We start from the raw sequence: 144,179 nt of genomic DNA on the forward strand, positions 1-144,179 counted from the left end.
CTCATGCCCCAATTTGAGATTTAAAAATATACTTTAGGCATTCCTGCCTTTGATAGATGTACTACATTACAGTCACTTGTTCAGAAAATATAACAAAATTAAATATACCACTCAAAATACAGTCTACTCTGTATTCCACTTATAAAAATAATTATAAGTTTCTGCCTTGGGACGTATTTTAGGGCACACTATTGTACTTGTGTGTGTATGCTTGTTTGAGCTTTTTGTTTTAGTCAAATTACAGTTATTTAAATAGGTTTTTTCTTTTAGTTTTAAACTTGCATTTGTAAAAAGTTAATAAGTACTGCTTCTTCGCTGCTGTTTCATACAAATAGGTTGCTGACTATCATCTTATTGTCTTGTTGTAGGATGGACTAATGAATGGAAAGAGGGTTAAAAAAAAAACTGATTTTTTCTCTTTATGGTCTAAGTAGAATTCCCCAATCTGCAGTGCTTTCTATCAAATAATTACTTGAACAGGCATTTCCTGGGTAAATGGAAAGTCAAAGTCTTGGGCATAGCATATCTAATAAGCAAACCCTAATGATCTGCTGTACAACATTTCTTCCCAGCCACATATTCTGTGTGTTGTAATGGAAACATTAAGTCTTAGAAAAAGGAATGAGCACTTGGTTTATATTACATAAAACTGGGAAACACAGGTTAGGTAAAATTTTTAAAGCACCATTATTTATTTATTTTTTAGCCTCAATGAAAGCTACTACAATTGCCCTTTTGGGGTAGGCTGTGTGCCCAAGAATATGCTATATGCTTAAACAAATGGGAGAGGCTTCCACACCATTTGTCTCATCCCAGCCTAGGTGTGGGTTTAGTTCTGTAACAGATACATGATAAGTGTTTAGAGAATACTTGTAGCATAATTGATGTCACTGTAGGAGGGGATAAAGGCCCTACACAGTGGATCTGTGACTCAGACATATCTGTAAGGGAGGAAAAATGAAGTGCCCAGTCTGCCAAAAACCAAGCTTGCTAGAATAGAAGTAAATGAGTATCTGGCAACTCCTAGTCAAAAAGCTCACATCTACTGCTCCCTCTCAAACTGTGAATAATTTAGTGCTGGGCTAGAAGGTATGTTCATTGATCTATTCAGCATCTACCAGAAGTGTCAGATCTACACTAGCTCTTAAAGCAGGCGAAGAAAATGTGCGCATCACTTCCTTTACAAGTCTGGGGTGAATTGCTGCTGTAAAGACTTCACTCAATACACAAAGAGCAAAGTGTATGACACTCTTTTTTAAGGGCTGTTAACATAGACTGAAGAACAAACTCTCCAAGTAGTCAGCAAGTAGGCTGGTAAAAATAAAACGAAGACACTTGAGATTGAAAAGTCTGGTAGGCTTGAGAGTGAACATTTGAAGAAATACCTACTAGGAACTATATTCCACCTCTGGAGAAACTCAGTGTTATTGTAAAAAATACTCTCTAAACTAAAATAAGGATAGAAATACGCATCCAGAGATGTGAAACCAGCTTGAAGAACGTAGAGCAATGCTTCTAGGTTCTTCTACTAGATCCCTTTTAGGATGTTTGGTATTAATCTCTTTGATAAATTTGTTCAAGTCTCTACATTACTACTTTATCTGTCAGGATTTGACCCAAGAAGTAGAATCACAATGAGTGATGTAGAATAAAAAATGTATTATAGAGACTTTCACCTCACACAATTGGTGTGGAAGTCTATGCAAGGCTATTGCATGTGCATCTTGCTCTGGCCTCGAGTCTCAAAAAGTCAGCTAGGCAAGTGCAGAGAAAAATTGGAACCCATGAGGCCAGGTGGGAACTCACATCTGTCTTATACTGCAAAAAACACATGATGCACATAACTTGTAAGAGAAACTTAAATATAAATTCCATGGATAGCCTAATGTTCTTTAATAACAGCATTTTATCAGCTTACTACTACCATCCCTACACACTCAACTCTTTACAGAACATTAAAAAAATTATCTGAAAGATTAAAAAAATGTAACAAGTCATCATCTAAAATTAAACTACAGTTATCTTCAGGAAGCAGGAGACTTTCTGAGGGGACTTTTAGACTAGAAGGCGTTTTCTTAAAGAATCATTCTCAATATAAGAAAATGGAATCTTTCTATTTTTAGAATCTGTGCACAACAGTGGTAACGATAAAGAAGAGTCATTGGTCACTGTACTAGTCAGGGTTCCCTAGAGAAAGAGAATTAAATATATATATTATAATTAATAATATATATAATATAATATATTATATATTACATATATTATATTATAATATAAATATATTATAATATATATATAATATTGGAAAGTATTAGATATATATATATAATATAGAATATATTAATTGGAAAGTATTTCCTGAAAATTAAGTAGTCTGTTCATTTTTATTAATGAAGTTCCTTAAACTTTGAGTAAGGGAAGGCATAGGAGCATCTTCAAATTGCACATATATTTTATACACATGAATCTTAATGGGCAGTCCATTATTTTCATCAGGTATTCAAAATGGCCTTTAACTGTATATAATATTATATATATGTATAAAATGGGGAGTTTATTAAGTATTAACTTACAAGATCACAAGGTCCCACAATAGGCTGTCTGCTGTCTACAAGCTTGAGGAGCATGGAGAGCTAGTCCAATCTCAAGACTAAAGAACATGGAGTCGGATGTTTGAGGGTAGGAAGCATCCAGCACAGGAGAAAGTTGTAGGCTGGGATGCTAGCCCAGTCTCATCTATTCACATTTTTCTGCCTGCTTTATATCTGCTATCAGCTGATTGGATTGTGCCCACCAGATTAAGGGTGGGTCTGCCTTTCCCAGCCTACTGACTCAAATGTTAATCTCCTTTGGCAATACCCTCACAGAAACACCCAGGCACAATACTTTGCATCCTTCAATCCTATCAAGTTGACACTCAGTATTAACCATCACAGTCACATAAAAAAGGTGAGTCTTTTTGTCCCTGTTCTTCTAAAATTAATGTTGTATTTTGTAACTATATCTACGAATACCATATCTACCAGATTAATCCCAGGTCACATGAAGACTTTCCATTCATAGCCATTCAATTGATTGGTATTACAGTAATATGCTGTTCAGGAATTTGGTACAGCTAACACAACAACTGGCTAAGCAATGTAGTTTTGATGTGTAGTAAAACTATTTTTATTCTTCCTCTAGGGAGGAATATTGAAGCCTGGCTCTTTAAAAATAATCAGTTTAGAATAAAGCAGCCATATGGCTAACTGCAATAATAATTTCTATTTTAGTTTCGTTTTAGGTAACTTAGAACCTGATACTGTAAGTACTCTTTCGTATAACAACAGAACAAAGCCTATGCACTTCAGCCTTAGTATTCATGTTTGTGTACAAATCTTGAAATTTTGAAGATAATTTGAAGGACCAAGCACCATATAACTTGTTTCTAAATATTTCATATTTACACAATGCCTTACAGTAATATTTACTCTAAAATGTCTAGAAGTTTAGAGGGAAATCAAGGAAAATAAAGTAATATACACAAATTATTCCTTAAGAAAGGAATTTATATAACACATTTTACCTAATGCAAAATAAACTAGAAGAAAGAAATCAATGAACACACATGCTCACACTTTTAGGTTCAGTTCACATTGATAAAAACATTAAAAGAAGAGATCGGTTGATCAATATATATATGCCGGGTGTAGTGGCTCACGCCTGTAATTCCAGCACTTTAGGAGGCTGAGGCAAGTGGATCACCTGAGGTCAGGAGTTTGAGACCACCCTGGTCAATATGGTGAAACCCTGTCTCCACTAAAAGTACAAAAATTAGCCAGGTGTGGTTGTGCATGCCTGTAATCCCAGCTACTGGGGAGGCTGAGGCATGAGAATCGCTTGAACCTGGGAGGCGGAGGTTGCAGTGAGCCGAGATCGTGCCACTGCACACCAGCCTGGGTGACAGACCGAGACTCCATAACCAAAAATTTAAAAATAAAAATATAGAGATGAAGCTCCAAGCTAAAGATTTAATTTGGGAATATACAAATACTAGAATTGTATTTCAGTGCATACACATCAACTGAGTTGGCTTCTTCTATGTCCAAAAAAACAAAGAAGAAGATTGAGATTTTATTGGGAAAGAGAAAAGTTACCTAAGTTGTTTTGAAAGGATGTTCTTTGGCACTTACGGAGCTACGCAGGAGCTGATGAGGAGCTTTGATTGGTGAACAGTGGCAATTACTAGATAAACCTAGTCTTGAACTTAGAGCGCACGCCTATAATCCCAGCACCTTGGGAGGCCGAGGAGGGTGGATCACAAGGTCAGGAGATCGATACCATCCTGGCTAACACGGTGAAACCCCGTCTCTACTAAAAATACCAAAAATTGGCTGGGCGTGGTGGCGGGTGCCTGTAGTCCCAGCTACTCGGGAGGCTGAGGCAGGAGAATGGCCTGAACCCAGGAGGCGGAGCTTGTGGTGAGCAGAGATCAAGCCACTGCACTCCAGCCTGGGCGACAGAGCAACACTCTGTCTCAAAAAAAAGAAAAAAAAGAACAAAAAATCAAAACAAAACAACAACAACAACAACAACAAAAAACTTACAGAGGGCCATTTTGCTCTGCAGACAGTTTTTGGAGCAGGCCTTTGTGACCTGAGTGTTTTTCTAACTGCCTCTCATTTCTAATTTCACTGGGTGTGACAGAAATGATTCCAAATTGTATAATCAATTCCCACATTTTGTTCAAGATCCTTTTATAAAAATATTGCTGATCAATCATCTCTGAAGTTAGGTTAAATTGTTGCTTCATGCTTAAATGGGTCTGTCCTGGTTGTCTCGGGTCTCATGTAAGAGAGAAAACATGAAAGTGAATGTCAAGGACCCAGACCACATTTGAGCAACAAAGAAGACAGAAAGTAAAGCCCTCTCAGGGAAGCTTCTCTTGGAGTTCAGCAGCAATTTCCATCTTATTAGTACCACAGGCATTAACAATCGTCTAGAAGAATTGAGTTAACATTTCCTGTTGGGATGCTAGCTTTACAAATAAGACAGGCAACAAGAAACAAACTTACATATCGCAATGTAAAGAATAACCAGCAAAAATATAACAAACCTAGTCTGAATAATAGTTCTAAACCATGAACAAATTAAAAACTTCAGATTTTCAGAAACCAGCTAAACAAATAGAGAATTTCAATTATATTACATGAAATTTGTTGAAGCCAAGTGGCTTGTTCTCTTAACTTATAAAACTGTGATTCTACTTCCCCAGAAGAATTTATCTATATGTAGTGTTAGCAATTGCACAAATATAACCTTGTTTACCTTATATGCAATCTACAGTAATTGTTATTTAGCTTATATGCAATTTACAGTAATTGTGTTATTTAATATTACTTTAGTAAGAGAATCTAGAGATGTTTGTTGAGTAGCAATGTCTTTAGCTATGGAGTCAACTATGGCTCTGATTTTTAATGATAAATTTTTGATTGTTGTTTACAGGTGACTATTCCCAATCTAAGGAAAATGGAATTTAATGAATGAGGCTCATTCTGTTGGATTTATGGTAAAGTATAAATTGGATACTTGGTAGAGTATAGTATCTCTCTACTATATATCTCTCAATAGTACCATATCAATGCTAAGAGATATCATCCAATGTTTAGATTTCATTAATTAAATTGAATCTAGAAATATACTAAACCTCATTTGCCTTTTATTTTTTATTTGTTGAGAGATGATATTGTCCATGCATATTGTTGACTGTTGAATACTCGACAGATGAAAATTTATCCAAATGGAGCACGAAGAATAATTAATTCCATATAAAGTAATTTGTCCATTAAGTTACTCATAGCAAGGTTTAGGTAGTATTTATCTAAGGTTCTATTATTGAACTATTATGTGATTGAAGGCCATCAATTATTAGACTAAAGTCTAAATGTTTTTGTAACCTGCCAAGTTTTTTTAAATTCTTTTACCATTATAAAAAACATAATCTTAATCTAACTTTAAAATATTTTTGCTAACCTAACTTTAAAATAAATTTGTATTGTTGGAGTAAAACAAGAAACCCGAATACGGGACATGACCTACTGAAACTGACTGGATGTACCATTTGAACAGTTACATGGGGAATATTAGTGAAATCTGTTACGGAGTAGACTAAGGGTTCACTTGTATCATGGACAGATCAGGGGTTTGCTGACAAATCCAAGGCCAGTTAAGTTTCCCCCCTTCGGCAGCAGATTGAGAAACATGAAGTAAAGCATTGTTTTTGTAGGAAAACAAAGGCACATAAGAAGAGACCAATGATAAAAGGAAAAGGGCATACTGGCCTGATCTGGACATCTTGGAATAGTAGTCTAGGTATTATATGCTTTAATTTTGGGTGAACTTTAGCTTTAAGTTGCCTGTCAGGGTGTTGGTCCAAACAGGAATAAGAGTTTTTTTTTTAATGAGAAATGTGGATCCAAGAGTCAATACTTTTGAATTTGGCAACACAGAGACTGGTGAGAAGGACTTGATATGGATACTTAAAATGATGCTTCAGAGAGTCCTTATATAGGTATCTTTTCCAGTAGACAAACATCACCAGTTTGTAGATTATGGTATCTTACATATTCATCTCACAGAAGCACACTGTGGAAAGACTGTTTTACTAAAGTATAATCTTTATCCATTTGTTTAATAATGCCCTTAGAATATTAGGGTACATCTCCATTTATTAACTGAGGGTCAGTAGCAGAGAAAGCTAAGGACATAGAATGGCCTGTGGTTATTTTAAAAGGTGAAAGTTTATGAAGCCTAAAGCAGGTGGCTTTCAAATTTAATAAGACCAAGGGAAAAATCTTAGGCCAGGGAGGTGTGAAGTTTTCATAAATTTTGTCAACTGGGTTTTTATATATGCTAATAAAATAAAATAAAGATTCCACATCAACATCATCAAAAACAGGGTTTATCAGTCACCCGTAGCATTATTCCCCAGATACTGTTGCAATCAAGGCATCTTCCATTTGGATGGATGTTGTTGGAATGGGTGTGATGGTTATCAACCTTTAACCATTTATTAACTGTATTTGGGTCTGCTGATATAGGTGAAGAGAGAAATCAAAAGATTGTTGGCTTTCATCAAGTCATCCAACCAGAGTGTTTACTGAAGAAGATGCAGGATGTGACCAGGGCTTAATCTTTTCCTTGTGATATAACTTTCTTTTCTGTCTAATGATGTGCTGACACTTAGGTATAAAGCTTCACGTACATGACCGCAATTCTCACAGCTATATGACCCTGAAACTGAAACAGACAATGGCATATTGAGAATGACTGATTGGACAGACTATGAGAATATCAGATAATACTACAAGAAATACTCCAGGAAATTATCCCACAGGACATTATATCCTCCTGGTTATCAGTCACATAATGACTTTCATGTGAGAGTTAGCAGAGAACACTAACACACTTAGACAGTTGGTTGTAAATAATGTATGCTGAAGACTACTGCAAAGAACACCTGCCTAATACTTTTAGGAATTTCACATTTCTTTAAAGATTATATGTCTGCTTATAGGATTCGCAGGTTTACTAGACATCTTTAAGTGTAAGTCTGAGTAAATTTTAATATTTTTTGAATATTTATCTCAAAAAATATACATCAGTTTCAGCAAACCTACAGCCAATATCATACTGAATTGGCAAAAACTGGAAGCATTCCCTTGGAAAACCGGCACAAGACCAGGATGCCCTCTCTCACTACTCCTGTTCAACATAGTATTGGAAGTTCTGGTCAGGGCAATCAGGCAAGAGAAAGAAATAAAGGGTATTCAAATAGGAAGACAGGAAGTCAAATTGTCTCTGTTTGCAGATGACATGACGGTATATTTAGAAAACCCCATCGTCTCAGCCCAAAATCTCCTTAAGCTGATAAGCAACTTCAGCAAAGTCTCAGGATACAAAATCAATGTGCAGAAATCACAAGCATTTCTATACACCAATAATGGACAGAGAGCCAAATCATGAGTGAACTCCCATTCACAATTGCTATGAAGAGAATAAAATACCTAAGAATGCAACTTACAAGAGATGTGAAGAACCTCTTCAAGAACTACAAACCACTTCTCAAGGAAATAAGAGAGGACACAAACAAATGGAAAAACATTCCATGCTCATGGACAGGAAGAATCAATATTGTGAAAATGGCCATACTGCCCAAAGTAATTTATGGATTCAATGTTATTGCCATCAAGATACCATTAACTTTCTTCACATAATTAGGAAAAAAAAAAAACTACTTTAAATTTGATACGGAACCAAAAAAGAGCCAGTATAGTCAAAACAATCCTAAGCAAAAAGAACAAATCTGGGGGCATCACGCTACCTGAATTCAAACTATACTACAAGGATACATTAACCAAAACAGCTTGGTACTGGTACCAAAACATATATATAGACCAATGAAACAGAACAGAGGCCTCAGAAATAATACCACACATCTACAACCATCTGATCTTTGATAAACCTGACAAAAACGAGCAATGGGGAAAGGATTCCCTATTTAATAAATGGTGTTGGGAAAACTGGTTAGCCATATGCAGAAAACTGAAACTGGACCCCTTCCTTAAACCTTATACAAAAATTAACTCAAGACGGATTGAAGACTTAAATGTAAAAACTAAAACCATAAAACCCCTAGAAGAAAACCTAGGCAATACCATTCAGGACATACCAGTTGTTTGTTCCTTTTGGTTTCTGAATAGCTTTCCATTATATAGATATACTACATTTTGTTTAGACATTCACCAGTTGATGAACATTTAATTTCTTTTCCATTTTTTTTCCATTATAAATAACGCTGTATGAACATTCACATGCAAGTCCTTTTATGGACATATATTTTTATTTTGGGTAGATATCTAGGGATGGAGTCACTGGATTGTATGATTAATATACATTTCACTTTTTAAGATGCTGCTAAAGTTTTCCAAAGTAGCTGCACCATTTTACATTACTTTCAGCATGGTATAAAGGTTCCGGTTTTCTACATTTTCACCACTTGTTATTGTATGGTTTTTGTTTTGTTTTGTTTTTTGTTTTTTTGGACAGAGTTTCGCTCTTGTTGCCCAGGCTGGAGTGCAATGGCACGATCTCCACTCACTGCAACCTCTGCCTCCCGGGTTCAAGCTATTCTCCTGCCTCAGCCTCCTGAGTACCTGGGATTATAGACATGTGCCACCATGCCGGCTAATTTTGTATTTTTAGTAGAGACAGGGTTTCTCCATATTGGTCAGGCTGGTCTCGAACTCCTGACCTCAGGTGATCCACCCACCTCAGCCTCCCAAAGTGCTCGGATTACAGGCGTGAGCCACCGCACCCAAACTTGTATGTCTTTTTATTACAGCAATTCTAGTGGGTGTAAAATGACATCTCACTGTGGTTTAACTTTGCATTTCTCATATGATTAATTTATCTTTTTGTGTGTTTATTAGACATCTGTATCTTTTGTTTAAATGTCAGTTCAAATCTTGTTAGTGACTGCAAGTTGGCAATAAGGCACAAGACCTTATTAAATTCAACTTGTAAAACCTCTTGATGGTCAGCTTTTCAGGATTTTCCTGAGAAAAAAATGCTACTTTGCTCTTCAGTGAGATAAGTGAAACTTTCTGATATTATGATAATGTACACTCTCCTCTGACTACAATAATTAGGGAGAGAAACTGCTTCCCAATTGCCATAATCCTCCACAGGATTCAGACTTTCTTCTGGGCTTGATTACAATTTCTAGACAAAAAGTTATGTATCTACTGCCATAAGTGAAATAGAATAGCACACAGAGTTCAAGAGTATATGAAGTGTCTTATATTGATCATTCATTGGCCCTGTAAAATTTGCACTGAGATTGTTTATGCATAATCTCTCTCTCTGCTAAACTTCTTAATGTGCTTCTCTGCCTGACTAAGTCTGTGGTATCTATAAGGCTTGCACACACAAACTTTAGAACCTGAACCTGTATACTCCTGACTCTTTGCTGTCTAAATTTCTTAAATGCTTTTATTCTGATTATGCCTTAAATGACACATTAATATGCAACTTCATTTTTTACATATTCATGATGCCTATAACTACACATTTCTTAGAAACATTAACTTGTTTGCAAAAGGAATTTGCATAATTTGGGGAATACTTTTAGATAATAGTTCCAATTTTATCCTCCTTTTGTGGATACTATGATATATGCATATTATATGTTGGGGCTTTTGCCCTGCTCTGTTACCAATATCTATGTAGAGTACAGTTTTATGACTCACTTTCTACCATCACAAAGTAACTGCCACTGGACCTGGTCTGCCACTACAAATACCTGCAAAACTGGAAAATATAGAAACTGTTTCCAGACATTGTATAATAGGTGTCATAGGACTACAGTCACTGAGAGAAAGGAAACAAAATAGGTTAGCCACAGAGTTAGACTGGTTTTCTGTGTGAATGCATGCTCCTGACTAGCCAAAGAAAGCCCAAGAGTGGTGTCACTAGCTGAGAAGAAAAAGACAGGAATTTGAGGCTACTGAGATGGCTGAAATTTTCAAAGCAGTGTACAGGAGAGAACATGTGTGTGTAAAGAAGGAGTTTAAGAAATCTGCATGAATCATCTTCAGTCTTTGGCTGAATATCAAGTGGAACACGTGTAAGCTGGCACTCCCAAAGGCTAGATGGAGAATTACTGCCAGAGGAAGTACAACTACTAGGAATCCATGAGCTGAAAAACTGTTTCAAATTGCACAGAACAGATATTCTAATTCTAATTAGCCAGCTATTATTTAGGACAATAGGTAGCAGAGAGGCTACATTTTAGTGTTAGGTCTAATGGAGCCCTCAAGTAAAGGCCTTTCTTTACTAAGGAAAACAACAAAATTCAAATAACCAAGATAATATTTGTAATGCCCAATATAAAGTGAAAAATAAATAGACATGCAAAATGAAGTTAATGAGATCCATAACCAGGAAAACCATCAGTCATTACTGAAAATGACAGAGTTGTCAGAATTAGCAGATGACCTTATAACAGCCATTACACCTTATACAAAAAATAACTCAAGATGGATTAAAGACTTAATTATAACACCTAAAACCATAAAAACCCTAGAAGAAAACCTAGGCAATACCATTCAGGACATAGGCATGGCCAAAGACTTCATGAGTAAAACACCAAAAGCAATTGCAACTAAAGCCAAAATTGACAATGGGATCTAATTAAACTAAAGAGCTTCTGCACAGCAAAAGAAACTATCATCAGAGTGAACAGGCAACCTGCAGAATGGGAGAAAATTTTTGCAATCTATCCATCTGAAAAAGGGCTAGAATCCAGAATCTACAAAGAACTTAAACAACTTTACAAGAAAAAAACAAACACCACCATAAAAAATGGGCAAAGGATATGAACAAACACTTCTCAAAAGAAGACATTTATGCGGCCAACAAACATGAAAAAAAGCTCATCATCACTGGTCATTAGAGAAATGCAAATTAAAACCACAATGAGATACCATCTCACACCAGTTAGAATGGCGATCATTAAAAAGTCAGGAAACAACAGATGCTGGAGTGGATGTGGAGAAATAGAAACACTTTTACACTGTTGGTGGGAGTGTAAATTAGTTCAACATTGTGGAAGACAGTGTGGTGATTCCTCAAGGATTACACCTAGAAATACCATTTGACCCATCAATCCCATTACTGGGTATATTCCCAAAGGATTATAAATCATGCTGCTATAAAGACACATGCACACGTATGTTTATTGTGGCACTGTTCACAATAGCAAAGACTTGGAAGCAACCCAAATGCCCATCAATGATAGACTGGATAAAGAAAACATGGCACATATACCATGGAATACTATGCAGCCACAAAAAGGATAAGCTCATGTCCTTTGCAGGGACATGGATAAAGCTGGAAACCATCTCAGCAAACTAACACAGAACAGAAAACCAAACACTGCATGTTCTCACTCCTAAGTGGGAGTTGAACAATGAGAACACATGGACACAGGGAGCGGAACATCATACACCAGAGCCTGTTGGGGATTGAGGGTCTAGGGGAGGGATACCACTAGTAGAAACACCTAATGTAGATGACAGGTTGATGGGTGCAGCAAACCACCATGGTACGTGTATACCTATGTAACAAACCTGCACAATCTGCACATGTACCCCAGAACTTAAAGTATAATTTTAAAAAAAGAGAGAAAAAAATTAGTTCAAGATTTTTAGGCAAATCCTGATCATAAGGCAAAAAAATTATGGACTCTCAATAGAGAAATGGAGATTATAACAAAAAACTGGAAAAATCTGAAACTGAAAAACCATAATATCTGAAACAAATACTGAAGAATCTTTACAGTAAATCAGAAACTCCAGAGGAAAAGAACAGTGAACCAGAAGTAAACAAGTTGAGACTATACAAACTGAAGCAAGGAAGACAAAATAATGCTGAAAAATATTAGAACCAGACTTATTGACCTACAGGATAATATTAAAAGCTCAATTATATGTGTAATTGGGGTACCTGAAGAAAATAAAGTTGTGTTAGAAAAAAAATTTGAAGAGACATTAAAATATTGGCTGAATATATTCTTAGGTTCATAACATATATAAAGGTACAGATCTGAGCAACTCAATCAACTCCAAAGACAAACACCAAGAAAAAACATACCAAGGAGTGTCATAAATTATAACATTAATAATAATTATAATGAAATTATAACATTAACAATAATTATATTGATACTTACAGGAGTAATACTAGCAGCAAGTTTTCATCATTTCTCAGGGTTCTACTACGGTATTTAGATCTTGCTTATCTTAGCAATGCTCTCATCTCAATTTTACTTTTCTTTTATGTAAATTTACATTAAATTTATACTGTCACCTTTTTCAGTATTCCACAGAGTCAAGCCTTAATGTCTCTTCCTGGTTTCTTTTAGTATGTGTTGAAAAGGTCCTGTAGTTCCTTTGGGATATAACTACATTTTTGTAGGTCAACTTAACGCCAGTGGGGTTGATTATGACCTTTTAATTTTTGTTTATTAAGGTGTAATGCAAATGAAATCATTCTAACGTTCTTGGTCTACAAAATTCTGCGACTTTTGGCAAACACACAATTACGGGCTGAATTGTGTTTCTCCCAAATTCATATGATTAAGCCTTTACTCCCAGTACCTCAGAATGAAACTATACTTGGAGACAAGTCCTTCATAAATGTGATTAAATTAAACTGATGGAGTTAGGGTGTGCCCCAATCCAATCTGATTTGTGTGCTTATAAGAAGAGAAAATTTGAGCACAAAGAGAGACACCCAGGAAGTGGGGCACAGAGGAAAGGCCAAGAGAGGACACAGGGAGAAGGTGGTCCAGAACATGCCGAGGCGAGAGGACTCAGAAAAAAAACACATCTGTAAGCATTTAGTTTTTTGCTCCTATAGTTTTGCCTTTCTCAAACATTCTTTTGAGTGAAATAATACAGTATGTGGCCTTTTGAGTCTGGCTTCTTTCATTTAGCATAATACAGGTAAGATTCATCTAAATTACTTCACATATCAACAGTTTGTTTCTTTTAATTGCTGTAATTATTTCATTATATACAAGTGGGTTGTTTACAGTTTTGTGGTTATGAAAAAAAGCCACTTAAAACCTTTATGGTTAAACCTTTAGATTTCTGTGTAAACTTACTTCATTTACCTGGGTAAATATCTAGGAGTGGGGTATCTGGTCATGTGGTAACTATATATTGAACTTTATAAGACAGTGAAAATCTGACTTCCAAATAGGCTGTACCAATATGTATTCTCACCTGCAAAATATATCCTTTTCAGCTTTTATAAATATTTATTTGTGTATTTATTTATTTTATTGTAGCACTCTTAATAAATGTGTAGTAATATGCCATTGCAATATTAATTTTCACTTTAATAAGTAGTGCTTTTACTGTGGTTTCTAAGACGTATTTGACTAATCCAAAGTCACAAAGATAGTCTTTGATGTTTTCTGTAAGACTCAAAGGAGTTTTACTTCTATAATTCATGCTGAGGTAATTTTTGTGTAAATTATAAAATATGGATTGAGATTATTTATTTTTCATATGGATGTACAATTGTTCCAGCACTATTTATTGAAGATTCTCCTTTCTCCAAAAAGTTGCCTTTGCATCTGTGTTGCAAATCAATTGATCACAAATATATAGCAAATATATACGTATTTTTTAATATGTGGTGTTTATTAGTTTTCTTCCCAAACTTCTTAATAAAAAGAGCATTCGTAATTCATTCATTGTCAACTCTGAGATTTGGTTTACACATTTAACCAATATTTATGTTTATAGGTAATATTTTATGACCTTGAGTTTATTTCAAAAGGTCAACTTGTCTTATTAAAATTAAAGATACAAGATTCTTAATTTGATTGTTGATGTGTTAGATTAATTCATGCTTTAACAGTCCTTCAATTATTGCTGAGAACTTTGTGTTTCGTATTGCACTTGATGTTCTATAGAAACTGGATACAGAGCATGCTATAGCCCTATGATCATTTTGCTATTTAGGATACATGACATATAGAGAAAGGAGATTACAGTGACATCAAATTGTACATTTATTAAATTACTGAATTAATCTATATGCATATGTGAGGATAGAGAAATAACCTTAGTGATGTCGTTGATTCACTTAGTCATCTCCTTAATGAGCATGAATTCTAGGTGTGTACAATGTGAGGAGTAGAAAATTGCTGTTCTCTTACTTGTTCTGTTTGCATCATGTCTCATTCAACATTGATACATTATTGGAATGAAAATTATTCTACATTTATAGCTTGGCATTTTTCAAAAACCATGACTTCACAATATGCGCAAATAAAATAAAATGTGATCAGAAGCAATGATGGGCAATGTGGGAATTTTCAAGGGCAATTTTGACCTTAAAATGTAACCTCCCATATAAGGTGAAACTTTTCTGAACTTCACAGTAAATAATTACGCAGTAAATACAAACAAACAAACAACACATACATATACATATGCAAAAATATTTACTTTTTGTTGAGAGGGGAATACGAGAACATTACAAGTAAGAGAAACATCAGAATAGGGGATAGAATGAAACCTAACATGCTCTATAAGACAGATTGTAAAAGAAGTGTAGTGAATTTGAAATGGTAAAAAATGAGGTGAGACAATTATTAAGGAGCCAGGTAGGCGGATTTTTAAACCAAACCTATTAGTTTGATTAGGTTCCAACTGGTAGTAGGGATTAACCAAAGTCTTGACTTACCCAATTTTTATATGTGGTATGTCTGGAAGATTTTATCCTGGGTTGGTAAGAATCTGCTGCCACTGCTACAGGCTAAGAAAGGGTATTTCCTGTGTGTACATATAGACTTGTGTGTGCCTACATTGTTAAAATTGAAATAGCTGTACAATTAAAGAAATCTGTCATAGCATACCCTTTGCCTGAGTACAAAACAGATAAGAAAATATTTTCTTGGTTACTTCTTACGATTAATGTATCCAGGCAAATTAGTGAATGACTTCCAGCCAAGACTCAGGATCATCTACATCTAGGTCAGTAAGAATTATCAACAAGCCCTGTCATGAAAACAGTGTCCTATTTTTTTTTATTATTCAGACTGAGGTACTGCTTATATTTCAGAATAATTATGAAGAGTGCCAGCAGTTTTATTCTTGATAGGAATTCTACTTTGAAGCATATACTTTCCTTATTAGTATGTCATAAGCATAAGTAAATGCTTATTACATTTGTTATAAGCATTTATTTCAGGTTAAAGAATATCATGATATTTCAAGTTAGCATTTGTAGCTGTTTCCCCATTTGAATCAGGATTTTACCTTTCCTATGAAACCAAAACAAACCAAAAGGACATTACATAGCAACTGTAATTTGTTCGCAAGTATTTTTATCTAAACTGTTTCAATTTCTTGTTGTCTGAAATATAATAAATAAATGTTATCTTACAAATAAGTTTACACTCACTAATCACCATGTTTACAATTTTATTTACTGAGATTTCATGTAAGATTTCTTTTGGGGAAAAAAAGTGTTCATTTCTTAACACTTAAACACACCATTCTGAATTATTGATTGAGGGGGAACCTGAAAAGGAGTTGTAGCATTGATAGAGAATTAGGAATTCTGTAAAATCAAGTCTAGTTTTAGACATTTAAAGTTTGATTCAGCGGCATTAACTGACACTGTAAAATAGACTTATAAATTCCCAAGCAAGTAATATATACTTGAAAGGTGTCCCAAAGAAATAAGAAAGAAAGAGAGTAACAAAGAACCCAACATAAAAAGGCATCTCACAATGAGAGATATAATATATATTAAAAATTTTATTTCATAAAACCCAGTTTGAAATACACAGTTTTATTACTATATTTTCACTCATGCTTTAAAGTGAATATGATTATTACAATTATGGCCTGGTTTGAAAGCCCTAGTACCATGTGCCATTTCTGCTCTTCCCATTGAGAGGTGAATTGTATTTGTCTACCCCTTTGAGTCTGGCCTTGGGTCCTGCTTTCACTAATGGAACGTGGCAGAAATGACAATGGGAAACTTCTGAGCTATAGTCAAGAAACCATGCACTTTATTAGAAATGTAGACATCACATATGAGGAAGGCCAGACTGATCTAGTCTCCTTGAGAATAAAAAAACACATGGAGAGAGGCCCAGACATCTAGGTGTTACAGCTGAACCTCCATCCAACCCCTTAGCTGGACTTAGCAGCATGAGGGAGCACAGGTAAAAACAGAAGAGGAAACACTCAATTAAACTGAAGATTTGTGAGGCTTAATACATTGTAAATTGTTGTTTTAAGCTACTATGATTTGGAGTACTGTAGCTGTTTTGGAACAATGCATAAGTGACACACACACACACACACACACAGACACACACACAGGCTCCTTTCCTTGTTCATTTCAACTATTTTCAATTCATAAGTGTCATATTTACACCCATGTGGTTTGATAAATAAGGTGATATTGTATACGGTTTCCTAGGGTAGTTAAAACTAGCAGAATGATTAATACTTATTTAGTCTTTTGTGTATAAAAGCACATTATGACATTAATCAGTTTAGGGATCAACTCAGTTTTCTAGTAGAAAGAACACAGGATTTGGAGATTTAAAAAAAAAAATTAAAGCAACAATCTGAGAAAAATTTATTAACTAGGTGACTGAGTGATTTTGGTCAAATTATTTTCTCTCTCTAGATCTCTATTTTCTCATTTAGTCAAAAAGAATTTTAAGAGGGATAATTCTCAAGGTTGTAAATGCATATACATATATAGTATGCATATATGTGTATGTATATGCATATTTTAACTAAAATTCTTTTCAACTAAATGAGAAAATAGAGATCTAGGAGAGACAAAATAACTTGACCAAAATCACTCAATGCATATACATATATAATAGGCATTTATTTGTATATACATTTAAAACCTAGAGAACTATCTATCTTATATATAATATATATCGATCTTTTTAAAAATATATTTAAAAAGTTTGTGTTGTTGTTTTGTCTAAGTTATAGTTCAGGAAGTTCTTTAGAATTTGCTGCCAGTATTTTACTACCTTTACTTAACATAATGTATAGCATTATTCTAAAGTATGAATATATCACTGAAAATATTGCCCCAAACGTTTTACTGAACAATATTTTAAGATGAAACAATTTTATAATGTTACTAATTTCAATACTATTTTATAACATCATTCCATTTATATTAATATAAGAATATAATTTCAAAATTAAATAAGTGAAACTAATGTATCTCTGTGACTCTGAAATCCACAAAATAAAGTATGAATACCAAGTGAACAGATGAAGGCAAACAAAAAAATTAAAAATATAATATACATCTCCGTTTGTCAAACAATATATTCATTGTAGTAAGAAGACTCTGCCACAGACTTCTAGGTGTGGCATCTTATCCATTCACTGCTGGCATGCTAGTCAATCATATTTTGACGTATTTGACAAGTCAAATAAGGTAGAAAAAACTACTTGTAAACATACTTAAATTATTCAAATCTAAGAAGATCTGCTCATGAAATGACATCAGAAACTCTTCATGTTAACAATTTGAAGACTTACTATGTCAATCATAAACTTCAAATTTTCTCCTTGCAGTTATTATGTTTAATGTGTAATTCCATTTTTATGGCAAAGGTAACTCTGGCATTTACAGATATTTGAAAAGTATATGTAGGATATTTTAAGTTTTCATGATAATTTTGAATTTTCACTGAAAAATTAGGGAATAAAGGAATTTATAACAGCGACTTGTAGAATTTGTGGACTTGATACACAGTTATGATGATCTCACCAAACTACTTTTTTATTTTATTATTATTATACTTTAAGTTTTAGGGTACATGTGCACAATGTGCAGGTTAGTTACATATGTATACATGTGCCATGCTGGTGTGCTGCACCCATTAACTCATCATTTAGCATTAGGTATATCTCCTAAAGCTATACCTCCCCACTCCCCCCACCCCACAACAGTCCCCAGAGTGTGATGTTCCCCTTCCTGTGTTCATGTGTTCTCATTGTTCAGTTCCCACCTATGAGTGAGAACATGCGGTGTTTGGGTTTTTGTTCTTGCGACAGTTTACTGAGAATGATGATTTCCAATTTCATCCATGTCCCTACAAAGGACATGAACTCATCATTTTTTATGGCTGCATAGTATTCCATGGTGTATATGTGCCACATTTTCTTAATCCAGTCTATCATTGCTGGACATTTGGCTTGGTTCCAAGTCTTTGCTATTGTAAATAGTGCCACAATAAACGTACGTGTGCATGTGTCTTTATAGCAGCATGATTTATAGTCCTTTGGGTATATACCCAGTAATGGGATGGCTGGGTCAAATGGTATTTCCAGTTCTAGATCCCTGAGGAATCGCCACAATGACTTCCACAATGGTTGAACTGGTTTACAGTCCCATCAATGGTGTAAAAGTGTTCCTATTTCTTTCTTTTTTTTTTTTTTTTTTTTTTTTTTGAGACGGAGTCTCGCTCGTCTCCCAGGCTGGAGTGCAGTGGCGGGATCTCGGCTCACTGCAAGCTCCGCCTCCCGGGTTGACGCCATTCTCCTGCCTCAGCCTCCCAAGTAGCTGGGACTACAGGCACCCGCCACTACACCCGGCTAATTTTTTGTATTTTTAGTAGAGACGGGGTTTCACCGTTTTAGCCGGAATGGTCTCGATCTCCTGACCTCGTGATCTGCCCGCCTCGGCCTCCCAAAGTGCTGGGATTACAGGCGTGAGCCAAAGCGTTCCTATTTCTCCACATCCTCTCCAGCACCTGTTGTTTCCTGACTTTTGAAATGATTGCCATTCTAACTGGTGTGAGATGCTATCTCATTGTGGTTTTCATTTGCATTTCTCTGATAGCCAGTGATGGTGAGCATTTTTTCATGTTTTTTTTGGCTGCATAAATGTCTTCTTTTGAGAAGTGTCTGTTCATGTCCTTCACCCACTTTTTGATGGGGTTGTTTGTTTCTTTCTTGTAAATTTATTTGAGTTCATTGTAGATTCTGGATATTAGCCCTTTGTCAGATGAGTAGGTTGCAAAAATTTTCTCCCATTTTGTAGGTTGCCTGTTCACTCTGATGGTAGTTTCTTTTGCTGTGCAGAAGCTCTTGAGTTTAATTAGATCCCATTTGTCAATTTTGGCTTTTGTTGCCATTGTTTTTGGTGTTTTAGACATGAAGTCCTTGCCCATGCCTATGTCCTGAATGGTAATGCCTAGGTGTTCTTCTAGGGTTTTTATGGTTTTAGGTCTAACATTTAAGTCTTTAATCCATCTTGAATTAATTTTTGTATAAGGTGTAAGGAAGGGATCCAGTTTCAGCTTTCTACATATGGCTAGCCAGTTTTCCCAGCACCATTTATTAAATAGGGAATCCTTTCCCCATTGCTTGTTTTTCTCAGGTGTGTCAAAGATCAGATAGTTGTAGATATGCAGCGTTATTTCTGAGGGCTCTGTTCTGTTCCATTGATCTATATATCTCTGTTTTGGTACCAGTACCATGCTGTTTTGGTTACTGTAGCCTTGTAGTATAGTTTGAAGTCAGGTAGCGTGATGCCTCCAGCTTTGTTCTTTTGGTTTAGGATTGACTTGGCGATGCGGGCTCTTTTTTGGTTCCATACGAACTTTAAAGTAGTTTTTTCCAATTCTGTGAAGAAAGTCATTGGTAGCTTGATGGGGATGGCATTGAATCTATAAATTACCTTGGGCAGTATGGCCATTTCCATGATATTGATTCTTCCTACCCATGAGCATGGAATGTTCTTCCATTTGTTTGTATCCTCTTTTATTTCATTGAGCAGTGGTTTGTAGTACTCCTCGAAGAGGTCCTTCACATCCCTTGTAAGTTGGATTCCTAGGTATTTTATTCTCTTTGAAGCAATTGTGAATGGGAGTTGACTCATGATTTGGCTGTCTGTTTGTCTGTTATTGGTGTATAAGAATGCTTGTGATTTTTGTACATTGATTTTGTATCCTGAGACTTTGCTGAAGTTGCTTATCAGCTTAAGGAGATTTTGGGCTGAGACAATGGGGTTTTCTAGATATATAATCATGTCATCTGCAAACAGGGACAATTTGAAACTACTTCTGAATGTCTTATAAATGATTTAAAAATTAATTAAATTAGGATCATTTTTGGTTTGTTTTACTACTTGAGATATTTGAAGACATTTAAAAATACTCCAAAATTGTAGTTGTCACCTAAGAGCAATGAATGAAAAATGAAAGTAACTTTTTGAAACTCTCTGTAGAAGATGGCAGATTGTAGGCATAGTTAGCATGCATCGCTCACTTGGAAAGACAAAAAAGCATGTAGAGATTCACACGGAAAACTTTTTCCCATGAAGCAACACAAGAACTTAACAGAAAAGTTTCATTTAAAACCACAGACCCTTTGAAAGCAGTGGCAGGCAGCAGCCTACACCACTAACTAAGATGGCAAACTGAGTCTCCAGAGCATAATATTAGGGAGAGACTGCCACTGTGACATATGCTCCAACAGGCGGGACAGGAAATCCAGGTTACGGGGCAAGGTCTTAACCCTATCCACTGCTGGAGCTGATTTCATGAACAGTCTGGACTACATGAGAAGGATGCTTTGTGTGCACCCCGAGACTCCAGTGGCCATGGAGGGAAGCCATTCCTGATCCTACTGCACAGGGGAAGTTGTGAAAGTCTGCCAGCTAACTCAGGTGGTGGTCATAGGTTCAGAGAAGCTCCCAACTTAGATTTGTGATATAATCTGGATTGGGGATGAACCCCATTGGCCAGAATTGTGAGGTCAGCAGGAAATGTGCTATTCCCATGGGTGCAGGAGCTGAAAAACCCTGCTTCATGGGTGGACTGGGAGAAACATTGCCTGAAAGCCACAGTTTCTGTCTCCAGCAAAAAGGTTTGTGTCCTGGGGGCAGTTTTGTGTTGAGTGCAGAATGCCTGGGACCCAGCTAGCTGCTCCTAGCAGAACACCATGGACCTTCCTTGCCAAGTATGTGGGGGCTCAGTGGGGCTTATTGGCACCTGCTAACCCCCCAAACCCCATGTAAATTCTTTTGTGTAGCAGAGGCAGCTGTGCTCTTCCCTGGAACATTACTCCAGCAGCCAGGGAACTTCCCTCTCTTCCTCACCGGGATACTGCTTGCACCTGCACGTAGGGAGCGAAAGGATGGAATTGCCTGACCCAGCCCCCACCTGGCTTTGCCCTACCACCTGTCCTGGTACTGCAACACAAGAGGCCCTTGTAGTACAACAAGGAGTAGGGACCTATGAGAGCTCCATGGCCCCTCCCAGTGCCTGAGGCACTAGAGTGCCTCTCCTGAGTAACAAAAGGCAAGCACAGATTCAACCACTACCACTGCACCTGGCATTCTTTTGTAAGTGCCACCTTCTGGCTGGAGGCCAGCTGGCACAGCCCATTACAACATCTGCAGGCACAATAACACAACACTTAGGAAGGAGAAAATTTTTGCTCAACCTCAGCCATCGACATTGGTTGCATCAGCTTGGGTAACCAGGAGCTCTTGAGCCAGTCCATGTGCCCAGTACAATACTACTGCAGCTGACATTTCAAAAAGCCAACACATGAAAGCTATTTATAACCATAGAAATCTAAGAGTCTATGTCACTCCCCTCCCACTCCCATCAGAGCTGATGTTGGTACCAACTGCTGGAAGACTTGAGAATAGGTCACATCACTGGATTCCCTGAACCAGCCTGGAGTGTGGCAGCCCCACTGGGCAACTAGACCCAGGGCAGCAGCAGGACTCACAGCAGTCTGCTCAGGGACTTCTACTCACAGGGGAAGAGGGAGTGTACCACATTAAGGGAGCACCCAATGTAACCTCAAGTCCCTGAACTTTCCACTTGTGAGAAGTTTCTTTCAGCAGAGGCACAAGTGCAATGCTGGGCTCAGTGGGGAAGTCTGCAGCTCTATCCCAACAGTCAGACAGCCCTGAGGCTCATGAGGAGAATTGGAGAAGGAGACTTCTTCCCCTCACTCACCACTGCAGACACAGCTGGGGGTTCTCCCAAGGTAACCTATCACGGGTGCATCTGTAGACAGCCTTTCAGACTGCATTCTCACAGAAGGAGTGCCCCCAGGTTTATGCTTGGACAAGAGGTAGAGTGACAATCCCCGTCTCCACGAAACATCAGCATTCCTGCAGATGAAAAGAGGTGCCTGTCTGATCTGAATAGCTGGAACACTGCAACAGGAGTGTGTCTTGGAGGTGAAACACTTGGCTGCTGGCCTAGAAGGAGAGCTATGGTGACTCCCTCCCTTTCCCCTGAAAATATCTCAGAGTATTTCACTGAGAACTTCCCCAGCCACCTCTTTTAAGGATGGGACCTCTGCCCATCATTGGAGTATTGCATTTACCTACCTGTTTAGCCGCAGCCAGTTTTTACCCATGTGTACCGCCTACTGGCTCGATGCATGAACTCTTCAAATCAGTGAATAAGATCCTAGGGGAAAGAAATTATTTTTAGGTGTACACCACTAGGGAATGAGTTAAGCTTCATAAAATCGCTGCTATTCCAGCCTCACAGGAGACAGTGAACCTACTCCAACACCTAGTACATCATTATTAAAACTAGCATCTGAGAAAGTCATTGCACATTGTTTCTCTACAACCAAGAAATTCATACAGAGTCTTTGCCACTGAAGGCACTCAGAGCCAAAGGTAGGTGAAAATAAACAATAAAGTCTCATCCTCAAGGGGAAAAAAAATAAGGATCAAAAAAAGCAGTCAAAAATAAATTCAAAAATAATTACACTAGTCTACACAAATGAAACAGAACCAGAAAAATAATTAAAATAATTCTGGAAATATGAAAAAAACAGTTATGTAACACTCCCCAAAGATCACACTAATTCTCCAGCAGTGGATTCAACCCAAGATGAAATCATTGAAATACCAGATAAAGAATTCAAAGGGTTGATTACTAATTTACTTAAGGAGATACAAGAGAAAGGTGAAAACCAACATAAAGAATCATTTTTTAAAAAACTAAGAATATAAATGAAAAAATTTTAAAGAGGTAGATATTTTAAAGAAAAATGTTTCATAACTTCTGAAAATGAAAGAAACATTTAGGAACTAGAAAATGCAACTGAAAATTTTAACATAGATAGACCAAGTATTGAATTTCACAGGTCAAAGAGAAGGCTCTTGAATTAACCTAATAAGAACAAAAAAAAAAAGAATAAAAAAGAATTAGAATAAATGAACAAAGTCTCTGAGAAATATGGATTTTTGTAAAATGGCCAAACTTAATCATTATAGGTGTTTCTGAGGGAGAAAATAAAAGCAAAATGTTTGGAGAACTTCTAGAGGGAATAACTTAGGAAAATTTCTCTGGCGTTGCTATAGCTTTTGACTTCCAAATATAAAAAATTTAACTCCTGGGAGACTCATTGCAAAAAGACAACACCAAGGCATATAGTCACCAGGCTATCTAAAGTCAATGTGAAGGAAAGAATTCTAAGAGTAGTGAGACAAAAGCATCAGGTAACCTATAAAGGAAAAGCTCTCAGACTAATAGCAGAGTTCTTAGTAGAAACCGTACAAGTTAGAAGAGATTGGGGTACTACCTTTAGTCTTCTTAAACAGAGTAACTGTCAGCCAATAATTTTATATCCAGCAAAACTAAATTCCATAAATGAAGAAGACATAAAGTCTTTCTTTGACAAGCAAATGCTAAGGGAATGTGTCACTCAAGGATAGCCCTACAAAAAAATGCTAAAAGGAGTTCTAATTGTTGAAACAAAAGATTGATACCCACCAGAATAGAAACTCCTGAAAGCATAAAATTCACAGGACTTATAAAACAATAACACAATGCAAAAAACAAAGTCACTAGGTAACCATCAATATGATGACTGAAACAGTATCTCACATCTCAACATTAATGTTGAATATAAATGGTCTCTATAATCTACTTAAAAGATACATTGTCAGAATGAATTTTTTTAAAAAATCACAAACCAAATATCTGCAGTCTTCAGGAGACCCACCTCACATGTAAGGATCCTTATAGAGTCAAAGTAAATGGAGGGGGGAAAGATATTTCATGCAGATAGAAACCAAAACTGAGCAGGAGTAGCTATTCTTAGATAAAATTGATTTTAAAGCAATAGCAAAAAGAGACAACAAAGGGTAGAAGGCAGGACTAGCTTGCACCTCCCACTTGGACAAACAGAGCAGCATATCAGAGCCTCTGAGCTCAGACATGCTTATCCCTACCCCCACCTGGTGGTCTTTCTGTACTAGCCCTGGTAGCCAAAGACAATGGTCATAACCTCTTGGGAGCTCTACTGCACTGCCACCACCTGGCAAACCTGAATACTTAACCAAGTGTACCTAGGGCAAGTTTGCATCCTCCCTATAGGACTGCAGCTGATACACTCCTGAAAGCACCACCTCCTGGCAGGAGCCCAATCAACACCAAACCAGCGCACCAAACAAAAATACAACCAAGGACCCTCACAGAGTCCACTTCATTCCCCTGCTACGTCCACTGGGGCATGTGCTGGTATTCATGGCTGCAAGACCTGAAGATGGATCACATCACAGGACTCTGCAGACACTCCCCAGTACCAGCTTGGAGCCCAGTAGCTCCATTGGGTGACTAGGCCCAGAAGAGCAAAAATAATTATGACAGTTCAGCTCTCAGGAAGCCCCATTCCTAGGAGAGGGGAGAGAACACTACATAAAGGGTGCAGCCAATGGGGCAAAATAATCTAAACAGCAGCCCTTGAATCCCAGATCTTCCCTCTGACACAGTCTACCCAAATGAGAAGGAACCAGAGAAGCAATTCTGGTAGTATGACAAAACAAGGTTCTTTAACACCCTCAAAAGATCATACCAGCTAACCGGCAATAGATCCAAACCAAGGAAAAAATCTCTGAATTGTCAGAAATAGAATTCAAAAGGTTGATTATTAAGCTAATCAAGGAGGCATCAGGGAAAAGTGAAGTCCAACTTAAATAAATCAAATACATGATATGAAAGGAAAGTTCTTCAGTGAGATTGATAGCATTAATAAAAAACAACCACAACTTCTGGAAATTAAGGACACAGAGAATTGGAAAATACACTGGAAAGTCTCAGTAATAGAATCAAACAAGTGGAAAGAAGAACTTCAGAGCTCAAAGACAAAGCTTTTGAATTAACCCAATCCATCAAAGACAAAGAAAAAAGAATAAAAAATGAACAAAGCCTCCAAGAAGTCTGGAACTATGTTAAAAGTCCAAACCCAAGAATAACTAGTGTTCCTGAGGAAGAAGAGAAACCTGAAAGTTTGGAAAACATATTTGAGGGAATTATCAAGGACAACTTCCCCAGCCTTGCTAGAGATCTAGACATCCAAATACAAGAAGCTCAAAGAACACCTGGTAAATTCATTGCAAAGAGATCATTGCCTAGGCACATAGTCATAAGGTTATCTAAAGTCAAGACAAAGGAAACAATATTAAGAGCTGTGAGGCAATAGCATCAGGTAACCTATAAAGGAATACCTATCAGATTAACAGCAGATTTCTTAGGAGAAATCCAACAAGCTAGAAGAGATTGGGGTACTATTTTTAGCTTCCTTATACAAAATAACTATCAGGCAAGAATTACATATCCAGAGAAACTAACCTTGATTAAATGAAGGAAAGATACAGTCTTTTCCAGACAAACAAATGCTAAGAGAATTTGACACTACCAAGCCAGCACTACAAGAACTGCTAAAAGGAGCTCTAAATCTTTAAACAAATATCTGAAATACACCAAAATAGAACGTCCTTAAAGCATAAATCTCACAGGACCTGCTAACAATAACACAATGAAAAAAATGTATTTGGGCAAAAAATAGCATGATGAATAGATAGTACCTCATATCTCAAAACTAACATTGATTATAAATGGCCTAAATGCTCCACTTAATAGATACAGAATGGGAGAATGGATAAGAATTCCCCAAGCAAGTTTCTGCTGTCTTCAGGAGACTCACCTAACACACAAGGACTAACATCAACTGAAGGTAAAGGGGTGAAAAACGATATTGCATGCAAATGGACACCAAAAGTGGGCAAGAGTAGCTATTCTTACATCAGACAAAACCAACTTTAAAGCAACAGCAGTTAAAAAAGACAACAATAAACATTGTCTAATGATAAAAGGACTAGTCCAACAGGAAAATATCAAAATTACAAATATATATGCACCTAACACTGGAGTTCCCAAATTTACAAAACAATTACTACTAGACCTAAGTAATGAGACAGAATGCAATACAAAAATAATGTGGGACTTTAATACTCCACTGACAGCACTAGACAGGTCATCAAGACAGAAAGTCAATGAAGAAACAGTGGACCTAAACTATAACCTACAACAAATGGACTTAACAGATATTTACAGAATATTCTACCCAACAACTGTAGAACATACATTCTATTCATCACCACATGAAACATTCTCCAAGACAGACCATATGGAAGGCCACAAGTCTCAGTAAATTTTTTTAAAAATCGAAATTGTATCAAGTACTCTCCCAGACCACAGTGGAATAAAATTAGAAATCAACTCCAAAAGGAACCCTCAAAACCATGCAAATACATGAAAATTAAATAACCTGCCTCTGAATGATCATTGGGTAAATAATAAAATCAAGATGGAAATCTAAAAATTCTTTGAACTGAACGATAATAGTGACACAAACTACTAAAACCTCTGGGATACAGCAAAAGCAGTGCTAAAAGGAAAGTTCACAGCATTAAATGCCTACATCGGAAAGTCTGAAAAAGCAATAGACAATCTAAGGTCACCGTCACAGAACTGGAGAAACAAGAACAATCCAAACCCAATACCAGCAGAATAAAAGAAGTAATAAAGATCAGAGCAGAACTAAATGAAATTGGAACAAACACACAAGCAAAAACAATAAAAAAGATAAATGAAACAAAAAGCTGGTTCTTTGAAAAGATAAATAAAATTGACAAACAATTAGCGAAATTAACCAAGAAAAGAAGAGAGAAGATCCAAATAAGCTCAGTTGGAAATGAAATGGGGCTGGGTGCAGTGGTTCATGCCTGTAATCCCAGCACTTTGGGAGGCTGAGGTGGGTGGATCACTTGAGGTCAGGAGTTTAAGATCAGCCTGGCCAACATGGTGAAAGCCTGTCTCTACCAAAAATGCAAAAATTAGCTGGGCATACTGTTGCATGCCTGTAATCCCAGTTACTCAGTAGGCTGAGGCAGGAAAATTGCTTGAAGCCTGGAGGCAGAGGTTGCAGTGAGCCGGGATCACACCAGTGCACTCCAGCCTGGGTGACAGAGCGAGACTCTTTCTCAAAATATAAATAAATAAATAAATAAATAAAATAAGAAATGGAATGGAAGATATTACAATTGACACCACGGAAATACAAAAGATTATTCAAGGCTACTATGAACACCTTTATGCGCATAAACTAGAAAACCCAGAGGAGATAGATAAGTTCCTGGAAATATACAACCTTCCCAGATTAAACCAGGAAGACATAGAATCTCTGAACAGACCTATAACAAGAAGTGGCGAGACTGAAATGGTAATTTAAAAACTGCCAACCCAAAAAACAGCCCAGGACCAGATGGATTCACAGCTGCATTCTATCAGGCATTCAAAGAAGAATTGGTACCAATCCTATTCACACTATTCCAAAAAATACAGAAAGATGGACTCCTCCCTAAATCATTCTATGAAGCCAGTATTACCCGAATACTAAAACCAGGGAAGAACGTAACAAAAAAAGGAAACTACAGACTAATATCCTTGATGAGCGTAGATGCAAAAATCCTTAACAAAATACTACAGAACTGAATCCAACAGCATATCAAAAAGATAATCTACCAAGATGAAGTGGGTTTCATACCAGGGATACAGGGATGGTTTAACATATGGAAGTCAATAAATGTGATACATCACATAAACAAAATTAGAAACAAAAATCACATGATAATCTCAATAGATGTGGAAAAACCATTTGACCAAATCCAGCATCCATTTATGATTAAAACCCTCAGCAAAATTGACATAGAAGGGACAAACCTTAAGGTAATAAAAGCCATCTATGACAAACCCACAGCCAACATTATACTGAATGGCAAAAAGTTGAAAGCATTCCCCCAAAAACTGGAACAAGACAAGGATGCCCACTTTCACCATTCCTATTCAACACATTATTGGAAGTCCTAGCCAGAGCATTCAAACAAGGTAAAGAAATAAAGGGCATCTAAATCGATAAACAGAAAGTCAAACTGTTGCTGTTGCTTGATGTTATGATTGTAACCTAGAAAACCCTAAAGACTCATCCAAAAAGCTCCTAGAATTGGTAAATGAATTCAGCAAAGTTGCAGGTACAAAATTAATGAACTACAAATCAGCATCTCTGCTACACACCAACAGTGACCAAGCTGAGAATACAATCAACAACTCATCCACTTTCACAATACTTGCAAAAAAAAAAAAAAAAAAACCTTAGGAATATACCTAACCAAGTGCAGGGAAGACATCTACAAGGAAAACTACAAAACACTGCTGAAAAAAATCATAGATGACACAAACAAATGGTAATACATCCCATGCTCATGGATGGGTAGAATCAATATTGTAAAAATGATCATACTGCCAAAAGCAATCTACAAATTCAATGCAATTCTCATCAAAATACCACCATCATTCTTCACAGAACTACAAAGAAAATATCCTTAAATTCATACAGCACCAAAAAAGAGCCCACATAGCCAAAGAAATACTAAGCAAAAAGAATGAAGACTTCATGACCAAGAAACCAAAGGCAAATGCAACAAAAAGTAAGATAAATAGATGAGACTTAATTAAACTAAAAAGCTTCTGCACAGCAAAAGAAATAATCAGCAGAATTAGTAGGCAACTCACACAGTGGGAGAAAATCTTCACAATCCGTACATCTGACAAAGGACTAATATCCAGAAACTACAAAGAACTCAAACAAATCAGCAAAAAAGAAAAAAAAAATCCCATCAAAAAAGTGGGCTAAGGACATAGACAATTCTCAAAAGAAGATATACAAATGACCCACAAGAATATGGAAAAATGCTTAACCTCATTAATTATCAGAGAAATGCAAATCAAATCCACAATGTGATACCACCTCACTCCTGTAAGAATGGTCATCATTCAAAAAATCAAAAAATAAGAGGTGTTAGCGTGGATTCAGTGAAAAGAAAACACTTTTACGCTGTAAACTAGTAAAACCAATATGGAAAACTGTGCAGATTCCTTAAAGAACTAAAAGTAGATCTACCGTTTGATCCAGTAATCTCGCTATTAGGTATCTACCCAGAGGAAAAGAAATCATTATACGAAAAAAAAAAAAAAACTTGCACATGCATTTATATAGCAGCACAATTTGCAACTGCAAAAATATGGAAGCAGTCCAAATGCCCATCAATCAATGAGTGGATAAAGAAAATGTGAGATATATATATATGTATATATATGTATATATATATGTGTATATATGTGTATATATATGTGTATATATGTATATATGTGTATATATGTATATATGTGTATATATGTATATGTGTATATATGTATATATGTGTATATGTGTGTATATGTGTATATATGTGTATATATGTATATATGTGTATATATGTGTATATATGTATATATATGTGTATATATGTATATATGTATATGTGTATATATGTATATATATGTGTATATATGTATATATGTGTATATATGTATATATGTGTGTATATATGTATATATGTGTATATATGTATATATATGTGTATATATATGTATATATATACACACACACACACAAACACACACACACACACACCCCATGGAATACTACTCAGCCATAAAGAGGAATGAAATAATGGCATCTGCAGCAACCTGGATGGAATTGGAGACTATTCTTTTAAGTGAAGTAACTCAGGAATGGAAAACCAAACATCATATGTTCCCACTCATATGTGGGAGCTAAGCTATGAGGATGCAAAGACATAAAAAGGATACATTGGACTTACTTTGGAGATGTAGGGGAAAGGGTGGGGTGGGCGGGGATAAAAGACTACAAATTGTGTACAGTGTACACTGCTTGGTTGATGGGTGTACCAAAATCTCAGAAATCACCACTAAATAACTTATTCATGTAATCAAACACCACCTGTTCCCCAAAAACCTATTGAAATAAAAAAAATTAAATATTTACTTTAAAAAAAAACATCATTATATAATGATGAAAGGATGAATTCAACAAGAAGAAATAACAATTCTAAATATATATGCACCTAGGTCTGGAGCTCCCAGATTCATAAAGCAATTACCAGTAGATCTAAAAAAAGAGATAGATAGAAACACAGTATTAGTGGAATACTTCAGCACTCCACTGAAAGCACTAAACAAATCATCAAGGCAGAAAGTCAACAAAGAAATAATGAACTTAAATTGCACTCTAGAACAAATGGATCTAACAGATATTTAGAGAACACTCCATCCAAGAATTGCAGAATATGCATTCTTCTCATCAGCACACAAAACATTCCCCAAGCTCATAGTGTAGTTTAGATATTTACCCAGCATCACTGACCTGCTTATTCAATTTGCCATTGCCTCTTGGGGATGCTTCTTCTTATTTATTTTTATTTTTTGGCTTAGGTTGAAATTGAAGATACATATGCTACTCTTCGCCAACATCCTAGCCTAGTGCACTGCAACCTCAAGAAAGAGATTTGATTTACAATACCATATTATTAACTATAGTCACCCCACTGTGCAACAGAACACCAGAACTTATTCTAATTGTAATTTTGAATATCTCTGCATAGCTAGAAGAGAGAAATTTGAATGTTCCCACCACACACACAAAAATAAATGTTTGAGGTGATTAATATGCTAATTACCTTGATTTGATCATTACACAATGTATACATGTATCAACACATCACACTGTACCCTATAAATATGTATAATTTTCAATTAAAATTTTTTAAAAAGAGCTTTGAAAAATTTACAGAATATGTAAATAACTGTGAATACAATTTTTTATTATGTCTTATTAGATATATGTAAGAAAATATCACTCAATTACAGAAAATATGTTAAGGGAAGTAGAAACTGGGAATTCCAGTGTTAATATCCACATTGCTCCTATGTTTTGTTTAAAAACATCTCTGTTAAACATGAATCACTACAGGATACAAATAAATACACCAATCCTAGAAACATACACTAAATATCCTGTTACGTGAAAACTACTTATTCTCTCACAGAAGAAGAAAGATGAAAAGAAACTCTGTAATTTAAAGCCTTCCTGATTAATCTGAAGCCAAGACAAACATATGGGATGGGAGAAAAAAAAAAGGCAAGTATTCAAGAATGATGTTGATCACAGGACACTATGTTAAAAATTATTTTACTTGTCACTAGGGAAAAAGTAATCTCCATTCTAAGAATGTATTATTCTAAGCTTTTTGATAAACATTTTTAAAATATGTTGTGTGTTTGATGTGATTCATTCATTCATTCATTTATTCATACTTTCAATTGATCAAATCTGTGTTGAGCACTACATGAATATCCCAGTAACCTCTAAGAGTATGGTAGCTGCTTCACACCTATACTCTCATAGTCATAAGGCAGTCTGCCCCACTTTCTGGCCATATCAGGAAAGCTCTAACTTGACACCTGAAAATGTGATATGTGTGGTGTGTGTGTGTCTGCATGCCATAGAATACCACTCAGTCATTAAAAAAAGAACAAAATAATGTATTTTGCATCAAAGATGGTACTAGAGGTCATTATCCTTAGGGCAATCACTCAGATACAGAAAGGGAATAATTGCACGTTCTCACTTACAAGTGGAAGCTAAACAATGGGTATACACAGACATACAGTGTGGAATAATAGACATTGAAGACAACAAAAGGTGTAAGAGGAAGGGTGGTGATGATTGAAATACTACCTATTGGGTATAATGTACACTAGTACACTACTCGGGTGATGGGTAAACTAAAAGCCCAAACTTCATCTCTACACAATACATCTATAGAACACAACTGTACTTGTACCCCTTAATCTATGAAAATTAAAAATTAAAAAATATTTTTAAAAAGATCAAAAATGTGAAATTCACAGTTTATAATAGTGGGATTTCTGAAGGAAATATATTTGAATATCTAGGGTCACAGAATAAAAGTAATTCAATATAAAATACTATTCAGAAAATGATTTAAATGTGCTTATACATTCATTGGGAATATCAAATATATGATTGTATTATTATTTCATTAGCAGAATACAAGAAATATGAATTTATGATCATCAAAAGGTAAGTTTATTTTGGTCAATTTCTAAAAATCTCCTGAGGTCTGGGCTTAACTGTGTCTTTGGAAAGATTTCTGTCTTGATAAAACAGAAGGAATCATTCACTACTACTCTTTTTGCTGTTGTTTTTGTTGTTTGAATGTTCCTTTAATTTCTTTATCTTTTTTTTCTTCAACTTTTAAGTTCAGGGGTACATGTGCAGGAGTGCAGATTTGTTAGAGGTAAACGTATGCCATGGGGGTTTGCTACACAAATCATCCCATCACCTAGATATTAAGCCTAGCATCCATTAGCTATTCTTCCTGATGCTCTTCCTCCCCACAACACCGCCCTTCCCACAGGCCCCAGTGTGTGTTATTCCCCCCATGTGTCCATGTGTTCTCATCATTCAGCTCCCACTTATAAGTGAGAACATGTGGTGTTTCCTTTTCTGTTCCTGCATTAGTTTGCTAAGGATGATGTCGTCCAGCTCCATCCGTGTCCCTGCAAAGGACATGGTATGTTTTCTTGTTATGGCTGCATACTATTCCATGGTATATATGTACCATATTTTCTTTATCCAGTCTATCATTGGTGGGCATTTAGGATGATTCCATTTCTTTGCTATTGTGAACAGTCCTGCAACGAACACACACATGCATGTATCCTTACAGTAAGAATGATTTATATTCTTTTGAGTATACACCCAGTAATGGGAATGCTGAGTCAAATGATATTTCTGCCTGTAGGTCTCTGAGGAATCATAATACTGTCTTCTACAATGGTTGAACTAATTTACACTCCCACAAACAGTGTAAAAGTATTGCTTTTACACTGTTCCTTTTACACAGAAATAAAAGAATACCCTTTCTTTCTCTTGCCTGATTGCCCTGTCCAGAACTTCCAATACTCTGCAACCTCATCAGCATCTGTTTTTTTGACTTTTTAGTAACAGCCATTTTTACTGGCATGAGTTGGTATCTCATTGTGGTTTTGATTTGCATTTATCTGATGATCAGTGATGTTGAGCTTTTTTTATATGACTGTTGGCCACAGGTATGTCTTATGAGAGTCTGTTTATGTCCTTTGTCCACTTTTTAATGGGGTTATTTTTTCTTGTAAACTTAAGTTCCTTGCAGACTCTGTGTATTAGACCTTTGTCAGATGGACAGATTGCAAAAATTTTCTCCCATTCTATAGGTTGTCTGTTCACTCTGATAGTTTCTTTTGCTGTGCAGAAACTCTTTAGCTTAATTAGATCTCATTTCTCAATTTTTGCTTTGGTTGCAATTGCTTTTGGCATTTTCATCATGAAATGTTTGCCCGTGCCTTTGTCCTTACTGGTACTGCCTAGATTTTCTTCTCAGGTTTGCATAGTATTGTTTTACATTTAAGTCTTTAATCAATCTTGAGTTAATTTTTGTACATGGTGTAAGGAAGGGGTCCAGTTTCAATTGTCTGCATATGGCTAGCCACTTCTCCCAGCACCATTTATTAAATAGGACATTTTTTCCCCATTGCTTGTTTTTGTCAGGTTTGCCAAAGATCAAATGGTTATAGGTGTGTGACCTTATTTCTGAGTTCTCTATTCTGTTCCATTGCTCTATGCATCTGTTTTTATACCAGTACTACTCTGATTTGGTTACTGTAGCCTTGTAGTATAGTTTGAAGTTGGGCAGTGTGATGCATCCAGCTTTGTTCTTTTTGCTTAGGATTGTTTTGGCTATTCAGGTTCCTTTTCATTCCATATGAATTTTAAAAGTTTTTTTTTTTTTTTTTTTTTTACATTCTGTGAAGAATGTCAGTGGTAGTTTAATAGAATTAGCATTGAATCTATACATTACTTTCAGCAGTATGGCCATTTTTGCAATATTCATTCTTCTTATCCATAAGCATGGAATATTTTTCAATTTGTTTGTGTCCTCCCTGATTTGAGCAGTGGTTTTGTTTCTCCTTGAAGAAGTCCTTCCCTTCCCTTGTTAGCTGTATTCTTAGGTATTTTATTCTTTTTGTGGCAATTGTGAATGGAGTTCATTCCTGATTTGGCTGTTAGTGTATAGAAATGCTAACAATTTTTGCATTGATTTTGTATCCTGAGACTTTTCTGAAGTTGCTTATCAGTGTAAGAAGCTTTGGCGCTGAGACTATAGAGCTTTCTAGATACAGAATCATGTGATCTTCAAACAAAAGTAATTTGACTTCCTCTCTTCCTATTTGAATACCCTTTATTTCTTTCTCCTGCCTAATTGCCCTGGCCAGAACTTCCAATACTCTGTTAAATAGGAGTGGTGACAGAAGGCATCCTTGTCTTGTGCTGGCTTTCAAGGGGAATGCTTCCAGCTTTTATCCATTCGGTATGATATTGGCTGTGGGTTTGTTATAAATGGCTATTATTATTTCAGGGCATCTTCCTTCAATATCTAGTTTATTGAGCATTTTTAACATAATGGGATGTTGAATTTTATTAAAGGCCTTTCTGCATCTATTGAGATAATCATGTGGTTTTTGCTTTTAGTTCTATTTATGTGATTAATTACATTTATTGATTTGCATATGTTGAACCAACCTTGCATTCCAGAGGTGAAGCCAACTGGATCGTGGTGGATAAGCTTTTTTTTTTTTTTTTTTTTTTTTGAGACGGAGTCTCGCTCTGTCGCCCAGGCTGGAGTGCAGTGGCGCGATCTCGGCTCACTGCAAGCTCCACCTCCCAGGTTCATGCCATTCTCCTGCCTCAGCCTCCCGAGTAGCTGGGACTACAGGCGCCCGCTACCACGCCCGGCTAATTTTTTGTATTTTTAGTAGAGACGGGGTTTCACCGTGTTAGCCAGGATGGTCTCGATCTCCTGACCTCGTGATCCACCCGCCTCGGCCTCCCAAAGTGCTGGGATTACAGGCGTGAGCCACCGCGCCCGGCCTGGATAAGCTTTTTGCTGTGCAGTATTGGTTTATTCTGAGATTCAAGTTCTTCCTGGTTCAGTCTTGGGAGGGTGTATGTGTCTAGAAATTTGTCCATTTCTATGAGATTTTCTAGTTTATGTGCATAGACATGTTTATAGTATTCTCTGATGGTTGTATTTCTGTGGGGTCAGTAGTAATACCCCCTTATCATTTCTGGTTGTGTTTTTTTGATACTTCTCTCTTTTCTTCTTTATTAGTCTAGCTAGCAGTCTATTTTATTACTTTCTTCAAAAAACTAGTTCCTGGATTCATTGATTTGTTTAAGAGCATTTTGTGTCTCTCTCTCCTTCAGTTCAGCTCTAATCTTGGTCATTTCTTGTCTTCTGCTAGCTTTAGGATTTGTTTGCTCCTGGCTCTCTAGTGCTTTTAGTTGAGATGTTAGGTTGTTAACTTGAGATCTTTCTAGCTTTCTGATGTGTTCATTTAGTGCTATGAAGTTCCCTCTTAACACTGCTTTAGCTGAGTCCCAGAGATTCTGGTATGTTGTCTCTTTGTTCTCTTTAGTTTCAAATAACTTCTTGATTGTAGCTTTAATTTCACTATTTCCCCAAGAGTCATTCAGGAGCAGTTTGTTTAATTTCCATGTAGTTGTGTGGTTTTGAGCGAATTTCTTAATCTTGAGTTCTAACTTGAATGCACTGTGGTCTCATAGACTGTTATGATTTAAGTTCCTTTGCATTTGCTGAGGAGTGTTTTACTTCTGATTATTTGATCAATTTTAGAGTAAGTGTCATGTGGCAATGAGAAGAATGTTATGCTCTGTTGTTTTGGGATGGAGAACTCTGTGGATATCTATTAGGTCCACTTGATTCAGAGCTGAGTTCAGGTCCTTAATATCTTTGTTAATTTTACATCTTGATGATCTGTCTAATATTGTCAATGGGGTGTTAAATTCCCCCCCTACTATTGTGTGGGATTCTAAGTCACTACGTAGGTCTCTAAGAACTTGCTTTGTGAATCTAGGTCCTCCTGTATTGGGTGCTTATATATTTAGCAAGTTAGCTCTTCCTGTTAAACTCTTTACCATCATGTAATGCCCTCCTTTGTCTTTTTTGATATACTCTTTTTTAGCACTGTGCTAAATTCTGAGTATTGAGTAGTGAATAAATGAGACTGACCCTTGCTTCATAGAACTTAGGTTCAAGTGGTAAAAATAATCACACTAATTTTGGAATCTTAAGTGTGTGTTATAAATGAAACATACAAGATCTATACTACAAATTTTGTAAACTGCTGTTTTAGGTAGAGTGGACAGGATAGTCTGTCTCTTAGCTGCTTTCAGGGAGCAGGGTAAGGCAGTTGCTTCTGGCTGGCAGAACTGCAAGGATTAGGCATCTTAATGTTGAGTTTCAGTGTAAAGAAGCCCATTTGTGGTACACCCTAGTGTCAGCTTCCAAATGGCATTTATCAGTAATAAAATGCCCTTTTGATTTCCCATCTTCCTTACTCAGAACTTCATTCCACATTATAAATGGAATAGAGTTAGTATTTAATGCCCCTCCCAAAAAATAGAATAGAGTTAGTATTTAATGCCACCTCCCAAAAAAGTCCAACATTCAACTTGTCAAAAAAAAAAAAAAGGAAAGACAAAAAAGAAAATGTGCATTATCTTTCCTTCCTTCCAAAATCTGATTTTGTCATGTTCTTCATCTTGATTAATGGCATTATCATTCTCCCAGATGTGCAGGCATAAAACCTTGGTATCATTCGTTACCCCAAATTCCCATCTGCAGCAGTCCTTGGCAATAACTGGGACATGCAAAGAGCTAAATGATTCTGAAATCTTAGAATCAAACTATTGTTTCCAAATGATTAGGGAAAGCTATGTTCTAATGTTTCTCAAAATGCAGCTCTCAATCACCCAAAACAGAATAAGAAAGGGAATTTGTTAAAATTGGAGATTCTAGATCACTATTTTAGAAATTCTGGACAGAATTTTTGGAAGTGGAGACATGGACTATATATGCATTTTTAACAAGCTCTCAGAGTGATTTTCATGTACACTGAAATTTAAGAATCTCTTTCCTTTCCCTTACTACCTGCATCCAGATATTGTCATATCCTGTCCATTTCCCTAACTTTTTTCCCATTAATCCAATCCTATAGGCCTCTATAGCCCTAGGACTATATACTAACCTGCTTGGTGCTCAGCGCTTTCTACCTTCACTTAAACTGGCTATATTACTGCCAGGATAAACTTTTTAAGTACAGATCTCTCCTGATATAGCAATCAACCAACTAAACAACAACAACAAAAACTAAATCAGATTTTTCAGAGATACTCAATTCTCAACAAAAGTGATCTTAAGCAGGCAACATACCTGGAAGTTACTGTGCTCTTTTTAGAATATCATATTGTTTGTAAAACATCATTATATAATGACATCTTGAAATCTGTCATGGGAATGAACAAAAATTTTCCTAGGAGAAGATACTGTGCTTTGTTTGTGCAATAGAAAGTTACAATTTTGAGCACAAATATCTATGTAAAATACAATCTTTCAAACTAAGTAAAATTAGTTGTTTATGAATTTTTCTCTTATTTTTAATATACTTGTTCATTTACTTGTTATCAATTGGCTTGCAAACAAGTTGTACCAAGCACAGGATATTAAAAAAAAATACATAAATAAGGGAAAAAAATCTCAGAATGAGAAATTTGTATCAGGTTACTTAAATTCATCTGCATACTGGGAAAAGACCAACATAATTCTAGTTTATTAAGGAATGCAGTAACACAGCTGACAGAACAACTATGTTTCATGGAAATATACTTAAATACTATTGGGCTGCTGAATAAAATCTGAACTCTTCATCCTGGTATTGAATAATGATTGTGAATACTAGTTGAGTACCTAGTATGTACCAGATATTATGCTATCAAACATTAAGTGAAAAATACCCCATAATTTTTCTTATTTTACAATGGGAGAAACTGAGACACAGAGTAATTGATTTGACCAAAATTCACGATTATAAACAACAGAGCTGGATATTGAACTCTGGCAGTCTAGTAGCAGAGATAGATTATTAACTGCCACATTATTATATTCTCCTAATTAATACCATGATTTGATTCTAGCTTCTTAATCAACTATTGCTAGAATAATGTGGCATAACCAATAACCACAGAAATATCAGTGGCATACAGCAAATAAGCATTTATTTTTCCCGTCTTTGGTAAAGCTGGGGTTGACTAACTTAAGCTAACCTTGGCTGCATTTGGTGCCAGGCTATAGGTTTAGTTATAGTTTACGCCAGATATCCCACAGTCTACTAGGATCAGAGGACTATCTGGGTCATATTCTTTTCAAGGTTAGGGCCAGAACTTTCTGTGCAGAGAGGGCAGGCAAGTGAAATGGGGAAAGGAATAATGAGAGATGTAGGTGTGTGTATGCATGTGTGTGTGTTTCTGGCTCTCTCTCTGTATATATCTATCTGTATCTGTCTCTCTTTTAGCAATGAAAACAATAACTTACTCAAAAGACCCACGTATACCCTTGACAGGCATCTCATTGGTGAGAGGTACATCATGCGGCCACTTCTAGTTATCTGCACAAATTGAAGTTCCATATTACTGAAGTCAAACAGGCAAGGAAGACATTATTGAAGACTACTGCTGTTGGGAAAGGAGATAAAACTCTTCTAATCTCAACTCCTCTAAAAGAAAAAAAAGGAGTGGAGAGTTATTAAGAGCTATTTTGGGAAGATCACCGGCCACCTGAGTTTGCTGATTGACTTTACCCAAAGGAAAAGTAAATTTTCTCCTCCATGACAGGAGGTGGTTTTACAACTTGAAGCGAGAAGCCTACAACAGTTAGGCTCCTATCCTCTCACACAAAATAAGAGATGGCCCACTACCTTCCTTGCTGATTACATTTCAAAGGCATGATGGCTTTCCATACCCTTGAGATAGTTTTCAATTATAAAACTGGCCAGAAGCTTTAAAAAATATTTACATCTGAAAAGGGAAGAGAAATAACTTACAATGGTAAAGTTTTCTAAAGTAATTTTTTTTAATATACTTTAAGTTCTAGGGTGTATGTGCACAACGTGCAGGTTTGTTACATATGTATACATGTGCCATGTTGCTGTGCTGCACCCATTAACTCGTCATTTACATTAGGTATATCCCCTAATGCTATCCCTCCCCGCTTCCCCCCACTCCAGGACAGGCCCCGGTGTGTGGTGTTCCCCATCCTGTGTCCAAGTGTTCTCATTGTTCAATTCCCACCTATGAGTGAGAACAAGCGGTGTTTGGTTTTCTGTCCTTCTAATAGTTTGCTCAGAATGATGGTTTCCAGCTTCATCCATGTACCTACAAAGGACATGAACTCATTACAAGCAAATGCTCTTTAGAAAGGGAGGTCAGGGACCCATAGGCAGGAAAAAAAGCCTGCTTAAAGCTTGTAATGAAGCTAAGGAAAACTAAGCCCTTCTGGCTTACAGATTAAATGTGTTATTGCAGTTTGACACCAATGAATTCAGATTATGAGTTTCCAATCTCTCAGGGTTCCTGCATGAGAGAGTTGCTGTACATTTTACACAATCTCTTTTTGTCTACTTACTTTCTTAATACGCATCCTTGACCGCTCCTCACTAACGGTGAAAACAGCAAAGTTTCCAGAACGCTCACGTCCTCGCTTTTTACACAAGTGCGCGTGCGCACTGGGCGCTAGGCCTCTGACGTCACCAAGTGTATCCCGCCCCTACAAGTTAGCAACCGAAGGAGTCCTTAGCAGCAGTGGCCGCTGAGATGTACGAACTTCCGGTTCTCCAGGCAGCTGCCACTGCTGTAGCCTCTGCCACCTGCCACGACCGGGCCTCTCCCTGGCGTTTGGTCACCTCTGCTTCATTCTCCACCGCGCCTATGGTCCCTCTTGGGGCCAGCGTGGCGGGCCTGGCGGCTCCCGGGTGGTGAGAGCGGTCCGGGAACGATGAAGGCCTCGCAGTGCTGCTGCTGTCTCAGCCACCTCTTGGCTTCCGTCCTCCTCCTGCTGTTGCTGCCTGAACTAAGCGGGCCCCTGGCAGTCCTGCTGCAGGCAGCCGAGGCCGCGCCAGGTCTTGGGCCTCCTGACCCTAGACCACGGACATTACCGCCGCTGCCACCGGGCCCTACCCCTGCCCAGCAGCCGGGCCGTGGTCTGGCTGAAGCTGCGGGGCCGCGGGGCTCCGAGGGAGGCAATGGCAGCAACCCTGTGGCCGGGCTTGAGGCGGACGATCACGGAGGGAAGGCCGGGGAAGGCTCGGTGGGTGGCGGCCTTGCTGTGAGCCCCAACCCTGGCGACAAGCCCATGACCCAGCGGGCCCTGACCGTGTTGATGGTGGTGAGCGGCGCGGTGCTGGTGTACTTCGTGGTCAGGACGGTCAGGTGAGGCAAAGCCTCGGTGGGGCACCCCCGTGGGCCTGAGATACGCAGGCCGGTGATCTCCAGCAAGGCTGACTTCTGTGACCCTTTCCCTCTTCCCCAGCATCAGGGACTCCTGCTTAAGAATATGATATTGACTTTCTTAAAGGCCTGTTACCTTTGGAGCAATTTAAACCTATAACTAATTGCTGCCTTTTGTTTATAAATGAGTGCCCTACCTCCAAATCTCTTCATCTGACCTACAACCCACGTCAGCCTCAAAGGGCACCCTTTCTCTGAAGTGAGGATAATCTTTATTCCCTAGAATTTTGACTACTCTGTCTTGTAATACTTCTACCTTTCTGGTCTAAATTTTTGTATACCTAACTGGTCAAAATTTTGCCAATCAGAATGCAAACTCTTTAAAGACAGGATATCTATTTAGTAGGTTTGTGAGTCTTACAAATTATTTGTACAATGCTGCCACTTAATAGGAAATCAGTATATATTTGAGTGGATTCATAGTAATATAGAGGTGCCTTATAGATATTTTATTTTTATAAAATTCAGGAGAAGAAAAGTTCTTCCCTACTATCAGTGTTTCCTAGTATTGCCCTTTAATCTGCCACCTAAGTGGCAGAGAATCACCTTCCTGAAGAGTTGACATACAGAGCCAAGACCTCACCATTAGGAGAAGCCAGCAAAGAGATAAGGTGAGGGAAAGCTGTCTAGCAGTTTATTTCATTTTAAAATAAGTGTAGAGGGTAGGTTTGCAGCTTATGTTTGTTTATTGTTTTCAAAATTCACGTTTTTCCCATAAATACCCTCTGTATTGTAATTTAACATATTTCTTTAAACTGATTATTTGAAGCAAAAGTTTCCTTTTAAACAAGTCGTTATTATCATGAATGGAAAACCAACATCACTTGGCTAGTTAAAAAATAGTGTAAGCCAGTGGTTCTTGACATGTGGGCCAGGGAACCACACAGGTGGGAGTTTCACTTAGACCTCTTCAGGGCATCTACAGTATTAAAACTATTTTCAAAATAATACATTCTGTTACAGGCTTATAGGGTACAAGTAGTTCATTGATATTGTTTCAGATTCCACATTGCAACTAGTCTTTAAGAAACTGCTTGTCAAGTTTTGGTGTAGTAGTATCATAAAGGAATAACCACTCATATATAAAAAGGCTATTAAAATATTTCTTTCCATTCCAAGTTTATATCTGTGTGAAGATGGAATTACTTTGTATGCTTCAACCAAACAACACATTGCAAAGGATTTAATGCAGAAGTAAATATAAAAATCTATCCATTTCCTATTTTTTGTTTCTATTTTTTATCTACTCCTATCACCTTAAGCCAGATATTAAAGGGAATTGGAAATAAGAATCTAAATGTCATTCTTTTTACGTTTTTTTTCTTTTTTGAAAATATAGTTGTTTTTCATAAAAGTTATGTTAACTTGTAATGTGTTTACTATTAGTTTAAATCAGTTGATAAGTATAGGTTTTCTCAAGTTTAATTAATATGGTAAAGTTGATATGTGTAATTCACATAAATATAAGTTATTTTGGGTTCCTGAACAATTTTAAGAATGTAAAGAAATCCAAAACAACGGGCATAAGCAGTATTTGAGAACCACAGCTGTAAGAAATATTATTTGAGCTAGATATTGTTGGTTCACAAAGGCTAGCAAATCTGCACTCACACTCTAAATGTTAAAAGCATATTACCACCAAACTGAGACTTTCTTCTTAATATAAAAAAAGATTAAAAGAATATTGAAACAAATTATTTTCCTCACTATATAACTGTTATTTACTGCTGTCTGTATATAGTTCCTATAAAAATGCATGGCCCCTTGAATGTTGTATCTCTTACACATAAAAATGATAAGTATAATGATAATTTGGGGGGAATATTCCTTTCTTGTTTTTCCTCTTGCTTCCACCTTTTTAATTATTTTAAATACACATATTTATTACCATTGATTTTCTGTCATTAATGTTGTAAAACTTGGACAGATACAGTCCTTCCAACATGATCCTATTGGATGACTTGGTAACATGATGTGTGTTAACAGCCAAATTCTGAACTATGGCTAATAAAAAGTGCATTCTTTAACCAGCATCTAACATATTCATGCAGTCCAAGTCCTACATTTAGTTGGCTGCCTGGCATCCAAAGCTTGAATGAGGCTAACAATGTCTGGGCAGTGTTCCGAACTCATACTTTTTGCTTCCAGATTATGGTTTTCTTCATTATCTTGGTGAATGCTCATTTTGGCTCCCATTTTCAAACTACTTGTGACAGTGCACTGAAATTAGTTATTTGTGCCAAGGGAGAAGAATGGGCCAAAATCATTATTTTCTTAACTGATTTGAGGTGATGCAGAAAATATTTTACTTGTAAAATTTTATTACATTGAACTACATGAGACTTTCAGATAGTTTTGTTTTTATCTAATTCATTTATAATGAATATGTAGGTAATAATAACTTCCTTTTTGAGTCTGGAAACATTCCAAAGAACAGTCAGATTCTCACTGTAGAAATACAAAACATATATATATGTAAGTTTATATATATATATATGTGTGTGTGTGCAAGGAACACAGTAGGGACAAAGTAGATTGCCTAAAATGAACACTTAATCTCTATGAAAAGAGACTTTTCTGTCTTATTCTCCCGTATATCCTCAGTGCTAAACATCATGTGCAATATATGATGGGCACTGAATAAGCAGTTGCCTAATGGATGAGCACTCTTCATGTATTATATTGCTGAACAGGTAGGTGGTAAGGATTTGGAAATTTAAGGATAATTGCTGTTTACTGACAGAACAAAGAACTGCGAAGATCTCAATTAATACTTTTATTTCCTTTCTCTCAGTAGGACATTCTCTCCACAGTAAAATGTATAAGGCCAGGGAGCAGGGGTGGGGGGAAATCACTCTAGATGGTTGTTAGTTTTAGCACGTATGGTAATTATATAAAGCAATTTTTGTCATAGCTGAATAATGATTCTTGCCTTAAAAGCAGAGAATTATTTCCTTTTTCATGCCATGTCATTGTTGGTTTTTCGTTTTTTATTCAATTTGGTATATTGGAAGGAAATCAATGCTTAAAAGTTTAACCCTCTACTTTTTAAAAAAAAAATCTCTATGCTCTTTAGCAAGTCTCTTCCAATTTCAAGAAAATATGGTGCTCATGCTCATATAGTGGAGATGAGCATGAAATTCATTATGATAGCCTTTATTTAAGCAGTCAATATTTATTCAACTGACCAGTACTGGGCACTGGGGATACAGTTTTGAGCAAAACAAACATTTCTGCTTCTATAACACTTATATACTAGAGGAGCAGAGGGGCATTAACCAAATAATCACATAGATAAGTACATAAAGGATGCTATGAAAAGGCATTAAAATGCAGATCCTATTAATACATAGTATACAGGAAATAAAGAATATCAATTTAATTTGAATGCTTACCTAACCCTATACGCTAAGACACAACGTTAGGTTTTTTCAAAGAACCATACTTTGTAACTGAAAGATTATTTTTGAGCTTTTACTTATCATCCTAATAGCTGATAGTTAATTGATAATTTATGTGTCAGATATAATGCCACATACTTTATGTGCATTTTGAAATTCTTGAAAAAACCTTCAAAGTAGGTAATATCATTCTTACTGAGGAAATTTAGGCTGAGCAAGTTTAAATAACTTGCCCAAGTGTGCACATACAGGACCTGCCCAAAGCCAGCTCTGCTGGAACTTACCTAACATGTTCAACCATCATGCTGCTTCCTGTGATCATTTAAAGTAACCAATTTAAAGCGATATTGCACATAAAGATGGCTAGCTTATTTATGGAGAAAAATAAAGTGGATAGTATATGCCCAGTGCCTTTCTGTTTAAAACACATGATTTTGTTGGAAGTTAAACCTCCAAATTTTACCTTTTTGAAAAGTGAGTTAACATTTATTGATCATCATATTTGTGCCAAGGTGAAATAATTTTGTTTCCTACCTCAACTCCCTGCATTCCTTCCCTCATCCAAAGATTTTCCTGATTTACTACACATAGTCAGGGAATGGTAATATTTTAAAGAAACGTCTGTTAATATGGTCACACATATTTCCACCTTAGTGGAGCAAGTCACTAATGATTTATGCATGTGAGTTTAATCACCATTTCTCTTTTGTCTGGTTACTTAAGAATATGAGTTGTTTTCTTTTTCTCCTAGAAGTCTTGTGGTTCCAGCCCTATTTACAAAATTATAAAACATCCATAGAAATCACTTAATTTAAGCAAAACCAGGAGTACTTTTGACTATTTAACCATTTATGTATTTAGTGACTGTCACTAATTCAGTAAATATTATTTACCACCTATTCCGTACCATTACTAAGCTCTGTGATGAGGGTTAGTAGTGCACAAGGAAAGTCCCTGCATTCATGGAACTTCCATTATAATTGTTCATATCTCCTTGGAAAGTGGAGTTTTCCTAACACGTGTGAATTGTCCTGGTTTGCCATTATTTATTTAGCTAGTCAGTGTATATCAAATGTTTTCTATATAAAGAGACCCAGAAACTTGGAAATGTATTTAACAAGTACGAGTTCGCAAGTAATGAATATTTTTTTGCAAAGGTGAAACTTCCCTTCACAAAATGTCTACTCATACACCTAAAATATTTTAAAGTGTCAAGTTAGTTTGCTATGTGGTCAAGTGCCAAAATACCAAGATGATGACATAACTGATATGTCAGGGATCATAATCCCTGATATGATTATCATATCATAAGTGAAGTGATAATAGAATGCTCTGTTTTTAAGTGATATTTGTTATGTGTGCAGTTCTGGGAGGTAAAAGTGGAGATGTACTAGTTTGTTGGGGGCGTTGAGGCCAGAGCAATGCTTGCTCATGTAATGCCACATATAGACATTGATATCTGTACGGGGTAAATGTATGAGACTACCTGCCCTGATACTATCCACCTTAGACACTGCCTAGTGATCTCAAGAGCTGAGGAGATCTTTGCTTCACCACATCACTAGCCATTTGCTTGTATGACACCCTGGCTCAGGAGATTTGTAGGACAATGCTGAATGTGGACTATGTAAAGAAGTAGTTTGACAAGTTATCATATGGGCCACCTTTAAGCCCACACAAATCTGTTTCTGATAAATTCGAATGACTGTTATATCTCTCCAACTTCTGAATATTAGGGCTTCAAAGAGAATAAAGGCATCATATTTGTGTTCAAGGAGCTTATCTAGTGAAGGAGTACCACTGCTTTTTGTGGTAATAAACTAAACTTTTGGGAATGTGGCAGCAAGAGATGAAGCTATTTGGAAAAGGCTGGTCTTAAATATCATTCCTATTAGACAAAGCCATCTGAAAAGCCACTTAATAGCATAACAAAAACTATTATATTTTTGTAGAAGACTATATATTTATCTCTAATCAGCATAAATCTTTTACAAACTTGCCCTGTAACTGAATCTATTTTCAGTTGACCTTTTCTGCTTGGATAGATTTCATTTCACTCTTAACTGTGCAGGCAGGGAGAAGTATTGGATGAGAGCTGTAGAAAGGGGTCCATTTAAGAATGAACTATCCAGTCTTGTTTAAATGCCATTAGTGGGGAAAGAGCAAGTACAGAAGGAAATACTGAAGATATGGGAAAGGAAGATACCTAAGAAGACATTAAGGAGGGAATCTAAATAAAGCTCTTGTTATAGGACAGGAGAGAGATTTTCCATTGAAACGTTCCCATTTCCATGCCTTTCATTCTCTCTTATGCTTTTTGTAGTCTGGCTTCTAATTCTACCACTCTAGAATTACTCATGCAGAAGATGATTAATAAGCACATTGTCTCAGTTTCATGGATATTTTCTCCTTTTCTGTAGCACTCAGTGCACTGGTTCTTACTTTGACTTCTGAGACATCTCTTCTGATTTTCTTCTTACCTCCTTGAGTATTTCATGTCCAGCTTCTTCATGAATTTCTTATTCCATGAACTCTTCTTCCTAATTAGGACTCTTCTACAAGCTAATGTCTGGAGAGCAGGGCCTCTATCTTACTCATCTTTGGTCCCTAAAAGCCCAATCTGATTCCTAGAATACAACGAGATGGATTGAATTTTTGTGGAAGAGAATGACTCTCACCTCCCAACTGACAGTGTTTTCTGGGCCCTGCTTTCACTGTCCATGTTCCCTGGGTGATCCATCCAAAATTCATTTCCTTAATGGCCACCTCTAAGCTGTTAATTACTTTCTGAGTTACAGACATGTATAGCCAGCCAACTTCTTACGGGATAGATGATTCAGACTTGTTTTCAAGTTTAAGCTTGAAACAATATTTTTATCCCTGGACAAATCTTGCTGCACTCTCTTTACAAGGTGAATAACACCATCATCTACACAGTTTCTCAAACTAGAAACCTAAGTCATCCCATGTCTCTCTTTTGCTTACCATTCACATACAGTCATCCAATTTCAATTGCTAAATATTTCTTGACTATATTACTGCTTTGTGAGCTCAATTGACCTTACATTAGTTTAGGTTCACATCACTAGATTATTGTGCTATTGTTTCTAACTTTTCTCCACTTCACCTGTCTCTCTTTCAATTTACCTTCAACACTGAACAGATGGTGTTCCCTCTGAGCTGTAAATCTATCATACTATGTGTGTGCTTATAATCCTTTATTGCTACACTGTCCAATATGGTAGCCAGTAGGTACAGGTGGCTATTTAAAAACTTATGTTACCTGGGCACAGTAGCTTACGTTTGTAATCCCAGCACTTTGGGAGGCCAAGGTGGGAGGATCTCTTGAGTCCAGGAGTTTGAGACCAGCTTGGGCAATATAGTGAGATCCTGCTTATTATATTTATATATATGTGTGTGTGTGTGTGTGTGTGTGTGTGTGTATGTGTGTGTGTATGTGTGTGTGTGTGTGTATATATATAATATTCACACACATATGTGTAGGGGGTATATGTGTGTGTGTATATATATGTGTGTGTGTAATATATATGTATATACACATACTGGGTATAGCAGTGCAGGCCTGTAAGTTCCAGCTGTTTGGGAGGCTGAAGTGGGAGGATCACTCAAACCTAGGACATCAAGACTGTAGTGTGTGATGATCACACTACTGCACTCCACCTTTCATGACAGAGCAAGACCTTGTCTCAAACAAAGTTAATGAAAAATAAAATGTAAAATTCCAGTCCATTAGATACACTAGCTGCATTTCTTTTATTTATTTAGAGACAAGGTCTGGCTCAGCTCACTGCAACCTCTGCCTCCCGGGCTCAAGCCATCCTCCCACCTCAGCCTCCCAAGTAGGTGGGACTACAGGGGCACGCCACCACACCCAGCTATTTATTGTATTTTTTATAGAAATTTGGTTTTGCCATGTTGCCCAAGCTGGTCTCGAACTCTTGAGCTCAAGTGATCTGCCTGCCTTGGCCTCCTAAAGTGCTGGGATTACAGGTGTGAGCCACTTCACCCGCCAACTAGCCACATTTTAAGGGCTAAATAATCACATGTTGTTAGTGGCAACTGTATTGGACAGAACAATGCAGAATATGTCCATCACTGCAGAAAGTTCTATTGGGCAGCACAATTCTATGGCATTTCATGGGATAAATGTTCATACTCTTTAGTATTTAATTAGCTCCTTAATCAGATTTTTTTGTTTTTTTGACATGGAGTCTCCCTCTGTCACCCAGACTGGAGGGGAGTGGCACAGTCTTAGCTCACTGCAACCTCCACCTCATGGATTCAGACGATTCTCCTGCCTCAGCCTCCCCGAGTAGCTGGGACTACCGGCCACCATTTTTTATTTTATCTTGTCTTCCAGTCTCTAGTGAACTATATTTTTATGGAAGTACATTTTTCAAGGATGGAATTCTTTGCATGCTTTCTTTATTCTCTTGTTTAACTCCTGGTTGTCTTTGAAGATGAAATGGAACATGTACTCTACTGGGAAGTCTCTGTGATTCCAGACCATTTTGAGAATACCTGTGTTATGACATTATTTCCAGGGGACTATAATAGGTGGTTCTGTTTCTGTCTTCTTTTCTACACTGTTTGCTTTTTATGCCTTATTTAGAAAATAGTAGATTTTCACATTTTCTGAATTAATATCAAAAGGAAATAAGAAATAATGTATCAGGCTGGGCATGGTGGCTTATGCCTGTAATCCCAGCATTTTGGGATGCTGAGGCAGGCAAACTGCTCTAATCCAGGGGTTGAGACCAGCCTGGGCAATATAGTGAGACTTCATCCCTACTAAAAAGAAAAAAAGAAAAAATTAGCTAGTTGTGGTGACCTGTGGCCCCAGCTACTCAAGAAACTGAAGTGAATCACTGGAGTCCAGGAAGTCAAGGTCGTACCCCTGCATTCGTACCCCTGCATCCTGGAAACAGATGAAGCCAAGGTCATACCCCTGCATTTGTACCCCTACATTTGTACTCCTGCATCCTGGAAACAGATGAGATCCTGGAGAGAGAGAGAGAGAGAGAGAGAGAGAGAGAGAGGGGAAAAAGAGGAGAAAGATAAAGGAAAAGAATAAAAAAGAAATAATGTATGTGAAATCAAAACATGTAAATGAAGATTAAAAATGTGAGGTAGCTGTGTGAGAGAGGTGTTAACATCAATCCTGCAATAATGTAGTCATTTTAACTCATTTCAATTCCATACTGGAGCCTCATGATATATGCTTGTGCAGAGAAGTCAATTTTTTAACAGGTGTATATTTGCATGTATTTACCCAAGATAATGTGCAGATTATTCACCAGTGTATATCTAACATGACTGCAGTCCTCAGGGTATTAGAGTACAACCAGAAAATGCATTCCTCTGTAATTGATAGAGGTTGAATATGGGACAAAATGGAGAAACTAGATTGAGATGCTTCTGGTTAGTTATTGCAAAGTTTTTCTGAAAACAAAATCAATAGCATTTGAACATTACTATCAACTGGTAGCAATGCTCAGGTGGTATCTACCAATACACTCTACCGGTGTTTCTGGACCCATTGCTACAGCAAGCGTCTATTCTGACTAGATGGTCCTTATGCCCTGCCAGTTGTTAAATAGCTAAATATCTTGAGTATCACCTCTACTCCTACTCTTCAAAGTTCTTGAGTTCTTTTGTCATGATCTCCAGTGCCCATTGTAGTATTTCTCTTCTATATTATTGCATTTGATTCTAATTTTATCTTTGGTGAAGACTACACTTAAAAAATTACTTAGGTTTGATCTTTTCTAAAATATGAGAAATATGGTAAAATGTTGAAATTGGGTTGAAAGATATGTTGGTAATTTGCATTGTTCAGTATGATATAAAACATATCTAGAGAAATACTTAAATCATAAATTGAGAATCTTATAGTAATTGAAGTTACTTTCTTAAGAAATCAGGTTTTCCTTGGCGTTTTTGAAGAGATTTTTATTGCTATATTCTTTAATAATCCTTTTTTTTTCTGGAAGAAGAAAGTGGTATAGAGTTGAAAATTCATAGAAGAACATGAAGATATTGACTGTTGTGAGATTTTGGTTGGCATGTAATGTCAATTCTTTCTGTATAGCCAAACTGTATTATGTTTTTGTAATGTAAAAGGGGTAATATATACTATGGTTTGACTTTAGTTATACTGTAATTTTATGTATTCACCAGTTATCTCAATAGTAAAGCAAAACATCCAAAAGATAAAACTGTCTCTATGTTTCTGTGCTAATTAATTTACATACATATGAGTATATGTGTAATTTTCCATGCATGCCTTTATTCCTCTAGTTAATATGATAGTTTTAGTTTTAACTTTCTTTTATTACTGAAATCTATAGAAGATAAATTCACATTATTAATATATGTTACATGTTAATAAAACATATGACATAATTATAACCTTGTGTTATCACTTATAATTGTTTAAAGGAACTATTATTTTTCCTGTCATTATGTATACTATAGACACCCTAAATTTATATAGATGTATACAAAAAACCTTATAAAACTATTTGATAAGTGTTATTTCAGCCTCAACTCTGAGGTGAGTAGATAATTTTTCAAATTAGGAAACTGATATGAGAAGCTACGTATTTTAATCAGTATAGTACAAGCTACAGTTGAACAAACAACTTCAATCTAAATGACTTAATACAATAAAATTCTATTTTTCCTTTAAGAAAATTCAGCTGCAGATTTGGGCTATCCTCCAACACAGTTGTCCTCCATGTGGTAACAGCAATTTAGCTGGCTTTAATGTTTGGTCTTCCCATGCCAACATATGTCCTTCACAGTTGTCAGAGCTTGGTGAGAGACACCAGAGAATGCACAGGAGCTTTCAAATGCCTTAACCTAGAAAAGGCACAGTTACATCTGTTCATGTTTTATTGACCAGTCCTAGTCATGAACCTACTATGGGAAGTGAGTAGGTACTATGTGTGGGGAGGCAGGGGGAGGGAGGTCAAGATTTGCTGAACACTAATAATATCTACCATATGAAGTGATAGACCAAAGCTCATATTGCTGCTGGAAGAGTGCCCAAGCTCCTGAAGAACTCAGATTTGGAACTCTACTTTTGCCATCTCTTCTACATTATTCAGTGAGTTCTTGAAGTAATTGATCGATTATATTTTTACTCTTTCATTGGTATGAATTTGCATCTTACAAAATAGTAAAACAAATTTCTATTGAGCCTGGAAATAATACACAGTAAATACTTTTGCCATTAGCTTGAGCTGCACTATCTCCCTGTGCTATCTTATAAGTTATATGCACTATACCAGATACACATTGATACCCATTGCAAAACTATCCCAATTCTTCAAAAAGTGATGCTGCCATAAACAGTCAACGAAATGCATCTACTCTTTAATTACCTGTTCTTATTTTCTTCTCACTGTCCACTGCGTACTGTGTATATTTTTTTCTATCCTATAGCTTCTGGCTTCTCTGAGTTTTTGCTTTCTTGTGATCTACTATGACTTGTCATTCTCTTTATTCTATATAATGTTATTTTGACTCTTTTAGTCTTTATCACCCATTAAAACTGCCTCATGTTCCTGTGTGCATATATATGTGCATATTTTCTTCCATATTGACTTCCCAAAGTTGATATTCTGATTGGTTTATCTTATCTTTGTAGGCTAGGCCACATCATCCATCACAATCTAGCCTAGGGATTGACAGTCCTAGTTTAGAAAGGTGCTCATCCCAGGCTTGTATTAGTTTTCAGTGGGAATAAGTGATTTTTCATGGTAGAAAACATGATTAACCATTTCTGTCCATTCATAAAAAAAAGTATGAGTGGAGTAGTTTTTCTGAGGACTAGGGACAGTGGACATGACAGATTGCATGATATGTCTTGTACATTGTTTTAACAATGTAGATTTCCATATTTTTAATGGTGGGATCCTAATATATAAACTAACTAAAAGCAACAATGCACTGATTGGCCACACCTCCACAGAAACCTAGGACACTGAAGAGCCCAGTTTGAAAACAGTCATGTTTTTCAATTTGGGCTACCAAATCTCTGAGAGAATGTGATGGAAATTATATGATGATCTACAAGGAGATGGGAAAACTGTGCTAAGCTGAGAAAACAAGTATAAAATGAAGCTATGAAAAGTTAGTGAGCTTTTTGGTGGCAATGTTATTTTAGATTGAAAATTGCTGATAAAACGTTTGATTGGTTTATTCAAAGTGGACGGATTGCTGATAGAACCCGCCTGAAAGATTCTTAAAGGGTATCACTATGAGTATATACATCCAGATGATATACAGTAGCAGTGTGGCTCAGAGAAACTAATATGTTAAGTGTCCTTATCATTTAGGAGGTTTTTAGCTATAAATAATAAAATATCCAATTAAAAGTGAGTTAAACACAAGGAAATATTTTTTTGTTGTCCTTTACTTATCATGTATATGAATAGGCCTAGGTTTGGTTCACTGGCTTTGGGAGATTATTAAGAATTCCATATTTTTCCACCCTTGCCTTTCTATAGGATGGCTACCTCTGCTCTAAATATTCTGCTCTCACTCAATAGTATCTTAAGCAGGAAGGAGGGAAGGGACTATGAACGGAGGACTTCTGTATGCTTTTGTTTTGTTTTTTAATCAGGGAGAAAAATCTTTCCTGGAAACCCCACTAACAGAGACATCCCCTTCTATCTCATTTGTCCGAACTGCTTCATCTGCTTACTCCTAGACAATGGCTGGCAAAAGGAAAACTATATTTTCATGATTGTTTTGAATCAATTATTATGGCCATTATGTACTCCTTAGGGCTGGGCTCAATTGCTCTCTAAACAAAATCATGGTTCTGTTAAGCCAGAAGAAGAAAGTTGCCTCTAAACAAAGCAGATTCTATTACAGTGATCAAAATTAAGAGAGAGATTCATCAGAACAACTAATCAAAACAACATAATTGTACTTGTTAATGCAAGTAGCTGCCAAGTTATTATTATTATTATTACTACATAAGGATGAACTAGAAAATATGGCTCAACTAAAACAATTATCTAGTTTGGTATAATGTGAGATAGTTGTTTTGAAGATTAGCAGGCTGTTTTCACCTAATTTTTTGACCTTCATTAAAATTACTTAGATTCATTAGGAATACATTTTGTCTCAATATTTTAAAACTCAGACTCAGTAGTCAACTTACTCGTGTATGAATCTTAGCTCTACCATTCACTGTCCCACATTTAATTTTCTCTACTTTGTGCCTTTCTGTGGATGAAATGAAGGTACTTAAGCTATAGGATTGTTATGAGAATCAGATAATATTTATGAGTTGTTTAGCTTAATGCCTGGCATATGTGCATGCACAGAACATCAGCTCTTCATAATCGCATGCTTTTACATCTAGAATTCAAATTACAATTTATCTGAGGAGTTTTACTATAATGTTTTTAATACCTCTGTCTCATAAACTATTAATACTATCACTATTTTCATTTTTATACTTTAATTTTCTCACTTATGAAATAGCTTTAAATATGTATACAAATATTGTTATGTATTATAAATATATGTATATTTGTATTATGTATAACTTAAATCTCTCTCTGTATTTATATATACGTATATATATCTATGTATATACCTCTGTGGTACCTAACTGCTAAAGCTATAATCAGCAAGATGGTAGAACTGACAGGGCTGTAGATAGAGTCAGTGTAAGGGGAATAAAAGGAGATTATAGGATAATTCTGAAAGGGTTGGTCATAGAACCAGTGAGAGGCTACAAAGGATGAATCTTGGGGGTACGGAACTGTAGATAGAACTTTAAGGTTGATTGGGAAATAAATCCATGCTGAACTTTTAGAAATGGAGGTCAGAAGAATTACCACGTCTCACATCCTGAGCCTTAGGTCCTAAAAGGAAAGACAAAGAAATCCATGTCAAGACAAAGAGGAGATATGACAAGGAAACTATGTGTTACATACTTTCATATGGAATACTTCAAAGCCAAACTATATAACGTTGATTTAGGATTTACTTTACCTGGGGGTGTCTGCCAACATGCCCTCAACAGGAGACAAACATAATCACAGGAAGTGATAGTATGTACTGAATTACAAGGAGTTGGGAGAGAAAAGGTATCTATCAAGGAAAACAAGGTTGCAGTGTCCTGAATATACATGAACACGCTTTTGATTTTTTTTTTTTTTTTGACCTTTGGGTGTTAGCAGTAAACACTTCATTAGAATTCAGCAGTAGCAGTATACCTCGTTGAAGGAACTTTCTAGTTAAGGATGCACGTGGTCGAGATTGTGGTAGGGACAGAGCTGGATAACTGTCAAGCTAATAGGGCTTTTTTAAAAATATGAAAAAATGCTAAAGGAATTCAAAACTACAATAATCTGCAAACTTCAACATGGAGTCATATACATTTTAATAGCTCCTGAGAGTTTATATCAAGGTCACTAATTATAATGATCCTGAGAGGTTAAAAAGAGACTTTTAAAATATCTCATTTTCTTCTGTATAGGATGGCAGGAATATCTTTAGCATTGAATACGGTTCCATATAGAATGCTGAGAAGTTAAAAGTAGTACAAAAAGCCAGTTTGGCTTTTGAAAGGATAAACTTCAATTATTCATAGTGTATATGAGGAAAACTGTGTTTTTAGAATATGGTAAATTTGCATACCAAAAGGACAAAATTAAAACTCAGCATAGGATACAAGCTAAATATTAGGGATTCTAGTTGGGTTAGAGTATGACAGTTGCCTGGATCATGCCTAAAACATCCTAAATGAAATCTTAGAGCTCCTGATGTGAGTACATGTTTAATATATTTAAATATTCCAATGCTTTATTTTTTTGTCCTGAGTCAGAAAGCTGTTACCTCCAGAGGTCCATATTACGATTTTAAATTTGGCTAGCTCCCTTAGATTTTGTTGTGGTATGTGTCTGGAAATGATGTTCTTTCAGGCTTGTTTTATTCCAAGGGTGATAATTTATATATAAAAATTTAGATATCTTTCTTATACAGAGAAAATGGAAGATATATTGCCAATCTATATATTTTACTCAATTAATTTGTTTAGCAATATTTATCAGGCATCAACTTTATGACAGAAGTTGTGTGCTGTGGCTACTGTGGTGAGTAAGAACAGATACAGCTCCTGCTCTCATGGAATCAAATGTCTGGTAGGGATGACAAATAGTTACTTAAATAAGTATACAAGTGAACTTTTCATAAGCACTTTAAAGGACATGTATATAGTTTCAGTGGAAGCCAGTAGTAGAGGTTTGTGACCTAGTTAGGTAGAACAGAAAAGGGTTTCCTGAGGAAGTTATATTTAAGCTGACAGCTGAAAGATGAGCAGGCCTTCACACAGCAGTATTGTGGTAGGTGAGAGAAGACTGTGAGGCCAATGGCAGAGAAAGCATGGCCATCATGAGGAACTGAGAGAAGGCTGTGCGGCTGGAGTTCAGAACCTGGAGTGGAATGTGGAGCAAAGAACAAGATGAGGCTAAAAATGAAAATATGAGCCATTCTGTGCTCATCTTTGTAGGCCATATATTATAGACTGATTACTTAATGTTGAGTAATAGGAAACCATTGAAGGTTTTAGAGAATGAAGGGAAGGTTAATGGATAGCCGGAGTAGGCAGAGATAGTGAATTAGGAAGCTATTTTAGTCAGCAGAGGAAGAGATGATAGGATAGCAGTGGTATGGTAAGCAATATAAATGAATTTAAATTATTTTTAGGAAGTACAATCAATAATACCTTGTGATTGTGGCAGCCATGGAGACCTCCATTCAAGAGAACCTGCTACAGGAAGCAAAGTGGCTTGACATCTTCCTGCTGTCACAGATTTGGGTCCATCACAGCATTCATGCCAGGACAATAACCCCTAAACTTGTCCCTAGCCGATGACTGAGTGGAGCAGAGCCTGGCCATCCTGACTAACAGGGAACTCTGCTAATGGGCAACCTTTGCTTACAGGCATGCCACTGGCCTGGTGAAGACTCTTCCAGAACTGCACTGCAAGCTACAGCTCTTTCTAGCTGGTCATCCTTCCTTTCCACTCTTTCACAGGTGTCAGATCTCTATTACCCTTTGTAAGATCTCCTTATTTTCCCTTTCCTCTCTCTCTTTATCCTTCACAGGCCCTTCCCTAACAATTCTCTTGTATTCTATATTAATTTGTTAGAGCTGTTGCAAAAAAGTACAAGTGGGCTGGCTTAAACAACAGAAATTTATTGTCTCACAGTTCTGGAGGCTAGAAATCCAAAATCAAGATACTGGCAGGGCTGGTTCCTTCTAAGGTCTGTGAGGGAAGGATCTGTTCTGGGCCTCTCTTGATCTTTTTGATGATGTTTTCATGTTCACATGGCGTTCTGCCTGTGTACGTGTCTGTCTCCAAAATTTCCCTGTTTATAAGGACATCAGTCACATTGGATGAGGGCCTACGTTAATGATCTCATTTTAACTTGATTACCTCTATAAAGACCTTATTTCTAAATAAGGCCACATTTTGCAGTACCGGGGATTAGGACTTCAACATATGAATTTTTGGAAGACGCAGTTCAACCTGTAACATGCAGACACATCCCTTATTAGTATCTGATTCTTGAAGAAGTGGAAGTGACAACTGATGGATTGGGTTGTGGAAATGGGGAATAAAGATGAGAATGATGTCAGACTGGTCAAAAGAATTTTTACTATGTGTCATATATTCAATTGGGTTGGACTTCCTGATGAAAAGTATAGACAACTACAATTGTGGTTCACTAATTTTTATTCATTTATGTTTCAGCAGTAAAGAAATTTTCACATTTATTCTTGGTCACTGGTTTACTTTTTTCTAAGAATAGTCAAGAAAAAATTTTATTTTAGTTATAGATTATTATTCACTGTTTCATTGTTATGTCTAACCACATGGGGGAGTGTGTATATGTGTGTGTATAGTAAATAATATATTCCTCAGTCTAGCTTTGAATGTGCTATAAAAGAAATTAAGGAATAATATTACCCTACAGATGCTTAGTTAAAAAAAAAAAAAGAAGAGCAAAAATCAAATCAGGTAGATACAGCAAATTACAGCAAACTTAAATCAGGTGCATATATCAAGCTACAGCAAGTTACATTGATTGGTGTTCTCCCTTTCATAGAGCAGTGAAATGAAATGGAATTTTATTCTGTTGCATTTATTTTATGTGGCATCATATATTTCTACATAAAATTTTATCAAGCTTACTTTAGTGGTTTAGTTTTATTTTGATACTCTAACTTATATACATGTTATTGGAAGAGAAATAGTTCTTACCAACCTGAGTGTATTGGAACATTAAGGAATCTGCATCTATACTAAGGCAGCTATTTGAATATTAACTTGAATACCTAGAAAGCATCTGACCAGGATCATTTATCTGTGCATACCAGGTGATGAGTGAATATAATTCTATATGAATAACCATATAGCTTTTTTTCTTTTGCCTGCTTAGGCTTCCATACTTTCCTCTGTACAAATTTGTAGATAAGGTCTCTATTTTTATTTTCATTAGAAGCTGGCAAAATTTGTTTCTATATTTCCAAATGCATTTACTATGTCTAGTAGAAAAGTGCATAACTTTGTCTATATCTACATGTGTGTGTATAATATATATGTAATTGTCAACACACATATAGATGAGTTTGGGTGTCATGAGCCTAATGATATTCATTTGTAAGAAAAGAACTGTGGCTATTAAAATTGCACAGATATTAAAGCTCTGCTTTTTCTTTTGTTTAAAAATAATACACAATGCATATTAAAAGACAAAGTAGCCTTTTTACTTAAAATTTTGGTGTGTTTTAATGTGTATTTTATTTTATGCTTAATGTTTGTTAGTATTTTCAGTAGTGTTTGTTGAATCACCCAAGTTATTTGAAAGCTTTGAAATTGCTTTTTTTCTTCCTTGAGATGAATCACCCCATATAGTAATACAGCGTGTGTGTTTTATTATAGTTGATGTTTTTATGTGGACATGTAGCTGTATGACCACATAATTATCACTGCCTGTAACTTTGGACTGAGCAAAGACATTTTTAGAGAAATTACACTTCTAGTTTAAATTTTATTTAATAATATATAGTATTTTTTACTCATTCTTGGATGAGTCAGTACATATACTAAAACAGTAAATTCATTTAGATTTGAACTGCGTCACCCATTTATTTGATGCCTAACAATATTCTGTTTTTATATATGAAATAGGTTCCTGTTTCTAAAGAGTTTGGATTCATTTTTAGAAGATAGTATTTACATACACATGTAAATTAAAGGATAGAATAAAGAATAAAATGTTCAAACCAATGCAGCCAAATGTTTAGGCTATATACAGATAGGGAAAATAGTATTATTAGGCAAATTAGTTTGACCACTCATTGTAAGATTAGGAATCGTTAAAGACTTTGAATGTAGAGAAGAACATCAGATGAGCTGAATGTTAAAGTCCTTAAGCTCTACATTCATATCATTTTTGTTTGTTTGTTTTGAGACTAGCCAACATGTCTTGTGACTAACAATGACAGGTTAACATATTGACTATTTGATATATATGACCCGGGAGAATCTAGTTCATTTCCAAAAATAATTTCACATGACATTAACTTCATTGACTAAAAATGTCAGAATGTTTGGAATCCATATGGTTTCAAAAACTGAGCAAAAGACTGACAAAAGGAAAGAGAAATTATAACTTTCAGTATCCTTAACTTATATTTCCAAGTAGTTTCACTCACTCTTATGTAATCACTTTTTAAAATCAAACAATTGCATGCAGATATCATTAAATGATATGTTTCAAAAGCACCAATAGTAAACTAACTTCCCTCTATTTTTCTATCTTTTTTCTTTTTTTTTTTTTTTTGAGACAGAGTCTTCACTCTGTCGCCCAGGCTGGAGTGCAGTGGCTTCATCTCAGCTCACTGCAGCCTCTGCCTCCCAGGTTCAAGCCATTCTCCTGCTTTAGCTTCCCGAGTAGCTGGGATTACAGGCGCACACCACCATGCCTAGTTAATTTTTGTATTTTTACTAGAGACAGGATTTCACCATGCTGGCCAGGCTGGTCACAAACTCCTGATGATCCGCCCGCCTCAGCCTCCCAAAGTGTTGGGATTACAGGTGTGAGTCACCACGCCTGGACTATTTTTCTATTTCTACTTTCTAAAGACAATACATTTATTATTTCTTTTCTTTGTTGGCTAATTACTTTCATAAGTCTAAATCAGAGGTTAGCAAAGTATGGTCCACAGGCCAAATTCCTTCTTCTGATGTTTTTGTAAGGCCTAAGAGTTAAGAATGGTTTATCTATCTGTCTATCTATCTATCTATCAATCATCCATCTATATATTTTTAAGGGTGGTAAACAAAATGAAAATTTAAATGAATACGTCGCAGAGTGTGTCCTACAGAGCATAAAATACTATCTAATTTTTTTTTTAATTTTGGATGGGTTGCGTAGCTTCTTTTTTTTTAATTATACTTTAAGTTTTAGGGTACATGTGCACAACGTGCAGGTTTGTTACATATGTATACATGTGCCATGTTGGTGTGCTGTACCCGTTAACTCGTCATTTAACATTAGGTATATCTCCTAATGCTATCCCTCCCCCCTACCCCCACCCCACAACAGGCCCCGGTGTGTGATGTTCCCCTTCCTGTGTCCATGTGTTCTCATTGTTCAATTCCCAGCTATGAGTGAGAACATGCGGTGTTTGGTTTTTTGTCCTTGCGACAGTTTGCTCAGAATGATGGTTTCCAGCTTCATCCATGTCCCTACAAAGGACATGAACTCATCATTTTTTATGGCTGCATAGTATTCCATGGTGTATATGTACCACATTTTCTTAATCCAGTCTATCATTGTTGGACATTTGGGTTGATTCCAAGTCTTTGCTATTGTGAATAGTGTTGCAATAAACATACGTGTGTGTGTGTCTTTATAGCAGCATGTTTTATAGTCCTTTGGGTATATACCCAGTAATGGGATTGCTGGGTCAAATGGTATTTCTAGTTCTAGATCCCTGAGGAATTGCCACACTGACTTCCACAACGGTTGAACTAGTTTACAGTCCCACCAACAGTGTAAAAGTGTTCCTATTTCTCCACATCCTCTCCAGCAGCTATTGTTTCCTGACTTTTTAATGATCTCCATTCTAACTGGTGTGAGATGGTATCTCATTGTGGTTTTTATTGCATTTCTCTGATGGCCAGTGATGGTGAGCATTTTTTCATGTGTGTGTGTTGGCTGCATAAATGTCTTCTTTTGAGAAGTGTCTGTTCATATCCTTTGCCCACTTTTTGATGGGGTTGTTTGTTTTTTTCTTTGAGGTTTCTTTGAGTTTTTTTCTTTTGAGTTCATTGTGGATTCTGGATATTAGCCCTTTGTCAGATGAGTAGATTGCAAAAATTTTCTCCCATTCTGTATGTTGCCTGTTCACTCTGATGGTAGTTTCTTTTGCTGTGCAGAAGCTCTTTAGTTTAATTGGATCCCATTTGTCAATTTTGGCTTTTGTTGCCATTGCTTTTGGTGTTTTCGACATGAAGTCCTTGTCCGTGCCTATGTCCTAAATGGTATTGCCTAGGTTTTCTTCTAGGGTTTTTATGGTTTTAGGTCTAACATTTAAGTCTTTAATCCATCTCGAATTAATTTTTGTATAAGGTGTAAGGAAGGGATCCAGTTTCAGCTCTCTACATATGGCTAGCCAGTTTTCCCAGCACCATTTATTAAATAGGGATCCTTTCCCCATTTCCTGTTTTTGTCAGGTTTGTCAAAGATCAGATGGTTGTAGATATGCGGCATTATTTCTGAGGGCTCTGTTCTGTTCCATTGGTCTATATCTCTGTTTTGGTATCAGTATCATGCTGTTCTGGTTACTGTAGCCTTGTAGTATAGTTTGAAGTCAGGTAGCATGATGCCTCCAGCTTTCTTCTTTTGGCTTAGGATTGACTTGGCGATGTGGGCTCTTTTTTGGTTCCATATGGACTTTAAAGTAGTTTTTTCCAATTTTATGAAGAAAGTCATTGGTAGCTTGATGGGCATGGCATTGAATCTATAAATTACCTTAGGCAGTATGCCCATTTTCACGATATTGGTTCTTCCTACCCATGAGCATGGAATGTTCTTCCATTTGTTTGTATCCTCTTTTATTTCATTGAGCAGTGGTTTGTAGTTCTCCTTGAAGAGGTCCTTCACGTCCCTTGTAAGTTAGATTCCTAGGTATTTTATTCTCTTTGAAGCAATTGTGAATGGAAGTTCACTCATGATTTGGCTCTCCGTTTGTCTGTTATTGATGTAGAAGAATGCTTGTGATTTTTGCACATTGATTTTGTTTCCTGAGACTTTGCTGAAGTTGCCTATCAGCTTAAGGAGACTTTGGGCTGAGATGATGGGGTTTTCTAGATATACAATCATGTCATCTGCAAACAGGGACAATTTGACTTCCTCTTTGCCTAACTGAATACCCTTTATTTCTTTCTCCTGCCTGATTGCCCTGACCAGAACTTCCAACACTGTTGAAAGTTGAATAGGAGTGGTGAGAGAGGGCATCCCTGTCTTGTGCCCGTTTTCAAAGGGAATGCTTCCAGTTTTTGCCCATTCAGTATGATATCAGCTGTGGGTTTGTCATAGATAACTCTTATTATTTTGAGAAACGTCCCATCAATACCTAATTTATTGAGAGTTTTCAGCATGAAGGGTTGTTGAATTTTGTCAAAGGCCTTTTCTGCATCTATTGAGATAATCATGTGCTTTTTGTCATTGGTTCTGTTTATATGTTGGATTAAGTTTATTGATTTGCATATGTTGAACCAGCCTTGCATTGCAGGGATGAAGCCCACTTGATCTTGGTGGATAAGCTTTTTGATGTGCTGCTGGATTCGGTTTGCCAGTATTTTATTGAGGATTTTTGCATTGATGTTCATCAGGGATATTGGTCTAAAATTCTCTTTTTTGGTTGTGTCTCTGCCAGGCTTTGGTATCAGGATGATGCTGGCCTCATAAAATGACTTAGGGAGGATTCCCTCTTTTTCTATTGATTGGAATAGTTTCAGAAGGAATGGTACCAACTCCTCCTTGTACCTCTGGTAGAATTAGGCTGTGAATCCATCTGGTCCTGGACTCTTTTTTGGTTGATAGGCTATTAATTATTGCCTCAATTTCAGAGCCTGTTATTGGTCTACTCAGAGATTCAACTTCTTCCTGGTTTAGTCTTAGGAAGGTGTATGTGTCGAGGAATTTATCAATTTCTTCTAGATTTTCTAGTTTATTTGTGTAGAGGTGTTTATAGTATTTTCTGATGGTAGTTTGTATTGCCGTGGGATCGGTGGTCATATCCCCTTTATCATTTTTTATTGCGTCTATTTGATTCTTCGCTCTTTTCTTCTTTATTAGTCTTGCTAGCGGTCTATCAATTTTGTTGATCTTTTCAAAAAACCAGCTCCTGGATTCATTGATTTTTTTGAAGGGTTTTTTATGTCTCTATTTCCTTCAGTTCTGCTCTGATCTTAGTTATTTCTTGCCTTCTGCTAGCTTTTGAATGTGTTTACTCTTGCTTCTCTAGTTCTTTTAATTGTGATGTTAGCGTGTCAATTTTAGATCTTTCCTGCTTTCTCTTGTGGGCATTTAGTGCTATAAATTTCCCTCTACACACTGCTTTAAATGTGTCACAGAGATTCTGGTATGTTGTGTGTTTGTTCTCGTTGGTTTCAAAGAACATCTTTATTTCTGCCTTCATTTCGTTATGTACCCAGTAGTCATTCAGGAGCAGGTTGTTCAGTTTCCATGTAGTTGAGCGGTTTTGAGTGAGTTTCTTAATCCTGAATTCTAGTTTGATTGCTCTGTGGCCTGAGATACAGTTTGTTATAATTTCTGTTCTTTTACATTTGCTGAGGAGTGCTTTACTTCCAACTATGTGGTCAGTTTTGGAATAGGTGTGGTGTGCTGCTGAAAAGAATGTATATTCTGTTGATTTGGGGTGGAGAGTTCTGTAGATGTCTATTAGGTCTGCCTGGTGCAGAGCTGAGTTCAGTTCCTGGATATCCTTGTTAACTTTCTGTCTCGTTGATCTGTCTAATGTTGACAGTGGGGTGTTAAAGTCTCCCATTATTATTGTGTGGGAGTCTAAGTCTCTTTGTAGTTCTCTAAGGACTTCCTTTATGAATCTGGGTGCTCCTATATTGGGTTCATATATATTTAGGATAGTTAGCTCTTCTTGTTGAATTGATCCCTTTACCATTATGTAATGGCCTTCTTTGTCTCTTTTGATCTTTGTTGGTTTAAAGTCTGTTTTATCAGAGACTAGGATTGCAACCCCTGCCTTTTTTGTTTTCCATTTGCTTGGTAGATCTTCCTCCATCCCTTTATTTTGAGCCTACGTGTGTCTCTGCATATGAGATGGGTTTCCTGAATACAGCACACTGATGGGTCTTGACTCTTTATCCAATTTGCCAGTCTGTGTCTTTTAATTGGAGCATTTAGCCCATTTACATTTAAGGTTAATATTGTGATGTGTGAATTTGATCCTGTCATTATGATGTTAGCTGGTTATTCTGCTCCTTAGTTGATGCAGTTTCTTCCTAGCCTCGAGGGTCTTTACAGTTTTGCATGTTTTTGCAGGGGCCTGTACCAATTGTTCCTTTCCATATTTAGTGCTTCCTTCAGGAGCTCATTTAGGGCAGGCCTGATGGTGACAAAATCTCTCAGCATTTGCTTGTCTGTAAAGTATTTTATTTCTCCTTCACTTATGAAGCTTAGTTTGGCTGGATATGAAATTCTGGTTGAAATTTCTTTTCTTTAAGAATGTTGAATATTGGCCCCCACTCTCTTCTGGCTTGTAGAGTTTCTGCCAAGAGATCAGCTGTTAGTCTGATGGGCTTCCCTTTGTGGGTAACCCGACCGTTTTCTCTGGCTGTGCTTAACATTTTTTCCTTCATTTCAACTTTGGTGAATCTGACAATTATGTGTCTTGGAGTTGCTCTTCTCGAGTAGTATCTTTGTGGCGTTCTCTGTATTTCCTGAATTTGAATGTTGGCCTGCCTTGCTAGAACTTCCCTATCCAGGGAAGTTCTCCTGGATAATATCCTGCAGAGTATTTTCCAACTTGGTTCCATCCTCCCCATCACTTTCAGGTACACCAATCAGACGTACAGTTGGTCTTTTCACATAGTCCCATATTTCTTGGAGGCTTTGTTCGTTTCTTTTTATTCTTTTTTCTCTAAAATTCTCTTCTCGCTTCATGTCATTCATTTGATCTTCCATCACTGCTACCCTTTCTTCCGGTTGATCGCATCGGCTACTGAGGCTTGTGCATTCGTCATGTAGTTCTCTTGCCATGGTTTTCAGCTTCATCAGGTCCTTTGAGGACTTCTTTGCATTGGTTATTCTAGTTAGCCATTTGTCTAATTTTTTTTCAAGGTTTTTAACTTCTTTGCCATGGGTTCGAACTTCCTCCTTTAGCTCGGAGTAGTTTGATCGTCTGAAGCCTTCTTCTCTCAACTCGTCAAAGTCATTCTCCTTCCAGCTTTGTTCCGTTGCTGGTGAGGAGCTGCTTCCTTTGGAGGAGGAGAGGCACTCTGATTTTTAGAGTTTCCAGTTTTTCTGCTCTGTTTTTTCCCCATCTTTGTGGTTTTATCTACCTTTGGTCTTTGATTATGGTGACGTACAGATGGGGTTTTGGTGTGGATATCCTTTCTGTTTGTTAGCTTTCTTTCTAACAGTCAGGCCCCTCAGCTGCAGGTCTATTGGAGTGTGCTGGAGGTCCACTCCAGACCCTGTTTGCCTGGATTTTTTATAGAGAAAGTTTAGACCTCTGGTCTACATGGTGTGTGTGGGTGTGTTTGCACACATACACACACATATACTTGTTAATGTAACAACCTAAACATACTTAATTTCTCACTGTGAAAGAAAGAGTACTTTGTATTTCATACTGCTTCATTTTTGCTAGTACTAATATTTACTGACCCTTTCATTGGTTACATTTGTAACTTTAAATGCTATGCTTAACTCTCTGTTTCCTGTTCCATCACTTTAGACGTGTATATAGATAGCTCTATAGGTAATGACTGGTGGAAATTTTCTTGGTTTGTGCTCACAATTAGTAACATTTTGTAAATTTTAACACTGAGACCAGGCACTTTACACCCAGGTGCTAATATCATACCTGATGCTTAATAAGACTCAATTATTTGTTGAAGGTATGTTTGTTTTCCAGGAGCTTCACTGTCATGTTTGAGGAGTCTCATGTTGCTCTTTACAGTTGATGTTATAGCCCAAGTATTTCTTATCCCACATATGTAAAACAGAGTAAATCAGAATTTATGTAAACTGATTTTATTTGTGATAACTTGCTGAAATATTTTCTATTTGTTTTCAAACTCCAGTGGACACTCTTGTGAAACACATTTTGCTGTGTGTGGAGTTGAAGTTGTTGCATTGGAGATGACTTAGGCATTCCTTGCAGGGTCATGGTTTTGGTCGCCAAGGTAGAAGTCACGCAGACCCTCAACAATTAATTGAAGAACATCTTAATTGATACATCACTGTGCTAGAAAGTGATTATGTAGTGGTGAATAAAGCAGTCTTGGTTGCTGCCCTCAGAGAACTTAGTGGGAGAGACAGATGAATAAACCCCACATAAACATATACATCATCACATAGGAATGCAAATTAAGGTAAATGATTTGATGGAAAAGAACAAGTTATTTGAGACACAAACTGGAAGTAGGACTCTAAATCTTGAGATTTCATTCATATGGCTAATAATGAATGTTAAGCACCCTTGAATCTTTTGAATTTCTCTAAGCCAGTGGTTCTCAAACTTGAATATGCATCAAAAGCATAAGAAATGTTTGTTAAAAGACAGGTTTCTGGGCCCCATCTTCAAAGTTTGTTATTCACTAGGTCTGGGCTAGCCATGAAGATTTGCATTTCTTGTAACTTCCTAGGTGACTGTGATTCTGCTGATCCAGAGAACCACACTGCAAGAACCACTGATCTCAGATAATGGTTTATATAACATTGGAATCACATTTAGAACCTCAACAAAATATTCATATTTAGTTCTTTTTTGCTGTACATTTTGATTCAGTTATGGCCTAAACATGGGACTTTTAAAAATACTCCCAGGTAATTCTAGTGTGCAGCTAGAGTTGTGGGCTATCAGTTTAGTCTGTGAATATGCATATACATACAGTTTCTTAGAGGGGCATCTAAACAGTGGTAAGAAAGCGTGGAGGACATGGGGAAAAGGCTGGAGCAGGAGGTTTCAGTAAAGAAGTACCTGACCTAAGTAAGCCTTTAAAAATTAAGGCTTAAAGTACGGTACCTGAATTAAGGCTTAAAAGTTATTTGTCAACACCATCAGTTGACACAGAGAGAAGAGAGTATGTCAGACAGAAGAAACAGGCAATGGCATATAAACATGTAGGAGTAGGTTTTGTTTCATGAAGTTTAATCCTAGGTGGTAAATTTGTTGCATATCTGAAATGTAACCATTCTGATATTGTTTGCTATGTCAGAAACAGAATAATAATTTATTTTACAAATAAATATAAACTATGCCATATTAAATAATTTTTCTTCATTAATTTGTTCTATTTGATAGGATGAGAAGAAGAAACCGAAAGACTAGGAGATATGGAGTTTTGGACACTAACATAGAAAATATGGAATTGACACCTTTAGAACAAGATGATGAGGATGATGACAACACATTGTTTGATGCCAATCATCCTCGAAGGTAAGTATTCCAGTAGTTTAATTCCATGAATCAGGAAGCAAGTCCTTGCCAAGTAAACTGAAGAAGTAAAGTAGACTTTCATTTAACAGCTTATATTCCAACACAGTTTCTTCAGTTCTGTTTACTGAAGTTCTTTTTGCTATCTACCCTATAGCTCACATTCACATTGTTTTGCTCAAATAGATACAAACAATAGAATACCATCTCAAAATATTTTTTTTAAATTTCTTCTTTTTTTATCTTTTATTTTAAGTTCAGGGGTACAAGTGCAGGGTCGTTACATAGGTAAACTTGTGTCATGTGGTTTTGTTGTACAGATTATTTCATCACCCAGTTATTAAGCCTAGGACCCATTAACTTCTTCATTCTTGCAATATGTATTAACTTGTGTGTGTGTGTGCATGTGTGTTTGTGTGCGTGTGTGTTTGTGTGTGTGTGTGTGTGTGTGAGAAATACTTAGTAAACTTAATTTCCTTTTTGTATTCTGAAGATATTTTCTTTTTAGTTTGGGTTCTAGTGTTTGTAAGTAGTGCTGCCTTGCAGAATTGGGGGACTAATTTTTTATGGTCTGATCATGTAGCTGTAATATATATACTGAGATCTATTCTCAGTAAGTGTTAAGACCTTTCCTAAGAGGTTTAGATAAATAAAATGACATGAGTATAGAATAAATGCCAATGTAAATAGAATGGGGAAAAAAGGCAACAAAGATTCAACCTAATAAGGAAAGACATCTTGGAATCCAGAGGGATTACTTGGGTGAAGGAGAATTAGAGTCCAGAGTCAGGTACAAATGCAAAGAAAACAGAAATCTTAGGATTACAGAAAAGAAGATGACTCAACAAAAATTGGACTACTAAGTCCTGTATATCTATATTTATATCTATATATGTCTATCCATCTATCTATCTAAGCTGTTTATATATATGCACACACACAAAGGAACTTTTAGTAATGCTGATAATTTGTTCATTTAATACAAATATGTTCATGAATTATACATTTTAATAGTATTACAGCCTGAATAGGCAAACATGAACAAAACAATTGCATCTGTTCTTTAGGCACTCACTTTCAATTAAAGACACACATAAGATGAAAGAAAAGGGACAGAAACTGATATTCCATGCAAATGGTAACCAAAACAAAGCAGGGGTTGCTAAATTTATATCAGACAAATTAGATTTTAAGTCAAAAACTATCTCTTGAGACAAAAAAAAAAGATCATTACATAGTAAAGGAGTCAATTCACCAGGAAGATATGACAATTAGTATGACCCTATGAGAGCACCTAAATTATAAAGCAAATATTGACAGATCTGAAGCAAGAAATTGACAGCCATAAAATAATTTATGGGACGTTAATATCCCACTTACAATAATGAATAGACTATCTAGACAGAAAATCAATAAAGAAACCTCTGACTTAAACAACACTGTAGACCAGTGGACCTGACAGACATATACAGAACTTTGCACCCAACAGCAGAAGAATTCACATTCTTCTCAAGTGCTCATGGGATGCACTCTGAGATAAATCATGTTAGGTCACAAAACAAGTCTTAACAACTTTAAGAAGATTGAAATTATTCCAAGTGTCTTTTCCAACCTCCATGGAATAGAAATAGAAATCAATAACAGCAGGAAAACAGGAAAAATTATAAATATGTGGGAACTAAAAGATATAGTTTGAATAAACCTCCAGGCCAAATCTCATGTCAATTGTAACCCTCCATGCTGAAATTGAAGCCTGGTCAGAGATGTTTGGGTCATGGGGACTGATCCCTCATGGCTTGGTGCTGTCCTTATGATAGTGAGTTCTTGCAAAATGTGGTTGTTTTAAGTGTGTAGCACCTGCTCCTCCTTGCTCCTATATTTGCCATTTGAAGTACCTGATCCCATTTCACCTTGCACCATGAGTAAAAGCTCCCTGATATATGCTCAGAAGCCAAGCAGATGTCAGCACCACGCTTGTATAGTCTGCAGAACCACGAGCCAATTAAACCTCTTTTCTTTATAAATTACCCAGTCTCAGGTATGTCTTTATAGCAATGAAAGAATGGACTAATACACTGAACAACACACTCTTGAGCAATTATTGGGTCAAATAGGAAATCAAAGGGAATTTTAAGAGCTATTTTGAGACCAAAAAAAATGGCATAACAAAACTTATGGGATGCAGCAAAAGCGTTGCTAGGAGAGAAGTTTATAGCAATAAATGCCTATGCTATGAAAGAAGAAAGACTTCAAATAACCTAGCTTTACCCTTTCAGAAAGTGGCAAAAGAAAAACACTTTAAGCCTAAGCCTAAAATTAGCAGAACGAGGGAAATAATTAAGATTATAATAGAAATACATTAAATAGAGTTGAAAAAGACAGTGAGAAAAATCAATAAAATTAAGATTTTGTGTATAGAAAAGATAAAATCAATAAACCATTAGCTAGACTAAGCAAAAAAGAAAAGGCTCAAATAAATAAAATCAGAAATAAAAGAGAAGAAATTACAATGGGTACCTCAGAAATTAAAGAAGACATGAGACTACTGTGAACAATTATATGCCAACAAATTTGATAACCTAGAAAAATAGATAAATTCCTAGAATCATACAATCTATGAAACTTGAATCAAAAAGAAATTCAAAGTCCAAACAGACAAGTAACAAATAAGGAAATTGAATCAGTAGTCAAAACCTTCCAACAAAGAAATGTCCAAGACCATATGGCTTCATGGGTAAATTATACCAGACATTTAAAGAATTAATACTCATCCTTCTCAAATTATTCTGACAAATAGAGGAAGAAGCACTTTAAAACTCATTTTATGAGGCTAGTGTTATCCTGATACCAAAGCCAGACGAAGGAAAGCAAACCGCAGGCCAATACTCCTGATGAACATAGCTACAAAAGTCCTCAATAAAATGCTAGTTACCCAAATTCAGCAGCGTATTAAAATGATGATACACCATGATTAAGTGGGATTTGTCCCTGGAATGCAAATATCTTTCAACACATGCAAATCAATGCAATAGAACACATTAATAGGTTGAAAGAAAAAAAGCCACAAGATCATTTCAGTAGACACAGAAAAAGCATTTGACAGTGCTATCCACATAGACAAATGAGGTTGCATCAAACTAAAATGCTTCTGCACAGCCAAGTAGATAATCATCAGAGTGAAAAGGAACTTTAATAATGGGACAAAATACAGGAGATCGAGACCATCCTGGCTAACACGGTGAAACCCCGTCTCTACTAAAAATACAAAAAAATTAGCCGGTCGTGATGGCGGGCGCCTGTAGTCCCAGCTGCTTGGGAGGCTGAGGCAGGAGAATGGCGTGAACCCGGGAGGCGGAGCTTGCAGTGAGCCGAGATTGCGCCACTGCACTCCCGCCTGGGCCACAGAGCGAGACTTCGTCTCAAAAAAAAAAAAAAAAAAAAAAAAAAAAAATGGGACAAAATATCTATAAACCATATATGTATATACATATATATATGAGTTAATATCCAAAATTTATAAGGAGTGCATGTAAGTTAATAGCCAAAAATCTCACATAATCTGATTTTAAAATGGGCACATGACCCCTGTACTCTGTTGGTGGGAATGTAAGTTGGCACAGCTGTTATGGAAAGCAGTACAGAAATTCCTCAATAAATTAAAAATATAATTACCTTATGATTTAGCAGTTTTGCTGCTGGATATATATCCAAAGGAAACCATTATTGCATAGAGAGATCTGCACTCCCATGTTCACTGCAGCATTATTCATATTAATCAAGCTGTGGAAATAACCTAAATGTGCATTGACAGATGTATTAGTCCATTTTCATACTGCTTGGAAGAAATATCGGAGACTGGGTAATTTATAAAGAAAAAGAGGTTTAATGGACTCACAGTTCTGCATGGCTAGGGAGGCCTCACAATCATGGCAGTAGGCAAAGGAGGAGCAAAGGCACATCTTACATGATGGCAGGCAAGAGAGCATGTGTAGGGGAACCACCCTTTATAAAACCATCAGATTTCATGAGACTTATTCAATATCATGAGAACAGCATGGGAAAAACTTGCCCCTGTGTTTCAATTACCTCCCACCAGGTTCCTTCCATGATACATGAGGATTAAGGGAGCTACAATTCAAGATGAGATTTAGGTGGGGGCACAGCCAAACCATATCAACAGATAAATGAATTTGAAAAGTATGATATATATATATGTGTACATATAATATATATAATTCCATGTATAATATACTATTGAATATTATTCAGCCTTAAAAAAAAAAGAAGAAAATCTGAACATTTGCAGCAACATGGATGAACATGGAGGAATTTATGTTATTTGAAACAATCCAAACATAGAAAGACAGATATTGCATTATCTCACTTATATATGGAATCTAAATAGTCAAGCTTATAGTAGTGAATAGAATAGGGGTTGCCAGGGGCTGTAGAGAAGGGAAAACAGGAAGATGTTAGTCAAGGGATCCAAAATTTTAGTTATGCAAAATGAGTAAGTTCATTTATGCAAGATGAATAAGCTATGCAAGATGAATAACTTGTACAGCAATGTGAATATAGTTAACAATACAATACAGTATTGTATACTTTTAAGTTTGCTAGGAGGGTAGATGTTAAGTGTTCTTGATACACACAAAAATATGTTAATCTCAAGAGGTGATGGATATGTTGATTAGCATGATTGCAGTGATTGTTTCACGTAGTATATGCACATCATGCACATCATAACATCATAACATCAAGGTAAACACCTTAAGCATATCCAATTTTTATTTACCAATTATACCTCAGTAAAGATGGAGAAATAAAAAGTTCATGAAACAGTTGTAATCTATGCTAATCATCAATTCTATAGGCCATAAAAAGTCATTTTGAAAATTTTAAGACAAGGGAAACTTTGATTACAAAGTTACGTTTTGAAGATTACCCTGACTGCATGGGTTGAAGGAGACCAAGATAAAGAGTAAGGTGACAAAGAAGAAAAGTAGTTAGATGGTGCAAATGCATGGGATGACTTGCATTACAGTTACAGCAGGAAAGGCAGAGAGGAGTGAATTATTTAAGCAGCTTTGGAAGGTATTAATTACCTTCCTTAATTACCATCTTAACCAAGATGTAGGTCCTGTTTCGAAAGTGAAAGAGCAAGAATTGGTTATAATAATGGTAAAGCATGTTTCAGGGATAAGAATGAAATCATCTTGAGTTATTTAGTAATCTGACCCAATTTACTTAATAAATAAGGCAAAACTTCTTTAATATATATCTAAATAAAGTGACAGGAACAGCATATTACTATTTACCTATTCATTAATTTATCCAACAAATGAATGATGTAGCAGCTGTCTATTTGCCAAGCACTGGTCTATGTGTTTGAGATACATTAGAGAGCAGAACAAAACAAAACAAAAAAATCTGACTTTGTGAAGTTTGGCTGCCAGTGGGGAAAAGATGAGTTAGAGAGGTTAACAGTTTATTTTTCATCTTCAGTTTTCCTTCTATATCTATCTGATTTTTTTCTTCGAGAAGCATATATTCATGCATTACTTTTTTAAAAATTATTTTTGTCTGGAAATAATTTTAAACTTACAGAAAGTTTACAAGAATAAAAACAGTACAAAATATTCTATACTTGTTTTCCAGATTTACTAGTTATTAGCATTTTATCTTATTCTCTTGATCTTTTTTTCTCTCATAATATGTATACAGAAGAATTCATCCCTCTCGTTTTGTATTTATCTGATGTTCTGATGTTTCCTCATAATTAGATTCAGGTTCTTCATTCTTAGTTGAAATACTACTTAGTTAATGCTCTCTCCTAAAAGTATCGTATCTGGAAACACAGATGTCCACTTGTACTTCATTAGCAGTGATAATTTTTATGCGCCTGTTTAAGGTTTTCCTTAATTTCTCCACTGTGTTAATGATTTTTCCCCTCCATAACTAATAAGGAAACATTTTACAATCATGAAAATATCATATTTCTCATCTAAATTTCTCCCTATGTTTAACATCTGTTCATCACAATTCTTGCCTGATCTAATCTTCGTTATGAAAGTTAGAACATAATTATTTTCAAACTTCATTCTTTGTTTTCTGTTTACCAGTCAGCATTGACATTCTCCTATAAGTAAAAACCTTCCCTTCTTCCTTGTCTATCTATCATCAATATGTAATGATGATTTTCTCTTTTTCAAAGGTTCATAATTCATTGCTGTACTTATTTTAGTGCACATGTGGTCCCAGATGTGGTCAGTGGGAGCTTCTTCAAAATGGTTTCTGTCCTTGTAACTCGGTCCCATGTTTTTTAAGTACCTCCTTACTTTCCAGCCTCATCAGATGTTCTAGACTCTTTTGGATTCAGCCTTGAAATCAGGCATTTCTCCATAGAGCCCTGGTTTCTTTGAATGGGCACTAGGTAAACTCTTTGCAACTGGGTTGACTTTGTTTCTGGGCCTTTCAGCACACACTTCCATTTATGTATTACATACATAAATACATCTGTGTCCATGTGCTTGCATATACACACATATATGTGTACTTTAGATATTATCACTTCACACTTCCCATTCCAGTTTCTCTCTCCTGGGTTCTTTTTTGCCTGCTTCCTTTCCATAGTTGTGTTTTTCTACTGTCATGAGATCTCTGGCTTCAATACTTTTACTAATTGGTTCAGTGTTATAATAAAACTGAATTAGTTTCTGAGTTTCTTTGCCTATTAAAGAATTGCTTTGCTTAAAAAAAACTTTCTAAAAAAAGTATGAAAGTTTGCAGTTTTCTCCTCACTGTCCCATCATGTCCAGTACTAAGGATATATAGTCAGATACTGTGTTCATAAATAATTTGGCTTAGTTCTTTCCCACACTCCTCTTCAGTGTGCTCATAGTAGTCATTTGAAATAAAATTTAATTTACTTTAGTTTGCTTTCTGTTTTAGGTTTCTTCTTCCTTTCCTATTTTTATTTTATTTTATAAGGAAAACACTAACATGCTTCCAAAAGTTAATACTATACATGAAACTTAAACACACACAAATATATACAGACACACACAAAAGTTCTAGTCTCTCTTGTATACTTTCCACTCTCTACTCCATTCTTCCCACCTCATCCTTTGAAGATAAACAACTTCATTATTTTCTGGTTTATCTTCCCTATAGTTTTTTTGGTAAAAGTTGACAGAAACATGTATTTCTTATGTTTACCTCATTTCTTACATAAGATGTAATATGCTATATATGCTCTATTATACTTTTTTGTTGTATTTGATATTTTCTATAAGTCATGCCATATATGTATGTATTATAATCACATTAGAGTAATATGTAGCTATGTCATGCCATTTACTATGTCATATGTATATGAACATATATGACATAGAGTTACATACTACTCTATAGAGGCTATTATTATATATATATATTTACAGCTGCATATTATTCAATAGTGGCTATAGCATAATAACCATGGTTTATTCAATCACCTATGGTTTGACATTTAGGTAGTTTTTAGTTGTTTTGTAATTATAAATAGCACTGCAAGGAATAACTTTGTGCAAATGTGTTTTTGTATTGTTGGAGGTGGATTTTCAGGGTAAACTTCTGGGAGCAGAATTATGGGTCAGATAATGTGAAATCAGTTTTAATGATGAGGAATTGAAGGTGCCTATAAGATGATATCCCACTGGGCAGAGCAAATTGGATAGATTCATTCTTTCATTAAAAGCACTGATTAACTACCATGTGCCCCAGGCACTCTACTAAGCTCTGGGGATGTATACAATAGTGCACAAAAATGGACAAAATGCTCAGCCTCAGGCATTTAACAATCATATATACACATACATATATATGGAGATATATATATATATATATCTCCACAATGCAGAATGAAGGAGTCTTAGATATGGAGTTGGGATTCACAATTTTTGGGTTTTGACTAAATCGGGAATAATGCTCTTCTCTAAGCCAGATGTACTTTTCTCTTTTAAAATGAGCAATAAGGATGGATATTTCAGGGCACAAAGAAGCAAAGAATAGTCATACAGTTTTTCTATTCTCCTTTTATTCTCTTCTTGAAACAATATCAAACATCATTTAAATTACACTAATTCTAGACATCTGTGCTATTTTTTTCAGAGTCTAAAACACAGAGGTCGGGTGACTGTAATTTGGGGAAGGTGGCCACATTTCTACCACATAACAGCATTTTTAAAGAGGTGTGAGAAGAGGTGTGTTTATTCCTATTACCTTCTGTGGCTTAGACATTTTTTTCTGTAATGAGATATACATTCCAAATACCATTACTTTATTTGAAGAAGGACCCTATCTGACTTTTTAATTCAATGGGCAGAACTCGATCTGATTTTTTAATGTTGATATTAGAGATTAAACATGCATTACACTATCAATTCGTTAAACATTTTAAACTTTTCTTGTGTGAAAGCTGCACACTGATCTTATTGTGGCTCACTTCAGTAAAAAATGATACTCATGGTTAATACCATTTTCCCCCAAGTAAATTGGAAGAAAAAGTCTATACTTATGTGGAGATATAAGATCTCTTTAGTCATTGAAAGAGGAGCTTGACCAAGGATTTCCCAGAACAGCTATATAATGCCTACGTCTTAATCTCTTAGATCCTTTAAATCTGTTCAGTTACATGACAAAGATGGCCAAAGATTGCAGAGGGAATTAAGATTGCTAATAGGTGGATTTTAAAATAGTTGGATATCCCGGATTATATGCATATTATATATCAAATTATTTTTATTGCTGTAGCATTATAGGAAGTAAATATCAGATAAGGCTTGCCCCAATAGTAAGTAGGTTAGCTGTCAGTTTTTTTGATATTGCTTGTTAGCATAAGTAAATTTCTTACTATTTCTAGATTGCTAAGAGTTTTTATCATGAATAGTGTTGAATTTTATCATATACTTTTTCTGCATGTACTGAAAGTGATTGTTTTTTTCCTTTTTGTAAATAAACATGGTGAATTTCATTAATTGATTCTTGAATGTTAAACCAACATAATAGTCCTGAGACAAATCCTTCTTTGTCATGGTACCCTTTTATATATCGTTGGGTTCAATTCACTAATGTTTTCTTAAAGTATTTTTGTCTGTAGTTTATAGAGTTTATATGTACATATACATATATATGTGTGTGTATATATATATGTGTGTGTGTGTCTTTTATATTATCTTTATCATGTTTTGATATTAGAGTTTGCGTTTCTCATAAAATGTGTTGGGAAGTGATCCCTTTGCATCTATGTATTTAAAAAATCTGTGTAACACTGCCATTATTTCTTCCTTAAGTATTTGATAGAACAAATGAGTGAAACTGTTAAGTGAAGGGACTTTTTTATTGGATGAGAAGAGTTATTTAATATACATAGAGCTATTCAGATTTTCTGTTACTTCTCATGTAATTGTAAATTGCTTTATCAAGAAATTTGTCCATAATACACTGGACTTTAGAAATCAATTAAGTGGTGAATTATGTGCATAATTTTCACATAACTGCTTTTCCTTGTGATTATTTAAATACTTAAATGTATAAATATATATTCCAATAAATATATAAATATATAGAAACATTTATTTAAATTTATATTTCTATATTCCAGTATATAAATATATATGTACTTCAATATATAAAGTATATACTTAAGTGTGTGTGTGTATATATATATATACACACACATCCTATTACTTTACTGTTACTTTATTATAAAGTAATAGAAAGGTTGAGAAATGTGGCATCTTTTACTGTTGTTATTGTGATCAGTAAATCTACTTTCCATTGCCAAGATTGCTACAAATACCCTGCAATGGATAGAGTAGGTTTTACAACCATTTTTACAGCAAAGTCTCTGATGGCTATAGTTACATGTGTTATATGTTACTGTACTGATTATATTAGCCACATATTTTGTTAACCAAGGCAAATTCAAGTCTGCCATCAAAGAATATCAGGAAACATATAACTGTTGCAGTTTGTGTTTTACCATTGAACTGAAAAGATGATTCCCTTGCTGACTCAGATATTCCTGATTAATTTTTTTAAGAACTGTTGAAAGTTTTACAGAAGTACTTTAAAATATTATCCATACGATTTAATAAATAAATCAGTTCAGTAGTATTCCTGCTTAAGGAAGTTATATTAATCTGTCTAATTAAATGTAGTACAGTTGATTCAAGTAAAGGTTTTTTTTTCTTTTTTTTATGTAATATCTTTTTTTTTTACGTCTTTTTTTTTTTAATTATACTTTAAGTTTTAGGGTACATGTGCACATTGTGCAGGTTAGTTACATATGTATACATGTGCCATGCTGGTGTGCTGCACCAACTCGTTATCTAGCATTAGGTATATCTCCCGATGCTATCCCTCCCCGCTCCCCCCACCCCACAACAGTCCCCAGAGTGTGCTATTCCCCTTCCTGTGTCCATGTGATCTCATTGTTCAATTCCCACCTATGAGTGAGAATATGCGGTGTTTGGTTTTTTGTTCTTGCGATAGTTTACTGAGAATGATGATTTCCAATTTCATCCATGTCCCTACAAAGGACATGAACGCATCATTTCTATGGCTGCATAGTATTCCATGGTGTATATGTGCCACATTTTCTTAATCCAGTCTATCATTGTTGGACATTTGGGTTGATTCCAAGTCTTTGCTATTGTGAATAATGCCGCAATAAACATATGTGTGCATGTGTCTTTATAGCAGCATGATTTATAGTCCTTTGGGTATATACCCAGTAATGGGATGGCTGGGTCAAATGGTATTTCCAGTTCTAGATCCCTGAGGAATCGCCACACTGACTTCCACAATGGTTGAACTAGTTTACAGTCCCACCAACAGTGTAAAAGTGTTCCTATTTCTCCACATCCTCTCCAGCACCTGTTGTTTCCTGACTTTTTAATGATTGCCATTCTAACTGGTGTGAGATGGTATCTCATTGTGGTTTTGATTTGCATTTCTCTGATGGCCAGTGATGATGAGCATTTTTTCATGTGTTTTTTGGCTGCATAAATGTCTTCTTTTGAGAAGTGTCTGTTCATGTCCTTCACCCACTTTTTGATGGGGTTGTTTGTTTTTTTCTTGTAAATTTGTTTGAGTTCATTGTAGATTCTGGATATTACCCGTTTGTCAGATGAGTAGGTTGCAAAAATTTTCTCCCATTTTGTAGGTTGCCTGTTCACTCTGATGGTAGTTTCTTTTGCTGTGCAGAAGCTCTTGAGTTTAATTAGATCCCATTTGTCAATTTTGTCTTTTGTTGCCATTGCTTTTGGTGTTTTAGACATGAAGTCCTTGCCCATGCCTATGTCCTGAATGGTAATGCCTAAGTTTTCTTCTAGGGTTTTTATTGTTTTAGGTCTAACGTTTAAGTCTTTAATCCATCTTGAATTGATTTTTGTATAAGGTGTAAGGAAGGGATCCAGTTTCAGCTTTCTACATATGGCTAGCCAGTTTTAGAGAATAAAATACCTGGGAATCCAACTTACAAGGGATGTGAAGGACCTCTTCAAGGAGAACTACAAACCACTGCTCAAGGAAATAAAAGAGGATACAAACAAATGGAAGAACATTCCATGCTCATGGGTAGGAAGAATCAATATCGTGAAAATGGCCATACTGCCCAAGGTAATTTACAGATTCAATGCCATCCCCATCAAGCTACCAATGCCTTTCTTCACAGAATTGGAAAAAACTACTTTAAAGTTCATATGGGACCAAAAAAGCGCCCGCATCGCCAAGTCAATCCTAAGCCAAAACAACAAAGCTGGAGGCATCACACTACCTGACTTCAAACTATACTACAAGGCTACAGTAACCAAAACAGCATGGTACTGGTACCAAAACAGAGATATAGATCAATGGAACAGAACAGAGCCCTCAGAAATAACGCCGCATATCTACAACTATCTGATCTTTGACAAACCTGAGGGTTTTTTTTCTTAATAGAATGTGACATTTCCTAATAAAACAGCACTTGAACCTGTTTTAAACTCTCTGAAAACATCCTAACTACATGGTTAAGACAGTCATGTATAAACCAATCATTATTTTTATTTGATTAATGAACTGTATATGTGAGCACAATGTACCACTGAATTGGATTCTAAAGGACAAAGAAGCATACAGTTCTGCAGATTTCCAAACTTATAATTTATTTTTATTTTTTTATTTTTTTGAGATGGAATCTTGCTCTGTCGCCCAAGCTGGAGTGCAGTGGCACTATCTCGGCTCACTGCAACCTCTGTCTCCCAGGTTCAAGCGATTCTCATGCCTCAGCCTTCCCAGTAGCTGGGATTACAGATGTGCCCACCAAGCCTGGCTGATTTTTGTATTTTTAGTAGAGACGGGATTTTACCATGTTGGCCAGGCTGGTCTCAAACTCCTGGGCTCAGGTGATCCACCCGCCTCGACCTTTCAAAGTGCTGGCATTACAGATGTGAGCCACTGCACCGGGCCTCAAACTTAAAATGTTATTTTTAAACTGATGACTTGGTCCAGCTTTCATTCTTGGAGTAAATATTTTATTTGAAATTACTAAGTCCTATTTCAGCTATCTTAACTTGTTTAGCAATAAAGCTTTTGGCTTTACTTCTATTCCTGCTTACTTCTCTCTTGTTATAATTCTTCACCCAAATTTGACTCTTATTGAATAAAAATTAGCAAAGAACCTATATTCTACTAGGGAGGAGGGGGTGGGGATAATATTCAAATAACTAAAAGCCAGAGCAGAAAAGAATATCTAAGTAAATGGTGCAGTTTTTCATAAAAGGGAATTTTTATTTCTGGCCTGGACAGAGTGAAGTAACAGAACTACAATAGGAGTGATTGTGACAGCTGCTTGTTAATAAAACACACCCTTACTGCAGGACATATCAGAGACTATGCTAGGATCCAAATTCACTATGAAATCACTAAAAACATTTCTTGCAGAGTAGTTCCTATTGTTCTCATTTGAAAGATAGGAAAACTGAGGCTTAGTTCAAATGACTTCGTCTGCAATATCCTGCAATTAATCTCATTCCCTTTGTTTAATATTTATTTGATTTATACCTAAAGAGGATAATTCTAAATTCTGTTCCTTCTGTCTTCTATACTACCACTTGTATTACTGTTAATTTTTCAAATACAGACTCCCAAAATAAAGCATATAAGTAGAATGATTTGTCTGCCTTTTCAATTGCAGTACAGAATATAATTAGTCTACAGTATAACTTTTATATATATATTTTATTATACTTTGAGTTCTAGGGTACATGTGCACAACGTGCAGGTTTGTTACATATGTATACATATGCCGTGTTGGTGTGCTGCACCCATTAACTCATCATTTACATTAGGTATATCTCCTAATGCTATCCCTCCTCTCTCCCCCCACCGCATAACAGGCCCCAGTGTGTGATGTTCCCCTTCCTGTGTCCACGGGTTCTCATTGCTCAATTCCCACCTATGAGTGAGAACATGGGGTGTTTGTTTTTTTGTCCTTGCTATAGTTTGCTGAGAATGATGGTTTCCAGCTTCATCCATGTCCCTAAAACCATAAAAACCCTAGAAGAAAACCTAGGCAATACCATTCAGGACATAGGCATGGGCGAGGACTTCATGTCGAAAACACCAAAAGCAATGGCAACAAAAGCCAAAATTGACAAATGGGTTCTAATTAAATTAAAGAGCTTCTGCACAGCAAAAGAAACTACCATCAGAGTGAACAGGCAACATACAGAATGGGAGAAAATTTTTGCAATCTACTCATCTGACAAAAGGCTAATATCCAGAATCTACAAAGAACTCAAACAAATTTACAAGAAAAAACCAAACAACCCCATCAAAAAGTGGGCAAAGGATATGAACAGTCTACAGTATAACTTATAATAATTCTTGTGAGATCATCCCTTACTGGTGCTGTCTTCTTGTTTAACTGTTTTTAAAATTAGTCCCTCTTCATTTTCCAAATTCTATCCACAGAATAACAGGAAGCAAGTCATTTCCAGAGAGGCAAATGAATTTCCTTGCTTACAATTTTATGAAACTAGCTTTTTGTAGTCAGCTCTTTCTGAGAGTGGTGTTTTTTAATGTGGCCTTAAATACATCAAACTATTAACAATGATTGTTATTGGTCATTAAGATGTAGAGTAATTATTTTTTCTGTTTCTTTATATTAAATTGAGCCATATGAAAATACCAATATATGGTTTAATATAAATTTCCTAAAGGAAGTGTTTTTTTTCGTGTAACAGAATGTCACAGATACGGGCCTCACCAGGCACAGTACCTCAAAGGTCTTGCTCCTCTCCTCTGTGATTCCCTTGGTTCTGCTCATTGTTCTGTGTTGGTTTTATTCTTAGGTTGATTAGAGGATCATACTAGCAGTTCCTATAATTGCAACCAGATGGTAACTTTAACTGGAAGTTAGGGCCACACTCTTTTATGTCTCTTTCTTAAGAATGAGAAAGGTTTCCCTAAAGTCCTCCCACACAGTTGTTTCTTATTTTTATTTTTTTCACATCATTGTCCAGGATTAGATTATGAGATCATTCATAAACTAAGACCTGGGGAGGAAAATGGAAGTACCATGATTAGTTCAGACTTACCAGTTGAGGTGGAATGGATATTGAGTAGCTAACCACCGTTCCACCAACTGTGTCTTGTATGTTAACCATTGAAGTTCAATACAGTCAAATGGGGAAAAATTGTAGGTTTCTGGGAAAAAAAATAGTTTGTGCTGCTTAATATAACTTTTCTTGAATTTGCTATTGTTATCCTAATTTTGTTAGTTAGAGGCAATTTTTTTGTTTAGTTGCTAAATCATTTTGCACAAAGGAATTATAAAACTGAAAAACAAATCTCAGTTCTTGGACTGTTGGTAGAATTTTCAGCTTTTCCAGAAAGAAAAACTGATGAGGAGTCAGAGGCCGCATATGCTGACTAAAAATTACTATCGCTTTTCTCGAAGCACAATGGAGACAAATTCTCATAAGCAGTCTCAAGAAACACAAGTTTAAAAGAATGCTTTACAGCATGAATCAACAAATGGAAACAATACCTTCTTGCTATTTTGTTTGATTTAGTAAAATTATTTTTAAATTACCCTGATTCGATTATTACACATTGTATGCTTGTATCAAGATATCACAAGTACCTTATAAATATGTAAAACTATTATGTATCCATAATAATTAAAAATAATTAAGTTTTAAAATTATTTTATAATCATTTTAAATAATAATTTTATAATGATATAAAGTAGAGGACATTTTGACAATCTTGGTAACAGATTCTAAAAGCTAATATTGCTGTCATTTCAGGCTACTTTAGTAATTTCTGCCAAATATGTAATTTAAAAAGCCCTAAATTTGCTTTTTGGCTACTGCTGTTATGCTTCATTAAATATACTATTGTGTTATATGTGTTGATTACATTTTGTGCTCAATGCGATACTTGGCCATAAAATATTTCCTGGTTATTAACATCAGTATATCAGAATCAGATTGCAGATTCAATATAAGTATTTAGTGAGAAATCCTCGTTAAGAATATCTTATTCAAACAGTTATCAATTTGAAAATACTGTAGTTCTAATTTCTAAAACACTGTCTTAATTGTTGGGTATAACATAGTATCAGAATAAACACTAACCTTAGTCAAAGTAAATAGAATATAAGATTGTATTAAAGTACTAATATTTACTTTAGAAATTTCTATTTAGTTTGTTCACTGGTATGTTGGTAGTAGGATAGTTCCTACTTAATTTTTTCTCTTAAAGGGAACTTTGCTGTGTTTGTCATTAAACAGGTAGCAAAAAAGAACTTTTATATAATTTTTTCCAAAATTTTTCTGAAGATTAAATTTGGCTATTGATGAAAAAGAAATATTTGGGATTGGAGTCACTGAATGAAGGCATGGATTCTAAGGCACTATTATTTATGAATAGCAGTTTCGTAGAGAAAGAAGAGGTATCCAGGACAATAAGTGTGTAGGATACAGCATAGCGCATACTAATAGAATGTCTTGGTTGTTTATTATTTTATAGTCTGTTTGTTTGTAGAAGAAATAGGAATCCATTGCTATAACCAGAGTAGCATTTTTATTTTTAGTACCGTGGAAATTCTGTAAATGATAGAAAACTGAGCATTTTACATAGGATCTAATCTTCAGATTTCAATGACTAAACCCTCCAGAACTGAGAAGTATTATGATAAAATAAGGAGCAACAGGACATAATCATATAGACTGAAGTGCTTCTTGAGCTTCTGTTATTGACTGAATGCCCTTAGACCAATCTCTTGAATCTTGATTCCTCCTCATTACCAATTTGCCTGCCAAATAATATAGTTGGACTGCACTTCTAAAATCTTTCCCAGTTTTTGGTCTTTGTAATTGCCTGTTTTAATCTTGTAGACTACCCTAAAAAGGCAATCCTTAGTCTTAATTGAAAGCTATTTATTTTATCCAAAACAACAACAAAAATCCAAAAAACTTAAGAACATCCAGCAAATAATTGATCAGGATGACACTAGAATTCAGGCTTCCCTTCTAGGCCAAGGTTTTTTGTCCTTCTGAATTATTTCCAAGCTTTATTTGTAGTTTTGCACTAATAAAGAAGGATATTGCTTTTCTTTTTTTAATATTTTTTCTCTATTTTTTTGATCACCATCATCCCATTCAGTACCAAGCGATATTCCTCACAGTTAATAAAAACACATGTTTGGTGATTAAAAGAATGAATGTAATTTTAAAAATATTTTTACCTATTAAGCTTAGCAGCATGCATAGCCCAATGTGTTGCATACCTATTTCAATATTTGTACCTGTTAAGCTTAGCAGCATGCGTAGCCCAATGTGTTGCATACCTATTTCAATATTTGTACCTATTAAGCTTAGCAGCATGCATAGCCCAATGTGCTGCACACGTATTTCAATATTTGTATTTATGAAGCTTAGCAGCATGCGTAGCCCATGTACTGCATACCTATTTCAAATATGTTGAAAGCCATCAAGGCATTAAATGTTGCGGTTACTTATGTTTGTTTTCATGTGAAACTATATATTTGAAATAGATTTATGTGTACTGGTAATCCATGTCACTGCCATATAATGTGATTGAGCAAGAATATAACATTCTTAGTTTTTCTTTATTTTATATTATAATGGTGGAAAACTGAAAATTCCAGTTAGTTCAGTTGTTTTCAGCTTAAATTTTGTCAATTCAGGATGTAAATATCATCCTGATAAAGATTCTACCCTTTTTCTCCTCTCTCTTTACTTCAAATTGATCCAAGTTCTGTGGAGACACACTTCATTATTCAGTTAATCTAAGACACCATTAATTTTAAGCAGATCATTAAGAAAGAAAAGAAATAGCTGTCAGTTAAATTGTGAAATTATGTAGTGATTTTTTTTTTTTAATTGAGATGGAGTTTCGGTCTTGTCACCCAGGCTGGAGTGCGATGGCACGATCTCGTCTCACTGCAGCCTCCCGCTTCCAGGTTCAAGCAATTCTCCTGTCTCAGCCTCTCATGTAGCTGGGATTACAGATGCCCGCCGCCACACCCAGCTAATTTTTGTATTTTTTAGTAGAGATGGGGTTTCACAATGTTGACCAGGCTGGTCCTGACTTCCTGACCTCAGGTAATCTACCCACCTCAGTCACCCAAAGTGCTGGGATTACAGGCGTGAGCCACTGTGCCCGGCCGTGATATTTTTAAATTATACAAGAATTGTGCACACTAGCCTCTTAGTACTTTTCCACTGTGCTTTCTTTCTGAAGAATTTGGCAATTTATGTTTGCAGTTGTATTGCTTGGTGTATAATAGTTTCTCAAAACAGAAACTAGCAGAGTTTTCATTTATCCAGGGTATCTTTCCATCTTAAGAGATATTTGTTTTTGGCAAGCACGTATGGGATCCATGTCATCATTTAGTGCTAAATATTTGCTTCACTGATATTAATTATAGTTTACTATTCTCTTTTATGTATTTCTACACACAAAAAAATTCGCTTCAGTGGTGATTCATGAAATAAACTTTTTGAAGGTATTTTAAACCTCATTAAATTCATCCTTATAATACCAAAAATGCATATAATTCACTCAAAGTGACAACAATGCAAAGAGCTTTGATCCACAAATACAGCCAATGGCAACTATGTAAGAATTGCCCCTGTCTGACAGCTACTGTAAGATGCCATCAATTGAAAGATGCACCTGAAGTTCAGAGATGTTAAAATGTGAAAAATGTGTGTCTTATAAACTCTGAAATATAGTACCGTTCATAGGAAAGGTCATACTTGCTGTATTAGGGTTCTCTAGAGGGACAAAACTAATGAAATATATATGTACGGGAATTTACTAAGTATTAACTCACACCATCACAAGATCCCACAATAAGCCATGTGCAGGCTGAGGAGCAAGGAAAGCAGGTCCGAGTTCCAAAACTGAAGAACTTGGAGTCCGATATTCGACGACAGGAAGCATCCAGCACAGGAGAAAGATGTAGGCTGGGAGGCTAGGCCAGTCTCTCACATTTTTCTGCCGCTTATATTCTAGCCATGCTGGCGCTGATTAGATTGTGCCACCCCAGATTAAGAGTGGATCTGCCGCTCTGAGTCCACTGACTCAAATGTTAATCTCCCTTGGTAGCACCCTTACAGACATACCCAGGATCAATACTTTGTATCCTTCAGTCCAATCAAGTTGACACTCAGTATTAACCATCACACTTGCAGTCTTCTATCTTTGCTGGCCACAGGTGAGGGATAGCTTGTCCTGCTTGGTTTTGGAGCACAGCCTCTATCCCTGCCATTCTTGCCAAAAGAGGGTCCTGTTAACAGACCCACTAAGATTATACTGTGTACTCCTGGTTCTGTTGCAGAGTTTGTTTGTTTGTTTGTTTTTGTTGTTTGTTTGTTTTGAGATAGATTTTGGCTCTTGTTGCCCAGGCTGGACTACAATGGCGTGATCTCAGCTCACTGCAACCTCTGCCTCCCGGGTTCAAGCGATTCTTCTGCTTCAGCCTCCCAAGTAGCTTGGATTACAGGCGCCTGCCACCATGCCAGGCTAATTTTCTGTATTTTTAGTAGAGGCGGGGTTTCACCATGTTGGCCAGGCTGGTCTCGAACTCCTGACTGCAGGTGATCCACTCACCCGGGCCTCCCAAAGTGCAGGGATTACAGGCGTGAGCCACTGCACAAGGCCTGCGGCATTTTTTTTGAGTCAACCAGTCTACCTTCTACAACTTCTATATCACCTCTCCAGAGAGTAGGAATCCTTAGCTACTTTTCTCATACCATATTGATTCTCCACTTTTTTCAGACTGCTGTGGAATTCCTGAGAAAGAGCAACTGAGGGATAGCAACATGGATTTCACTGAGTAGGTGGCAGTTGAGTTAAAGTTATTTTTTTAAAGATATAAGTTAATCAAATAAGAGCCTATGAAGGCCCAGCATGGTGGCTCATGCCTGTGATCCCAACACTTTGGGAGGCCAAGGTGGGCGGATCACTTGAGGTCTGGAATTCAAGACCTCGCTTAAGGCTGGAAGACCATGCTTAAGGCTGGAAGAGAATTAGCTTAATTCTTGATAAGTTAAAAATAATTCCAATTGGGCATATAAATAAGAATGCCTTCTTCAATATTACATTTGGTCATGGTTGAGTCATGCCAGGGAGGGAGTGGGGAGTGGTGGTTCCTACAGTAGCCCCTGAACAGCATGAAAACATCCAGAATGGAATTCTGAGGAAATTCCCACTCAAGGAATGAAATACTCTAAATGAGAGAGCTGGTCATACAGTCTTATAAATATAAACAGGTTCAAGGAAATATTGGGCACAATGTAATATGATTGCTAGATCATAATAGACAGTTATGCTAATTTGCGTATGTTTTGAGGTTAATTACAAGTCTCAAAACGCCTTTCTGAAACCATATCTTAAGAGACTCTTTATGTGGTAGGTAATTTTCTATTTGAAAAAAATCTTTTAGATATTCCTCAGGGTCTCATATATAGTCAAGTTCAAAAGGCTATTTAGTGATAGAATTTGGATTAGGTTCTAGTAATTTTGTGTTCTCCTAGTTTATGAAACTGCAATTTTGATTTTACAGATTGACTTTTTTTCATAGTCTACAAATTCATTATCAGTATTATCATGGGTTTCAAGCATTAAAAGGACAAGGGCTATACAAAAGAATTCTAAGTGTTACATGTTTTTTTTTAATAACCTTCAGTATATTTTTTAAAGGATTAAATTTACTTTCAAAGTAAAAATATATTAGAACCTCATTATCTTATACTAATCATTTAGAGAACTACTACAGACTGCTGACTAAAGATTCAGATAAGATGAAAAAGAGCATTATTCATTTTCAGATGTTTTTCCAATGAAGTTCTAAATGTTATTGATTATTATAAAGGAAGATTTATTAAGTTTGTAAAATATGCACATTTTGTTTTTTTTTTAATTTGGTTTGATCAAATGCTTTTCATTATGATGGCTCTTACTAGCAGAAATATTTTTGGAAGGCAGGATTTAAATTAAGTAGTAGTAAAGTTGTATAATTAGAATTAAAATCTATAAAAATTTGTATGTCAAAATATAGTTTTATATTATAATAAACTAGTTAGGCAATAAGAGAGTAAATGGGCAAACTTGCCCCATTGTAGTGTTTATTGGAAATCTTGTCTTTAGTATGGATAATTTTTGTTACCGTATTATGAATTTCCAAAGCATTGATTGTTTTATAGATTATACCTAGTAGCTTGTAGCTTTAGTAATCCTCATTTCTGAAGGTTAGAAATAGGAACAAATAACTGTATTTATAGAAACCATAGAAATGAATAACTGTTGTTGGCTCTTGAATAACATGGGGGCTAGGGGCACCAACTACACAGTCAAAAATCCACGTGTAATTTTTGGACTCCCCAAAAACTTAACTACTAATAACCTGCTGTTAACTGGAAGACTTACTAATATCATGAACAGTCAATTAACATGTATTTTGTATGTTATATGTATTATATACTCTATTCTTACAACAAAGCATGCTAAAGAAAAGAAAATGTTATTAAGAAAATCATAAGGAAGAGAAAATATATTTACTGTTCATTAAGTGAAAGTAGATCTCATAAAGGTCTTCATCCTTGTCTTCACGTTGAGTAGGCTGAAGAGAAGGAGGAAGAGGAGGGGCCGATCTTGCTGTCTCAGGGGTGGTAGAGGCAGAAGAGTTGAAGCAGGTGGAAGGGGAGGCAGGCACACTTGGTGTAACTTTACAGAAACACATCTGAGATTTTTGCCTTTTGATTTCTCTAAAACTGTTTCTATTGGTACCAATTCTTCTTCCACAGCTTGCTTTAGTTTTAGTGTCCATATCATAGAAAGGTCCATGTCATAAAAGAAGTTGAAAGCAGTCTTGAATAATTGGAATTCTTCTGCCACATTGACTACTGCCAATTTGTTTTCTGGTACAGCTTCTTCTACATCTTCTTCCTTATCATGTGGCACTGGTTCAGAAGCACTCATCTCCATCAAGTCATTTTCTGTTCATTGTTCCATTGTAATGTCAGTTAGCTCTTGAATTACTCCAAGATCCTCATCTTGACATCTTTTATTACCGATTTTTTTTTTTGCAATATCCACAGTTTCTTTCATGATTTCCTTGATTGGCTCTATTGTAAATCCTGTGAAGTCATGTGCAACATCTTGAAACAGTTTCCTCCAGCAGAACTTACTGTTTTGCACTTGATGGCTCTCAAGTCTTTTTCAATAAAATAGCAGCATCTTCAATGGTATATTCCTTCTAGACTTTCATGACGTTCTCTCTATTGGGATCTCTTCCATAGTGTTGAATAAAACTTTCCATAGCATACTGGGTGTAATAAGCCTAAGCATCCTTATGGCCCCCTTATCTCAAAGCTGAATTAGAAACATTGTATTTGGAGGCCAGTAGACCACTTCAATGCCTTCAGTGTTGAATTCCTGGGGTTCTTTGTGGCCCAGGGCATTGTCCAAAATCAGAAGAACTTTAAAAGTCAGTCCCCTACTAGCAATGTACTTCTGGACTTCAGGGACAAAGCATCAGTGGAACCAGTCCAGAAAAAGAGTTTTCAGTGTCCAGGCCTTCTTCTTGTACAACTAAAAGACTGGCAGCTGGTGTTTATCTTTTCCCTTCAAGGCTTGGTGGTTAGCAGCTTTGTATGTAAGGGCAATCCTAATGAGAAACTCTACTGCATTTGCATGAAACAGTACTGTTAGCCTATCCTTTCAGTCTTAAATCATACTGCTCACTTCTCTTCCGTACTAATAAGTGTCATTTGTGGCATTTTTTTCCAGAACAGGGCCCTTTAATCTGTATTAAAAACTGTTTAGGCAGATGTCTTTTCTCCTCAATGATTTTCTCAGTGGTTTCTGGGGACTCTGGTCTGTTGCCTCTTGGTCAACAGAAGCTGCTTCTCCTTTTAGCTTGACAATTTTTTTAAGCCAAACCTCTTTCTGAAATTATTAAACCATCTTTTGTTGGCATTAAATTTTCCAGCTTTAGATCTTCCACCTTCCTGTTGCTTTAGATTATAATACAATGATTATGCTTTTTCTCAAATCATGTTAGAGTCTGTAGGTTTGCATTTCTTATAGCAATCATGTAACCACACAAAAGCTTAATTTTCAATATGAGATAAAAAAGTTATTTCAAAAAAAGTGCAAAGATGCTGTGCTTGCTAATGAAGCTGCAGTGACAGTTTCACTTTTTTTTTTCCTTTGTTACAGTGGTCCTTAGGCTGGATTCATTATTCTGGAAATGGCAGGCAACCCCTGCTGCAGATCTCCATCTACAATATATATCAAGCAATCCAACTTCTTTTTTTTTTTTGTAATGTCATGACTTTTTTCTGCTTCCAGCAAAAGCAATTCCATCATCAATAGTGGCATTTTGTATGGGTGTCATCATGTTATTCAAGGTTTATGATATTGCACTAAATGCAGTAGAAACTATGCGAGAATCATGAGAGATCACTTTTACTGCAATACACAATTTACTGGAGATACAAATTGCCCATGTGGAGATGATTAGTGTCACGTGGTATTTTAAATAAATACCAACAACCCTTGAGCTCACCATAATAATAACTAGAGGGGACGGTGAAATTACTACAGTAGTACACTATGTACTATAGTTAATTTTCTACAGTTATGATTTAATACTACATCTTTGTATTTACTTACATATCTCTCGACTGCAAATAGCACCATGTATAGTCTGTGCTTATGTGCATAAGTTTTGATAAATTTTAACATTTTATAGTAGATTTGTATATATGTTAGGATCATAAATGATAAAATAAATCAGCATCTACATTTATTTTATCCATTCATGGCATACTTTTTTCTGAAATTTTTAATATTTCATTTTCTTTATTTGAGACAGAGTCTTGCTCTGTTGCCCAGGCTGGAATACGGTGGCACAATCTCTGCTAACTGCAGCCTCCGCCTCCCGAGTTCAAGTGATTCTCCTGCCTCAGCCTCCTGAGTAGCTGGGATTACAGGAGTGCGCCATCACCCCTGGCTAATTTTTGTATTTTTAGTAGAGATGGGCTTTCACCATGTTGGCCAGGCTGGTGTTTAACTCCTTACCTCAAGTGATCTGCCTGCCTTGGCCTCCCAAAGTGCTGGGATTACAGGTGTGAGCCATCACGCCCGGCCTTTTTTGATATTTCTAAACTATGTAGTTCATTGTAATATTTTTCAAATTGTCTCAGATCTCAAAAAAACTTTAGAATATATTTATTGAAAAAAATCTGCACGTAAGTGGTACTATGCAGTTCAAACCCATGTCATTCAACAGTCAACTGTATTGTATACTCAAGTCAACTAAAGTCATTTATGAATATTATATGAGGATAAACTTTATTATGAATATAACCTAGTCTTTACTCACAGTAGTTAAATATAAAATTCCTTTAAATAGTTAGAATTTCTGTTTAATAGATAATTTCTGAAATAATTTAGACAAAATAAGCATGTGTTATTGGTTCTTTTTAATAATTTTTAAGACTAAGTACTTTTATTATATTCTTCCTTCCCCTCCAAATCTTTCTGAATAGTTTTAAATGTTTTTAAAATTGTTCTAGAAAGGATATTTATGGTATTTTTTTTCTTTTTCTTGCAGATAAGAATGTGCCTTTTGATGAAAGAACTTTATCTTTCTACAATGAAGAGTGGAATTTCTATGTTTAAGGAATAAGAAGCCACTATATCAATGTTGGGGGGGTATTTAAGTTACATATATTTTAACAACCTTTAATTTGTTGTTGCAATAAATACTGTATCCTTTTATTATATCTTTATATGTATAGAAGTACTCTATTAATGGGCTCAGAGATGTTGGGGATAAAGTATACTGTAATAATTTATCTGTTTGAAAATTACTATAAAACGGTGTTTTCTGATCAGTTTTTGTTTCCTGCTTACCATATGATTGTAAATTGTTTTATGTATTAATCAGTTAATGCTAATTATTTTTGCTGATGTCATATGTTAAAGAGCTATAAATTCCAACAACCAACTGGTGTGTAAAAATAATTTAAAATTTCCTTTACTGAAAGGTATTTCCCATTTTTGTGGGGAAAAGAAGCCAAATTTATTACTTTGTGTTGGGGTTTTTAAAATATTAAGAAATGTCTAAGTTATTGTTTGCAAAACAATAAATATGATTTTAAATTCTCTTAAAGTGGTCCAAATTATGTGTTTATAAAATAAACATAAGACTATAGAATTAAAAATTAATATATGTATTTGTAATTTCTCAGAAAATCTATCAAAATGTTATTCTATTTTAGCAACTACTATGTAAATGTAACATATCTGCTTTGATTAGATATTTCAGAAATCTGTGAATTTTACAGCCATTTAATATCTTTACTGTATAGTAAGATGTAGAAATGGCAATAATGGCATAGTTCAAATACTTCATTGTGTTATGGAACAGGGGATTGAGGAATTAAACACATAGACTTTGGAGTCAGATCTATATTCAGAGACTGACTTCACGATCTCTGAACAAATTATTTAACCTCACTGAGATTCAATTTTTCACATTCTAGAAGTTAGAGGAGAACTTATAGGAAAAGCATGGGTCATGAACTCAGTTGTTTACTGAGACCAGGGACGTAATTTAAATGTGCATGTAAGTCAGGATTGGCTAGGTCAGAGAGAGTTAACATATGGTTCCAAATCACAATGGGTTGCAACAAGGATCTATTTTTCACTTCTGCTACATGTTTGTTATGAACTATGATTCTGCTCTTTGTAGTCTTTTCTCCAGGACCAAAGATGATGTGAAAACCTCTGCCCCAAATGTTGTCTCATATCTAAGCATCCAGATATAATGCACTGCATGCTAGTTCATTAGCTTTTGCCTCAAGGTGATAAATTTCAATTTCACCTACATTTTATTGGCCAAAACAAACCATAAGGCTGCACCCAAGTTCTACAAGGCAAGGATAGATAATTCTTTCTCAAGGAAGTAAATTGGAGTATTTGGCTATCCACAATGCAAACTTATTTTTACCTATATGCCAACTGGCTTTCCATAGTGAATCAAGTCACCATGATGTCAGTGTATATATATATATATTGTGTGAGCAGAGACTAAAGTGGAAGGTATTTGTTCTTCTAAAGGAATCGGCCTCTCTTCAGATCCCACTAATAGTTACCATGAGAAAGTCCTTGCCTGTGTTGTTAGCTCTTAGTTTTTACTTTCCAAGAGAAGCCAAACCTACAGATATTGTGTATGAAATATCCCTAATTTAAAATGTTATTAGCACAGAACACATATTTGGATTAAATTTGGCCCCATACCTTATATTTTATGACATGGAAAAAATCATATACTGTAGTATCTTGGAAATAATAATTTATTTAATAACTGCTGTCATTTATAAGCTAGCTTTTTCATTAACACTTATTAGAAGTAAGAATCAAAGAATAAGAATTCTGATAAGTGGCTGGGCGCAGTTGCTAACTCCTGTAATCCCAGCACTTTGGGAGGCCGAGGTGGGCAGATCACGAGATCAAGAGATTGAGACCATCCTGGCCAACATGGTGAAACCCTGTCTTTACTAAAAATATAAAAATTAGCTGGGCGTGGTGATATGCGCCTGTAGTCCCAGCTACTTGGGAGGCTGAGGCAGGAGAATCGCTTGAACCTGGGAGACAGAGGTTGCAGTGAGCCAAGATTGTGCCACTGCACTCCAGCCTGGGTGATAGAGTGAGACTCTGTCTCAAAAAAAAAAAAAAAATTCTGATAATTAAGGCAACTTAAAGTAAGGATCATTTTCATAAATGGTCTCCAAGTTGCTTTTAAAGAGGATGTTACCAAAATGTTTTCAGCACTGGCACCAACTTAATTAGAAATATACAATTTCTCTAGATGACTACTTCGAAAAGGATATCCTTCAACTGGACATGGAAATTTTGTCATGTTTATTAAAAATTCCTTTATTATTTCCTTTATTATTTTCATATAGTCATTCATATACTGCAAATCTAGTTATAATTATTATAATAAGCCACACTTTTATTAAAGTGCTCAATAATACATCTACAAAATCACCTACAAAGCTGATATGCTGAATTTTGGCTTCATTAGATACGTAACTAGCATGCTGATGAAATTGTTAGGATTTTTACCTAAAACCCTAAAACTCTATATGTACATTTAAAAATAACTGCTGATACCTTAGATGTAATAAAAACATGTTATTCTCCTTTCCCATTTGGTACCTCCTTTTAGTGGTATTATTGGTATTAGCCAAACCTAGGAATTAGAGATCAGTAGAGCTGGTACAGTTGAGTCTATAGCGCAGGAGGAGAATAAGTGGGAAGAAAGAATAGGTTTCGGAGTAACTTACAGGTGTTTTTTTATGCTTGAAGCTTCTGTCCAACCCACTGTGTGGAGCTAGAAAATCAAGTAACTTCTTTCTGCCCACCTTCTCTTAATTATTAGGTGGATACCCACTGCTATGAAAACAAACCCTTGGGCTGCCTGCACCTCATCAGATTCTAGCTGGTGTTTGAGTTTCGTTATTTTACCAAGGATATAGCCCATTGCCCTTAATCACCTATCCTCTATGTCTTTTTTTTTTTTAATGTTTTTCTTTGGTACTTTAGTTTGAATTATATTCATTTTAATTTACTCATTATAGTTTTATCATTTTTACCTTATTTCCTTTTCTATTTTTTTAATTCTCTAACCACTTCCATTAAGTGAAGCAATAAAGAAAAGATTGTTTTCTCTTAAGTTGGGAGGTGAAAAATAGCTTATAAGGAAATAAATGAAGGGATGAAGACAGTGAAATGATCCATTCCATAAAAATGGGCAATTAGACTAATTATTTCCCTAAATACCCCTCTGGCCATCCCATCATTTTCAAGGATTTTTTAAATAAACAGTTTTATATTCTGTGCCTTTGAAGAATCAAGCAAAAAGTATTCTCAACACCAATTTATGCTTGATTTGCTAAGATGGATGTTATTTCCATTAATTCTCACCATTTCTTAACATTAGAAATTGAATATTTTAAATTCATCGTCTTTAACATATTTTGCCTGTCTATGTCAGTCACCTGTTATATGGCAGGAGGTAAAAGTAGATGAGAGGAAATTTAGGGAGGAACTGTCTCTAAAACTTCTATGTCTGGCTGGTAAGAAACTATGGCTGCTGCATCTCCCGTCAAAAGATCCCATTGTAGATCCACAGTATAGGACCTATAGCCAGGTGTTCTGGCTCTATTTTTGCATCAGATTCTAGTATATGTGGTTTTATTTGCACTTCTCTTCATTCTTATTATACAGGTTCCTTCAGTACCCATGCCAGTACCCATGCCTGGTGATATACCAGGAATATGTTGAAATTACTCAGGTGTTTTTTCTTAAATAGGCTTTTTGAAGCAAAGTAAGCAAAACAACTCTGATAGTTACTTCTCTTAATCTGCCAGGGTTCTTTTTAGGTTAACCTGGGCCTGTACGTATTATTATTTGCCTAAAATGGAATGGAAGTTCATTTCATCCTCGGACTCTTCTCACTCCCTTACCAGAAGAAAGTTCTTGACATAGCATGCAGCTTTGGCTGACGGCTGACTTTTTCTGATTCTTTGTCTCCAAAGCAGGAAGTATGAGCATGTTTAAGCTCCAGACTTTGGTTCTTATTCCCTTGTTTCATGTATTTTTCTTAACGAATATATTGTTATTCATCCATGCAGGATTGAATATATTGTTATTCATCCATGCAGGGTTCAAGCTCCCTCCCTAAAATATAAAGTTCAAGACTAGCCTGACTAACATGGTGAAACCCCATCTCTACTAAAAATACAAAAATTAGCCAGGCATAGTGGCGGGTGCCTGCAATCCCAGCTACTTGGGAGGCTGAGGCAGGAGAATCACTTGAACCCGGGAGACAGAGTTTGCAGTGAGCTGAGATCGTGCCATTGCACTCCAGCCTGGGAGACAGTGAGACTCCCTACTCCAGTTGTTTGTTTTTGTTTTTGTTTGTTTTTTGTTGTTTGTTTTTTGTTGTTTTGTAATAGGATAGATTGTGCCCTTACAGCAACCTCATAAAGAAATGTATCTTTCCACCTTCTAACTGGACCCTCTGACTAATTTTTTTAACACTATTTTCTCAGTACTAGGAAACTTCTCATGGACCAATAGTTTCTGTTGGATAAATAAGCTAATGTTTAGGTAGACTAGTCCCAGTGTAGTCAGGGAGTCCAGGAAGTCTGTAGATTTACCTGTTTCCAAGCAACAAATGTGACTTTTGATTAGCTGTCCTTGGCTTGTCAGATCCGCAGTACAATATACCTAGAGCTATGGATTTAACAAATCCTAAATCCTAAGGTAAAATCAATAGGTATAATCTTTCAGAAAAGACAAAGTCTGCGTCATTTCTGCTGATAATTATTTTATTCTTAGACCACATCTAGGTTAGCTCCAAAAGTAAGCATCCCAGTTATTTGACTTGTATTTTCTAATGAACTTTAATACCCCATTTTCAAGACGTGAATTATTTTAAAATATCACATACTTTTATTATGTTAACTTTCTACAGGTAAAATCATCTTTTCTGGATAAGGGTAGGTTCATCAGTTTTATTTCTTGCATCCACAGGAGGCTGCTGCTTATTGCTTCTGATTTAGTTGCCTGTTAAGGCACTGAACACTATTCCTAACAAGGGCACCTACAATGAATATCTGTGTACAGTTTATTTTCCTTTAACTCTTTTCTGCTGTCTTTGGTATAAAATTATATCTAAGGACCTGAAAGCCAAAAAACTGTTAGCAGGACAAAAGGGACTTTTCATATGAGTGCTGAAGAGCAAGATAACTTGTGTAGGAAATGTGATGGTCCCTAGCCTATGAAAATATATATTTTTAATATATGTGTACTGGCCCAACCCTTGAGAATCCACATTATATTGCCATAAGAAATGGCCTAAACATCTATAACAGTTAGAAAGCTCCATGAGTGATTCTGTTGTAACTCCAAATGGGAAACTTCTGTCAGCGTGTAGATAATCACACTGTGATCTAAAGCAGAGTTCAGAGATGACTGTACCTTATATTAATTTCTGGCTCCATTATTTTTTGAATCTTATTTGTCTTCATTGTTTCTTTTTCCACAGTCCACTGTTTTCCACATACAATTAATAGTTAAGATTAATTGAATACTAGTATGATAAATGTTTTAGATTTGTTAATTCATTCAATCCTCACAATAACTTTGAGGGAGAGACTATTATCCCTATTTTTGCAAATAAGGATACTAAAGCTCAGAAAAATTGCAGAATTTGCCCCAAAGAAAACAGCTAAAATGTAGTAAAATGGCCTGCTAAATAAGTTCAGAAAATTTATTTTTGCTAATAGAAAAATCTCCATTTGTTTCCAAAAAAAATGAAAAGTTTGTTTATAAATGCATGTTAAATAAAAAAGAATCAATTTGAGGAGGTGAGGATATTAGGGCACAAAGAAACAAAAGTAGGAAAATAATGTCACAGCATAATTTCATGGCCTCAAATCTATCATATAAGTTGCTAAAAATGTGCCATAAATTTCATTCAAGAGAGAGGCAAAAGCTGATCAGTTATTGCTAGTGCAGAAACCAGAGGGAAATTTGTTTTCCAAGGTTCTCAAGGAGTAATGTAAGGAGATCCCATGGTATAAATTAGTGAACACTTTCCTCAATATATTTATAGTAACCTCAGAAAACTATCGTGCACATCTTTCTTATAATGCCTTTTAACATATACTAGCATGTCTTACACTAGATGTACTTACACTACAATATAATCCAGTTAAATTCATTTCAGAGAAGCAAAATAATCCTGTGTGTTTACAATTATTTAATAGTTTATATTAACTGAAGGGTAAATTTTAATGCCATCTAAGACAGCCTTTCCCAAAATACAGTCTGTGAAACAACCTATAAAAACAACCAGCATCTTTCCGTGGCTTCTCTGATATCTTCCTTTTTTATTTGTATGTTTCTTTTCTCTTTCTCCCTTTGTTTGTATCTCTTTGTACTTATGCATCTCCTTGCCTCTTATGTTTCTCCTAGATCTTCTCATCTTCACACTAACATCTTTCCCTGGTCATAACCACCCATTACTTCAGTTATCATATTAATGCAGTTTCAAATAAAACATCGCACCAAAGTTGAACAGGCAAGGAAGACTTTATTCAAGGCCGTTGCAATGGTGAGATCCCAGAACTAAATCTAAACTCATCTTCTCTGGAACAAAAGGCAGAAATGCCTTTTTAAGCACTGGGTGCCTGGCCAAAACATACTGGAGGATACCAGGGGAGAATCCTAGGGCACCTGTATTTGTTTGCTAATTGGCTTTACCCGATGGAAAACTAAACTTCTCACATCTTTGTGATAGAGAATAGTTCTGCAACTTGGCTTCAGGAAGGTAGGAGCCAAGTTGCAAAACTACCATCTGTCATAAACTGTCATAAACTCTATCATAGAAACTGTCGGTGCTATCTTCCTTGACATTTATTTAGACTTCAAAAAGATGGCTTTTTGGTCCTTGAGGAAAATATGCCGGGGTTCTAAATTTGGCAAGAGGATTTAAAAAATATTTACATCTGAAATGGGCAAATAGTAATTTTATAATTATGTTGTCTAAGGTGTATACTCAAAAAAAGCAAAAAAGTAGATAAGTGGCCACAAGTTAGATAGAAGCCTGTCTAAAGTTCAGTCAGGCTGAGGGGAACATTAATGCTGTTTTGGACAACAGGTTAATCAGAAATGTGGATTTCCTTAGATTTTCATCTGATATTTAAAACCCATATTTTCAAGCTTCTATATACAAATCATATGTATGTATATACACATACACACACATACATCGATCTATATCTATATCTATCTATATGTATATATCTCTATATATCTCTATATCTCTATATATCTATATATCTATATATCTCTATATATCTCTATATCTCTATATCTCTATATATCTCTATATCTCTATATATCTCTATATCTCTATATCTCTATATATCTCTATATCTCTATATCTCTATATATCTCTATATCTCTATATATCTATATATCATATATCTCTATATCTCTATATATCTCTATATATCTATATATCTATATATCTCTATATATCTATATATATCTCTATATCTCTATATATCTATATATCTATATATATCTCTATATCTATATATATATCTCTTCCACCCCACATGGATGGCCCAGAGATACATCAAACTGATGGTCATTATCATTCTTACACAAACTACCCTTACTTTGTGTTACCAATCTCAATGAAGGGCACCAACATTCATTCAAGTGTCCAAGCCAGAAGTCATGCTATCTTCTCTTAGCATCTCCATCACCTTCCATACCCTAAGCAACACTTTGCTCATATATGCATACAATCAAATAGGGAAACTAGCAATACCTAATTAATTTTTTCAAGTTAAAATTATTGGACCTATATTCTATGGGCTAGACCATTAACATCTCAGTTTGCCATGTTTTTTTTTTTTTTTCTTTTTTTCTTTTTTTTTTTTTTTTTTTTTTTGGTGAAATAAACAGTAATGTCCTATGAGAAAAGTCCTTACTGTTCTACTGGGTACTATCTGAGCCAATTTCCAGATTGAATTGGGGCCTTCCATCCAGGCACATATACTAATTAGGCTCTCCAATTTCCACCAGAGAATTTTAACTCTATCTCCTTCTAAGCATTTGAGTTCATCTTTAATAATAGGTAATGTTTTCACTGTAAGATTTTATTATATTCATTTACCTAAAGCTCACTAGCACAAGTTTTTTACAAAGACTGGTGGCAGAAATCACTAGTCACCAATTTCTCTATTCTGAATTTTGTCCATGGGTTAATTCAGGCTGCCAACAGCTGTACAAGTTGACTATATCATTTTCCTCTTGTAGAATTTCTTTTAACTATCTGTCATTATGCCACTGCTGAACAGAGATATTATCAAATACATAGCTGTGAAAGATAAGGTTATATTCAATGTGTCATTAATGAGTAAGTTGTACACTATATCACAGCATATATCTTTTATAAGGAATTTTGAGAAATATTCTACTTCAGTATCAAAATGTTTGGGTTTCCATTGAGCAGCTAGTTTTATTTTTACTTTACATGCTTTGAGGTGTTTGTAATTATATGGCTAGTTCTTTCTTTTTATCCACAAAACTTGTGAGCTGAACCAGAAGCCTCTGTTTATCAAAGTACAAGACTGTATAATATCATTTTGTGTATTCACTTTATCTCTGGAGTATCAGTTTGGTTATGTGGCTACATGTAACCAAAAAACCAAATAGGAGATGCGTTTTTCTAATATCTTGATTTCAGGGAGTTTGTGGTTGCTATTGTTAACATCTTTATAGCTCAGGGGATCCAGGCTCAAGGTCTCTAAAAATGCTTTGGTATTTTCTTTATGATCTTAAGATGACTGTTCCAACTCTAGCCATCCTGCCTTTGTTTGCAAAAGGAAAGAGGAAAGAAAAGAACAAAAGAAATATGGTTGGCCCTTTGAATAGCTGTTTCAGGCGCCTATTATTTCACATAAAACTCTTCAAAACTTAGTAGCTAAAAACATTTATCATCATATTTTATTCTGTGTATTGACAAATCTTAACTGGCTTTCCTCACTTGGGATCTCTCATCTGATTACAGTCAGATTGTGTCTGGGACTGGAATCATCTAAATATTCAGCTGGGTTGGAAGTCCAAGATGACTCACTCTTGTGGCTGAGAGTTGATATTAGCTGTTGGCTGGGAGCTCAGCTGAAATGCCTACACACAGCTTTGGCTTCTCATAGCGTGGCAGCTGGGTTCTAAGAGAAAGCTTCCCAACAGTAAGCATTTAAAGTGAAAATGGCAAGTCTTCTTATAATCTGGTTTTACATGTTTGAGAATATTGCTTCTGCCACATTCTATTGGTCAAGCAAATCACTAAGGCGAGCTCAAACTCGCAGGAAGGAAATTAGATCCCACCTCATTGTGCGAAAAACAGCATATGTGAGCAAAGAGAAAGGACTCAATGGTGACTATTTTTGGAAACTATCTACCACTGTACTCTCTGCCTACCAGTATTCATGTTTCTCCCACATGCAAAATCAACTACGGTTTGAAGTCTAGGATTCATCATTCAAATAAAGTTCAAGGGGAAATGAGGGTCCAACTTCTCAGGTGCAATTCCTCAAGACTAGTTTCTTTTTAACAGAAGAATTTTGAACCAAAGAGACAAGTTACCTGCTTGGTAACACAATAAGTTATCTTCTCAACTGAATGCTCAATATAACAATGGTGATACAAGGCTATGAAACTGACAAAAAAAAGACAATTTAAAAAAAGACTGTGCTCTGGTAAAAGACAGCAGTCACTCATCGATGGCAGTTCTGAAGTTTAACTGAGCACATGCCACCAGTTCCTTGATTGGGGCCCAGTCCTGCCCCAGATAATGTGCCTCTATGTCACTTGGCTCTGCCTTCTAGGCACCAGACTTTGTGCCTTACACTTCATTCTTTTCCATTAGCAATCGCCTGTGTTTGCCGCTAAATATCTTTCTCAGCCTACTTCCTCCTAGAAAAAGTTTGAGTCCCCAATGACTCTTTTGAAAAAAATTCTGAACTGCCTCTATGACTTTTAATTCAGTCTTATTGAGGTTCACACCATTAGACAAATGTCAGCCCCACAGTTTATTTTTCGTCAGATAGATTCCTCTTCACTGTAGGATTAGAGTCTTGATACTGTGGGTTCCCAGCCTTAAGATTCCTAGGAGTCCTGTTATCTAGTTGAAAGAGTCTTTATAATACTCCTTCATATTCACAGATGCCTTTTTTCTGATTGCAGCCCTGCCATAAATGTTTCTGAGGTGTCAATAAAGGGTCCTGTAATTGCTCTATTGAAGTTAACTCTACCCTGATGTCATGTGTTACTGAAAACACCTTGGGACTGAGTTTTACTCTGAGGCTATTTCTTATTTGGAGAAAAATTTTGCTACTTGGAGAAACTAGGGATGATAAATAATTTTATTTTTGAACACAGTAAGTCTTAAATCTTTTTTCCTCTCAATTTTTCTATAAAACACTGAATATTATCTTTCTAAAAATGTCATTCTCTCCGTAAGTACCTAATGTTATGCATCTAACAGAAACCAATTGGCACTTTCAACACTCTGCCCGGAAACCTCCTTATCCTGATATAGAATTCATTAGGACCATTTTCTGTTTACTACATTACTGCAGTGTGTTATGAATAAACTTTTTGCCACTGAAAGGTTTTATGAGACCTAGTCTCACGAGTTCCTGAATGTAACTTCTGCTATATTCCAATAGCCAAATCAGTCACTAAAGCCTTCTCAGATTCAACAAAAGAGAAATAAAACTTCAGCTCATGATATACGATGGAATATTTATATAAAGAAAGGGAGGCAATTTATGGTGAGTTATTGTCAGAGATTATTTAATGCACTAAAGCAAAATTTCCCCAGAAATCCTCAGCACAGTTTAATCTTTTCTCATTGACCAGAATTGTTTCCTATTTCAGAAAGCGAGCAGCAAAGTACTGGAAAATATGGTTGTGTGTGTATGTGTGTGTATTTGTGTTCATTGCCAACCCCCACAAAAAATAAACGAGGAGGTCCCTTAAAGAGAAAGATGAATATGGATATTTGATAGGAATCTAACAAAATATTCTGTAGTTCATACATTGGCTACCTAACACTTAACGTTCTTTAAACATTCTTCTTTTAAATGGTGTAACATAATTACCTCTTTTCCACTAGAGATATCTCAAACTCTCTTCTAGTTATGCCATCCAACTCAGAGTTCAAAGTGTGTGATCTTGGTGATATGTAATCTCAACAATAGAACAACTAGCAATTCCTGCTTGTCTGGCATTGTATTACCTAAAAGACAAAGCATCTGTCCCCAAAACATGTACAATATTTGAGAAGAAATAGATTAGCTATTTTGAGAAATTTAATCCAGGAAAAGATGGGATTAAGCAAATACAGAGAGGTTACTGATCTCGCATCTCTCAAATCTTACTGATCAGGAATGACAAGGACTCCCTGAACCAAGAGCAGTGTAAGCTCTTGGTCAGGCAGTATTTTACTCCTTCATTCAGTTTCTGTGTTCCCTGGCTCTGCCCTCTGAGATGTTGTACAGATCTGATACTTCAAAAGCCTGAAGAGCTCCTGTACAGCTCTCAGAAACTACTGCCTGTGGTTGTGTGTTGGAAGAGTGTAGTAATTCTTTGGTAAATTTTTTAGTGGAGCAATGATAGTCATGAAAGTTTGCCGTCCAGACAGGGTGTGTGGTCACTATACAGTTCTGTTAGAGCATTCGTAGATTACTTGTATCTAGTCAGTATCCTATAGGAGTAACTATATCTAGTCAAAATTTTTGACATTGAATATTCCTGTTATTGACTGGGCCTTTATGTTCATTGACTTGGGATAATTGAAAAATAATATACCTGGGAAGAGGCTAAACCCTTACTCTCATTTTTGCCTTCAGATGAGCTCCATTTGCCTGGCTGCCTATGAGTTTCTCTTGCTAAGTTTGTTGCTTTGCTATCCTTGCAATGGCTTCTATGTAAAGTATTAAAATTGCTTTTATTCTTTCTTTTTCTAAGTCTTCAAATTATAGGATTCTCTGGCAATATAAATGTCAGGCTGTGGGCAGAGAGTGCTTCCTTATCTAAGTGGCATTTCCCTCCATCTGTGCTTGCAGGCTATTTACTTCTCACTTGGGTCCATCTTGCTCTTGTAGAATTTTCCTAATGGTGGCAATGAGAGCCAGCACTAGCCAATATTCTAATCAGTCCCTACTCTTTTAAATAGTATAGCTTCAGTCAGCATATAGTTTGCCTTACAAAGTATATCAAGTGACAATTGAATCCAAATATATTCCATTGTATATAAAGTGCATTCAGCTTTCTTGTGTCTGGTTTCCAAAACTGGAATTTTCATCTCTCCACTTTCTCCATTAAACTGCAATATAGTTTCTGTTACTTGTAGCAAACGTATTTCTAGTAACAATTACTAAATCAGTTGAGGTACTTAGTGCAACAACAATGCATTCTAGCTAATTTAAGTAGCAACTGTTATGAGCAATCTCATAACAGCCCTAGATTGGCCAGGGACAACATTTTCTAAAGGGACACATCACTTCTGCCACACTCGTCGCTTAACACTTGTGACATTCGCTTAACACTTGTGACATTAGAAACTGGATAACAGAACTGCTACAGCTGCCCCTGAGAAATAGACCTCTGTGATTAAACATGCCAGAGGATCAAGTCTCCCTGCCAGAGGCTGCCTCATTTTGCTCCATCAAACTTCTGTTTGATATTACAAAGCAGTCTAGGGATTGCTGTTTTTAGCTTTTCAGCCTCTACTTTACAGAAAGACAAGCTAAAAAAGATGCAGGAATGGATGTTGAATAAGTGGATATGTAGAATTTGCCATATATGGCTTCATTGGATGTTCTCCCCTTGTTGAAAAACAGCATAACATAGTGACAAATATAGCATAATAGGTTCAGCACACAGACTTCAGGGATATCCATACTTCATTAGCTGTATAGCTTTCAGTATTACTTAATTTTTATAAACCTAAGTATCCCTATTTTGAAACACTTGGATAAATCACCCATATTATAAGCTGAACGGAAAGATAATAAAAGATAGCATGAGTAGTTATTAGTATAATACCTATATGATGTAAATTCTCACTGAGTGATAGTTATTGATATATTATTTCCTCTTTGAGGCAATCTCCTAACTTCGATTTTTCTCAATGTGAAATTTTCTTGGTATTTATTTTGTAAAGGTACCTCAGATATTTTGAAATTTCTTTTTAGGATAAGACATAGTTTAAATAAATATAAATAATCCTGAGTATTAGAATATTGAAAGGTAGCATGAGAAGTTAAGAGCTAGAAATAAGAGTAACTCAGGGTATTGAAGGAGAGGTGCTATCTCAAGTTATTCAGGGAGAGCTATAAGAGCCTTTTTCTAAAAGGTGTATCACTTTCATGTTTCTCTTTGGATCATAGATAAGCTAAGTGAGTCTTAATACTTAATCGCTAATTCCACAGCCTTTTGTTAAGCACCTTCTATGTGCTAGTCATTCACACAGAGGGGAAAGACTGACAAGACCTCCAAACACATGGAGCTTCTATTCTAGTAAGGAAGACAGGAAATAAAGCAGTGTACAAATGTGGGTAAAATCCTTAGATTATGATAAGTACTTTGAAAAAAATACTGGGTTGTTATGCTTGAAAAGTTTTGGTGGGTCAGGTTAATCTACTTAACATAAAATTCAAAAAATGCTTCTCAAAGAGGGTACATTTAAAATGAGACCTGCGGGAATAAGAAGAGACAGACATGTAAAAAATCGGTGAGAAAGCATTCCAAGGAATTGCAATCTCAATATTCCCTAGATGGGAAGTAATTTGAACTAATACAGAAACTTAGAGAATACGAGGGTGCCTGGGGTTTAGTGAGCTATTGAAGGAAGTCTGGTGCAAAACCAGAAAGGCAACATGGGCCAGATTATGCAGGGTTATAAAGGCGTGTCAAAAAATTTGGGTTTCATTATAACTGAAATGCAAAGAGGAAGCTGTGGAAAGATCTAGGGTAGGGTAATTGTATAATCTAATTTGGGTTGAAAAGGATTCCTTTGGCTTTGACTGATACATATATAATAGACTGAAGTAAGTGGAGAAAATTGGAAAAACGAGTTAGGAGGTTTTTGAAATATGTAGGTGATGTATGAGACTAGGATGCTGATACATGAAATGGATTTAAGTGAATGATACCTGATACAATTTTGACATACAACCAACCAACTGGGCCTATTAATAGATTGTGTGGGAAAGACAAAGAAAAGGGAGGAGTCAAAACGACTGCCAGTAGTTTTACTTCAGTAGTTAGGTCAGTTGTAGTATCCCCAACTGAACAGGGATGATTGTTTGATTAGGTTTGAGATAAATATTTTCTGAATTTCCAGATTTTCACTTTAATCATGTTAAATGTAAGATTTTGGCTGGGGGCGGAGATTCACACCTGTAATCCCAGCATTTTGGTAGGTCAAAGTGGGCGGATTGCTTGAGTCCAGGAGTTCAAGACCAGCCAGGGCAACATGGCAAAACCCAGTCTCTTAGAAGAAAGTAAAATTAGCCGGTCGTTGTCGCGTGTGTCTGTGGTCCCAGCTACTTAGAAAGCTGAGGCAGAAGGATCGCTGGATACTGGGAGGCAAAGGTTGCAGGGAGGTGGAGATTGCAGTGAGCCAAAATTGCAACACTGCATTCCAGCCTGGGCAACAGAGCGAGACCCTGTCCCCCTACCCCCGCTGCCAAAAAAAAAAGATTTTGATGAGATGGCCAAGCAAGGATATGAAGTAGACAGTTGTGGATGGGTCAGGAACTCAGAGGTACTGAAATATGCATTTGAATATTGTCAAAATGCAATAGTATTTAAATCCATGGCTCTTGACTAGAGTTTTTTTTAATGTGCATTATCAAGATGATGACAATATTGATCATGGGTAAAAAATGAAATAACCTAGGGAGATTGTATAGATTTAGTTGTAGAAAAGAGAAATTGTAAGATCTTTTTTGAGGAACCTCATTATCCAGAGATTGTGAATAATTCTTTATTATATGTTTTTGACTAAGTAGGTTACAAATTGCAGGAAGAAAAACTGTATGTATGTGTCTGTGTGAGCAGCCTGTGATTTAGGGGGAAAAAGTTCTGAGAATGAATGAGGTCACCGGTTACCTAGGGAATGTACGCAGATTTGGAAGAGTAGAGGACCCAGGCTGAGCTCTGAGAAACTTAAGTTTTCAAAGGGTATAGTGGAGGACAATACACAGAAGAATTTGTTTAAATTACTACTGAAATAGGAAAAGCATAAGAGTAGTGATATCATGGCTGAGAAAGGAACATTTTTTAGGAAAGATAGAGTGGTCAACTGTATCAGAGATGGCGGAAAATTTCAATAACATGACACAAAACTATATATTGAGTTTAGAAATGTGAAGGTTATCAGTGGCCTTACTAGATTAGTATCAATTAATGATTGGGGACATAAGCCAGATAAAGGTAAGTTGAAGATTGCTTTTGACATGATAGAGGGAAAATATAGAAAATACTTATTTTTTTCCATAAATCCAAGTGGAGAAATTAGACTCAGAGAAGAAATCAAAGTCCTCTAGAAAGCATGAGTGATGGGTGTCTAGAATTCAAGTGGAGGGTTGTGGTGAGCCAAGATCGCGCCATTGCACTCCAGCCTGGGCAACAAGAGCGAAACTCCGTCTCAAAAAAAAAAAGTGCCTGTTCTTTGATTATTTCATACACTTTTAAGAAGTGTAGGCCCATATTTTAATGTGGTAGTTTGTTTTTTGCTCGTTGATTTGTGTAAGTTTTTTTATAAATTCTAGATAAGTGGGAGCTAAGCATTCAGTGGACATTAACATAAAGACAGTAATAATGGGGACTAGTGGGTGGGGAGGGAGAGAGCATGGGTTGACACACTACCTATTGGTTACTGTGCTCACTATGTGGGTAACAGGATCCATACCCCAAACCTCCACATCATATAATTTACCCATGTAACAAACCTGCAGATGTACTACCCTATCTAAAATAGAAGTGGAAATTAAAAATAAATAAATAATAAAAATAAATTCTAGTTAATCTTCTAACATGTATTGTGTTTTGATGAAATGTGGTTTTAAAAAGTGAATTACAGGGCCCATGATTATTTGTTTTTTCTATGGATTATAAAAAGTGGTTGTGGACACAGTTTCAACTATTAAAGGGTTAGATAACTACAAAAGTGTAGTTTATTAAGATTTTAGAGGCAGCTGAGGTTATAATAGTATGAAATAGATAGTCATGGGAGAACCTTATAAATAAGATACAAAGCATATAATATGTAGGCTGTATGCAAAATGTTTATCTTATGGAAACATAAACAAATATGACATATAAAGAAATCACATTGTACTTAAGTAACTTATTCTATAGTTTGATACCAATGTATTGCCTTTAAAAAAGAATGCCATTATCAAAAATTCTTTATTAATTACAAGAATTAGGAATAATAAAGGATGATATTTGATGTGACACATATCATGAAGGGACTTTTAATAAGTTGTGTTCCATGGTGAGGATCTACATTTTGTTATCTCTTCATTTCTTTATTTCATCTTTGTGCCCTAGCTGCATGCCTTTGGTTCTTAGTATTGTCCCTTGCAGAGTGAATACTTATGTATACTAGCTGAAGCAGCATAAAAAGCTGCCAAGGCTGTTGTTAGAGTCAGATTCTACATTACAGCTGTGTCTCACCATCAAAGTTGGCTGACAAACATGATTTAGGTTTATGTTTCCATCGATAGCAGGCCCCATTTTATGCAAAAATATCTATTGGCCGAGCATCAGGGTTCATAAACATAGCTGCCCTCTACTTGGATGCTTGCTTTTTTTTCCTTTTTTCTCTCCATCTGAAAAGCTTAAAGCTATTTTTGCCTCCAAAGCATAGGGATACATCAGCCTTATAGAGTAGGCCACTTATTGGGTTCATAAGTTAAATTCTATGCCAATGTGCTAATGCACCTTATTTATGAACTTTTAGTTTTGAAAATTCTTCACTTTGAAAAGAAAATTCACTTCTACTCCCAGTTCTTTTCGTTTGTTTGTTTTACTTTTAGTTCCAGGATACATGTGCTGAATGTGCAGGTTTGTTACATAGGTATACGTGTGCCATGGTAGTTTGCTGCACCTATTGAGCTGTCATCTACGTTCTCTCCCATCACCCCTCACTCCTCAATAGGCCCTGGTGTGTGATGTTCCCCTCCCTGTGTCCATGTGTTCTTATTATTCAACTCCTACTTATAAGTAGGAACATGTGGGGTTTGGTTTTCTGTCCCCGTGTTAGTTTGTTGAGAATGATGGCTTCCAGCTTCATCCATGTCCCTGCAAAGGACCTAATCTCATTCCTTTTTATAGCTGCACAGTATTCCATGGTGTATATATACCACATTTTCTTTATCCAGTCTATCATTGGTGGTCATTTGGGTTGGCTCCATGTCTTTGCTATTGTAAATAGTGCTGCAATAAACATACACGTGCATGTGTCTTTATAGTAGAATGATTTATGTTCCTTTGGGTATATAATCAGTAATGGGATTGCTGAGTCAAATGGTATTTCTGGTTATAAATCCTTGAGGAATTGCCACGCTGTCTTCCACAATGGTTGAACTAATTTACTTTCCCAACAACATTGTAAGAGCATTCATATTTCTCCACAGACTCACCAGCATCTATTGTTTCTTGACCTTTTAATAATTGCCATTCTGACTGGTGTGCTAGTCCCAGTTCTTAAACTAAAAATGGGAATGAATAACTACATGGCATAGGAAAAATCGAAACAAAGATAAATCTTGTAAAATCTGAACAATTTTAAAGGGTAGTTTCTATAAGACAAATACTAATTAGAGAACAAAATATTTATATCCAATAAAGTTAGGTTTTCTGAATTAAAGCTTATTATTTTTCACATTCATATCATTGTTTTTACTATTTTTTACTTCTGGAAACTTCAATAAATTTTATTTAATGTGTCAATGACTTAGTGATTACATACTACATGGAGAGCACTAGCCTGACACATTAGAAAATAAAAATGAGAATTGTTTCCTCAGACCTTAAGGAGCTTAGATTATATATAGTGCTTTAAAATAAATCTAATCTAGTATTTTCTTTAGTTATATAAAAACCCTTTAGATCATGTTTCAAATATGTCTCTTTGAGACATAGATCAAAACACAATTCTTTATATTAATTTTCTTCTAAACATACACGAGACCAAAAATAATCTTCTAATGATTCCAAACTAATTATTTCCTGATACTTCTTTCCACCACTCTCATTTATTATTTCCCTTAGAGTTTTCCAAGGAATGCATGTTTATATTGGCAAATTTCCTTCTGTGGTTCATTGAACAATTTGTTACTTTCTTTTGTAGTCATTGAATTTTTCATACTACCACCAACTTAGTATAATTTATATATTGCATTGATTTACTTATTAATATCTATCAGGTCATTAATGAAACCGTGAAGAAGTTGTCAAGTAATTTACTGCTTTGCTTGTAAGAGCCCACATTTTTTGGCTCTTGGGGCATAATGGAAGATCCATCTGTTTGTCACATATATGCCAGATGAAGCAGCAGGATCAGTATCCTAGATTTGAGTCCTGGAGTGTTGTAAGTAAGCATATGTATTGGTTTAGTTTGTTTGTTTGTTTTTGCCAGAAACGGTAGAATGAACAGATCATAAGCTAAACAATATCTTAATCATGTGTTTTTAAGTATATTGCCAGTTATTACCAACTCTATTTTCACTGTGAAAGTCTGGCTTTACCACTGAAAATTCATATTTTGGCCAGGCGCAGTGGCTCACCCCATCCCAAAGTGCTGGGATTTTGGGGAGGCCAAGGAGGGAGGATCACGAGGTCAGGAATTCAAGACCAGCCTGGCCAACATGGTGAAACCCCATCTCTACTAAAAATCCAAAAATTAGCTTGGCGTGGTGGTGCATGCCTGTAGTCCCAGCTACTTGGGAGGCTGAAGCAGGAGAATCACTTAAACCAGGGAGGCGGAGGTTGTAGTGAGCCAAGATTGTGCCACTGCACTCCAGCCTGGTGACAGAGTGAGATTCTGTCTAAAAAAAAAAAAAAGAAAAAAGAAAGAAAATTCACATTTTATCCTGTTTTCTGAGATTAAAAGTTTTTATTATATAAATTTTGGAAACTGCAATTTAAGAGCATAAAAATGTAAAACAACTGGATATCACTTGTGTATGTATGCATATATACATACAAAAGGTTACAAATACATAAATATATATGACATGTAGTAGAAACAGCTATTTTTTAAGTTTTAAAATTAACATATGTTTTGTCAGTATCTTTAACATAATTATTTTTACTAACTCCACAGTATTCTCTTCTATGGAATAGTGTAATTTATTTAAGCAAACTGTTATTGCCAATGATTTATTTCATTTCTGATTTGTAATTTTTATAAGGAGTGTAGGGAAAAGAAAGAGAGATCAGACTGACTGTGTCTATGTAGAAGGCAAAGACATAAGAGACTCCATTTTGAAAAAGACCTGTACTTTAAACAATTGCCTTGCTGAGATGTTGTTAATTTGTGGCTTTGCCCCAGCCACTTTGATCCAACTTGGAGCTCACAAAAACATGTGTTGTATAAAATCAAGGTTTAAGGGATCTAGGGCTGTGCAGGATGTGCCCTGTTAACAAAATGTTTACAAGCAGTATACTTGATAAAAGTCATTGCCATTCTCTAGTCTCAGTAAACCAGGGGCACAATGCACTGCGGAAAGCCGCAGGGACCTCTGCCCTTGAAAGCAGGTTATTGTCCAAGGTTTCTCCCCATGTGATAGTCTGAAATGTGGCCTCGTGGGATGAGAAAGACCTGACCGTCCCCTAGCCTGACACCTGTAAAGGGTCTGTGCTGAGGTGGATTAGTAAAAAAGGAAAGCCTCTTGCAGTTGAGATAGAGGAAGGCCACTGTCTCCTGTCTGCCCCTGGGAACTGAATGTCTCGGTATAAAACCCGACTGTACATTTGTTCAATTCTGAGATAGGAGAAAAACCACCCTATGGTGGGAGGCGAGACATGTTTGCAGTAATGCTGCTTTGTTATTCTTTACTCCGCTGAGATGTTTGGGTGGAGAGAAACATAAATCTGGCCTACATGCACGTCCAGGCATAGTACTTTCCCTTCAACTTAATTATGATATAGATTCTTTTGCTCACATGTTTTTTGTTGACCTTCTCCTTATTATCACCCTGCTCTCCTACTACATTCCTTTTAGCTAAAATAATGAAAATAACAATCAATAAAAACTGAGGGAACTGAGAGTCTGGTGCCGGTGCAGGTCCTTGGTATGCTGAGCACCGGTCCCCTGGGCCCACTGTTGTTTCTCTATACTTTGTCTCTGTGTCTTATTTCTTTTCTCAGTCTCTCATCCCACCTGACTAGAAATACCCACAGGTGTGGAGGGGCAGGCCACCCCTTCAAGAGTGCTAAAATAAATATTCTTGTGCATATATGTATGCACGGAGCTTACTGTAAAATTATTAGAAGTCATGATGTTAGGTTAAATACACAAGAATAACTGCTCTCACTTCTACAAATACATAGAAACAGTTCATGAAATAAACAGTATCACAGTGTTAAAAAATACATGAACAATAATTATTTGGGAAGTTACACCAGGAAATAAAGCCATGTGCCCCATGAGTTGCTGGGCTCAGAAGCAAGAGTTGAATGTGGAATTTCAACCTATGCATATGAACAGGGACCTCGTATTGCTCCTGCTTGGGTCATAAAGCTAGGCTAGCTACGTGAATATAGTTGGTAAAGTTTTGCTCACTTGCTGGAAAAGTAAACTACTTGTAAGTGGTGGAGAGAATAAAAACCACAGTACAACTTGAATTCTGGCCAAGTAATAAGCTGTTTTGGAGACTGGGATACTGTCATCTAGTGTTAGGAACACTTCTGGATAACCTATTTCTGAGCTGTGGATCCTTGGGTCTGGGCTGAGAATTATTTCACAGAATTCTAAACAGGAAGGGATGATCTTGAGAAAAAGAGAAATACTCCAGTGCAAGATAAGTTTTCAAGCTAAGATTTACTAAGTTAAAGGAAAAAAAGGTTATTTCTTTCTCACATAAAGGTAGAGGATGAGAATTTTAGTTTGGTGTTGGCTTTGACATATACAATTGGTCAGTGACCTAGACCTATGGATGTTTTTTTTATCTTTAGTAGATGGGCTCAGAGGTTGCTATTACCATTTTAAAAGCCAGAGAAAAGGGGAAGAGCAAGGGAAAGCATGGATGGAAAATTTATGGGCCATTGCTGGAAATGACACATGTTGCTTTTGCTTAAAGTCTGTTAGTGGACATCTAGGAGTCTCAAAATCAAAGAAGTTATGGAATAAAAACATGTAATTATTGATCAATGAAAAGTTAATATAAAAATTAACCAATTACAATATTTGAATTAAAAATATAGCAAGAGAAATCCTCAAAAAGTTCATGGAAAATATATATTATGAAAAAACTATGGATAAACTTCAAAAAATGTTTGCATCAAAATACACTTTTACTAAATTATTATAACATGTCTAAGCAGGATCTTGTTGAGGCGATACAAAGAATAAGACATCAATTTGAAAGAGTTCTTATTAGAGCAAAATCAATTCTGCTAAAATTGAAGCAAGAAGAAACATCAAATTTACGGTGAAGTTTGAGTGAAAGAATAGTGAAATCAATCATAGATGCTTTCTAAAAAATTTATGGGGACAATGCTAAAAAAATCAGCAATTTAGAAACAGAAAACTCATTTTCAGAAGGGACAAGTTGATACTGAAAATGAAGCTAGTGACAGCAGACCATATTACATTTTGAGGAAAAAATTATTCTAATTGAAGAAGACTGGAAACTTAGCCAAAGCTTTATCTGAAAAATGCCCAGAAAAGCTTCATGAGAGAGTCTGTATCCTTTATGACAGGGCTTACTCCTCTCATCAAACAAAAGCCACTATTTTTTCTTTGATAGTTTGGAATTTATTTGTCTTTGATATTAAGCAGATTTATTCTAATAAAGAAAAAATAGTGGTTACTGACAAAAGAATACCTAATTATAGCAGACCTTATCAATAATAAAAAATGTCAGAAGACAATAACATTCTGTTTTCCATTTCTTAAGATGGAATTGGCTGGGCATGGTGGCTCACACCTGTAATCCCAGCACTTTGGGAGGCTGAGGAGGGCAGATCACGGAGGTCAGGGGTTCAAGACCAGCTTAACCAACATGGACAAACCCCATCTCTACTAAAAAATGCAAAAATTAGCCTGGTGTGGTGGCACATGCCTGTATTTCCAGCTATTCGTGTGACTGAGGCACAAGAATTGCTTGAACCCAGGAGTCAGAGATTGCAGTGAGCCGAGATCATGCCACTGCACCCCAGCCTGGGCAACAGAGTGAGACTATGTTTCAGAAAAACAAAACAAAACAAAAAAAGAAGGAATTGATTGCAACCTAGAATTTCCTTTTCTTTGTAACCTTGATTTTAGGGTCAGTGATATATGTGCAGGTTTTGTACATAGATAAACTCATATCATGGCAGTGTAGTGTAAAGATTATTTCATCACCCCGGTATTAAACTTAGTACCCAATAGTTTTCTTTTTCTGACCCTCTCCCTCCTCCCACACTCACCCTCAAATAGGCCCCCATGTCTGTTGTTCCCCTTTTTATGCCCATGTGTTCTCATCATTTAGTTCCTGCTTGTAAGTGAGAAGATGGAGTATTTGGTTTTCTGTCCTTATGTTAGTTTGCTAAGGATAATGACCTCCAGCTCCATCCATGTTCCTGCCAAGAACATAATCTCATTCCTTTATGGCTGCGTAGTATTCCATGGTGTATATGTACCACATTTTCTTTATCCTACCACTGATGGGCAGTTAGGTTGATTCCATGTCTCTACTATTGTGAGGACTGCTGCAATGAACATACTCATGTATGTGTCTTTATGGCAGAACAATTTATATTCCTTTGGATTTATACCGATTACTGGGATTGCTGGGTCGAATTGTAGTTCTGTTTTTAGCTCTTTAAGGAATTGCCACACTGCTTGCTATAACGGTTGAACTAATTTACAGTCACAAAAATAACGTATAAGCATTCCTTTTTATCGACAACCAGTATGTTATTCTTTGACTTTTTGATAATAGCTATTCTGACTGGTGGTGATGATATCTCCTTGTGGTTTCTATTCGCAGTTTTCTAACGACTAGTGATGTTGATCTTCTTTTCATATGCTTGTTGGCTTCATGTATGTCTTCTTTTGAAAAGTGTCTGTTCATGTACTTTGCCCACTTTTTAACGGCCTTGCATGATTTTTGCTTGTTAACTTGTTTAAGCTCCTTACAGATTCTGGTTATCAAGCCTCTGTCAGATGCAGAGTTTGTAAATATTTTCTCCCACTCTGTAGGTTGTCTGTTTACTCTGTTAATAGTTTCTTTTCCTGTGCAGAAGCTCTTAAGTTTAATTTGGTTCCATTTGTCAAGTTCTGCTTGTGCTACAATTGCTTTTGATATCTTTATCATGAAATCTTTGTCAGATCCTATGTCAAGAATGAAATTTCCTAGTTTATCTTAAGGAGTTTTCATAGTTTTGGGTTTAACATTTAAGTCTTCCATTAATCTTGAGTTGATTTTTTTATGTAGTGTAAGAAAGAGGTCCAGTTTCAATCTTCTGCATATGGCTAGGTAGTTATCCCAGGACCATCTATTGAATAAGATGTTCCTTCCCCATTGCTTGTTTTTCAGCTTTGTTGAAGATCAGATGGTCATAGGTGTACAGCCTTATTTTTAGCCTCTCTATTCTGTTCCATTGTGCATGTTTTTGTACGAGTACCATGCTATTTTGTTTACTGTAGCTCTTTAGTACAGTTTGAAGTCTGGTGATGTGATGCCTCCAGCTTCGTTCTTTTTGTTTAGGATTGCCTTGGCTATTCAGTCTCCTTTTTGGTTTCATATAATTTAAAATTTTTTTTTCTAGTTTTGTGAAGAATGTCATTGGTAGTTTAATAGGAATAGCATTGAATCTGTAAATTTGGGCAGCATGGCAATTTAACAGTATTAATTCTTCCTATTCATGAGCATGGAATATTTTTCCATTTGTTTGTGTCCTCTGATTTGTTGAGCAGTGTTTTGTAATTCTCATTGTATCGATTTTCACCTCCCTGGTTATCTCTATTCTTAGGTATTTCATTCTTTTCGTGGCAATTTTAAATGAGATTGTATTCCTGACTTGGCTGTCGGTTTGGCTGTAATTGGTATACAGGAACGCTAGTGATTTTTGTACAATGATTTTGTATCCTGAAACTTTGCTGATGTTGTTTATCAGCTCTAAGAGCTTTGGGGCTGAGACTTTACGGTTTTCTAGGTATAGGATGATGTTGTCTGCAAACAGGCATACTTTGGCTTCTTCTCTTCCTATTTAGAATGACTTTTTTTCTTTCTCTTGCCTGATTCCTCTGGCCAGGACTTGCAAAACTATGGTGAATAGGAATAGTGAGAGATGGCATCCATGTCTTGGGCTGGTTTTCAAAGGGAATGCTTATAGCTTTTGCACATGAAGTATGATGTTTGCTGTGGGTTTTTCATAGATGACTCTTATTATTTCCAGGTATGCTCCTTCAATACCTAGTTTATTGAAATTTTTTAAACATAAAAATATGTTGAATTGTATTGAAAGTCTTTCTTGCATCTATCAAAATAATCATGTGGTTTTTGTTTTTAGTTCTACTTATATGATGAATCATGTTTATTGATTTGTGTGTGTTGAACCAACCTTGCTTTTAGAGATAAAGCCTACTGATTCTGCTGGATTAGCTTTTTGATGTGCTGGTCAATTCTGTTTGCTAGTATTTTTGTTGAGGATTTCTGCAACTATGTTCATCAAAAATATTGACCTGAAGTTTTCTTTTGTGTGTGTGTGTGTGTGTGTGTGTGTGTTTGTCTGTCTGTCTGTCAGGCTTTGGTATTAGGATGATGCTGGTCTCATAGAATGAGTTGGAGAAGAGTCCCTCCTCCTCAAATTTTTGGAATAGTTTTAGTGGGAATGGTACCAGCTTTTCTTTGTAAATTTTGTAGAATTTGGGTGTGAATCCATCTGGTCCTGAGCTTTTTTGGTTGGTAAGCTATTTATTACTGATTCCATTTCGGAGTTTGTTATTGGTTTGTTCAGAAATTCAATTTTTCCTGTTTAAGTCTAGGTAAGGTGTTCAAGAATTTATCAATTTCTTCTAGATTTTCTAATTTGTGTCCAGAGAAATGTTTCTCTGGCATTAGTGATATCATCCCCTTTGCTGTTTCTAATTGTGCAACCTAGAATTTTCTATTAAGCTCATCTTTTATTCAAAAGTAGAAATAAAATAAATACATGTATAGGCAAAACATGATTAAGAGTTTCATAGATGTGAGTAGTTTAAGGGAAAAATTATTAAAGGATACATTTCAACAAGAAATAAAATTAATCCAGAAGAACAGAGTGGAAAGCAGGAAGAAATGATTAAAAAATTAATTGATAAACCATGTTGTTTAATACAAATAAGTTTAGAAGAAGAAGAAGGAAGAATGAACAGTTGGGAGAGAAGGCAAAATATATTTCTGTACTGGCTTTGAAATTTTTCAGAAAACTTTGAAAGTAAATAAGTCTGTTTTATATTTAAGGCTGATCAATAAGGTTAAAAATAGAATGTATAACTTAATTATGAGTAATGGGAAAAGGAGGAGCTTATGAATTCAACAAAAGGTAAAAAGAAATGTATCAAAGGCAGCATGGAATGCAAACAAAATTGCAAAAGGATGAAATACACATTAATATTAATATTCACAATAAGGAAGATAATAAACTTGTCTTTTATAAGAAACTCTGAAATTGAAATTGTAAAAATATAACTCTATTAAAAGTACACCCATTGTAAAACAATACAAAGTGGCTGAAAATAAAAGGATGAAAAAAGATTCATTAGACAAAGATTCAAAAGAAGAGTAGCATTATCTAAAAAATGTAATTTAAGGCAAAATAATTGAATAGAATATAAGGAGTTTACTTAATTATATAATATCAATCATATACTTATATGTACCTGAAAGCATAGCCTAGAAAAAATAAGGTAAAACCTGAGATAATTACTTAAGGGAAAAAAATTAATAATTATAGCATACTTTTAATACAGATTTTGGAAAATAAAACTAAAATATAAGAAACGCCATTTTCCCCCTTGTCCAGTATTACACTAGCTTGGTGGTATAAAAGACCTTATAACTTTAAACAACTAGATCATAAACATGACACACTTTTTGAGGCAATGCTGGTCTCATATGAAGTAGCAGTGGTCTCCAAGGATAACACCTCCTCAAACAGGTAAGCAAACAACAAAACATGAACTGGTGCTAGAGATGCAGGTGGCTGTAAAGGCAAAATCAATATGAGTACTATAAAAACTATCTGAATAGTTGGGACAAAATCAAGATGAAGGAACTATGGCTGGGACTCTTTAGTGAGAATGTTCACCTGGGAAAACAAACAAACAAGCAAAAGACCAAAGAGAATCTCCATGTAACTGGTACTTACCAGCTACCACAAGCAGCTGGTGGGTTTCTGTAGGAAAGTTTTCCCAATTTACACCCACAGGACTTCCAAAAATTAAAATAAAGTAACTAGCTCACATTCAAAGATAACAGAACACAGGAGTTTTCAAGGCAACATGAGTAACAGTAAAAATAAAGTATCATATTTGTACTACTAAGGGTTGAACAAAGAGTAGTTTACATCAGGGGTCCCCAGCCCCCAGGTCACAGACCAGTACTGGTCCATGGCATTAGGAACCAAGTTGGGCTGCACAGCAGATGAGTGGCAGGCAGGAGAGTGAAGCTTCATCATCTGTATTTACAGCAGCTCCCCATCACTTGCATTACTGCCTGGCTTCCGTCTGCTATCATATCAGCAGAGGCATTAAAGTCTTCCAGGAGCATGAGCCCTATTGTGAACTGGGCATGTGAAGGATCCAGGTTGCATGCTCCTTATGAGAATCTAATGCCTGATGATCTGTCACTGTCTCCCATCACCCCAGATGGGACAGTCCAGTTGCAAGAAAACAAGCTCAGAGCTCTCACTGATTCTACATTATGGTGAGCTGTATTTACAATGTATTTAATAATAAAAATAGAAATATAGTGCACAATAGATGTAATATGCTTGAATCATCTCAAAACCACCCCATACCCACCTCTCCCTTACGGAAAAAATGTCTTCCACTAAACCAGTCCAGGGTGCCAAAAAGGTTGGGGATCACTGGTTTAGAGGATCTATGAGGCTTTGCATAAAATATTAGTAAATGAACTAATAATAAGGAATTAGACGATCCTTCAAAAGGATTAACAAGAAGAAATAGACAATTACAAAGATGAGGGAGAAACATATGATTACTACAAATGTATAGGCAAACGTGAATGAAAAATGTAATTGATGGAAATTAAAAGAACACAATATTAGAAGTAGAAAATCAACAATATACTAAAATCACAGAATACATATAGTGGAAACTAGAAAATATATCTGAAGAAATTACCTTGTTATGAAGTAAGATATTTTGGACATATTTGGAAAGTATAGCTAACGAGATTTGCTCATGAATTGGAGACAGTTTATAAAAGAAAAAGAGGAGTCCAGAATAACTACAAATTGTTTTGATTTAGCAAATGGCAGGATGGAATTGCATTTAAAATGGAGTCGGTTTGGAGGAGGACTACCAGTATTTCACTTCAAGATATGTTAATTCTGATGTATCTGTTAGACACTGCTATTATCAAGTAAGCAATTAGGAAAATAAATCTGAAGATCTGAGAGAGATTCAGACTAGAGAGATACATTTAAGATATGTTTAGTCATCAGTTTATAGGTGATTATTTAAAGCATGAGCTGAAACATGATTGCAAAGGTCATACTGTGTAGCATAGGTGGGGAAAAGGGAAGTGTCAAAGATCAAGTCCTGGAACATTCCAACACTGAAAGGTGATGGATACAATGGGAAGAAAAGAAATTGGAATCTTTTGAATAGGGTGTGATTACACGTATAAAAATTTGTGCCAAGCACAGTAATCTGGTAGTGAGAAAACCTGAGTTTGAGTTTAGGCTTTATTCTAATGAAGTAGTTGGCCATGGGCAAATTACTTAGTCTAAAGGAACTCCTCACTGGTTCTTCACGTAGCTAGTCAGATCCGGTTATCTTTTAGGGTCAACTTAAACATCCCTTCTCCAAAGAGGTCTCCCCTGTGCATTTTTAACAATCACCCAGCCAAGTTATTCCCTACTAACACTCTTGTTTATTTCATTTGCTGTACATAATTCCAGTCTAAATTTGGCCTATGTGTTTACTTATTTAATTTAATTGTATGTCTCCTCTCTCACCACAAGAACAGAAATGTTTACTTTATATAGGTGAGCTTTTTGCATCTTTCATTATCTATCCTCAATTTCTAGTGTAGTGTCTGGCACAGAATTGCATCAATATATCATGAAGAAAGAAACGAATAAATTTCCCAAGAATGAGAAACACTGAACTGAAAACTTGTTTGTGTACCAAAAGACATTCCACCAGCTAAGCAAATTAATTCATATTCTTGGGCATTAAATATTTAGCACGTTGCTTAATGATTCTCCTCAATTTTCTGAAAAATAAAACCTTTATATTTTTAGAAGTGGACTTTTCAGATTATTAGTGAGTCTTTTCTTCTGTCTGCTTATACCCATTGAGTCCAGACATTTTAAAACATTGCTCAAAAAATGTCTTACTATCTACACAGGAGAAACAACAGTTCTGGAGAGACTGCTAGAGGAATTCTTCCTCACACAATACATAAGTATGCCTGCACACACACAAACACACACACACACCCCCCCACAAACAGACACCCACCCACACACACACCTAAAGGTCATTCTTCTGCATTCTGAAGCATGTCATAGACTGATAGGTTTGGATTACTTTTCTACCCGTGAAGGCTTTCCACATACCTTTAGAATTGAAATGTTATTACATGCAGCACCATATCTAAATTCCTAAGGGAAATGCTTTGAATTATCCCTATCTTCTGTTCTCTTTGCCACATAATATTTAGAATTGCCAAGTATTTGCTTTCATTTGGCAGATAACTATAACAAAGAAACTCTTTCTGTCTTCTCTTTTGCTTTTGCTAATCAGACTCTGTAAATACATGGAGAAGGAATAGTAATAACTTTTGAATAATGAGATGTCACGAATTTACACATGTAAATGTGTGCATTTGGTTTTATAAGAACTTATAGAAACACGAATTTTATCAAACTATCATAAGCAGAAAGCACAAAGTTATTAAAAAAAGAGACAATTCTCACAGGAAATCAAATGATTCTCATGGAGAAACTATGCATTTCCTTAGTAAGGATAGTAAATGACATATTTGCAGCTCCCTATGTGACCACTCAGCCACATAAATTATTTAAGGACCACCATTGTGACTTTTACAGCTAAATAAACTCTGTGGACATTTGCTCTCTTATGTGAGCGCCCCGAATTTATGATCTCTCCATATTTATTTTCCTGAATAAAGAAGCTTTTTAATTATCCTGTGAATTGAAGGATCTCTGGTTATATTATTTATGAGAAATAAATTCAGCAAGATTGAAGAATCTTTGAGAATTTCCTTCTAGATTCTCTTTTGACAGATTTAAATTAAAATTTAAGTTTAATATTTTTAATTTGAGAATTTAAAATTATTTTCTCTTTTCTCAATGTTTAGAGATTTTAACAGCATCTGCCAGCTTAAAGTGAAAGCAACGTGGTTAGTTGGGATCTCTTGAGTCAACTGATTTCTTTCTCAGTGATGGGAGGTACACAGTACAATATCATGCTTTACACTTCAGAGGTGATGTCCTGACATTCCTCAAACAACCGGATAGCTAAAATCTTCACCAATAGTAGGTTTCTGAATTTTTAGATTTTATCTCTCACTTTTTGAACATACATATGTCTTTTTAAGGCATTAAGGATACTTTTCGGGAGTGTTGTGGCCAGTGGACTGAAAATACCTTGGCTCCTCCAGTGCGGTAGGTGCTTAACCTCGAGAGGTCAAAGAGCAAGGCAACTGGACCTGTACAAGCCCCCAGGGTTAGAGCATGCAACCCAAGTGTGCTGAACTGACCCTTGGTCTCCCGAAATCTTCTAGACATGAAGCCAGTTGACTGAACCCACATTATACCACAGTCAATTCCACAAGGGCACCAAAGAAAATAAAAGCAAAAAACTCATCCAAACGACAGCAGTTTCAAAGATTAAAGGAACATCAGCCCACAAAGGTGAGAAAGAATCAGTGCAAAAACTCTGGAAATTCAAAAACTATAGTCTTTCTACCACCAAATAACCACGATAGTTCCCCAGGAATGATTCTTAACAAGGGTGACATGGCTGGAAGGACAGAGATAGAATTCAGAATCCAGATATGAACAAAGATCATTGAGATTCAGGAGAAGGGCAAAACCCAATCCAAGAAATCTATGGAATCCAGTAAAATGACACAAGACCCAAAAGTGAAAATATCTCAGTAGGTGAGAGGATGGCTTCATAGTCTTTCTCTCGGCATTTCTTATAATTACAGCCCTTATCCAACAGTCAGGAAACAAAATAAGGGTTCAGCAGCTGCTAAGTGTATATACCTGAATTATGTGCTCAGAATCTGACAAAATGACCACAGGGTGCATTCATGGAGATCAAATCTACAATGAGTTGTACTCATGCCATTTTTCCATTTACTATTTAGTCTCTGTCTGCCGTCATGTGGATAGGAGAACTATGATGCTTATTTAGGCTCCAATGCTCTGCAATTATTGAAACTCCAATCATTGATACTCCATTTTTCTGCAATCATTGAGACTCCAACATTAGTTTCAGCTCAGATCCTGAATAGAACTGTCCTCAAAAACACTTTGTATTCCTGTTGCCTCAGTGTACTAGTGCTTGGGTACTGTTACTTATGTAAATTAACTTAGTTCACTTTAGGGATGCCTTGAGGAAATCATTGCAAAACACACTTGTCATGAGGTTGCAGAGTTCTTTTCTTCATGCTATCTATGTAAAGAGATGCTACAATCTTCTATAAATGGTGTGGGACAGCTCTGCATGTTCCGAGGGTTGAATAGAACAGAAGATATCCTTCCCGAGTCTCAATGTCTCACTAATCCCATGCTAGGACCCTGAATTTAGTCTAGGAGGCTTGCTGAGTCCTGGATTAAGACTACTTTGTAATGCTATTACTGTAATAATTTGGGCCTGATTTTCTGCCCAATCTACCTTCCCACTGTAGATTATGAATCTCTTTATAGGCCTTCTGGCTTTCACACCATGCCCTTACTTGACTATTGGCTAGGTTGAACTTGCCACTGTAATTCTTTAATACCCATTCAATTCTGCAATCATTGAGATCACTGTTATCTTCATTTTGCCTGAATACTGGAGATATTACATAAACCAGTGTTTTCCCTTTTAACTATATCACATCTCAATTCACCACAGCAATAATGACACTATAGCATGCCAGTGATATCCTTCCTCAACAAACTTACAATCAGCTATGGGATTCTTGTTGCCATCTTACCAATTCGTGCTATTTTATAACTCTATCCTAAAGATCAGAATTTTAGGGAATTTCTTGTACCAAGTGTCTTAGATTGGGTTTCCCCAGAAACTGATTCTAAGACAGGGGTTTGAGTGTAATAGTTAATTTGGGAAGCTCAGAAAACCTTGCTAGGAGTTAAGAAGGTGATTCAAATAATGAGAAGCAGTTAAGATGCATTTCAAGATGAAGCTACTTGAGCTTAACACCATAGGGAAAGTGAGGGACAGAACAAACAAGATGAGTGGCTTCCAGGCCCTCCTATAAATAGAATTCTGGTTGACTTATCAGTTTCCCAGTTGGATTGAGATATAATCTGGATGTAAGACAAGACCTACGTTAAAATATGAATTAGTATATTTACTTGTTTTTATCCATCTTTTGTCTAAAAAGAAAAGTTGTATCACATTGTAATTTCTTTACCATATTAGTAAGCATATTTGTTTACACATATTTTTAAATAGATGCGTAATGCAAAATGACTTCCCTTAGATGGATTTGTTTATGACGCAATTCTTGCTAAAATTATGTTCAGAGTATTTTATCCTGCAATGACAAAGGAACATTTAATCAATAACCCTGCAGTATTACATACATTTAATTTAATCATCGATTTTTTAGTCATTTTCAGATACCTTATGTTTACAAACTCAAACATTTTGTGTTTGTAGTCACTTAATATCCATGTTAAAACAAAGGGCAGAAAATCTGTGTGTGGGTGTGTGTATTTTATTTGAAATATGAAGTTGCTTAATTCATAATATATATACTTTAAGGTTAATTCTTTTACTCTTCATAAAACATGACAGGTCAACTCAATTGGATTATGTAGGATAAAAGGGTCACTGCATAACACTGAAGAGATTTGCAGTAATATCACCACATTTGGTACCATAGTTTAATAAAAGAGCTTTTTAAGCCATTCAGATATTGTTTTAAATTCCAGTGACATTACTTAAACTCTGAGCCTCCATTTATTAAGCTGCAAAATTGAAAAGCTTTTGTCTACACTTCTAGATTGTTGTAGAACGAAGTGAGATTTTACATGGTTTTATATTTAACTAACTCTTTACTTACCTTCACCTTCTTTTCACATGTGCTCTTTAGACCTTTCCTTCCTTCCTTCTCCTTCATTGAGTGAGCAAATTCTGAATGAATGAATGAACGAATGAATGTGCTATAAACCATTTAGCAGGAAACTTTTCAGAGATAATATCAAAAGACAACTTCCAAACTGGAAAAATATTGCAACGTACGTGACACTGCAAGGATTACTTTCCTTAGTATTCAAAATGATCATACAAATGGAAAACATAAAAATAGACATTATTAGGAAAATGAGCAAATAACGTAAAAAGGCAATTCATAGAAGAGAAAACACATATTATCAATAAACATAATGGAATGTATTCAATATCACCAAAGGGACATTTAAATAACTTCTTACCATTCATTAGTTGCTATTAATTACTATCTATTATCCCTCCTAGATTATCTACATAGGGCCAACATAATCACGAAGGCTGGAGAGGCAGAGTTATAGGAGGTTTGTAGACATATTATTTTGTGTGTGAGAGAGAGAGAAAAAGCGAGAGAGAGAGATTTGGAGATACTATGCTGCTGACTCTGAAGATGGAGAAAAGGACCATAAGCCAAAAAATGCAGCAGCCTTTAGAAAGGCAAGAATTCTCTGTTAGAGTCTCTAGAAGAAATGAAGCTCTGCTAACACCTTGATTTTATTCCGGTAAAATTCATTTTTAACTTCTGACCTTCAGAATTGCAAGATTTTAAGTTTGTATAGGTTTATGTCACTGAGTTTGTAGCAGTTTGCTAAGGCAGCAATTGGAATCTAATACAGACATCTTTATATTTCAGGCCTTTGAGACTAAAGTTAAGGGATGATTTCAAGTGCTCGGAAAGTACAGCAAATAAGGAAATATCCAGAGCATTGACAGTAGTGGAGTGATTTGCTTGTACCTGATTTATTTGGAGGCTGGAGCTACAACCTGTGCTCATCAGTGTGACTGAGAGTCCCCAGGTAGGGATTTCAGCTGCAGGCCTCTCTTGAATCAGACTCATTTTCATAAGAACAAAACAAATTAAACACAAAAAAAGAAAACATGTGAGCGCAATTACATTTTAATTTTTTTCCTGCTAAGAATCAATGTTAAAACACTTTTACAGTTATACTCTAAACGTATTTGCCCTGTGGTCTTGGTCAAAAAAGGACTTCTCAAGATGTCATTCTGCTGTTTCTTATTTTCTCTCCATCTCTGTCTTACATAGCAAATATGACCACTCTACAAGTCAAAACAAGATTTTTTTTCACAGTGTTGAAGTTCAATCTTCACTTTAAAAATTAAGTGGTTCTTTCTTCTTCACATCTAGTATAACTGATAATAATTATTGAAATATTATATTAGATATCGGATGTGCCCTGCTAATTTAGTTGACAGATGCAACTAAAAAATATGTTGCTTGTCTCTTCCACAGATAGTCTAATTTCACTGTGACAGCAGTAACAATCAGATAGTTCAAGGCTTATAAATAGCTAGAATATATTCTAGGAAATGTTTTAGGAATAGGTAAGAAAATAAGTAACTTTAGAAGTTACAATAAAATATTATTAATTCATGCTGTCTGTGAGGTTATCAACAATTGTCAGGAAAAAGTAAAATCTATACCAATTTAAAATAAATACCAATTTGCTCATCTAGAGCATATGCCATAATTCAAACCAACCTAACAAAGTATTACTTTAGGAATCTTTAGCCATGCAATTTAATATGTATATATGGTAGATAAGACCATATAATGGCTTTAGTAAGTTTATTACTATTACCTTTATGTAATTAGATGTTTCTAGAAAATTTCAAATAGTTCGTTTATAATGACCTTTAAAGATTGTCTCTATTCTTGGGCATTAAGTTGTGCTGCCTACTAAAATGAGGTCAATTCACCCCAGGTAAAGTTCAAACCATTCCACTGAAAATTTACATATAAATGTATGTAAGTGTATGTACATATAAATTACACATAAATGTATGTGTATGTATATAGTATACACACACAGTATATGTATACTATATATAGATTATGTATATTTGTGTGCATATTACTATATATAGTAATGGTGGATATGTAAATTATGTATGTTTGTATGTATGTATTATATACATACATACACACATATATATACACATAATTTAAATTCTAGGCAACATTTTAAAGCCACAGGAAAACATATAAACACATATACATGTATGTGATATATATAAGCATGTATACACACACACGTATATGTATATGTATATATGTTTTCCTGAGGCTTCAAAAAGACTTCGCAAATGTTGCCTAGAATTTTTAAATGTGGAGAAACTATTTGAAAAGCAAATATTTTTGAACATGAAAAGGGGGAAGTAAAATCTCAATAGAGATTATGAGTGTGATCACAGCTTTAAGAAATCTGATAATCACTTTTGTAGATTTAACGTTTGCCTTCCTTCTGCTTCAACTTTTGTCCTTAAAATGTATTTGGCAGTCAGCACTGTCTCCTGTAAACAAACAAATAAACAAACCGATAGAAGAGGTTCCCTCCAGCCTTGGTGAAAGGAAGCCTGGCTGTTACACCTGAGCTGGGCTCCTCTGCTTCTCTGTGTGACAGCTAATAGCTAATTGCAGTGTCTGCCTAATGAAGAGTATAGCACTGGGAAATTATGCTCATGGCAAGTAGGAAAATGATGCTAAAGCTGAGACACTTGAGAGACTATTCAGTGTGGTGCTGTGGACTTTTTTGTGTCTCCTTTATACCTGCATCCTGCATACACAATCCTCCCCAGTGACTGCAAGCATCTTGGTCTGCTTTATGTAGCATCTGATAGACACTGAACATGCTGGTTTTATCATAACAAACAAACGCTATAAAAATACTGATTCGCTCATTCTTTTTTTTTTTTTTTTCTGCTCCACAATTTACTACTTCAGTCTTCAGGCGCTCCTCTCTGTGTTAAGTCTATTATCACCTCTTTCAACATCCTTCACTGTCTCTAATTAGGACAGTTTTTTTTTTTTTTTCACTTTATCCCTGAACTTTGCACCCTCAGCAATAGCTATGCAGTCTCTCCCTGTTTACATTGTATTATGAGTATTATGATCTATGTCTCTATTCTGGACTCTAAACTTTGTGAAGAATAGTATAACACTTGATTAATCATTTTAAGCCCAATGCCAAACATAACTAGGTGTTCACGAAAAGTGGTTTGAAGCAGGCTGAACTGAATATTACCCATTGCCATCTATTTATGGTCTTACCAAAAGTATATTATGCTATAGGCAATGATATTATTTTAAAATAACACTTCTGCTTCCTGGATTGGGAGAATAAATATTATTCGATTCTGAGATCAAGTCTCACAGTTTCATCGACAAGCCTGGAACTTCAGTTGCGGTCATTAAGATGGAGCCCTTCGTGTCCCCGGGAGGCGGAGCTTGCAGTGAGCTGAGATCATGCCACTGCACTCCAGCCTGGGCGACAGAGCGAGACTCTGTCTCGAAAAAAAAAAAAAAAGATGGAGCCCTTTTGCATGGTCCATCCACTTTAGAATGTTATGAGAAATGACTGTGCAGTCAAGATTTCAATGGTAATAATGGCAGTAAGACTAACTTTAGGAACAAAAGAATTTGTTACAACGTTATTTATTGGAAGGAATTTACGGAGCTTTGGATGTTCAAGGAGAATACTGGGAAGCTTACGAAGCAAGATGAGAACAACCAAAATCCTTCCACAGTAAGGATCTGCCCATGATTCTGCCACTGCTACCACCAGCACTGGGTACTTGCAACCACACCTGCATATTTTCACCTCCACAGAACCTTTGCAAAGGAATCAGAATTTTGCTTGTTCCTTGGAATTATTCAAAGATTCAAAGTTCAAAAGGGATTGTCAAAAGTACAGGCAACAAAAGCAAAAATAGACAACTAGAATTGCAACAAACTAATAGCTTCTGCACAGCAAATGAAACAGTCACAGAGTGAAGATACAGCTTACAGAATGGGATAAAATATTTGCAAACCATATATCTGATAAAATATTAATATTCAAAATATATAAGGAACTCAACACAATAATAAGAAAACGAACAAGCCAATTAAAAATGAGCAAATAACCTGAGTAGAAAATTTTCCAAAGGAGACATACAATGACCAACAGGTATATGAAAAATGCTAAACATCAGTATTCATTATGAAAATGCAAATCCTAACCGCAGTGGGATATCACCTCACACCTGTTAGGGTGGCTATTATCTTAAAGACAAAATCATGTTTTTACATTCAGAATTAAGCCAAGCTACTAAACAACCCAATGTTTAAATGACATTTCGAGGATTTTGGGGGGGAAAAGCTGGTTTAATATAGAAAGATAAGGACATATAAATGACTTTTGTGGAAAAAAGAAGTGAAGGATTTTCCATTTTCTTCAGAAAGAAGCTGAGTACAGGGAGGAAGTAACAACGGAAAGAAGGAGATAAAGATGTACACATGTGTAACTTGCTAGAACCAAAAAATAAAATACAGTGAAGGGAAAGTGGAGAGAAATATGACACATCGGTATGAAGTAAGCAGAGAAAGCTGCTACTTTAAGCCACTAGGAGTCACAACAGACCCAGAACTATTTTTGATGGAGGCATTAGCAGCAAGGGTGAGAAATTAATTCTTCATAGGAAGTGCAGGATGATCATAATCCAGAGGACTTTTCTAAACTAGATGTATATTAATCAGACATTGAGTTTTATATTTATAATGATGTTGGCATTATTTTCTGAACATAATTAATGATTATCAAGAAACAAAGAAACAAAGGGAGTAAGAAAAACATTAGCCGACTAACCCATTAAAACAGTACTCCAAAAATGTTCCCAAGTGTCCTCATGTAACAAATTAAACCCAGATGCCTATTTATTTTTTCTCTCACTTCATATAGATGGAAAATAAAATATATTTCAAGATGAGTATTAGTATTCTGGAAAAAAGAAAAAACAGTCACCTAAAGTTTTACAATTAATTTTGTCTGTACATAAATCTAAGATTCTCATGATTGTTATTCATGCTAGGAGAAGAGTATTAGAGAATTTTTTCTTAAACTTGAGAAGTCCAGATGATCAAAATATAAAAGTTATTTTATAGGTATTACCACATTAGCCTTTAAGGCAACTTGATAAATATTTGTAAAATCATTCCTCTTGAGAAATCTCATCTCCCGAATGGCACAAATGCTGGAATTCTGCCCTTTCTTACTCTGCTTAGTTGGGTATTTTTGCACAGTGCACAACCTGTATAACCATAAGTGGCTGCTGTCTGAGTACTTTATATACTATTCCAAGGAAAGCATTATTTCCCCAACTTAATCATATTAATCCTAATCTATTAATTTATGCATAGGTAAAGATTATCATGTATCATTCATACAATAATAGCATATTTGTGCTCAACGCTCTGGATGTCTTGTTTTATAAAGAAATAGTAACAGTTTTTTCAAACACTTTATTTATAGCAGGCATTGTGGCTGCACTAAACACACACGCACATGACACATATATCATTTTGTGCATATATACTGTATATTATATACATATTATATATTATAAGTTGTATATCATATATACATTATACATGGTATATAAATTATAAATTTATAAATACATTATATATAATTGTGATTGTTATTCATGCTAGGAGAAGTGTATTTGAGATTTTTGTCTTAACTTGGGAAGTCTGGATGTTTAAATTTTTAAAATTATTTTTATAGATATTGCCACACATTTATATAGATAATTTATTTCTCAAAAAATCCTCTGAGGATGGTAAACTTTCATATCTTGCCAAAGGAAATTTTGTATATTCTTTTCTCCCTCAAGGACATAGTTGTTCCTCAAAAGATATTTAGAGGTATTCAGAAATTTCTAGTTACCCACATTTCTAATTGTGACTGATATTTTGATTCGATTTCTATACTGCTATTTGAGGCATGAATGTATACTGACATTTCACCCTATTTCTGAAAAGCTGTGTATCTGTGTCAAGGAGACTGCCCCAGATTATGAATGCCTGAAACTGGAGAATGAATACATATATATATAAAAAATATATATTCATATGTGTGTATATAATTGTATATATGCATATTATATATACACATTCATACACACACACACATATTTCATCACTCTAGGCATTTGGCTGTCTTGCTTATGCAATTCCTCCATTGTGTCTAAATACAAATTATATCTATTTCCAAAAACATACTGACGGACAAGGAAACCATCTTATTACTTGTTGATCATCAACTCATATTAGTTCCTGGGATTTAGACAAACATGTATTTCCTCTTGGGTTCTGAACAGGTTCAAGGCCAGGCTCCAAGTACCACTTTTGTTCTGCCTAGTTTCCTTCTGCATATTCTCCTACTGTTTTCTATCTTTCCCCCTCCTCTCTTTCATTCCAGATCCTGTGTCCTGATGCTATCTTGGTAGCAATGTGGGAAATATAATCCATGATTATCTTTCGGGAGCAACCTCTCAAAATATTTTCTTGCTAATATGAACAAATTTTAGCATATGATTATTCTAAACAACAGCGGCAATGAAAAAGTTTTCAACCACGGGTGAGAAGAGTAAAAACACAGTAGGTGATGGGCACAGAAAGCTCTGTCCTACTTATCCAATATAATGAAAAAATCCTGAAAATTTGAATTCTCACATATAGCCTACATATAGACTCATCTCTTTTATATATAACCATACATTAATGATCACTAACAACATTGCAATTTCTATCATCATGAATGGAGTACATTAGTTGTAAAGTAAAACTATGACCAGAAAAGTTTCCTTTCAGACTTGAAATAGCATTCTTTCACTGCACATTTATTCAGCCTAGTAAGCCTTAGAAATAAGGTCTGCTTATTTCACAGAAGAAAAACAATTGCACCGTTATCATCAATGCTGAGCTGTGAACTTCCAGAAAGCAAGTTGGATTTTACTCTACCTAATGCAGTGTCAAAATGCTGCCAGTAACATCCTGATCTCAGGATTTTTATTGCTGGTGATGATGTATAAAGTGGAAAGCACATAGCTTGGTTTTCAAATAAGTGGTTAAGCTTGCATACTGCCTGCACTATCAAAAAAACTTGGTAACAACAGAGTGAGTGTGACAGCAAAGTCACTGATGGGAAAGAAAACTGGAGCACTAAGATGTGTCAGCTTTATAGAGTCACATCTTTGGAAATACTGTACCTTGCTTCTTAAAGAGATGTTACACAGGATTTTTTTAAGGAAGGTACTATTACTTTTAAATAAAATGTAGTATTCTAAAAATTGCTTCCAGTGGAAGGTATTTGATATGTTCAAACACGTAACAAGTGACCAAAGAGTATAAATCTCCATGGCAGTAAAACATAATTAGGCTCCAATCATAACTATTTTTTTAGTAATAAGCCACAGAAGATGGAGAAATAGAAAAATTAGAAAAACTATGCTTATCTCAAAATAATTTTGTAGGAAATAATTTTCTAAGTAACATGTACTTGAATTTATATATATAATAAATTATATAATAAGCAAAATGTTATGTTCTGAACCTTTTAAAGCCTCATTGTCACTTCCTGGAGTAATAGAACAACCAGCCATAAGCAAAGTAGGTTAGAAAAATGTAGGTGAATCTAGTCATTGTTTGATTTTTTACAGAATCCCTTAAGAATAACAATTTATGTTGGATTGTTGTCTGTTGCGTATTTATGTGTGTGTGTATGTGTATAAATATATATCTATATATATACAGCTTATAGATAACATATGTACAGCTTATATAATATAAATACACACAAATATATCTATATGTAGCTTATATAATCCTGATTATACAGCTTGTATAATTCTGCTTTATTATTATAATGTTTATTATAATATTAACTCTTTTTGCCTGTTCTACATTAAAAATATCGCTCTACATATTTTAAGGAACGTACTTATATCTCCTCTTACATATTATATTTACTTTTTTCCCTGTAGGAAATTGCTGCACAATGATTGCACATCATCAAGTACAAATCAAGACAGCAAAGGCAATAGTAACCCTCTTTAACTATTTTTTGCTAGTTTATCCTGAAGTCTCATGTCATACATCTCTCTTGGGTTGGCTTTCTCTCCCGTTGGTACCCAGGCTGATGATGCCGCCCAAGTTTAAGTCATACCGGGTTCGTGGCAGGGCAAGAGAAGCATGGTGGAACCATCTGATAACTACTAATGGTTCTGCTTGGATAGCTTGCCACATTTCCACTCACAGGTTATTGGCCAAAGCAAGTTGCATGGGCAAGCATGATGTCCATGAGATCAGCCCAGTGTGAGTCTGGTAGGGAAGCACTTGAATATTTAGCCAATAATGGACATCACCACAACATTCAACAACAAGTATTAAAACAGTACTGCCTTCATCCACTAATCTAATCTTCACTTTAGGACTTTCTTCTCTTACCTCAATACTAAGATTTTTCTTGCTCAGAGAATCTCTAGGATGGCATATTTAATGGACAATTTTACGTACTGACATTTTTGTTCTCTCAGAAACATTCAAGTTTCCGACTCATTCCTCTCTTTTTCCTTTTGATATCTGAAACTCCACACTCTATTGTTATCACTCCTAATTATCTTACTCCATTATTCCCCAATCTCCCTTGCTAGCTCCTTCTCTTTTGTCTTTTGAATGTTAGAATAATTCAGGATTCAGTCTTAAAGTCTGTTATTTGTTACTTTATTACTACCTTCTAATTTCCCCCTAGTTATTCTCCTCTGGACTCATGGATTCATATTCAATATATATTCTGGTCATTCTTGAGTGTGTATCTTCAACCTGACCTCTCCTCTGAGTGTTATACACATGAAAAAATCACAAGTACATGAAATGTAATATCCATAAATATAAAAACATGATGAGTCTCCATCCAAAGTGTGCTTCTTCATATTTCATTGTATTATTTGAGGATACCAACATCCCTTCAGATTATTCCATCCAGGGATCAGGAATTTATTTTTTATTTTATTTTATTTTTTATTATATTTTAAGTTCTGGGATACATGTACAGAATGTGCAGGTTTGTTACATAGGTATACACACGCCATGGTGGTTTGCTGCACCCAATAACCCATCATCTGCATTAAGTATTTCTTCTAATGCTATCCTTTCCCTAGCTCCCCACCCCCCAATAGGCCCTGGTGTGTGATGTTCCCCTCCCTGTGTCCATGTGCTCTCATTGTTCAACTCCCACTTGTAAGTGAGAACGTGCGGTGTTTGGTTTTCTGTTCCTGTGTTAGTTTTCTGAGAATGATGGTTTCCAGCTTCATCCATGTCCCTGCAAAGGACGTGAACTCATCCTTTTCTATGACTGCATAATATTCCATGGTATATATGTGCCATATTTTCTTTATCCAGTCTATCATTGATGGGCATTTGGGTTGGTTCCAAGTCTTTACTATTGTGAACAGTTCTGTAATAAACTTACGTGTGCATGGGTCTTTATAGTAGAATGATTTATAATCCTTTGGGTATGTATCCAGTAATGGGATTGCTGGGTCAAATGGTATTTCTGATTCTAGATCCTTGAGGAATCGCCACACTGTCTTCCACAATGGTTGAACTAATTTACACTCCCACCAACAGTGTAAAAGCGTTCCTATTTCTCCATATCCTCTCCAGCATCTGTTGTTTCCTGACTTTTTTTTTTTTTTTTTTTTTTTTTTTTGGAGACGTAGTTTCACCATTGTTGCCCAGGCTGGAGTGCAATGTCATGATCTCAGCTCACCACAACCTCTTTCTCCCATGTTCAAGTGATTCTCCTGCCTCAGCCTCCTGAGTAGCTGGGAATACAGGCATGTGCCGCCACACCTGGCTAATTTTCTATTTTTAGTAGAGACGGGGTTTTTCCATGTTGGTGAGGCTGGTCTCGAACTCCCAACCTCGGGTGATCCACACTCCTCAGTCTCCCAAAGTGCTGGGATTACAGGCATGAGCCACCACACCCATCCTGTTTCCTGACTTTACTGATTGCCATTCTAACTGGCATGAGATGGTATCTCATTGTGGATTTGATCTGCATTTCTCTAATGACCAGTGATGATGATCTTTTTTTCATGTTTGTTGGCCACATGAATGTCTTCTTTTGAGAAGCGTCTGTTCATGTACTTTGCCCACTTTATGATGGTTTTTTTTTTCTTGTCAATTTGTTTAAGTTCTTTGTAGATTCTGGATATTAGCCCTTTGTCAGATGGATAGATTGCAAAAATTTTCTCCCATTCTGTAGGTTGCCTGTTCACTCTGATGATAGTTTCTTTTGCTGTACAGGACCTCTTTAGTTTAATTAGATCCCATTTGTCAATTTTGGCTTTTGTTGCCATTGCTTTTGGTATTTTAGTCATGAAGTCTTTGCCCATGCCTATGTCCTGAATGCTATTGCCTAGGCTTTTCTCTAGTTTTTATGGTTTTATGTCTTACGTTTAAGTCTTTAATCCATCTTGCGTTAATTTTTGTATAAGGTGTAAGGAAGGGGTCCAGTTTCAGTTTTCTGCATATGGCTAGCCAGTTTTCAAACCACCATTTATTAAATAGGGAATCCTTTCCCCATTGTTTGTTTTTGTCAGGTTGTCAAAGATTAGATGCTTGCAGATGTGTGGAATTATCTCTGAGGCTTCTGTTCTGTTCTCTTGGTCTATATCTCTGTTTTGGTACCAGTACCATGGTGTTTTGGTTACTGTATCCTTGTAGTACAGTTTGAAGTCAGTATCATACTGAGCAGGCAAAAGCTGGAACCATTCGCTTTGAAAACTCCACAAGACAAGGATGCCCTCTCTCACCACTCCTATTCAACATAGTATTGGAAGTTCTGGCCAGGGTATTCAGGCAATAGAAAGAAATAAAGCATATTCAAATAGGAAGAGAGGAAGTCAAATTATCTCTGTTTGCGGATGACATGATTGTATATTTAGAAAACCCCATCGTCTTAGCCCATAATCTCTCTAAGCTGATGAGCAACTTCAGCAAAGTCTCAGGATACAAAATCAATGTGCAAAAATAAAAGCATTCCTGTACACCAAAAATAGACAGAGAGACAAATCATGAGTGAACTCCCATTCGCAACTGGTACAAAGAAAATAAAATACCTAGGAATACAACTTAAAAAGAATGTAAAGGACCTCTTCAAGGAGAACTACAAACCACTGCTCACGGAAATAAAAGAGGACACAAACAAATGGAAAAACATTCCATGCTCACGGATAGGAAGAACCAATATCGTAAAAATAGGCATATTGCCCAAAGTAATTTATAGATCCAATGTTATCCCCATCAAGCTACCATTGACTTTCCTCACAGAATTAGAAAAAACTACTTTAAATTTCATATGAAACCAAAAATGAGCCGGTGTAGCCAAGACAATCCTGAACAAAAAGAACAATGCTGGAGGAATTTATTTTTGAAAAATCCTTTATCCTCATCGTTTACACCAATCAATCATAACATTTTCTTGATTCTACTAGCAATATATATCTGGAACCAATCCACGTTTTTTCATCTCCAATGTAATTACACGAGCTATCATTCTGTCATCCAAACTGTTGCAATGCTTCTGAAATGTCTCCGTAACTCCACACTTGTCTCCCTCTGGTCTGTTTTTCACAGAACAGTCAGAGTAGTAATTTTAAAATTATTGCAATTCCCTGCTTAAAACCTTTCAAGCGTTGTTTCTTGAATTTAGAGGAAAATAAAAATGTCTTAATTTGGTCTATATGGCCCTGCCTGATCTGGTGTCTGCCTATTTCTCTTATTAGCTACTGAAAGCCACTCTTTGAGTTACTTGAGCATTACAAGCTCTTGGAGGATTCAGAGCTATCTTAGAGTCATGCTCATATACTCACTCTTGCTAGAATTCTCTTTAAACCACCTTATGTCTAATGTCTACATCCATTTGGTCTTAGAATAATAATTACTTCCTTAAAGAGCCCTTCTTTAACACTCCGGCCAAAATTTATACTTAATATGTAATTTATATTTTTCTTTTTTATAGTACCCTGATTTTGAAAATAATTTTAGGGAGACTACTTCCGTCCTAAGCTGCACACTCATCTTTAAGATAAGAAATCTTTGGATCGGGTGAGTTGTCATTCCTGCATCCTTTTTTAACCATATTCTGGATGTTTGAGTCCAGATATCCCCTGCCACAGCAGCACTGAACCTGCTTACGGAGCTGGGGACTGTGAGTGATGTTGACGCTGGAGAGTGGGAAGGTAATGGTGGGAGGCCAGCAACTTCCATCTGTGCTCTTGCCCTGGGTCTTATAGATATGAAGAGCAGGTTGGTCCATTGTCTCCCTTTTAAAATCAAAGCTTTAATGACCTCAACAAACTATTTAGGTTCTGTCCCTCAGAAAAGAAAAAATCTAATAATGAAAAGATGAGTACAAATTCAGCCTTTCAGTTTCCAGAGCTCTAACATCAACTACACACGTCTTTTTCTATGTTATCATTACCTCTTTAGCTCAGGAGATTTTAAAAAATCATATGTAAAACTTTCTAAATGTTAGATTATTTCTGGTTAATTTTTGTTAATAGTTTTATGGTATTTTTGTCATGAAATGTAGCTCATGTAATATTTTCTTACCAGAATTTGTTGAGCTTTCCTTTTTGAAATAATACATACCATTTATATAAATATTCATTGGGTGCTGAAAAATATATTAAATATTCATTGATTAAAATTATATTTAATGACTACTTAGATTTTTATATACTACATTTATTAATTTCTGTATCCATTCAATGATTGCAATTGTATATTTTTATGCCATTTAACATGCTGAAAATGTAACACAGTGGAGTACTGAAAAGGATTCAGACACTGCTTTCATAGTCCCTAGTTTTGAAAAACTCATATTTTAGTGAAGCAAATGATAGTTAATTAAACAAATAAATACAATGGGATGACTGCCTTGATAGCTGCTATGGAAGCACATAACAGAAACAAAAGCCCAGGAATGGAGGTCACTGTCTTTATATCTGGAATAAATGTAAAACTAAGAGTTAGCTACACAAAGACAGGGAGTGTTGCTGGAGTGGAGTCCAGCATATGTGAAGCACGGGAGGCCTATAAGATGACATATTTTTGCAGAACTGAAAAAGAGTTAGGATGGACAGTAGTGGTAGAAGTTTGTGAAGTGTATAGTAAAGAATACTCTCAGAGAAATAACATTATATTGGGTTTACTGAGTACTCTTGAATGAATTTTAAATAGGTTGGTGAGATCATCAAACTTATTTATATAAAAGTAACCTAGGTTGCAAGTCAGAAACTAGTTTAGACGAGGCAAAATTAGGAAAAAGCTACAGAAAAAGCATTTGAAAGTTATTATAATAAGGAGAGAGATGAAGGTGGACTGAATGAAGTTATTGACAATGGGAATGGACAAAACAGGACCAAATTGAGTTGGCGACACAAAAGAGAAGTTCATTTAAACTCTATCTTTTCTAGAATATATGAAACACCACACTGGGGAGTTTCCTGTTAAAGACATGAGGACAGGGGATCCATTGTAATAATTTGTGTTTTTCTGCAGTTTTCTTAAATAACTGTATTTTCTCATAATTTATAACTCTACTATGTGTTGATATCAGATATTACTTTTCACAATAGGTTTCTATTAACTCTCTGAATGACCTCTCCTCTTCAAATTTTGTCATTCTACCTTTAGTTTCCAACATGCTGCTATTGTATCTGAGGAAGACTTGTTAAACAGCACATACACCAGATTATTTATAAAATAAGACAGTCCTATTCATTAGACTGTAGTCCAGAAAATGAGGTTAGTCTTTTTTCTTCTATGAATCTTGCCATGTTCTTCAACCTGTTTGCCCATCAGAATCTTGCTTACTGGTCTGTAGCTATACAGATGTATTTTGAAAATTTGAGGTTGCCAGAAATATGAGCACTAAGTCAGCTTATTATTATATATTATTTATATGTTTAAATTTATTTTTCATATTATATTAGGAAAACCCTTGCATTCAATGTATAACTTTATGTTTGGTAGATAGAATTGAAAAAACCTACATTTTTTGACCAAACTGCATATTAATGAAGAGATAAGAGAGGCATATATGTTTATTTGAATTAGCTATCCATTAATTGACTCATCTTTACATGAATTCCAAGAATCAAGCAATAAGACAGTTTTATAAAATTGGACTTTCTAATGGTTTTTAAAATGTGAATATTTTGGTAAGTCTTTAAATTGACTAGCTAGATTGTACTGATTAAAATTGCCATTTCCGTACAATCCTCTTAGGTGATATTTATAGCTATCATGTAATTCCTATCATAAGATTTACCACCATTGTCATATGTTATCATTCAATTAAAAAGCCATATTATGTAAATACTATCCCTACCTTGTTATATTTTTAAATTAGAGTATGGAGATTAGTAACATCTCTCTACTATTTATCTATCTATATCCTCTAGCAACCTTTTTTTAAAACCTTCCTTCCAGGTCTTGTTTTCCTGCTAAGACTGTTTCTGGTTAGTACAATAAGCAAATCTACTGCAGCAACTTTTTCTGACCCAGGAACTCTGAAGAAATTCATAGAGTTAAACAAATTTTTTTCATGACTTGGGATGCTGAGCAACTATGCTTTTCACAGGGCCTGCCACCAGGATTCTCAAAGGACTATGCCTGCAGAGTTATCAATACAGATTGTCTTTGAACAGAATTGGCTTGGAGAACAGTTCCAAAGTCTCTGCCTCCTGTTTCCTGGTCATTTGACTGCAGGGCATTTATAACCAACCAATGAATCAATTAATTAAATGCTTTCCTCTTTTAGGAAAGAATCTTCATGAGTGTCTATTATATTCTCAAACTCTTAGAGAAGACCATAATACAAGGCTTCTGAAATTCAGGTATACGAGAGTCCAGAGTTCTCTCTGTGTCAGCCACTGTGCTAAGGCCACTTGTAGAGCATGGACACGCAAAACGGCTGATAAACATTTTATCAGTATTCTTACCATAAGAAAATTCATTTTATATTTTAATTGTTTATATTCTGAGATTTCTGGAGTAAGTTATCGAAGGGGAAAATGATTTTTTCACAGATGCATATTTTCCTTTGCAACAATTATACTTTTAGTTTATCTTTGTTTTCACCTAATTACTGATAGTTGAAAAATACGTCAATATTTGTTGAATTTTCCAAAATACTTTCCTTTTAAAGGGCATAATACACCATTAAAAATGTTTGATAGGAAGGAATATTCAGCTCAATATTACAGATGAATAATTGATAGCACAGAGAGATTAATTGCTGATTCGAGGTCACACAGTTGGTCAGTCTTTATTCAGAAAATAAAGTCATTATTTCAAGGCCACAATGATGAGGCTTCATAATTCCCATAATAATTCCAACTTAAGTTTTTATATGTTATCTTCATGAGAAAAGGAGCAAATATTTCCTTGTATGTAACTTTCAAAATAATTTATGAGGCTCTATTATCTTTTGTTCTTTCTAAGTTTATATTTGTCTACTTTTTTACACGTTTAAACATTTTTTTGGGCTCAGCATAAGAAAATACTTTTAGAGATTGAATTATAGAGAAAGTTGCTAAAAATATTCATACTCTATCATGAGGCTTTAACATTGTGGTCAAAAACTTAATCTTAAAATTCCAAGCTTATAACATATATACATATGCAAATAAGTAGTCAAGAATAGTTTTTTGAAATGTTTCATCTGACTCACAGGGGCTAACTGAGCTATGAAATGTGAAAATCTGCCAAACATGAAACTGAGAAGAAAACTCAAACATGCCCAGGGCAATAAATAAGATTTATATTTTTTTTGTTTGTTTCTGGTGTGTGTTTGTTTTTATTTCTAGCTGACTAATGTGTATCTTCAGTGATGAATAATATGACAAAATAATCTTTACTGAACTCAACAATCTGAATCTTGAGTAAATTAGACATGAAGAAACTTATGAAAATTTTATGTGATGTGCTAATGGCTTGCTTCTCTGGCCATTTTCTCTGTTTTGTTGTCTAGCAATATTCAAATCCTTGCCCATTAGTTATGGAATTTCTAAGGGTAGGTACTTAGTTTTAATCTAGTTTTTCAATTCCAGGTTCTAACACAGTGTTTGGCTCAAAATAAATACTCAACAAATTGTACAATAATAAAGTAACTTGAAAAGAAAATCACATGAAAACTTGAATGTTCATAAATCTTAAAGAAAAATCACCTAACTTCAGATCTTTTCCTAAGAATCTTCTTCATTCACTTTACCACTCCTATCCTCACCTTAATGGAACAGAAGTGAAAAGGAGGAGGATAAACATTTTAGCTTTTAGCAAATTAAAGGAATCAAAAAATAAGAATATCTTCATAAAATAGAGGTGACATTTTTTAAACGGAGCTTGAAAAATGAATAGAATTTTGACAGCACAGATTGTAGTGCTTAGATTGAAAGGAAAAACGAAGACTTAGTAGCATAAGATTGAATGTGTGAAGCAATGGCAATTGATTTAACTGAAGACCAGGGTAGGTATATGGGAAGACTTGTACAAATTTAGGCCACAACCTTGAAAGTCAGGCAAATAAGTTTACCTTAATTGGTTAGAGATTAAAGTCTATTATGTTTTCAAAGGTCATATTTTTTTGAGATGGAGTCTTGCTCTTGTGGCCCAGGCTGGAGTGCAATGACTCTATCTCGGCTCACTGCAACCTCCACCTCCTGGGTTCAAGCAATTCTCCTGCCTCAGCCTCCCGAGTAGCTGGGATTACAGGTGCCTGCCACTACGCCCAGCTAATTTTTGTATTTTTAGTAGAGGTGAGGTTTCGCCATGTTGGCCAGGCTGGTCTCAAACTCCTGACCTTGTGGTCCGCCCACCTCGGCCTCCCAAAGTGCTGCGATTACAGGCGTGAGCCACTGCACCTGGCCATCTTTTTATATATACTAGTCTCTTTTTATTTGACTGGATTGGATCTTCAGCCTCTATGTAAATAGTATTCTCAACAACAGTAATCCTTTCCCCGTTCACTATTAACCGAGCAGTAAATGATCCTCAGTATTCGATTCTGCCTTTAGACTCTTCTTCTGTTTAAAAAGCAATATTTTTCTGCAGTGCCAGCTACTCAGGAGGCTGAGGTGAGAGGATCACTTGAGCCTAGATGTTCAAGGCAGCAATGAGCCATGATCATTCAGTGAGACCCTGTCTCTAAAAAAAAATTAATTGAATAAACAATGTTTCTGAATATATTATAAAGGAGAAATCATATGTACTCTTGTTGCCCTCTGATTGAACTATTTGCTTCCTCTCTCTCTGGGTGAATACATGTGCTTTTGTTTCACCACCTGACTTCTTAAAAGTCAGAGCAATTTTCATACTTTAAACATTCACATTTAATATAGATAATAAATTAAGAATTTTCTTTACACTTCTAAATATTAAATTTATTTCATCCAGTTATAGAGATTCAGGGACCTAGTATACTGAGATAGGAATTGGTTTCAGTAGTTTTATAGACTTAAGATAATTTTTGGTATGTTATTTTTAATTTTATAGGCTCAAAGAAGCCAAGATCCATTTCTCTTAGGACTTGGAATAATCCTTTGGGTTGTATTTTTAAAAATCCCTTTCTTATATCTCTCTGCAAGACCACTGTATGAGGAATAAAAGTGTTGGGTCAATTCCAAACCACTCTAAAGTGGAATTAAACTGAGGCTTCTTTCTCAAGCCAAGGTGAGCCGGAATAAGGTCATTCTTGAAACATATGAGTAAGTGCCATTGCTCTCAACGTTATTCTATAGACCAATTTTTACAACATGGGTAGAGAATTAAAAGAAAAAAAGGTAGTTTTCCAGTCTTATAATCATGTTGTTTTCATCACTTGTGTATTTGTAGCAGAAATTGAAGATATTACAGAACAAACAATATTCAAACACCCTAAGAACACTGTACAATAACAGCAAGGCTATTTCAATTTACTGTTTGAAATGTTAAGTATCTCACTTTTTTTCTTCTCTTTTTCAGTCTGCATATTCTCCGTACTTGGCTACTTGATGCTGATCCTCTGGTGAGGTCTACTGCTGACCCAGACAATGCAAGCTCTGGTCTTTACCCTTTGCCCATCAGCCCTTTCCCTCCTCCTCTGACACCAACTTTCATCTTCCCTGCAGCCAGAGTTTTCCAGGCATGAAAAAGTGACTCTCTTCTCAGATATGACAGGCAGAAAAGCTGCCACTTACACTGAGTGCACTTTGGGTCTTTAGAGGAAAGTAAGGGGAATTCAAATGAGGGGAACCCTTCATGTAGCTTCGCAGTTAACTAACTTTGATGACTGTTTATCTTTCATCTTCACAGCTGTTTTTTTGAAGCAAATATATTTAAGGAAAATAGTAAACTAGATCCTAAAGTTTAAAATACCTTTCCTTGTTGTATTCTCTGCTTTCTTTTTCCTTGTCTATTAAGTTTAATACAAATTTACAATGAAAATAAAGTGGACCTCTGATGGTACCCTGAAGTCTGAATTTTTTATTATTATTATCTTTTCTTTTTCGTTAGGTCTGACTCCTGTGTAACTATGCCTGCAGGGAAGGAGATACTACCCAAGCAGGCACTGTTATTATTTGGAGTTATAACATATCCTTTTTATAGGTTGTTTTGCATTTCTTTCCTGGAGATAATAGCAGTATAATTTTGAAATATTCTTTAGTAGAAGCTTCTATTATTATACATCATAGAAAAAATTTGACTTGCACTGGTCACTGTAATATGTTTGTCATTACATATATTCAGCAACTGTTTATAGCAAGTTTGGCTTAGTTGACTGATACATTTCCTTAATTATTTAGATAAGAATAATCATAAGCATTAAATATGGAAGGAAAGTTGGTTTGAGGCTACCCAGAGGACTGTGAGATTTTGTTGCATTTCGGTCTGACATGTCCTTACATGCTTCAGTATAGAAGAAAGTGTAATAGAAAACATCACTTGATTTTTACTTCCAGGTCTCCCACTATTATTCCCACAGGCAAGAGATTTCATGTCTTCATACTTCAGATTCTTATTTATAAAGTTAATGAAGAGCTTGGCTATTTCCAAAGCCTTTCTCAGAAATATATATTTCCTCAAGCATAGGAAACATTTAAGATTTAAATTGTAACAAGTCCTTGCTCAGGAATATGAATGGATGTGATGAGGTTCATGACACAGTACCTCAAAATATGGCACCATGGAATATTGAGTATTTTAACCTAAAGGAATTTTAGAAAACAACAGAAGCAGGAAGGACACTCTGACATTCCTTCACAATTCTCCTCTGAAGCAGGCCATAAAAGAATTATCTGACATTCCTTTAAAGTCATAGAACCTTCATTTCAGATGGGTCTCTCTGTACTCAGAAGAAAGGAGTGAAGACAGAGACAGTAGAATCTGAACAAACAGGCCAAACTTAGTTCTCCAGCTTATTGCCATTAGACCATACCCTTTTGTTCTCCAATCACTCTTCTTCATGATCGTCCATAAAAATACACAGTTTTTCCTGTTTCTATGGGTCTTCATTTCTGAAGCGTCCCATGTCTTGACCATAAACTTGTAATGGATGAAGAAAAGATATTACTCTTTTTCCCCTACAATTAAGTGCAAAATACAGGTTAAATAACTTGAGTCATGATTTTATATAGCTCTAAAA

General features: G+C 35.7%; 1 protein-coding gene and 1 long non-coding RNA gene across 3 annotated transcripts; one reads left to right on the plus strand and one right to left on the minus strand.

The window, feature by feature from the left end:
- Window positions 1-6,920: 6,920 nt before the first annotated feature.
- Window positions 6,921-40,550, minus strand: LOC134806998 (uncharacterized). Its single transcript, XR_010157282.1, has 5 exons — window positions 40,456-40,550; window positions 39,367-39,439; window positions 31,215-31,342; window positions 22,978-23,059; window positions 6,921-7,278 (listed from the first exon to the last, which is right to left on the minus strand). It is a non-coding gene; the product is annotated as an uncharacterized LOC134806998 (long non-coding RNA).
- Window positions 40,551-40,565: 15 nt separating this feature from the next.
- FAM174A (family with sequence similarity 174 member A) lies at window positions 40,566-92,259 on the plus strand. Of its 2 annotated transcripts, none has more exons than XM_517852.7 (3): window positions 40,566-41,258; window positions 67,380-67,514; window positions 91,699-92,259. In XM_517852.7, exons 1-3 carry the CDS (start codon window positions 40,825-40,827, stop codon window positions 91,700-91,702), a joined length of 573 nt encoding a protein of 190 aa, XP_517852.2. In that variant the 5' UTR covers window positions 40,566-40,824; the 3' UTR covers window positions 91,703-92,259. The 2 variants fall into 2 exon arrangements, with proteins under 2 accessions (XP_517852.2, XP_016809040.1); XM_016953551.4 differs by lacking the exon at window positions 91,699-92,259 and adding an exon at window positions 86,856-86,908 and having other exon boundaries at window positions 40,593-41,258.
- Window positions 92,260-144,179: the final 51,920 nt, after the last annotated feature.

Source organism: Pan troglodytes, chromosome 4 (genome assembly GCF_028858775.2).
Source record: "Pan troglodytes isolate AG18354 chromosome 4, NHGRI_mPanTro3-v2.0_pri, whole genome shotgun sequence".
NCBI classification, from domain to species: domain Eukaryota; kingdom Metazoa; phylum Chordata; class Mammalia; order Primates; family Hominidae; genus Pan; species Pan troglodytes.

What these genes read in the sequence shown, in the direction of transcription:
- FAM174A (XM_016953551.4), top strand. Translation starts at nt 40,825, where the DNA reads ATGAAGGCCTCGCAGTGCTGCTGCTGTCTCAGCCACCTCTTGGCTTCC. An exon ending in TTCGTGGTCAGGACGGTCAG is followed by an intron (nt 41,259 to 67,379) that starts GTGAGGCAAAGC and finishes TCTATTTGATAG; the next exon opens with GATGAGAAGAAGAAACCGAA.